We start from the raw sequence: 141,393 nt of genomic DNA on the forward strand, positions 1-141,393 counted from the left end.
CAATCTTTTCCCCTTTAGTTTGGAAGCTTGGCTCCCCCGCTTGCAAAGAAGGTGGTTTAGTTTATGCAGAGTAATCTGCTTTCATCATGAGCAACTTGTGTCAATGAGCTCCTGACCTTTTGGGGCACTCTTCAAGTAGAGCTGTTCGGTTAGTTCTTCCCTCTTGCCTAAAGAAAACAAAAGTTGTGGCACATCAGAAATATCTATAGACCCCTCAATGGCTAGATATAGTACTACCATGTATGTTGGGGGTGGGGGAGTCAGATAGCTTTTGAAAAGGTGAATCTAACAGTAGTAGTAGCTGGTGGACGTAGAGATGTTCTGGATAAGGTTTTGAGTTTTGGCTTTTTTGATGCCAAGTACTGGATTAATGACACCAGAGGGTTATTATGATTATTTATTAATTCATATTACAGAAAAGTTCTCAGCTCAGGGCCCCTGCAGAATAATTATTTTACAAACACAGAGTAAGAGACCCTGTTGCCTTGGCTTCCAGCTTCTATAGAGAGGCTCTGTTTCCTGCACAACCTCTAGGTTGCCTGGACTGAAACTCTGTGCCCTCTCCCCTTTGCAGAGCAGTGTTCCCACGTCATCTGTAGAACTGAGGCAGTGGCATGAGCTTCCCCTGCATATTCCCCACTGCTCATTCAAGTCCGTGCAGACCTCCAGAGACGATGTTCAGTGGTGGCTAGGGTTAGGGTTAGACAGACTGTGAGCTCTTGGTTGTCTGCTGTGACAAAATAAGGGTAGTACCAGCTTTTGCTAGCAGACCCCTTTGGCCTCTCTATTGAGACTGCCAACGCAAAGGATGTGGGATATGGACGCATGTTCATGAGACTGTCTCACTTTGCAGACACCAGGGACAGCCATCTGATAGCAACAGCCTTTGTTGAGGATTTAACTTCAGGCTGGTGGCTCTAATGGGGCTTTGTAGCTTGTAGCATTCATCGCTAGGCAGTCCTTGAGCTGCTCCTGGCTTCATGCAGTCCCTCCATGAGGGTCTGTTTGTGCTTTGCTCCAGAGAGCAGTAAGATGTGTTCCTTTATGAACAGTTGCCTCGCCCAGTGAGTTGGCTTCATACAACTCCGTGCTCAGAAGGTGAAATGAAAAGCCAGATGGTGCCCCTTTCTGCACCTTTTGGTGTCTAGCAATTTCAGCCAATCACCTTATTTTTGGATCAGCAATATCCCGCTCCTCTTTCCTGGAGCAACTCCATTCCAGGATTCGGTATCATCCTGTCCCAATAGGAGGGCTGGCAGAGCTGGAACTTGTATTTCTCTGTGATGTCATGATCACAGGCCCCGCCTCCCCAAGTCTTGCCAAAGCTATCCACTCAGGACCTGCTATTTCGAATGTAAGAAAGCAAACCCGAGCAACCGGGTGTTTCCCTGGGATGTACAAAGAGCCCCATCAACAAAACAAATAAAACTCCAAACAAGTTTTGAAGTTCATATTGTTTTTCGCAAGTCAAAAACCTTCTAATGTGAGGCTTGTTTCCACTCAGAGAAACGTTCTTACCAAGGCTCCTGGGCACTGATGGGAGATGCAAAAATCTCTGCAAGCTGCATCTTTTGTTGTACCTTGGCTCAAACACTCAATTGGCTTCCGTGTTAATAGATCACCCTTCCCAAGAAAGAGATGGGATTGGATTTCTTAGTTCTGGAGGACCTTGGTCAAATTTGACTCATCAAAGCTGGGTAAATTGACACCAACAATATTTGGCTTTAGTGTAGCAACACCAGGATCAGTCCCAAATGCCTGCATTGAAGTCAGTGGTGGTACTTCAAGGGTAGAACTTGGCCCCCAGCCTTTCAAAATCTTTAGTATTCTGATTTGGAAGTTGCCATCTCTTGTCCTCTGTAAGTGGTTGTGTTGTCCGCTGCCCTGTGTCTGTTTTAACAGTTAGGAGCCTTAGGAGTGGAGAGCAGAGAGGAGGAAGCCAGCATTACTGGGTGTGAGTTTTAATTTGAGCCCCACATTAGATTCCCTCTGAAAACTTTTCATCTCATTGGGCAGGAGTTGATCGGGTTTAGTTGAAAACTTGCAGTTCTCTGTCCTGTGACTGGCAGAGAGCAGGAGGAAGGAGCAATACTTTTTGATCTCCTGACACATCCCCTTCAATGTACCATCATTAATTTTTCACACCAAAATGATTTTCCTTTTGAGACTCTTGCCTTTTTATGTTGTCTTGGGAAACAAGCAGGCTGCTTTTGCTGAGGTGCTGCTTTTCCTATTGGTTTGTTTCTTGCTTTTTCCTTCAATTTATGAAAACCAAGATGCCATGTAAAACAAAGCAAAATTACAGCTCATAACCTTCCACTTTAACTTTTACATCTCTTTGGAATTAGGCTTGCGAGGGACTTATTTTCCCTTGTTAGTCTGTTTTGTTTCTGAGCGACAAGTGATTATTTTCAAGAGGTTTGCTAAATGCAATGGAAAGCAATTCTTTTTCCCCACACGTTGAGGCGAGCAGCACAATTAGAGACACTTTAGATGCTTGACCTATGCTCAAGTCTCCAAACAAAAGTTGCAAAGATAGGTTTGATGTTTTTCAGGCACAATTAGCATAATGTTGTAATTATGGTTTATAGCAGTTGTATTCCCCCAGCTATTACACTGACTAAATACGTTCATCTGGGGTGTTCTGGCATGCCAACTAAACACACACACGTCCCCCCAGTCTACTGGATGAATACACAGACACACACACGCGATGTTCTTGTTTCCAATCTATCACCATATGCCTGTCTTTTACAGTTCTTTGGTGCATGATGTTCATAGAGTGGATAATTAGCTAAATGAATTAATTGACATTCATACTTGTAATTAGCAAATGGTTACAAGCAGTTATTCTCCTTGGGACAACTAAAATTTCTCAGAGACTAATGTTAAAATACTGTAAAATCGTTAAGAGTAAACAATGAGGGCTGATGGTAATGCATGATTATGGACGGTGTTTTCTTTCCCCCGGTCATAACGAAGGCCATGTTGTAAACAAGGCCGGTGCAAAGGAAAAACATGCTATAAAATGTTCTGGAAACAGCACCTCTCAGGAGGTGTGGTGGGACTGAAGGATGTACTCCAGTGGAAACCTGAGCCAGATGGATGGCATGTGATCAAGAGCATGTTGATAGTTACTGTGAGCACTTGTCTGTCTGCTGTAACAAAATAAGGGTAGTGCCAGCTTTTGCTAGCAGACCTCTTTCCCAATATTTACCATAGAGCTCTGGCAAATAAATACACTAAACAAAAGTACAGTGAAACCTGCCCTACTCATCTCTGGTTCACCCATGCTGACTGGTATTAGGGCATTGGCTGTGGTTCCAAAGAGCCCTAGAGGCTCAGAGGTAGCGCTCCCTGTATTGCGCCAGCTCTGTTCCCTGCCTAAAGTTTAATGATTGCTTCAGTAACACATTAACTGTCTGCTGCTACCTGAAGCCCCATGAGAAAAATGACTCGTGCAAAATATTGCACTGGACTACTGCTATTCTGAGAGATGCTCTTGGTACACTGGGCTTGCTTCATCTTCGTGGCTCTGTCAGTTCAGGAACTCTGCACCTTTGGGAGCAGACATCTCTGGGACGATTTATGCCTGCATTGAAGGGCTTAGCTGAGGCAGCACTCCTTTGACAGGTGACCTGGTCTCCATTTGTGGCACTTGCAGAGGCTTCCCAGCATGTTTGCTCTTGATGAGCTGAATCATTGCTGCTTCAGGGTCCTTGTGATGCTGTCCTGACTGACCTTTATTGCTCTTGTGGCAGCTCCGAGGTGAGCAGAGGTTGCAGGTGTCTTGTGCAGGGAAACTTCTTCCAGGTGCTTTCTGTGGCTGGGAACCTGGGGCTGATGTAACCTGGCGCTGTATCAGGTACGAAGGATCTTGTCTGACGAGTTCTTGGCCTTCATCTCGGAGAACCACGTGCAGCTGGCTCCTGAATAGGCCACGCTGCTATCGTGTTTCAGTACAAGAGCAATATACCCTTGCAAGGCCTGGTGCTCTACTGCTGGTCGCTAGTGCTTACACTAATCTGGAATGGGTGTGAAATGCCCTGACTTGCTAATGTTTGGCCCAGGCAATGAAGCTAGTTGCAAAGCAATGCAGAATCAGGCCCACTGTATAGAAAAGACAAACACAATCTGTGACCCTCTACCTTTTTAGGAACAGCCAGATCCGTGCTGCAAAACAGTAAATGGAAGCAAGCACACTGATCCTGGTTATTTGAAAGCAGAGTTGGCCCAGCTCAAGTCAGCACGCTGACGGCGGGGGCCCTGCCAGTGGTGGATGGAGGTTTGTTTGGAATTGGAATGCAGGGCCTAAGGCAAAAGCCTTGTTTGCCTTGCCCTAGGGCCAGGGCTGGATGGAAGCTTTCTGGGTTTTGTTTTAAACACATCAGGGCTTGTTATGCAGATTTCTTGCTGGAGCCTGAAGCAGCAGTGCAAATGTAGCCATGAAGGCAAAAGAGCACTCACCTGCCTCTTCCCGGTCCAACATACTTAGCTCAGTGCTCTCAAAAACAAAAAAGCCGTCCAGTAGCACTCTAAAGACTCACAAAATAATTTGAGGTGATGAGCTTTTGTGGGACAGACTTACTACTTCAGATCATGGCCTCACCAGAACAGACTCACTATATAGAGCACAGAGGTCCAGAAATTGTTATCAAGGTTGACAAATCAGAAAAATTGGTATCAAGGTTGCCCCTCTGCTCTTCTGATTTGTCAACCTTGATAACAATTTCTGGACCTCTGTGCTCTGTATAGTGAGTCTGTTCTGGTGAGGCCGTGATCTGAAGTAGTAAGTCTGTCCCACGAAAACTTACCACCTCATAAATTATTTTGTTAGTCTTTTAAAGTGCTACTGGCCTGTTTTTTTGTTTTGATAGACTACAGACTAACACAGCTCCCCCTCTGTCGCTTACCTCAGTGCTGTTTGCTACCTAGCACTGCCTTTGCAAGCTGGGGAGGAAGAATAGAAAGCAAAGGAAGTGAGCCTGTGTGAGACGAGAGGCCTATGAAGAGAACACTGAGGTGAACCCTAATCCACACACCTCCTGGGTCTTGTGCCCTGTCCTATCCAGTGGCACTGAGACCACTTACAGAGAGAATGTCGTCTGCTCTACACCCTTAGCTAATACCCGGCTGGCTTTTGGCTCATGTGGTAGAGGCTCATGGTCTAAGCTCGAAAGGCCCCAGGTTTGATGCTGCCAGTTGGTGTTAAATAAACTGGTCAGGCAAGGAATTACAGAATAGAATCAGATGGTTTAGGAGTACAATGGTTGAGTCCACTGACATGAACAAAATTAATCCAGACACTGGAAGAATTCCTCTTCCAGAATTAGACAAAGGAAAACAGTGCTGTTTTCTAAAGCTAGTCTCTGCTGCCTGCACTGCCCATCAGGCCCACTCCCGCTTGGCTTCCTGAGCCAAGGATATAGACATGGCACCCATTCCTGGACCACGATAGTCTAGAAAACACGGTGGCAAAAACTCTGGTGGGGCAGTTGGTGTATTTCAGCGCTCCCACTGGTGTTAGCACTGAGGGAGCTACTGCAGTGGGAGACTGCTTTAAAATCATCGCTATAAATGCACCTGAAAACTCTGCCTGTACTGCGGTTAGGTATCTTGGGCCTCACACCATTGCCACATTGTGCCCTAGCAATGTTTATGAGATGTCATTGCTTTGCCGAGCTAGACCAGACGGTCTTAAACATAGTTATAGCTGCATTGAAACTGGGGTTCCCTCAGATGGCTATAATTGTAACATATATGAGTGACTGGATCAGACCTTTAATCACTTGATCATCCAGTCAGTAGGAGTCTTTCCATTGACTTTGTGTTCTTGGTGTAGACCGTTATGAAAAAGACTAGTCAAAGGGCTGTTTAATGGACAAAGTAAACAGGAAATCCGATCCTGTTTCCTATTGTCTTGATAACTGTAAGACTTAATTGTAAGTTAGAACTCTACTTTAGTCTTTTATTATTATTATTATTATTTTTTTTTTAAGTTGCCAATGTCCCTTTTACACACAGGATAAAGTAATACTGAAAACAAAGAATAATTCTTGTGGAGATTTTTAACACCATTCCCCTGCAGAATTTTGTCCCTGGGTGTAAAATGTTCTGATTGCTCTTTCTTTAGCTTTGGCAAAACATGTGAGGTCAGGCAACACTCAGCAAAAAGCCCCTCGGGTTTGAGAGTCAACAACACTGAAGTAGTAAAACAACCCAACAAACATCTAAGCAGGTGAAGGAAAACAAACGGAATGCCCGGTAGCCGACTTTCAGCCTCCCTCAATCGTGTCAGGGGAGATTGGCACTGCTCAGCTTCTTGAACTGCCAAACAGCAATTCCTTTAAACTAGGAAGGTGTGGATGCCTAAACTAGCCTTTCTGGGAAGCCAGACGGGACCATTGACGCTAAGCTTGGTGTCCAGCACAGCACAAGGCACACAAGTGAGTCCTATCTCAGCTACGCCTACACTACAGCGATCTGTTTGCAGAAGAGACTGTCAGAAGAGATCTTCTGGCAAAACATCATCTGCCAACAGATCACAGCCACGCACACAGGCCATCCCTTCTGTTGACAGAAAGCAGCCAGACTGCCCAGCTGCTCTCTTGACAGAATGGCCCACTGGAAGCTCAGCAAACAGACCTGCCCGGTGAACTGGACGCCCTGTCTGTCAGCAGAGGGCCCCTCGAATCATCTACATAGCTTATTTTGTCCACAGAAACCACTGACAAAGGCCTTATTCACGGAGAGGCAGAACGCTGTCGGCAGATGCGCCGAGTTTTGTTGACAGACTGACAAAACACATTTTGTGTGTAGATGTAGCCCTACAGTCCAGTAATTTAGGCTATGTTTAGACTGCGTGGAACTACTGGCAAAAGATACACAAATCCATGCACCGCAATTTGCGTAATCTTTTGCCAAAGGTTCAGTCAGGAGAAGCTTTTCCGACGTCTGGCTCATCCACAAGGGGCTAAATGTCAGAACCCACCCCTCCCCCATGGAGACGTCCCTTCTTCCTTGTGAACTGAGGTGTCTGGGGATGCCGACAGAATGCTCCCGACCAGTTGATGTCTTCAAACCGATCTGCAGCCTGGACATGCCCTCTGACAAAACTTCTGTCTGCAGAAGCCTACAGTCTAGATATAGCCCTATAGTTAAACTGAACCATTGTTTGCAGATATGGGAACTAAAAGCAGTTTAACTCCTCTGAGTAGCTCCCATGAACTATTTACTGTAGTGTGCATGCGTGCGTGCATCATCAGGGCCTTAAAATCATTAATTCAGTCTTGATTTCAGGGTGCCTAGTGACAGTGACTCCCCCCACAACTTGTGGGAAGCTGTTCCCCTGGGTAATTACCCCCATTGTGTGTTACAAAAGTGTTCATTTGTTTCCAGTTGGAATTGAATGTGTGCATTAGAAGGCAAAGGGTATAAATGTAAGCAGCTTGTGTGTATAAAAGCATCTATTATCTTTTTTTAATTTCCTTGCTTCTAAGGTTCCTTATGAAGGGGTGTAATATAATGAGCTGTTTGTATAAAGCTGATTTGACTCCGAGAGCGGCTGAGCAGGGTGCGCTGTAGAAGAGGTGACTGGCCCTTCTTGTGAGCTGAAGGGATTCCTTCTACCTCTCTTACGATCAAGCTTGGGAAAATAGCATTGCCTTTACCACTTGCACTTTTGTGTTCATAATAACCAGTTAGGCAGCTGTGCTCTCTGCTCACTACACTCGCCAACCCCCTCTCTTCCCATGGGGGGTTGTGGAACCATGTGAGCCCCCCACCCCACCTCCCTGCCACCACCACCCTGGGACTCACCGGGGAGGAGCTGGCAGTATCCACCGCTGCCAGGCCATGGCGGAGAGGGAAGGTGCCTCTCAGTCAAGCTCTGGCTGCTGCCACTGATGGGAACCACCTCCTGCTGCCTGACCGGGGGTGGGGTGAGGTCAGCAGGGGCAGCTGGAGCTGAGCTCTGGGAGGCACTTTCCCTCTCTTGCATGGGCTGGCAGCAGTGGCTGCTCCCAGCTCTTTCCTTCACCCACAGCTGGAGGCGACCCAGCGGTGCCGCATCTCTTACTGCCCCACCCAAGCTGCCCACAGCAACCTCCAGGAAGCCTTTCCAGGCAGCAGACATGCACGTTTGCGTGGTGATGTCATTGTGTCATCTATCAGTCAAATGCTCTTATATGGAGAGGGAGATAATATATATATTTGGTTTACTAATAGCAGGGCCAGATTCTCAGCTATTGTAAATTTGGCATAACTTCCCTGAAACCAGTGAAGCTGCTGAGATTTGTTTCTGAGGATCAGCTGCCTGAGGTCAATTGAAATGATAAATATATTGAGATACATTTAACTGCAGAAGACACCGGTTCAGAACTGCTGAAGCCTGCACCCCATCAAGTCAGACACATGGACTGCGTTTTTGTTTTGGTTGTCATCAGAAAAACTTGACATTGCTAGGCAACAATAGACCACCCTCAAAAGAGCTGATCAAGCCCTTTCTCAAAACTGGCATTGACATATTAACACTTTCTTTGGGGTCACATACACACAGGTATAAATAATCCTGGGCTAACCTCGATTAGCTCCCTGACTTTTAGAATTCAGGATGCAAGATGGAATTAAAACTCCACTGCATATGCACAGTGTATTATGAGCTTGTCATACCTATGTATAAGTAGTACCAGAGAGAAAGCCGTGCTAGTCTATGTACTATCAAAACAAAAAAGCAGTCCAGTAGCACTTTAAAGACTAACAGAATAATTTATCAGGTCTTAAACCCAAAGCTGAGGAACAGGTGGGCAAAAACATTAAAATTCACAGACTAGCAGCTTCCTGGGAAAGAGTGAAAGAAAATGAATTCCCAAACGTCTGCTCAACCTTCTCGCTTAATATTTCTGTCAAACGACACATGTCGGTGTTAGATCTCAGGGTGTCTCTGTGTCATACAAATGGAAGCCTTGTCTGACAACCGTTTCCTTTTATAATTGTATGTGGCGATTTTAATTTCGAAACTGGTAGTTTTGTTCCTAATCGTGTTTGTAGCAACAAGATGTCCTGTGGCAGCTTGTAGACTGATATTTTTGGAGCATCAGCTTTTGTGGGCAAAGACCTGGCTTGTCGGATCTGGCGAAACGCGTCTTTGCCCACAAAAGCTGATGCTCCAAAAATACTGGTGAGTCTATAAAGTGCCACAGGACTCCTTGTCTTAGCAGATGCAGACTAACATGGCTACCCCTCTGGTATTTGTAGCAGTTTCTCATGAATATCGTGTGTTTATTGAAGGTCCAATAAAAATATATACTCTTTTTTTTTTTTTAAAAGAAGAAAAAGATTTGGGAAACGAACATCTAAGCTGGTAATTAGAGGCACAATCAAAGAGCTGGCCGGGCAGTGGGAACACAAAGTAGTTACCTGGAAGGCAAGAACTTATTGGTGCCACCTTAAGAAAACTTTAGTTGACTGTTCTTCAGGAACTAAAGGGAGGGCCACTTCCTGTGATCCAAAGGACAGTTTTGGCAGTAACGCTGCCTGAAGGGCCTGGAGAGGGGGGAGAGAGAGCATGGGGGTGGAAAGTACAAGCAGGGGGTCTGGTATTTCTCCTTCACAGCCGCTCCCTGCCTGATCCTGTCATTCCAATGCTGGTCTGCTGCAGAGGAACATTACTCTGGTCTGTTAGCAAATGTGAAGCTCCTTCTGACCGAGGTGAGACTGGGAGACTAAACTTGTTAGGCAGCTTTGCTGGGAGCGAGAAGGCTTTTAAAGGGGGCAGCTGCCCATCTCGGGGAGCACCTGGTGTTGGTGAGGCAGATGAGAGAGCACCGCCTGTGGGATATCCAGAGGTTTACTGCAAAATCCTATTTGCACAGACCCAGTGGCAGCCCGACAGAACTTTACACAGCTTTCTTTTTGGCTTCAGCTGGTGCTTGACCTGGGAAGGAAAGTGACACAAACCTTTGAAACCTCTCCTGGATGAGGAAGCAACTTAAGGTGGCTTTTAGCTCTAGTGAAACACAATAACTTTCTAGACTTGCGTTGTGCATTGCAGAAAGCTCTGGCTCAGGGTGTGGGGTATGACACTGCAATGCCTTGGAGGAGGATGTAATGCAAAATCTTGCCTGTCTGTATACATGGTGCATGTTCCATACAGCAGCCTTATGATCAGCAGTGGTTAATTGCATAAAGATGGTGCAAATCTCCTGGGAAAGCCACTTGAGTGGATTCAGAAAGGGGATTTACAATTCAGTAGCATTAGTTTGCCAGAGACTGACTGGGCACCCAAAGGAGATACCTGATCCTAACGTTTGCAGCCAGCTATTCCTGCAGTGTGTGTTACTCCTAATGGTGCCGTTGGCATTGCAGAAATGAGAGAGATTATAGTGTAAGTGGGTGAAATTCTGGGTGACTCTTAAACTTTTCATTCAGTTCGGGCTGTGGTTTGTGTCTTGTTTTTTTTCCCAGAGGAACTCAGCCTGTGTTGACACATGTGAATGTCTGGTCCTTGGCATCTCTGTGGGAGCTGAGCTGTTCACAAAGCCCAGCACCAACTGTAGGTGCTGAGTGCTTGATAACTTGGCCTGGATCGTCTCTTTTTTTAAAAATGGCTCCTTTCGTTTCTGCTGCCCAAGCCACTGGAGACCATTGGTTGTCAAATGCTACTAGTATGCAAAATATCTTGCAGCACCGAATGACCATCTCAGGCCTGGATCCTGCTGACTTGGAAATCCATTGAAAATCTTGCATTGAGCACAGTGGTACAGGACCAGGCTTCAATTAAACCACTCACCACACAGGTGAGGGATGGGGAATAGGATGCAACAGGCAATGACTAAATGGAGCTGTCTAGAACAGTGTTTCTAAAACGTTGAAACCACAGAACACCAAACAATATTTATGCAGAGCACCTATGAAAATGGTCTTCAAAAAAATTGTCATCAGACCATAAAAAAAACCAAGCAGCAACATATACAGCAAAAATGAAAGGAAGGAATTTGGTTGGGTACCGTAGCAATGAAGGAGTAACAATTGTGTCTGGTTTTAATAACAGAAAATAGTCTTATTGTAAAACTTAGAATTATTTTTTCCAAATGCTCATGGCACACCTGCAAGTTGTTCATGGAACACCAGTGTTCTCCGGTACCTAGTTTAACAAACACTGGTCTAGAAAACACCTTGTGATGCCTTCTAGACCTTCTCAGGGGCTTTTAAAACATGCCCCTTTTTGGAAAGGGCTAGAACTTACAGGCACTTTAGAAGAAGCAGGCTTTTTACCTAGGCCCATGTAGATGGCGGCAGCATGACAGACTCTGGGTTTTGTGGGCAAATTAGAACTGTGAGCTGCACAAATGTCAGGTATTAGCTTGGTACTGTTGAGCATTTTGTGCATTGTTTCTGTGTGTGATTGAAACACACAGTGCCCCACCAGTTCCCACAATGCTTTGGAATCCTAAATGGAAGCTGTTGCTACACAGTGGTGATAGTATTTTGACCTTTGCATTCAGGACATGCTGTGTTTAAGGCCATTTTGCACAAAGTAATCAGTGGGGACTTCGGAGACCTCAGTAGGAAGGCTGTATAATGAAACCTGTGCCATTCATTCCATCCCTGCACAAACCACAGCGTGAAAATGTTCCTTTTTTTTTGTTGTTTGTAGTATTTTCCTGACACATCACAAATTATTTTAAAGTGACCTGACAAACTGACTTTCATTTCAGCCTGGAGGGGGGCGGGAGCATCCTTTTGTGTTGTGATCTTAAGTAATTTAATGAGCACAGGTGCACTAACAATAGTCTGCTGGAAACAAACACAAGTGTTCTTGGAACGGCGGTGGTAGGAGAAAGTTAGGTCTTGAACATGTATGCAACAGGCTTGCAATAAAGAAGGTGATCTCCTGTCTTGCTAATGACCCTATTCTTTATTGCTGTTTGGTGGGTTATTTTAAGTGAGTCTTCCAAGATGGAGAAATGTTGTGTCTCAGATCCAGGGTTCCCTCTAACTTTTTTTGGTCCGTGGGTAGAATAACCACCAGCAGAAACACATGCAGCCAGCTATGGTTGCTCTGCTAATCAGCTGGGTGGCACCTGAATCTCTCCTGGGTGGATGCCCAAGAATTCAGCTTACAGGGAACATTGGTTGGATCCTGTTTATCAGTGGTAAAGGTTCCTTATGTGGCTTGGGCTGTCCAGTTTCAAATGAGGCACTCAGCTAACAAACTGGAGCTGTTCCAGAGTTGTAGTTGGCCCTACCTTTCTCCTGCTTCCCTAGAACACAGCATGGCTCAAATGCTGAACCAAACCACTGTTGAAGCACTCTGCGTGCTGCTGGAGAGAACTCAAAATCCAGCTTGTCCAGAGCCAAATTGGACTTTGTTCTAGTCCATTAGTTTTTCTGGTTTATGGTCGTATGTGACTCAGCTTTTCTCTCTTTGCTCTGCCGACGCAAATTGCGTGGGGTCAGTGTGTGGTGCCTGAGCAGGCAGCTGCCTCTGAACAATGCCATTCATCATTTCATGAGCTGAGTGTGAAATGAGTGCTGGAGCAAGGGGAAAGAAATGCGTTCAGGCAGCAGCAGGCAGCAGTGTGTGCAGGAAGGGTTGGGAAGGCACTGGATTCCCATTCTGGTTTCTTTCTTCCAAGCTGGCAAGACCCTGTCTGAAAACAGTAAGCAAGCTCTGCTGCCTAATGGGCTTTCTGGAGACCAGCTCCCTGGAGCCAGCGGGTAGGTTAGGCCCCAGCAGATGCTGAAAAGAATCGCATGATTTTTTTCTGAGCTAATGTGCTCAGCATGGAGAGGGAAGAGAGGAAATTACACCCTACCAAAGGAAAGGGACAGGCTGAACCTCTCTCTCATCTGGTAACACCCAGAATTCAGCACGATTTTACATTGTTGGACAACTATTTATCATGAGTGTGGCCAAGTTGCCTGCAGTCCCATGGAACTTGTTTCCAGCCACCAGTCCTGGCTGTCTGTGTTCTGTGCTGTTGTTAGCTGTAATTTACCCCTAGATGTCGTCTAAGAGCCCAGTAAGCAGTGGACATGTTGGTAATGCTGCTAGACAATACTGACCTCCCGTGGTTTGGAAAATTCATTCAGCCCTGGTCAGGTCCCGAAGGTGCCAGACTGAAATTGTTCAACCTGTAGTGTTCCCTCTAACTCCTTTTTTTTCTGTTCATGGGCAGAATAAATTTTATGTGCCGCAGTGTGTGCTGATGTGCACCACCAGTAGAAACACACGCTGCTGGCTGTGGATGCTCTGCTCACCAGCTTGGCAGCACCTGAATCTCTCCTGGGCAGCTGTTCAGCTTGCAGGGAACGCCAGATAGAAGTGCCTTGCAATGATTGCTTCCTTGACCCCTGCTGAGGGGTGCTGTCTTTGGGATGGATTCTCCAGAGGCTGATGAATCTTTGCCTCTTGAATATATCCTGATACCCTGATTTTTGCCTTTATGGGGGGCAGCCCAGCCACTGACTACCATGCTCAATACCTTCAGGGAGATGCCCCTCTTCTAAGACCTGAGGCTTAGACTTTAAACTTTGCTCCCCTAATCTAGTCTGGGATCTGTCTTCTAGTCTCATTCCTCTTCCTCATGTGTACTAGTGGGGTCTTGTGACAGGACCACAAAAGTCAGGACACTGTGGTATTAGCTTTTAACTTGAGGAGCAAATTCAGTCCCTCTCCCTTTCCCAGTTTGGATGGGAAAACCAACCCAAGCCAGCGTAAACAGGCTACCCAGCATCTTCAAAGACTAGCATAGTGTCTGATGCCCAAGACAGGCTTCTGAAGATCTACTTGTGTGCAAATTAGAGGCTCTTGAACTTGCTCTGCTCTCAGTAGTGTGACCAGTAGTTTCGCTGCTGGTAAGTGTTTTTTGAAAACCTTTTATTTACTAGTACTTTCCTGCATTAACTTTTTACAAGGTGTGAGTCAGTTAGGAGCGCTGATCTCTAATGCCTGTTTCTTGACCAGGCAGCTCCACTAGTTCAAAAACGCCTTAAAAGAGGTGTGCAAAGATGCAGGGTATGTCCACACAGCAGCCTTATTTGGACATAAACTATTCCAGAATAGCTTGTGTAGAAATAACATTTCCACACACAAAATGCATTTCAAAATAGCACTTAGCTATTTTGAAATAAGCTCCCTGCATGTGGACGCGCTATTTCAAAATAGAGCCATTGGATGCACTATGGCTTATTTTGAAATAGGTGCTATTCCTTGTCGAATGAAGCTTACCAATTTCGAAATAAGGCAACTATTTCAAAATTCTTTTGGAATAGAAGTTGTGTTGTGTAGATACTAGACTGATGATTTTGAAATAACCGCTGTTATTTCAAAATAACATTGCTGTGTAGTCCTATCCTCAGATAAGAAAACGGCCCCTCTGGGCAGGGGCTACTTCTAGAGGCTATTCAGTGTATTTTGTTAAATAATGATAAAATACTAGTTGCTGATTAAAAATACCAATACTGGAGTCTGAGACCATGAAGTCCGCTATGGATTTCACTGCTGCTTGACCTTTTTTTAAAAACAAGGAAGGAGCTTAGAAGCTATGGTAAATGGTAGCAATATAAACCCTTCAAGAGCAGCCAAAGACAATGGCTGGCCCTCGAGGGAGGGAGGGGAAGTAGAAAAAACATTTTGAGAACTGTCAAGTGTCTAACCACATCTCCCTGACCTCACTTTGTTGTGTCTGTGGGGCAGGCTGCTTTTTTCCTCTTTCTCATGGTGACCCTTTTTAAACTTTTTGCAACATCTTTAAACTGTGCCTGCCCCAAAGCGAGGCTTGCCGACTAGTGTTGGCTGTACCGTTTCGTTCTGGCAGCAAAACTGTTAGTTCTCTTTTCTGTCCACTCAGAGACCTTGTGATGAGACGTGCAAAATGTCCGTAGTCATTAGCTGGCTTGAATCCCTAAACTACCATCTTTAACCCCTTCTCTCTGCCTCTTCTCAGCACCAAAGGAGACTTTATTTAAACCTTCTGCTCCTCAGAACAGGGACCTTTTGTTGGCACTGGTGAATTTCTGGTGAAACACGATGCACTGTCGAGACGCTAGAATTTCTCAAAGTAGGTCAAGTTAATTTTTTAACACATGCAGACTTGCTTGTTACTATGGATATCGCTTAATTATATACCAATAATCCCCCAGGAGAGCTACATTGTCACTTCTCATTTTTTCTGTTTTTTTTTTTTTTTTTTTTTTTAAAATGTTCCCAGCAACCAGTAGGGATTCTTCAAAGGGGCAGGATGAAGTTGAACGAAGAAAAATGCAGGTTAAATATCAGGACAAAGTCAGGAAGAAGTGTGGGGCTAGTATTGCCTAAAATGGCATTCCACAGAGCGCTTACTCCTCTGACCTCTTCCTGCCAACACATGGCTGAGGCACAAGATGATCACAAAGGTATCTTCTACTTCCAGTTTCCAAACAGCTGGAATTTAGAAGAGTTTACACAGGTTCCGAATGGCAGTTCAGTCATGTACACCCCTCCCCGCCCCTTCATTTTATTTGCCTTGCATGACTGTTTCCTTTGTGATCAATGCATTTGTGTATGAATGGGAGCCTTCGCTGTTTGTTGCCCCTTTGTTGTTGAATAACTAATACCTAGCTCTCCTAGCATTCTTTCTTCTGTAGAGTTCAAAGTGTTTTGCAAAGGAAGTCAGTGTATCATCTCCATTTTACAGAGGGGAAAACTGAGACATGTTGTAAAGGGATTTATTTTGCCCAAGGTCATCCAGCAAGCTAGCGTCAGAGTTTCTGAATTCCTGTCTAGTGTCCTATTCACTAGGCTGTACTGCCTTCCGTGTACTGGCTCCCTTACATCAGCTGCAGCTATCTAAATGAGGAGCAGAAAGGATCCTAAGATCTTACTTTGACCTAGCAGGGCAGAGGAGGAAGGTGCTTGGGTAGTTCCCGCCACCAGGTAAAATGTGGAATGGATCAGCCAGCAGGTCAGCCCCAGGGCGTGGGGCAGAAAAAATGATGGAAAACCAAATCCTTTTATGGACGCATTCTTATGTATTATAAAGATCGTCGCTCAGGGAAGGGGGCTTGTGCGAAGGGCTGGAATTGGCCCCTGCACTGACTGGTGGGAAGCCGAGAGATGCGGCTGGGAGCTGGGGAAGCAGAGTGGGCTGGGTTGCTCCACTTCCTGCCACCACTGGTGATTTGTGCAGGAGGGGAACGCCACTCCAGCCCCCCCATGCATCCCCTGGGCCGTGTCTCGGAGGGGGCAGGAGGAGCTTAGGGGAAGAGGTGGGGAGGGGTGGAGCAAGTGGTCCCTGTAAGTTGGGTGCTTGTGCAGTCAGGAGAAATTCAAGTGCTGCCCAACTGCACAGCACCCCCAGCAAGGCTCTTTTGTGTCCCTGGGTGGGGCTCATGCCCCAATGCACATACACATTTATTCCGCACATTGGTGGAGAAAAATGGCCCTTGTGTAGAAAAAATTAGAGGGAACATGGGGCTGGGTGGGGGGTGGGATTTGGCGGTATGGGTGAAGTGGGGGTGGGGTGGAAAGAGGTAGGGCTTGGGGCAGAGCGGGGTGGGTGCTGTCCTGGGACTCTTGCCCTCCTAGGGATGGCCCTCCTCTTAGGCTAGGGGTGATGCAGGGAGGAGTTCTGTGGGGCACGGTCACCCCCTTGTCCCTCCCCAGCAGTTGCCTGTGGTGCTGAGGCTAGTGAAGCAGGCGAAGTTGCTGCTGGCTGGCAGGGGCTGCTCTCTTCCATCTCCAGCTTCAAGTTGAGGGGAGCCCGAGGTAGGAAAGTGCCCCTCTCTGCCTCGGCCCCCCGAACTGGAGACTTCCTGGAGCTGTCCCCTCCCCCTCCCACCCAGCCAGCTCATCCCTCAGCCCAGGGGAGGGACTCCTCTGCTCAGCTCAGTGCTTTACCGACACTGAAATGGTTTTACAGGCAGGTCTAATTCTAGGCTGTTTTTTTCCAGCCTGGTGGAGAATTTACTGGCAGTTGAGAACCCTGCTGTGCCCAAATCTCACCTCAGGGTGCAGCTCAACGCTCACGCCAGCCCTCTCTGCTTCCTGAGGGCTGTTACCTGGAACTAGGCTGCACAGAAAGAAACCAGGGAGGGACAATCTTGTCTTGACAAGAGACCAGCCTGGCAACACACAGTTCAGATGCCCGGACTCTCTTCTACTGGGCTGTTAGCAGGCTGAGCAGAGCTAACGTCCTCTGTAGGCCCTGGGATGTGGGTGTGACCTCACTTTGGAGTGGGTGTGAGTCCCTGCAACCATGTGGTCCTCGGTGTAAACCTTTTTAAGTTAAGCAGGACTGGACCTGCTCACTACCCGGATGGGGGACTTCAAAGAAAATTTCAGGGTGTTCTAGGAAAGCGTTTGACCTTGTAGGTGGCAGTTTTCATCCCAGCCTGTTTCAGCAAGACCAGTCCAGCCAGCTGGAGGGAGTTCAACGGAGTGGTAGGGGAAAGCTCTACTGAGGCACCTGAAAGGGGCAGGGACGCTGGAGACGTAGGGGGGGTTCACTTTCTACTCGCACAAAAGTGAACACCCCTGCTCTGCCCCACCCCCCACTAGCTCCGTGCTCCTTTCCTCTTTTTGCCTGCTGTCCCCCACCCTCCCTCAGTTGTGCAGGCTGGGGGTGGGGTTTAGGATGCAGGAACAGGCTCAAAGCTGGGGCAGGGATTGTGTGTGTGTGTGTGTGTGTGCGCGCGTGCGCACACGCGTGTGCAGGCTCTGTAGGAGGGAGCTTACCAGGATCTTGCAGCCCCTAAGTGCAAGGAGGCAGAGGGTGCTGCCCCCCTTCAGCTCCCAGCCGTCATTCTTCCCAGCCAATGGGAGCTGTCGAGCCAGCACAAGGGGCTGCAGGGGCCTGGCAGCAGCAAGCAGAGCCAGGCAGGTAGGGAGCTTGCTCTCGCCTCAGGCCCCTGCTGCACAGTCAACACGACTTTCAGTGGTCCAGTCAGTGCTGCCAACGTGCCTTTTCGACTGGGCATTCCGGTCGAAACGGGACTCTGGGCAGCCCTTGAAAATGTGGCGTGAGTTTGGTGGCCTGGTGTTTGGGCTGAGGCAGGGCTGGGCAAGATACGTCCCACAGGCCGGATCCAGCCTCGCCAGGCCACCAGTTCCACCTGTGGACCGCCTCAGGCACATGGTAGCCAGCTGCTGCTTTAAGCAGGTCTCTGCTCCAGATGCTGGGGAGGAGAGGGAACTTCATGCACTGCTCCTGCCCCCTTGGAAAATCTCTCCACTCCCACTGGCCGGTTTCCCTCCTGCACCCTAATTCCTTATCTCCAGCTCCTTTCTGCACCTGACCTCCATTCCAGACCCCACACCTTGGCCGCTTTCCAAATTCTTGGAGCGCCCCCTCATCAAAAATTATTGGGGGGGCCCCCCTGGGCTCAAGTGAAGAGCTGGAGCCTTTTTCAGAAGAAGGCTGGGAAATGAGGCCAGCCTGCCCATGGACGTATCCTGTCAAAGAAGGGGAGCCTCCTCCTGTCAGCTGCTTTTGCCCCTCCTTGGGCCCTTCCAGTGACCCCTGCTGAGGCACGTACAAGATGACGGTGGGCTCAGTGCCCAGAGTCATGTGCAGCTTTTCTCCCACTGTCCCAGCAGCACTTCAGGCTGCTCACAGTGCTGAGTGGGGGGAGCCATGAAAGGCAGGACATGAGTGGGGAAAGGGCATTTGGACTGAAGGGGGGACAGACTTCCAAGCTGGGCAGGGTAGCTGTTTAAACTTGGTGGCTCATGCAGTTATTGCAAAGAGGGGTGATTGGCTTGTGATGAGAGAGGGATCAGAGACCTACCAAACTCATCTCATGTAATTGCCACCAAACTGCCGTTAGAGAAAAGCAAAACGAGTTGCACTAGGGGAAGGTGTGGCAGGGATTAGAGCTGAGAGACTAAAAGATGGAGCGGGGCTCGTGACAATGTGGGGGCAGGAGAGGAGCTGGCACTGGGAGAAAGCCATAAGGGTGCACAAGAGCTGCTTAGTCTTTCCAGTGAGCTCACCCATGCCTTTAGAGTCCAGCTGCCAGGGCCACTTGTTGGAGACAAGCAAGAAAATTCATAGCCAGAACCCGGATGCTCTTTGTTGCTCTTTGATGCTCTGCTCAGTTTCCAGGTAACTCCGAGTGAAACACTTGTAACCAACCCTCTTTGTGATGACCTTGGCACATTCTGTCAGCTGCAACTATGCCTTGGAGCAACAAGCAGTAGCATCTCATGAGCCTTTTGGAAGGCCAGTCACAGGAGTGGGACAAAGACCTATGTTCTGTTAGGCCAGGTCTACCTTAGACATTAAAGCCGATCGGAGATGCACAATACTAGCTACAGTAATTGTGTAGCTAGAATCAACTTATCTGCACTCAACTTACCTGGCTGTCCTCCAAGAGGGATGTTGATGGGAGAAACTCTTCCGTCACCCTCCCTTACTCCTCGCGCTATTGGGGAGTGCAGAGTTGACTGTTGACCCCAGATAGTTCAATTTCATGCATCCCTACTAGGCTCACAAAATCAAACCCCCTGACTCCGTCGATCTTTCACATGGTGAAGACATACCCCTAGTGTGGATTATATGTCCCTTTGTGGTCTGGAATATTCTTGGTGGTACAGTTGCCACTGAGGTGCTGTCTGCACAGTCCTAAAGGCTCTGTACACGGCTAGGGTTAAACTGTCTTGTCCCCTGCACCACCAAAGGGTCCAGGAGGAGCTCAGTGAAGGAGTGAGAGTCTGTGTATGTGTCTGCAAACAGGAACTCGCACTCCATTTCCTGCTCAGTCAGTAGGTTTTCAAAGCAAACAGCACTCTCATCTTTGTTGGGGTTACTGCTGGTCATGTAGCCTCCCTTCTACTTCCTGACTGGGCAACCCATTTTCCCAACAGGAAACTGACCGACTAACTTACGTTGTGAATTTTCAGGCAAATTATGACTATCCGTAAGATGGCTGATTGGAAGACAGCTTCCCGAGTAGCCTGCTCTCAGCTGAATCACAGAGAACTCATCTCCACTTCAAAGTCATACCAAATGGAAATCTAGTGTGATCCTTATTTAAGGGATATTCTGGAATCTTCTGTTTTTCCAACCAGCTCTCTTGATTTTGATGTTGCTGCCACATTAGTGGCTCATAGGCTTTCATTATGCCTTCAACAAAGAAAATGAACATGGCAGAAACCAAGGGAAAAATATTCCACTTGAAGGGTTTTCTTTTTTTTTTTTAATGTAAACTTTTTTTTTTTTTTTTAAAGAATTGGGTCACTTGAGGGGTGACAGCATAAGAGCATCATTGCCTAGGTAATGTATCTTGTTGCCATGGTGACTGCTAAAGGCTGCATCAGTCAACAGCTTTAAAAATTTGACAGTTGAGTGAGAGTGAAGATTTTAATGAGGACAGACACTTCTTTGCTTAGTTTCAATAGCCGAATATTCTAAAAATACTCTTCCATCTTGTGAATATTTCCGGGTCTCCAGGGTGTGAATTAACATACATAGCCTAGGCACTTCCCTTTCAGGTCCTGGTGCTCTGGACTATTCTGTCAAAGCTGAGTTCAGCACGGCTGATAATGCAGGTTTCCTGTTTGGCTGCTGTGATTTCCACTGACCCAAAAACTCTCTAAACCATCACTGACTTATTTTGTCCTGTAATGTGGAACCCTGGGCCTGCTCAGTTTCCCATTCCTCAACTTAATACTAGAATGACTGGGCGATAAGTACTTCCAAAATAGCTCCATCTGCTCTGTCTTCTGGCATGTTCATACAACTAAGATTTTCAAGTGGTGGGGAGCTAATTTGCATGACACCCTGTGAGGACTTCATTTGTGGGCCCTTTTATCTCCTCCAATGCCCGTGACATGAATCATTTGAATTATAAGATGGCACCTGGAGGCGGGGCTGCATTGATCCCGCACTGGTCCCGTAATGTGAGTAAAAGCCACGCAGACCACTCATTGCCGGCAGGCTAGCCGTGCAGTGGATATGCTGGGACCGACTGTTCATGTTACTGATGCTCACTAGGGTGGAATGGAGGTGGAGTCAAATTTGACTGGTGATGTGACCCCATTCATCACTCCTGATAATTTGTGCTCCCTTAGACCTGTTTTTGTCTGCGTCGGTATGCAAGTTACACCGACATGTTAAGTCTCCGAGGGTTAGCAGTGATGGTCCGTTATTCCACAAATAACAAGCAGTCCTGGATCATCTCAGAGACTAAAACATTTGAGGTCATGAGCTTTCACGGGTAGACTTTGATGAAGGAGGCTTTTGCTCGCGAAAGCTCATGAGCTAACGCGAAGAGCCACAGGTCTGCTTGTGGTGCCCAACTTGTGTTTAAAATGTTGGGTGAGGGGGAAGCTACATAAGCAATGGCAGAAGAGCATGAGAAGACGTTTTCCTGCTACATACCTCTCCTGGGGGTGGGGCTGACTGACCTGGTGGGCTCCTGGTCAAAGTGTGTGTGGTGGGGCTGGCCACACACACACACACACGCGCGTGTGCGCGTCGGCAGGCCTGCTCTCTTCTGGTTCTAAGGATGAAAGCTGCTCACAATAGTGGAAAACAGAACATCCCATCTAAAGAGATTAAATCCCAAACACTGGTCTCTTTTGTGTGTGCATGTGAGCTCCAAGCAAGCTCCCAAGACGGCATTGCAAACCCCTGTCAGGAGAGGTTCTTAAACAGCAATGCGCAGAGCTGCTGGAAAAAGCCTGCGGCTTTAACGAGGCATCTTCAGTAGGAAACCCTTGAGCTCAATGGTTGCAGCTTGCATTTGTCTGCGTGCTGCTCTCCGAGAAGCCTGGCTTAGTGCTGTACACAAAGGGGGCTGCACAGCCTTCCACGCAAACAGCAGGCCAGGGAATGATGGATGCTCTGTGAGCTGCAACTGCTGTTTCCATTTAGTGGCTTGGCAGTGGGTGCCAAAACCTGGCAGCCCTGAGGAGGAAGTGGAGCAATAGCCTATGGAAGCTACTCCCAGCTGAGGCACTGCCCTCTCTATGGGTTTAGCACTGCCTGGTTTTGCAGCTCTCGTTGAACCCTTTGTGGCTGACTGCCAGTAGGGCAGTTGATTTGCGGTGAGGACTCAGTGGGGTCTCTGTGAAAGCTGGAGCCATCTGCGTGCTGAATACGGCGAGCAGTTCTGGTTGCCCCATCTCAAAAAGCCTATTGGGATTGGAAAAGGTACAGAGAAGGGCAACGCACATGATTCAGGGTATGGAACAGCTTCCACATGAGAGATTAGAAGGACTGGGCCTGCTTGGCTTAGGAAGGAGGGAGGGAGAATGTGATTTGATTAAATCGTGACTGGCATGGAGACAGTGAGCAACGAAGTGGTGTTTACTCCTTCATGTAACACAAGAACCACGGGCCACCCAATGAAATTAGCAAGCAGCAGGTTTAAAGAAATAAAAGGAAGTACTTTCTTCACACGACTGCCAACCTGTGGAACTCCCTGCCAGGGGATGTAGTGATGGCCAAACATGAGGGTTTTTTTTTTGTTTTTTTTAATAATAATAAAAAAAAAAAAAAAAAAAAAAAAAATTTAGGAAGAATAGGCCCATCAGTGTCTGTTAGCCAGGGTGGTTTAGGATGCAACTTCATGCTCTGCGTGTCCCTAAACCTCCTGAGTTCCAGAAGCTGGGGCTGGATGGACCGCTTGATAATTGTCCTGTTCCTCTGACACCAGCCCCTGTGGGAAGAAAGAGCACTAAGCTAGATGGGCCATGGTCTGACCCAGTATGGCCATTCATAAGCCCACAGAAGGTGAAGCTGAGTGAAGTCTCGTTACCATTTAGCCTTACGCAGTGGCCAGTTGGAGTATCTTTCCTCGGGTGTGTCTTGGCTGAGCAGTCTGGAAGTGGGGCTGCTGGGTGATACAGCCAAGTGCCTGAAAAGGAGTGAAGGGGCCACATGTTACCTGAGCGAGGAGCTGAAACAGGGCCCTAAGTCCCACTGGGCCTGGGGCTCCAGTGTGACTTAAGTGCCTGTGACATGTTACCCACATTCTTCAGCCCTGTGGAGAGTCTGCTCAGGAATGAACAGAGCCTTAGGTTGTGTTAACTCTTGACTAGAGGTCCCCTTCGTTGTGGAATCCCCTGTAAATGGAAGCTCGGCACACCTGCCCCCAAGAGAGCTGTGGGGCCTGGGTACCAAACTCATTGTCTTTTGGGGGAAGCTGAAGGAAAGGCCCCTCCCCTTTCATTGGGGCACCCACCACCCACTGTTTATACCCTGCTTTTGTGCCAGGGCTCACGTTTGTGCCCTGGGAGTTGATGCTCCCACTTGGGAGGGTCTGGTCTTGGCACTGGTACCCTTGGTGTACAGTTAATGTCGGTGCTTTCCTCTCCTCCCCTTTCCCAGGGCTGAGCCCACTGCTTTGGCTGACCCAGAGTCCAGCGCACGGCAAGTTACCCAAGGCACGTTGTAAAATAATCATCATCCCTGCAAGCACGCAGCTGTGCAGGGACTCCTCGCCCAGTGTGTATGGTGAATATTAAATCCCCCAGCACGTGCTTGGGACTAGAACTCTGCCAGTACGTGGATGTCGGCAGCTCACTTTCATGGCTACAGGTGCCAATGTACCAGTTGTATTGGGAACCTGGCAAACTTGCAGATATTGGCAAATCATTTTTGTGGCTGTGGATACCAATTTTGTACCTGCTCAGGGCTCTACTTGGGGCTGCTGATTTGAACCAGTGCATGCTAGAAATTAAGGATGTTGGTGGTTGGGTGACAACGAAGCACCATCCGTTTATCTGGTTCTTCCCTCTGCTACGCACATGGGACTTTGCAGAGTGTGTCCCTACAGGGGCTTTAAACGTCTCTTGTGCTACTTCAGACTCTTAAAAATGATGCCTACTGAATGATCTCTTATCTGAGTGCACACTTTATTGAAAGTGTCTGCCTTTTCTGATCACCCCATCCATCACTCTCCCACTAGGTAGTCTAGGTCCCATCCAATGTTTCTTCTAATTTTGTCCATCCAGCTGCAGAATACGTTATGTGCATTGAGATCTGTACAGATGTGCACCCCCAGTAGAAACACCTGCTGCTGGCTATGGGCTCCCTGATAATCAGCTGGGCAGCATTTGAATCTCTCCTGGGTGACCACCCAAATCCACAGCTTACAGGGAACAGTGATCCATCCTCCAGCTGGATCTGTTAATTTTGGGACCAGCACTGATAGCAGCAGAGTGTCTTTTTAAATTGAAGCTGTGTTGTGTGTGTCTGTAAAAGACTAAAGCTTTTTAACCAATTCCTTGTAGGTGACTGGAGCAGTAAGAGGCTGTCCCTTAATTCCCTTCTGTCTGGCTAAATAAGTGTGAACCAGGACAATTTTATGTGACCTCTGAGGTGATGTCAAGTTTGTCTTCATTATGTTAAAATATATACTTTTTTTTTTAAAGCCCAGTCTCAAGTACTTAGACATTTTACTGCAATTCCTGATTCCTCCTTTCCTGGGGTGGGGAGGTAAGGGGGAAGTCAGCACCACGGCACCGGCATGGTCTTAATTATAGAGCCTGTCTAGTTAACTGCTTGTCATTTTTCTTGCTCTTATTGTTCAGATTGAATAGTCGTTTATTAGTGTCATTATCTTTCCCTTCCCGAAGGGCAAGTAAACAAAAGCCTATCTTCTGAAAACTGATCAAAACCTTGGTTAGAATTAATTTTCAGGCAGGGAAAGGTTCATTTTCTGCACATCTGCCTTCTGACTCCAGTTCGCGTGTGTGTGTGTTCTTTTTCTAAGCAGCATCTAAGAGTAGGTACATTGGAAGTGGCTTTACCACTCCTCATACTGCCTGGTTCATTTTGGTTTCTCCTTGCTCTTTTTAGAATTCCCCAGCAGGCTTGCATAGCAGGCCAGCCAAGGCTTTCAGATACTAGAAGTTTGGAAGTACCCCTTTAGAAGGGTATGGAGTATTTCGTTGTTGTTGTTCGTTTTTCCTCCATGGAAGGTTCTCTGAAAATCAGCCACTGGGTCTCAAGTTGGGCACCCAAAATTGTTAGTCTGCTTCTGAAAATGTTGACCTCAGCTTCCAAAACAAAAGTAGCTATTGTGGGACAGGCAGTTCAGACCCTTCCAATGAAGAAGATGCATAAAAGAAAATTTAAACCCAGGGTAGAAAGAAGCAATAAAACCTCTTCCCCCCCCCCCCCCCCTTGACCCCCCAAAAATCTGGAGTGGTGAACTTGTCACAGATGCATTTTAACCAGAGATATCACTTGGGACTCTTTGCAAGAGTGAAATGGCTTGAATTTGGAGTCACATATGTTATCAGATTTGCCCATCGCTTTGGTGTATGCTCATTTATTAGGGTTACTTTCCTGGCTGCGGGGCAGGAGGAGGGGAAATGAAGGCTGATAATTCTGTCAATGCAGTGCTTGTGTTACTTCTTGTATGGAGCGCTGCTTCTCCCTTCTGCCAGTTCCTTCCCAATGGAGCGATCCTGCAGGATCTAGGTTCCCAAGGGCTAAGTTCTTCCCACCCTAAAATCAGATGAACACTCACATACACTAAGGCCACATCTAGAGTAGCGAGATCTTTTGAACTAACTGGGGATCTTCTGAAACAGCCCATGGAGCATCAACACACAAAATGTCCTTTTGAAAGGAATTCGAAAAGTGCACTTCTTTCAGGGCCCTCCTCCTCTCCCGAATGAGGAACAGCGCCTTTTTCTGAAAGGTTCTGTCAGAAGCAAGTGTGTGTAGACTTTCTGTGGACCCTTCTCTCAAAAGAGCGGTCCTCATGGTGCTAACTTTTTCGATCCCTGGCCCGTTCTTTTGAAGGAGCGGGGGCTGTGTGCACGCACTCTTTCAAAAGAGCAGATCCTTCTTTTTGAGTTGCATTTCTGTGGGTGGGGACGCTCTTTAGAAAGAAGGTCTGTTTTTGGAAGACATCTTCCAGAAGAGCTTCTTTCAAAGGATCGCTGTAATCGGGATCAGTTAATCAGCATTCTCAAGCTGACCCCTTATCTATCCCTGGACTCGGGCTGGGTTGCACAGCAATGCCAAGTTGTGACCCTCATCTGTCCTTGGACTCAGTTGGCTGGGTTTAAACAGTACCTTTGGCAGCCACCCTCATGCTCTCGGGTTCAACATGTCCCCATTTTCGCGCCACCATCGTTCTGCTAGTAACCCACTGGATGAGCAAACCCCACAGGATATTTAGGCACTGGGGAGACCTTCAACTTAGGCACAAGGAGCATTGCTTCAGAGTGAATGGGGGAAGCAAAAAACAAGATTTTCAAAAGAGGGTGGGGAAGAGAATGAGGAGAGAGGTAATGGGCTTAACCATCACCAATACAAAAGTTTGAAAACTACTCCTCTAATCTGTCTGTGTCTACACTACAAAAATAACTTCGAAGTTGCGTATCTACACACAGCCTACTTTGAAGTTAAACTTCAAAGTGGGGCACTCCTCCATTCCCGGGACTGGAGTAAGGACTTTGAAGTTAACTGCGAAGTAAGGGAAAATGTGTGTAGACTCTCTGCTGGCTACTTCAAAGTTAACTTAGTTCCTAGTGTAGATGCATCCTCTGTGTCTAAATGTTGGGACCAAACCACCCTCTTGGGCCATTAGCAGGAAGTATTCCAGGGCTGGATCACACAACCCTCTGGAAATGTAATAGTCCTGACTTAGGAAATACTTTGTGGGTAAGCATGACATGGTGGGTACAATGCGGGAAGTACGAGGCAAATGTTATTTACATACAGGCAAAATGTGGCAGTCCAATAACGAGATGTCTCCTTGCAAACCATGTCACTTGATTGGTGCATTCTGCCTTCATTAGGGGAGGAAGTAGAGGGAAGAGCTCAGCTTTACCCCATTTGGGTGGTGGTCTCACGCTGCCATCCTGCTCCCTGGCTTTCCCTTTTACACTGTGTGCTGCTTCCTCACGTACCTTCTGCTGCACTTATGGAGAGAGGGTGCTGGAGTCAGGAAAGTCACATGAATTCCTTCAAGCCCTAGTCTGGCTAGTTCTGTGAAGGAAGAGACTTCTCATGTCCCACCCCTGCCCCCAGGCAGAAACACAGTGTCTGCTGTTGATCTCTCCTGCTGCCATTTTGCTGCAATTCACTTGCACCCAGGGTAGCATGTTCTAAATTTGAATCCCGTTGTTCTCGTGTCTGTCTGTCTCTTTTTTTGTGGCTTGCTTCTTGCAGGCTTACGGGTTAGCAACTTCATTCCCTAAATCAGGGTTTCCCGAACTTTATATAGTTGGAACTCAGGTTTTTTTCGATACCTATTTTTGCAGCCCAAATACATAAACACACATTTAAAAAAAAAAAAAAAAAAAAAAAAAGAGAGAAAAATTACTAAATTTTCACTGTTTATTATTTTTTCACAATAATAATAGTACACAATAATATAAACCTTGATATAAAATACTTAAGTGCCTAACTTATTGTTAGTACCTTAATTACACAGGAAAATATGAAATGTACCAAATGAATAGGATTGTGTGCAATAATTAGTATATTTTTTTTTTTAAGGACCAGTATCTTTTTTCCCCCAAGGACCGGTACTGGGACACAGACCACACTTTGGGAAAATGCTACCCTAAATGGAAAACGCCATCTGTGCAATATTGCACATCTTCTGTGCATACTCTATGGTGCAGCTCTTCTGGCATTCAGGGAAAGACTGGCTCAAGGTTTGCAGTAACTGTGAGGTGTACAAATCTAACAACCAGAGGATAAGTTTCAAATGGAGCTAACTTGATTTGTTAGGGCCCTGAAAGCAAAACGATCATTTGGACGATGTGGAAGAGAAGGGGATCTTGTGTATAGATCCCAGGCTTTTAGGAGAAGGGGTTGAAGGACAGATGTTAGATATATAGTTTTAGAATGGGGCACTCCTTTTGAAAATCTGTATGTTGCAAATGCTAATACTGGTTGAACCTCTAGTCTGGCACCCTCAGGGCCTGACCGGTGCTGAATGAGAGAATTTGCTGGACCACAGGAGGTCAATATTGTCTAGTAGCATTACCAACACTTCTGCTTACTGGGCTCTTAGAAGACATACGGGTTAAATGAGAGCTAAATAACAGCACAGAACACTGACAGCCAGGACTGGTGACTGAAAACAAATTTTATGGGACCAGGGAAACTTGGCCACACCTATGATAAGTGAACATCTGGCCAACTAAATTCATGTAGGACCTCAGATGTTGCTATATGAGACAGTGCTGGATCAGAGAGGTTCAATCTGTACAGGCAAGACAAACATTCCTGGGTATAACTTGCCCAAAGAATAACTTTCTCCATACAAGGCTAAGACTGTCTGTTCAAACCAAAACAAGAGAATTCTAAATAGCAAACTTTAAATCCATATAAATGTTCAAGTCTCCAAAGCACAGCGTGGATGACCAGGCTCCAGAATGAACCTCTTAGGCAGCAGTTCGTGGAAGCCCCCAGAAGTTTGTGGCTAGCATCCTTGGAGCTGGGTGCCTAACATTCGTATTCAACTTCGCCGTCAGAGCACTCAAACTCCAGAGCACTGAGTGTGGCACTGCAATAAGTGGCCCGACTGTCGTCTTCCAAAGGCTCTGAGCCCCCGACCCACGTTACACTGATGTCAACGTATGCGGCGCATACTCAGCATCTCTGAAAATTGGACCGCTTATTGCTCTACCTAATTTTAGGCATCTGAGTTTGAAAATCCTGACCTACATTCTGTTCAAAAGGCTCTAAAGTGTGGAACTCTCATGTGACCCGATGCTTCCTGCTTCGGAAGGGCCAGCAATAAAGCAAGACTAGCCTGGCTCATGGTGGTAGTTTTTGGAGGAACTTTTTGCTTCTGGTGCTGGCTGCATGCCAGGAGCACACAATGTCAAATGGGAATCGAGGACAGCAGTGAGGGATATGAACTGAGGGAGGGTGGAGGAACAGCAGCCTTGGAATCTGGCTTGAGCTTCCTTTCTGTCTCCAAAAGGCATAAAAATGCTTAATAAATATTAGGAACACCTGGGGCGCTCTTGTGTTTTCTGTTGCAATGCCATCCAACTTCCCCGTTCGCCATTCGAATAACCCTGCCACCCGCCAGGGCAGCTCGTAAGCCTTATCCTCTGCAGCACACCTCGGGCTGTAATTTAATCACCAGTATTCTTCACTCCTGGCATGGCCGTTAATGCCATGTGATAGTGGTGTACTTGGATGTCGGGAACAGAGGTGTTTGTCAAACAGGAGCAGTCCATTGGTCCTAGCTTTGTGTCATACTTCTGGATGTAGCCAGTAACAAATGCGTGCGTTCTCCTTAATATCTGGCCAGTCCAGTGCTAGATCAGTGTGAGGGTTAGTGTGGGAGGAGGAGATTCATTCTCATTGCCAATGGGGTGATGAGTTGATTTCCTATAGGTATAACAAAGAAACCAACAACAACCCAGTAATAAAAAGGCGACGGCACCGCAGAGGCACATAGTACTTACTTTCCATCAGAGGCTGTGAACAGTGATTGGCTGGCTTGTAATTTTAAGAAAGGCTGACTTCTAAAAATAGCCTTCTCCTGGCATGTTGCTAGCATGGGGATGCTGGGAAGTCAGAAAATGGACTATCAGGTTGGATTTTTCTTCTTTTTAAAAAAAAAAAAAAAATTGGCAAGAGTTAACAAAAGCTGAATTCCTCCTGGCATCCGGCACCTGTGAATTGCATAGGCTGCAGCCGTCCTGCAGTGCTCTGTGGCTAGTGCAGGAGCTGGAATCTCACTCGCTGGGTGTGGGTGCGATATTCTAATATAAATGTACTTGACACACATTGTAATCTCTAACCTGAGAATTGAACCGTTTCTGGAACGTCTTGTAACAGTAGCTATGGAAACAGAACTCTGTTAGAAATGCAGTAGAGGAAGATAAAGCTACTTAGTGGGAGTGTGCTGAAAGGAGAGGGGTGTTTCAGCAGAGGTTTAATCTTTGAAAACAAAACCATTTACATGTTGTCTCCAACCATCCGCAAAGGAAGGACTTTGTAACAAAAGAAATGCTGCCAGCTTGGGAAAAGAGGAAAGTTCAGAACAAAATCTAGGCACCTTGTCTGGTCAGTTACTCATCAGGGATCAAGTTCATCTTCATCTCTGATGTAACTTCACTGATATAAAAGGACTGTCTAGTCAGTTTCCAAGAGTTTTCCAAACCTGCCCCTCCTTTCTTAAAGCATTACCATTAGGGCTCCTAATGATTTTTAATTTGTTTGGTTTTTTGTTCCTCCCCGCGCGTGTCAGAGAAATTGGCTGGGTACTAATTGTTCAGCCACAAAACACGCAAATACATAGGCTTTTTCTCCTTCTCTCTCTCAAGTTATTTGGTTCGTGCCCCTTTATTTGGTCATGACTCAGGAACAAATTTGGCTTCAAGAGTCAGAAACCTTCACTTTGCATAAAGCCAAAGCAGCCAGACAAATGCAGAAGTAAAAGGTCCAGACCTATGGATGCTCTAGCTAGTAAAACACAGTTTTGAGAAGTAGATGAGTGTGTTGGTATTTTCTGCTTTCCTTATTAAAGATGGGACTTTATCATGTTACAAAGAGCCTGGGGCCCAAAGTGTAAGAGGAGTAAACTACTGCACGAGTTGATCTGACTGTAGACAGACATGGCATTCCAGGGTAGCTGAGGCCTGGAATGACCAGCCTTGCCAGGAGCTGGTGATCTGAAAACCATGCCCTCCTCTTCCTGATTTAAAAGCAGGGTGGTGGGAAATTTTCCATGTACACTTGTTTTTTAACAGAGAATTAGGCCTTTGACTAAAGGATGATGTTTTCGAGAGGGATCAGCTTTCTGTGGAGAATGTGTGTGTGTTTTGTTGCTCACCTGAAATATTCTTCTTACAAATGACACTGTGATGCCTTAGGGGAGCTGGAGTACTGGAGCTTTGTTCCTGTTCTCTTTCATAGGCTAATCTCTCGGGCTGGACCGAGAGCTTTTTGTCTTGGTGAGGGGAGGAAATGTGGCAGGAGCCCTGGCCCTGGTCTCCCCTGGGACGACAGCCACAAGGTGCCCCGTTGAATCAAAATATTTTGCTTTCCAGTGATGGGATCTTTCTGTGGGCGAGAAGGCAGCGTCTTCTTACCCACACTGCTTCCAGTTCCTGCCTGGTAACTAGGGGTGGGCCAGGACCGACCCCTGCACCCATCCCTGTTGCATCCCAAACACCGGGGCACTAGGGGGCCTGACTAGTTCACAGCCTGGCTTAGTCCCATCTCCAGCCGTGAGGATTCGTCATGTGGAGCTTGGCTGACCATCCTGCCTGCCCAGACTGCGAGCCCTTTGGGGCTGAGCACCAAGTGGCCCGTTTGTGCTCTACTGATGACAAAGGATGGTGCCCAAGGCAGACCTGAGCGCTGCCCACTCTGCTGTACTAGCTGGACAAGAGAAATGGGTTTTTTGACTAGTCGGGGAGGGGAGGCTGGTGTGCGAAGGTGCTGCTCCCGCACAGGAGGGCGTCCCATTACAGCCATGCTCAGTTCAGTGTCCCTGGGGGCTTGCCCCGTTGGTGCTGGTTCGATGCTCCCCACCTTTTCGTTCTAGCTCAAAGGGCAGCTCGCTTCATCCCAGAGGCTAATGGGAAAAGGAATCTTGTTGCGCTTTTTTTTTAAATTCGTACCGTCGTGTGCATTCCTACTGCAGCTCCCCCAGCTGCCTTGGATTAGGGGGTATTTCTTAGCCCCAGCCCATAGCCCTGAGCCTTAAGGGAACAAACACACACTCCTTCTTTTTTCTGTGGGATGTGGGAGAGAGTCCCTGTCCCCAAAGCACCTCGTCTAAGATGGTTTAATTTTTTCCCACCCCTGTGTGGAATAAATTTTATGTGCACCGAGGCAGGTGCAGATGGACACCATTGATCCAAACACATGGTGCCAGTTGTAGGTGAGTTATTTGCTAATCAGCTGGGCAGCTGCCCAAGCGCTCAGCTTACAGGGAACTCTCTCTGACCCCTTCCTGCCCCTCCACACACCTGCGCAGGGCTGTGGCCCTCTTCCTCCTCATTGGGCCCTTCCTCACTGCTGCAGGACTGAGTTCCGTGTGTGTTCTCCCTCCAGGACTCAGCATTGTCAGCGCCCAGCGGGGCCCCTGCCGATCCGGCACTGGCCATGGAGACTGGGCAGCGGTACCGCAATCCCACCGAGGTGCAGATGAGTCAGCTGGTGCTGCCAAGCCACACCAACCACCGTGGCGAGCTCAGCATCGGGCAGCTGCTGAAGTGGATTGACACCGCAGCCTGCCTCTCTGGTAAGCCTGTGCTGCGGAGCTGGGCTGCTGACTGGTCGCACAGGAGCAAACGGGGATGCCAACTTTCCAATTTCTGAAAACTGGGCACTACAGCAAGAGAGCCTGAATCCCCCTGTGGCCCCTCCCGCTCCCAGTCACACCCTTTCCTCCTTGCTCAGTCCCTCCCCTGCACCAGCTGGGCTCCCTCTGCTCCAAGGCGAGAAGGTGAGCCTGCCCACCCATGAGGTCCAGGTAGAGGGTGGCCACAGTGGAGCAGGTGCTGGTGTGAGTTAATGACCCAGCCCCTCCTCCCTTGGCCCCCCTACTCATGGGTAAGTGGACTTTTGGTGTCCAGTCAGTACGTATGAGCCCACACTGTTGAGGTTCTCCAATTGAAGACCTGCTTGAACTTCCTAATTGAAAACCAGGCACATGGCAAGTAGTTCAGGGATGCTGGTAAGGTGGCCCAGCCTGGCTCTAATCCAGACCACCTTTTGTGCACTGCCTGCCCGCCCTGGTTCTTTCACTCCCCTCCCTTCTCCATAGAACTCATCAGCCTTCCTGTTGGCCATGAAGTGGGCTGAAGTCCCCTCTCCTTTCTCTACCAAGCGGAGAGAACAAGCATGACCACAAATCAAGGGTTTAACCTTTATAATCACTCATCACCCATTTCTGTTCCCAGCTACCTCAGTACTGATCTGTTCAGTGCTTGAGCTGAACATCTGTGGGATGTCACCGAGGTGTCATCTCTCTGGCTTGTCTCCTGTTATTTCCCCTCCTCTAAACTCCCTCTCCTGGGTTCCTCTAGGATGCCACCGTAAAAGCTCAATCCACAGAGGTTGAGGCTGTCGTGGACAAGGTACCCTGAGGTGGGACAGCCTAAAATATAACAGAGCTAAAAGTGCAGCCTCTGCTACAGTTGCTTTGTCTGGCCGGTTATTAACCGGGACAACACAACCTGCAAAGAGAGTATGCAGGAACAGCATCGGTAAAAACTGGCTGGCTGATTTGCTCCTGGTATTAGAAGGGCCCAGTCCATTTTCCAGCTAATACAGGAGTGTACTGATCAAGCCGTTTGTAATAGCTCAAGCAGGAGTGCCAACCTCAGGGCAGGCTGCTGCTTTACCCATTAGGCATGGCTGCCCACATCCCAGTCGTATGGCAAAACAGCCAGGCATGTGCTTAAGCTCTACAGGAACCAGGAGACTTGCTCTCGAAGCTTAGCCCTCTCCTCTGCTGAAGTGTTTTGCCGAACTGGGGCCAAAGGGAGGGTGCTAAGCAAGATGGACTGATAATCTGGTCAGGTCCAGCTGTCCTGTCCCAGTAGAATAGGGTCATGGATAAGAGAGTGTTCAGACTGAGACGTACTGCTGAAGACTTCTCTATCTTAACATGACAAAGAAGCGGGGGACAGGCAGACTTCAAATGTAAAAGATGACAGAGCTAGTCCTTAAAAAAGGGGCATTCAAATTATTGGGGGATCAAATATGAAGGAGAGCTGGGGTACAATTCAGAACACAGCCTCCCTGAGGAAACCCTGGCAAACCACTCTGGGGAGACCTCCTGAGCACCAGAAGTGAGATCCCAGGGGGTGGGCATAGAAGAGGATCCTTCTTTTTAAGAAGAGGAGGGGTCGATTGGGAGAGTTCTCCAATATACTGTATCCATGGTCTTAACCCATAGTCCGAGCCCTCCTTCGTGGCCTGGGAGGCGGGTCTATGGAAGGCTCTCGTGAAGGGAGAAAAGATTGAAGAGCTCCCTTAGAAAATGTGCTACTGGCAGGGCCGAAATGATGGCCTGGCCTCCTTGCACGTATGGAGAGAATCAGTGTTGTTGCAATTGTCCTGTGGGCTGGCTGGTGGCAGTGTGCGGCGCCAGGTGGGGTCACAAGCAGTGCTTATGCAGGCTACGTCAGCACTCCTGTGGCAGTGCCATGTTTTCCAGCGTTACCTGTCCGCTCTGGGGTATTGCTGCAACTTTGCCTGCTGGCTTGCTTCCCTCTCCAGTGCAGTTGTAAAAACCAAATGGCCATTGGGGATTTTAAATACGATATCAGCAAGTGCTTGAGATGTGATGGTGTCCAGTCTGGGGGTTGCGCTTCCCAGAAATCTGTAAAGGGAGGCTGGGCTGGTGGCCAAGTGAGGCCTTGGGTGTTCCAGGCTCTGCCACAGGTTTTCCATGTGACTCTAGGCAAGTCACTTGATCTCTGTACTTCAGTTTCCCCTCTCTGAAAATGGGGACAACAGCAGTACCTGGCCTTTCAGGGGTGTTGGTTACCTGCAGTAAAGCCCATGAAGCTCTTTTACATGTTGCTTTTCATCGGCAGACCCCAAGAGGTGGTTATTAGTGTGTATAGAACCCAGGCCCTTGGAGAGCTCCTAGCCACTGGCGATAACGAGACTGTTTCCAGTGTATAGCTAGGAGGCCTTTAAAATATAAACTACCCACCAGTTGCTCATAAGCTAAATACGCATCCTAGCAACAGACAAGAATGTGGAGGGAGACGCAAGGACACGCTGATAAACTGGCTCACAGGTTTTAAAGTTCTATCTCTGTTTAGTACAATGTGCAGTGGGCTGAACTCTTACAATATATGTTTGACAAACTTAGTGGTGGGGGCGCGGGTAAGCTAAGAAAACTGCTCCATTGACACTGCTCCAGTCAGCATTCTGGGAGCGGTATTTCTGTGTGACTGGAAACATGAGACAGATCATCTGTATGCTGGCCGATAGTAAACTCATACAGCCTTTGATTAAGGGAAGTACCAATGAGCATCTTCTCCATTTTACCTGTGGTGACCCTGAACATAGAGGGACTCTTGTGTCCTACACACAGTGGACGATACGGCTCTGCAGAGACAAGGGTTAGCTTATATCTTTTCCAAGTCGGCAACTAGAGTTGCAACAACAGAAAAAGCCCAGTTATTGGGTGCACTGATTGTATGAAGGTAACTGATGCAGTTTGTTCTCCTTTTTAGCTGAGAGACATGCTGGCTGCCCCTGCGTCACGGCTTCTGTGGATGATATCTATTTTGAGCACACGATTAGGTAAATGCCTTGCTTTCCTCTCTTGAAAAGCATCTCTTCTTCTGCAAGCAGAAAATGTTGGAAGACTTGGAATCTCTGTACAATGTTAATTATCCTTTCTAGTCTGGAGAAATAAATCTACCTCCCTCCCACAACCCAATCCAGAGGAAGTGTAAGACGGAGTGGCTCCGAACAGAGTGTCTGTCTGAGCTGGACCCTGCAACACGGCTGCATGCTAAGGGCTAGAATCCCTCCTTTCCCCTGCCTCATGTTCCTTATCTAATAATAGTGATGTTTAGCTCATTTAGGAAGCTTGTTCTTGGTCGTCGTCCTTGTTTCTTCCCCATCATCGAGCTCCTCTTTTATTACTTCACGGCACTCCCTTTTGACTCTGGGTATATCCCCGCTGTTAGAAACCCCATCTGTAACCCTGGCAGTGAGTGTTGGAGCGCGCTCAACTGACTCGGGCTTGTGTTACAGAGCTAAAAATAGTGCTATAGCTGTTCTGGCCCTGGCTATGGGACTCCTCCCCTCACAGGGTTGACACTGATATTTATATCCTCTTAGCGTGATCCCAAATCACTTGACCCTGGCTTTGAGCCTTGCTGCCCCAGGGAAGGCTTTTTTGTTTGTGTTTTGTGGTATAAACATAGTGTTTACAGCCCAGAGGAAAAGGCCGTCTGTCTGTAAATACCTGCGTAGCATCTTTTCGTTCAAGGAGCTTCATTCCTTTTACTACCACTAATTAAACCCAACAACATCCCAGGAAGATTAGGTAAGGGGAGATAGGAATTGTTGCTTCATCTGTACCTGAAATCTAGCCAGCTCTGGGGTGAAACACAGAAGCTGTCTAATGGCATGTGGTAATGTAATGTTCTAATGTGCAGCCCGCAGTGAAGAAATACTTTTTTAATTCTAAAATCCTTGCTGCCTCCCTATGCTTTGTTGAACAAAATACTGTACTGCACCACATGTGGCCTTTGAGTCATAATCTGAACATCCTCACGTCGTCATATCTGAGATCTCTCACCACTCCTCCCTCCAGTTTAAAATTTGTAGTGAAATCACAGAGGGAATCCAAGATAATAGTCCATATACGTAAAAATCAAATTAATAAAGGGATATGTTAATTTGCGAGATGCTTTGAAAAAGAATGATGGGTTTTCTCGGAATCTCCCACTAATCTTTTGCTAATTGTATTTGTAGACTTTGATTTATTTGAGAGAGAGTGAAAAATGGCCAAGTGATGAAGTTTAAAATAAATTTCATTTTGAAGACCAATTTCTCTCCATTCTGTCTATGCTCCAAAGACTCAGAAGCCATAATTTAAAGTGCTACCTAACTTGGTTAGGAATTTATGGCCCTTGTTATGTTGACAGCTGATAAATAGAATGCCATGGGAATGTACAGTCTCACCGGTATGTCTTCAAGATTGCTCTGACTCTTCTTAAAAAAGTGAAAATAACTAAATCAAGTCTCTGGATTCAACTACTTACTCTTAAATGAACTTAAAAAAAAAAACCAAAATATTTCACTCTTGCAAAAGCCCACAGATATTTGTGACTCTTTCTTCTATATTTCCCATCTATGAAAAGGGAAATAAGGACAACCTGGAGAATTAAAGCCATGAGCTTGTCTTCTGTGCCAAGAAAGATAATGGAGCAAATAGTTAAGGAATCAGTTTGCAAACATATAGAAGATAGTCAGCATGGCTTGTCCAGAACAAATCGTATTAAACCAACCCTATAGTTTTCTTTGACAGGTAACAAGCCTTGTGGATATGAAGAAGCAGTAAATGTGATATAGCTAGACTTCAGTAAGGCTTTTGATACTGGTGCATGACCTTTTCGTTAATAAATTAGGGAAATACAACATAGATGGAGCTACTACAAGGAGGGTTTCTAGCGGGTTGGGTAGCCATACCCAGAGAACAGTTATCTATGGTTCACACTCCTGCAGTTAGGGCATAATGAGTGAGGTTCTGCAGGAATTGGTTTTGGGACTGCATCCGTTCAATATCTTCAACAATTTATTGACATAATGGTATAGAGAGCACACTTCTCAAGTTTGTGGGCAATACCAAGCTTGGAGGGGTTGCAACTGCTTTGGACGCTAGGCTTATAGTTCAAAGAGATCTGGACAAACTGGAGAAATGGTCTGAGGCAAATATTATGAAATTCAATAAAGACAAATGCAAAGTACTCCACTTAGAAAAGAACAATCCATTTCATACGTACAAACTGGGAAATGACTACCTAGGAAGAAATACTGCAAAAAGATATCTAGGGGTCACAGTAGACCACAAACTAAATTATGAATCAATAATGTGACACTGTTGGGGGCAGACAAAGCAAATGTCTTTTGATGATGTATTTACAGAAGTGTTGTAAGCAAGACGCAATGGCTGGGGCTACACTGCAATCTGCTTTTGGAAGTGAAATGCAAACGAGCAAGATCAAAAATGCAAATGAAATATGGATTTATACATCTTGCATCTTATTTGCATATTATCGCACAATTGCGCTTCCGAAAGAGGCTTTTCCAGAAGCAAAACAAACTGTGTAGATGGGGTTCCTTCAAAAGCAAACCCTGTTTTCGAAGAAACCCTGCTTCCTATTTTGTTTCTGGACAAGGTCCAGGGAAGAGCAACAAAATGATTAAAGGTCTGGAAAACATGAAATATGAGGGGAGATTGAAAGATTTGGAATCTGGAAAAGAGGACTAAGACATAACAGCTTTCAAGAACCTAAACAGGTGGTTGTTAGGAGGAGGGGAAAAATTATTCTCCTTAACCTCTGAGGATAGGACAAGAAGCAATAGACTTGAATTGCATCAAGGGAAGTTTAGGATGGACATTAGGAAAAACTTGCCAACGGCCAGGGTGGGTAAGCATTGGAATAAATTGTGGATGTTGTGGAATGTCCATCACTGGAGATTTCTAAGAGCAGGTTAGACACCTGTCAGATTGTCTAGCTCAGGGATGGGCATCAAGAGTGGTGGCTGCGCCACATGAGTGGCCCTCCTCCACCTCACTGGGCTGGGCCTCTTTCTCAACGGACCCTCACCCTTTACCTTCTCTCAGCGCTCAGTGCGTGCAAATCACTTGATTCACGTGCCATTCCTGCTCCCAGAGCTGGAATGCCATGAACAGCTGATTTGCAGCATTCCATCTCCGGGAGGAGTGGGGATGGGGTGCAAATCAGGTGATTTGGCAATGCTCCAGAAGTGCTTGGAGGGAGGAAAAGGAGCAAGGAAGTGCAGGACCAACCTATGCAAGAGGCACGTGGGGCACAGCCAGGGCTCCACAGGCCGTAGGAGGAGCTCAGGTAGGCTGCAGGTTGCCCACCACTGGTCCAGATGGCAGTTGGTCCTGCTGCGAGTACAGGAGATGGGACTTGATAACTTGTAGAAGTTCCTTCCAGTTCAGTGATTCTGTGGGTTCAGTCACTGCTGCTGCAGGAGTGTGAGGGTCACTGAGCCCACAGAGCACCTGAGTCGGTCAGAAAGTTCATTGAGTCAGTACTTTGGAAAGCTGTGCGCAGTCCCAGGTCCAGAGGTTTCATTGGGCCCTGTGTGGGCAATGGGCTCACCTGCAGGGATCTGCTAAGGGTCTCTGAGGTAGAACATGAAACTGAACCCAGCTGTCTGGCACCCTGGTCCAGGGTGTTGTGCACAAGGCTGTCCTTTCTCTGCATTGACCTCATTCAGGGATCTCAGCCAAAGTCTACAGAAGCCAATGGGAGGGGATCTTTTTATTAATTCCATTGGGCTTTGGATCAAATCAGTAGCTGGTTTCTGTGTTTCTTGTGTGTGGTGTGGTTTTCTTCTTGTTCTGCACACCCAGCAACAGGGAGGACAAGCACCTATAAAAATAAGGAAATCTGATGTGTAAATCCACAGGTACTGACATTGGGTACTTGCAGTCCCTGAAGCAACTCACTCAGGTTTTGAAAAGACCCCTTGGGGATTTCAAATTGGCAATGTCCCTTTAAGTGAGTGCTGGTAGGTGTGTTTACCAAGAGAGGGTTCCTCTGTGGGTTTATCTCAAAGAGCCAGGTGAGTTAGTTCCAGCCCTCACCCATAGCTTTTATTGCACTGGGCTGTATCGGGTGGTAAGGAGCAAGAAGTGAAGAAAGAGAGCTGCTTGGGTCTAAGGGGGCTGTTAGGTGAGTTCTAATGCCAGTGGCTTGTCCCTTAAGGCTTTGGCTTCCTGAATCCAGTTCTGTCCCTTTCAACGCAGTCTGCAGCAAAAATCAACATGAGTGAAATGAAATAAAAGCGAGTCCTAAAAACGCACAGTATTGGATAAACAGCGAGCACGCGGCTGGCCAGGCGCCACCCTGGGCACACTTTCTACTGTGCAAAGTGGGACTGTTCTGCTGTCGTGCGGCCTCCCACATCCCCTCCCTTTGTCTGCTCTAGTCTATTTCCTCCATGCATCTGACTGTGAATTTAAAGCCGGAGCTCTTTGCTCTCTGGTTACCCTCTCTATCTAACTCGTACCACACTGGGATCTTGCTCCCCCAAGCTTCCACTCAAGGGCTATATTTAGACTGTGGTTGCTATTTTGGGATACAGATGTATCCCAAAATAGCAACTCTGCAGCTACTCACTGTGCTTGAAATAATAGCGCTGTTTCAAGCATGGTATTCCGATTCCTCTACTCCTCGTTGAGAGCAGTGGAAGAAGCCTTGAAATAGGTGCTTATTTTGAACTTCGGTGCTGTTTGGATGGTGCCAAGTTTGAAATAAGGTATCTTGCAATAATTTATGTAATTTGCATTGCACAAATTACGCACGTTATTTCAAGTTAGGGATGCAGTCTAAACACAGCCAAGGTGACAGCAACAGAAATCATCCATGAATCCAACAAAATCAAAGGTTATTCCTAATCAGTGGCAACTGATGAGCAGGGATCCCGGAGGACACCAACCACATGCCTGCCCCAAGCCTGGACCCTTTCATTCTCTGCCCTGTCTGCTCCCTCTCCATCCTTGCTCCATTCCTGCCCGCAGCTTCCCGTGAGTGTGGGAGAGCATGAACATATGTGGGTGAGGCATGTGACCCCTTGTGCACGCCCATGCATTGTCCCTCTTCCTAATATGTGGTGAAATGAGATCTGTATAGGATGCACAATACCCAGAGATAGGTCAATGTCCTCTTTACCCAAACCCTACTTTTCTTTTGTATCAGACAGATTCAAATAATGCCTCCCTGGCAGCAGCATGGGAAGAACGATGTCTGGTATGAATGTTTCGCAATATGGAAAGTTAAAGCAGTAGATTAGCTGTAGCAGTTGGCCTAACCTAGTGGTAGTGTGATCTAGTAGCATTAACCTGATTGACAGCAGTGTTGCATACTTACTGGCTTCAATGAGCACTGAGGCCATTCTCTTAGCCGCTGCATATTTCTGTAATCAGAGAGATCTCTTATGCCAGCTCCAGATCCATCTGTACCGGACTCAAGCAGTGCTGGCGTTCTCAAGGAGGTGTGATTGATTGTGAAAGGTAACGTTAGCCGGCCACCCTCTGCTCTGGCTTCTGGAAAACATAACTAACGACGTGCAGCTTCTTCTTTTGGGCCAAGAGCTCATGTCTGTGAGCAGCTGGTTGCCGACAGGGTCTCAGCACAGCTCCAAGACCTCGGGTGTTCTGCACCTTGTAGGATTGGGCCCTTGGTGTGCACTATGTCAGATGTACAGTTTGAACCTCTCTAGTCCGGCAACCTCTCGTCTGGGAACGTCCCCTAGTCTGGCATGATTTTAGTCAGCCAGACAATCACTTTTCATTGATCTGGCCAAGTTTCCCATGGTCCCATAAATTTTGTTTACAGCCACCAGTCCTGGCTCTCAGTGTTCAGTGCTGTTATTTAGCTGTAATTTACCCCAAATCTCTTCTAAGAGCCCAGTAAGCACAGGAGGTGTTGGTAATGCTGCTAGATAACATTGACTTCCTGTGATCTGGCCAACTTTCTCGTCAGGTCCTGAGAGTGCCAGAAGAGAGAGGTTCAACCTGTAGATGACTTTTTTTCTCATGAAGGCAGCATATAGTATGGCATAAATCATGCCCAGCTGGAATGGAATTTCAGTGAAACTTCACATTAAATCCACTTTCATGTTCTCAAGTTTATTGCACTGATCACAAGGAGGAATCATTGTGACATCTGTCAGTTTTTTGCAGATTGTTTTCCTTTATATGAGCCAACTCACATAGCAACACTGAATTACAGAGGAGTGCCCTGACTGTTTTCCAGTCGTGTCTACAATGGGCTGCTTCTCGCATGTTACATCTAAGTTGATTAAAACAGAATGGATTAGAAGGGAGGAAAATATTTATCTACTTTTGCATCTTGTTTGGTCAGTTCCCTTGTTTTCCCTATAGACTCAGTCCATCAGTTTTTGGGTCTGTCACTTAGAAGGCAGAAATATTTTGAAAAACCAGAAGATGGGATTGTAAATTCCCCCAAATTAGTCAAGATTCTTTGGGGCTGGCTCAGGATTGCAAATTTCTTTGAATCCAGCTTTTAAAAATGGACTGGTTTTCAAATTGACAGTGCCTTTTAATAGGCTGGTTGCTCAAGAAGCATGTATAGAAATAGGTTGTTCCAAGTGTTAACTATAGTTAACTGTTTAATTGTGGGTGTTTGCACAGGTAAGCCTCTGTAAAATACTTAACTGTCTTGCATTTAGGCGAGAGAGATGCTAAATTTGTGTGTTCAGACTTAATTTTTACATTTCCTGACTTTTCAGGGCTTACCTGTGCTGGCTTGCAGTAGCATTAATATAGTTTTCTCATTTAATTTTTAGTTTTTAGGAAATGGAAGGAGTTTTTTCAGTTTTATAACCCATTTAGTTTGCTAGACCAGCTAGCTGGACTTGCTGTATCACAAATCAATAAGTGCAATTTTCTGAGCAGGTGTCCGTGTGATGTCTTCAGGTTGGAAAGGTGTGTGCATGTCTTTATGCTAGTTGAAGGCCGATCTGATGACGGCTTTAAGCAGTGTTTGCTGCCCCTTCTAATTGCCCTGTGAAAGGTGCTTATCTGCAATAGCTCTGTGTTGGTTTCCAGCCTGTGTTTTATGTCCCCAAGCAAGGATTACTGCCATCTTCCACTGACATTACATTGTGTTTTTGTTTTTTGTTTTCCAGTGTTGGGCAAGTTGTTAACATCAAAGCCAAAGTAAACCGGGCCTTTAACTCTAGCATGGAGGTTGGTATGTTTTTAATCTAGCTTGTGGGACTTCTTATTCTTCAGCCTCACAGTGATCTTGCCTGTTTAATGCCACTATATACCTAGTTATAAGAGTTTCTTCCTTTTCCTTAACTCTCTGCAGCTATGTTTACACTGTGCCCTTCCCTCAAAATAAGAGACAATTTGCTTATGAAAATTGCGTATCCTATTTCGAGTCAGTTTCTCAATGGACCATTTTGAGATATGGGGCAGCCTACATAGTGCCAAATTTCAAAATACTGGGCTATTTTGAGGCCTCTTTCCCTCTCCCTGCAATGAGGCGTAGAGGGATGCCAAAATAGAATGCCCGGTATTTTGAAAAAATATTTCAAAATACCCAGCACATTTCCTAGACGTGGAGTTACTATTCAGGATTCTTCTGTATCCTGAAGTAGCTCTGCAGTGCAAACATAGCCTGATTGTTTTAATTCACTGATGACCCCTCGAGAGTGATTCTGTTCTGCTGTCCAAACACCTGACCCCTAGTCTTTGGTGTGTGTTGGGCCTCCTATGTTCAGGAGAACAGTCTGATCTGGGCCATTCTGTTCTCATAATGTTGACCAGGGAACTAGCCTGGTGATCTGTTCTCTAAAAAACAGTGTAACTTGCTATGCCATTGTTACACTGTTCTTATTAAAGGGACTCAAAACGATCAGTTGCTGACCCAAGCCCCAGCACTGGGATAGTGTGTGGAGCTTGCATACAAATACAACCTCCTCTTCTCCCAGATAACCTTTCATTGGGTGCCTGTCCTCAAGACTTTCTTATGTGGTGCTAGTCAGGTTGTGCAGACCTCCCCCAACAGAAATAGGAGCGACTTGGAATTGTAGAAAACCAGAACTGAAGGGGACCTCGGGAGGTCATTGGGTCCAGTCCTCTGCCCTCACACCCTGTCCGGACTCTCCCTGATCTGAAATATTTCCAGTGATGGAGATTCTACAGCCTCCCGAGGCAATTTGTTCTGCATGAGTCCTTTATTGCGTTCCATTCAATGCCTTTGTTGTAATCTCTCCTCCAGGTTGGCATACAGGTCAGCCACGAAGATCTGAGCACTGGGAAGCAGTGGAATGTTTGTAAGGCCTACGCTACTTTTGTTGCACAAGGCAAAGCAACTAGCAAGGTAGGAACAGGTCCTACAAAAAGCCAGCTGGTGTAACTTCTACCTCTCGGTTCTTGATATTGACAAAAACCTGCTTCTGGGCTCTGATCCAGTATGTGTTGGAAGCTGTTTGGTGCATCAAAGGGCACTGGATTAGGCCCATAAAATCAGTTAATAAAAAACCAAGTGAAGATTATTTTTGATGTGCCCCCAGTGATGTCTGCTGGAACTCTGACGTCTGACACAATGCAATCTTTGGCTGCATCTTTATAGCATTTGTCACACTACTTGGGCATGTGTGAAGACAGTGAGCCATTTTATATTGATTGTGTTTTTATACAAATGGGGCCCCTGATCTAACTGGCCTCAAAATGCTGCCATGGTGTCAGTGCAAAACGACAACTTCATCTGCATTGCAGGGTTTGTTGAACATCTCTACAAACGGTTGTTTTTGTTTAGCTCGGTCCCTTCATAGAAGGGACAAGGTTTCTCAAAGGGTTTGTGGGTAGGTTTATAGAGGTTCATTCATAGTCACTTACTGAATTTTTTTTTTTTTTTTTAAAGCTGAGCATCTTTTGTGGTGATCAATTGTGGTGTCACTCCTGTATGAGACCTAAAACTTAATTCCTGAGAGTTTGTGGCGATGAAAATCTCACAGTGTGCTGAAGCTAGTCCAGAGTCCTAGCCAAGTTCCAGTTTGGGTCATTGCTTTTTACCTAAAACCTCTTCTGTAGCTTCGTTTGAGTACACTAGCCCTCACCTCACATCTTACACCACTGTGTAATATTGAAGTATGATGCTAAGTTGTTGTGTGGGTTTTTTTTTTTTTACATAAATGCTGGCTGGATTGATTTAAATCACCAACAGTAATCCATGATTTTAAACGTCAAGCAGAAACCATTAACTTTATCTATTAATTCTTGAAATAATGTTTTGCAGTTGTACTTTGTAGTCCTTTCCCTATAGATAGGCTGATTCTTCATGGCAGGTAGCAACTGAAACATGGTGGAATAAAGGGACATCAAAGTAGTGCAGGCACTTCGAAGTGCCCGCGGCTACATGCATGCCAGCACTTTGAAGTTGGACACTTTGAAGTTGCTGCGGGAGAAAATTAGCCTGATGAAGGGCTGCGTATTCACCACAGCCCTTCATTAGTAATCTCCTATCACCCTGATTACCATCCCGCCTTTTGAAGGTGCGGGCAAGTGTAGACCCAGCCTATGAGTTTCAACTAGATATAGGCTTGACTGTAAGTTTGGTGCTTCTTTTTACTAACCAGGAGGATCCGTATACATTTACTTAAACAATGAGATTGAATGTATTTATATGTTAAGCTGATTTTTTTTTTAAGTGTTTATGTAAAAGAAAAAAGATGGGTGTTTATCTTTTTATTTACATAGATTCATATTACTTGCAATTATACGTGAAGTGTTGGATGGAAACGCAATTTCAGTTAGTAGATTCATAGGGTTGGAAAAGATCTCAGGAGGTGAAGTCCAATTTCCTGCTGAAAGCAGGATCAGTCCCAACCAAATCATCCCAGCTATGGTTTGTCAGGCTGAGACTTAAACACCTCTGGGGAAGAAGATTCTACCACCTCCTGAGGTAATCTCTTTCAGAGCTTCACTGCTCTCCTAAGCCGTGTCTACACGTGCACGCTACTTCGAAATAGCGCCCGTCACGGCTACACGTGTCGGGCGTTATTTCGAAGTTAACTTCGACGTTAGGCGGCGAGACGTCGAAGTCGCTATCCTCATCAGGAGATGGGGATAACGCCCTACTTCGACGTTGAACGTCGAAGTAGGGACCGTGTAGTCATTGCGCGTCCCGCAACTTCGAAATAGCAGGGTCCACCATGGCAGCCATCAGCTGAGGGGTTGAGAGACGCTCTCTCTCCAGCCCCTGCGGGGCTCTATGGTCACCGTGGGCAGCAGCCCTTAGCCCAGGGCTTCTGGCTGCTGCTGCGGCAGCTGGGGATCCATGCTGCAGGCACAGGGTCTGCAACCAGTTGTCGGCTCTGTGTGTCTTGTGGTGTTTAGTGCCACTGTGTCTGGGAGGGGCCCTTTAAGGGAGCGGCTTGCTGTTGAGTCCACCCTGTGACCCTGTCTGCAGCTGTGCCTGGCACCCTTATTTCGATGTGTGCAACTTTGGCGTGTAGACGTTCCCTCGCAGCGCCTATTTCGATGTGGTGCTGCGCAACGTCGAAGTTGAACATCAACATTGCCAGCCCTGGAGGACGTGTAGATGTTACTCATTGAAATAGCCTATTTCGATGTTGCTACATCGATGTAGGCTTCACGTGTAGACGTAGCCCTAGTGAAATAGTTTTTCCTAGTATCCATCCTAGACTTCATTGCTCCTTGTTCTCTCATCTGACAGTATTGAGAACAGCCTCTCTCCATCCTCTTTGGAACCTTCCTTCAGGTAGTTGAAGGCTGCTATCAATCCCACCTCACCGTTCGCTTCTGTAGACTGACTGAGCCCAAATCCCTCATCTGACCCTCCTATGTTATGTGTTCCAACCCCATCATTTTTGTCACCCTTCACTGAACTCCCTCCAGTACGTCCACATCCTTTCTAAAATGGGGGCCCAGAATTGGACACACTACTCCAGATGTGACCTCACCTGTGCCAAATAAAGAGGAATAATCACTTCTATGTATCTGCTGGCACTATTCCTACTGATATGCCCCAATATACCATTAGCCTCCTTGGCTACAAGGGCACACTGTTGGCTCATATCCAGATTCTCATCCATTGTAATCCCCAGGTCCTTTTCTGCAGAACTGCTGCTTAGCCAGTCGGTTCCTAGCCTGTAACAGTGCTTGGGATTCCTCCATCCTAAATGCAGAACTCCGCACTTGTTCTTACTGAATCTCATCAGATTTCTTTTGACCCAATTCTCCAATTTGTCTAGGTCTCGCTGGCATGCATGTAGCCGCGGGCACTTCGAAGTGCCTGCACTACTTCGATGTCCCTTTATTCCACCATGTTTCAGTTGCTACCTGCCATGAAGAGGTTAGGTGAAGCCTAACCTCGAGCGTATCAACTTTTTCCCTTAGTTTAGTGCCGTCCACATATGTGTAGAGGTACAATCCACCCCCTCATCCAGGTCATTAATAAAGATGTTGGACAAAACCAGCTCCAGAACCAACTCTTGGGGTGCCCTGATTGATACCACCCAGCAACTAGACATTGAGCCATTGATCACTTCCTGTTGAGCGCGATGATCCAACCAGCTTTCTATCCACTTTACGGTCCGTGTTTCCAGTCCATGCTGCTTTAATCCAATCCATACCTCTTTACAATGGTTGTTTTGTGTATTTTTAATTGTTAATGTATTTAATGCATAAAGCTGCTGTAAGCGTGCTGGGTACGGAAAAGAAAGCTCATCAGCTTTTAATTGAGAATCAACGTATTAAATAGTTTAGATCAGTGGTTCCCAACCTGGTGTCCGCAAACCACTAGGGGTCTGGGGGGTGTTGCTGGTGGTCCATGAAAAAGTAAAAGTAAACACAAAAGTTTATTTGTTGCTATGTGGGCCCAATCATTGTGGTAATTTGTTGCGATGAGATGTGCAGTCGAATTATTGTGACGCTGGAAATAAGCGTACATCATTTTAAATGTTAATTATGTTTCCTTTTTCATTTAATGAAGTGTACCTACCGGCTAGAGTTGGCTTTGATGGGGTGGGGTCCATGAACAGTTTGGGGTGATGACTGGGGTCTGCAGCCATTGGTCTAGATGAAGAGGGTCATCCTTAGCAAACTGAGGAGATTGCTTCCAGATATTGTGTTCTTTTAACATTTTAAATCTTGCCCACCTCATCCTTTCACACCTAGTTTTTGTCCACATATTGTTTCAAAACAATCAAACTCTTCTGCCCTTTCAACTCCCCCTTTAGTTTGCTTAGTTTTGAACAAACCAGGCACTGAACGGGTACAACAAAAATGCTCTCTGTGCTCCTGCAGGGGAGGTTGCAGCTGTGTAAAGTGAGTTGAGCACTTCAACAAACTCCGGCTCCAGGTGCCTAGCAGCTGACACTTATCAGTTTGCTGGGCTGAGTTGCTGTAAAACTTGGTAGCAACCATAATGTATTTCATGCTTTTTAATCTATTAAAATATTTTAAATTATGGCAAATGTAGGTCTTAGCCTAGGTGGTTCATTCGAATAGGCCTGTTTTTCTTTTCATAAACAAGCCAGTATTTAAATTTAAAAAAAAATCAACTTGATTTAATTGTTCTCCATCCTGCACAGAGGGGTCCAGATTAATCTACAGCAATGCTTGTGAAAGAAGCATACGGTAGTTGGTAGAGCAAACTGCGGAGGGCTGGAGCAGTGTTCCTGGTAAACTGCGGATGTGTGCGGCTGCTCAGGAGAGATTCGGATGCCACCCAGCTAATTAGCAGAGTGCAAACATCTGGGTTTTGTGTCTGTAGGTGGTGCACATTTTGCACATGCCTTGGTGCACATAAGCATTTATTCTGCGCATGGATGGAGACGATTAGAGGGAATGTTGGTCAGGAGATCAGTATTGTAGTTGTGGATCTCACCCAAGTTTCCTTCTGACTGGGCAAGTCACTTGGCTTCCTTTCACCTTTTTGCCTGGTTCCTCCTCGGCTTCTTCCCATAAAGGGACTTTGGCCACCAGACCAGGCGTGAGAACATGCAAGTGCCATGCCGAGCTCTGCCTCCGACCTGCCATGTCAGGGATCATCCCTTTCATTTCTGTGTTGCTGTTTCCCAACTCATCCTTGTCTTATTTGTGAGGTGTGTTTTTTAATTATGTAGTCTTCGCCCCCAAAGAGCAGGGCGTGGCATTGGGAGCTCCTGACCTCAGCTGTGGTCTGCAGGTGTGACTGTAAAGCCACGGGTAATTCATGTTGGTAAAGTGCATTGTGGCTTCCTGAGGGAAGGTGCTTTGGATGCAAAGGACTCTTGTGTTTGGCAATAAAAAGGCTTTAGGCTCCTTTGTGAGGAGAGGCACAAGGAGGATCTATGTCTTGCAGAGAAGCAGCACCTTTAGAGCTACCAGCAGAATTCGGTCCCCTAAGGTGGGGTGAGTGAACTTTTTATGTCAGGTCCTACTTTTTGTCCCTCAGTTAGAAGGCCCCTCCCGCAATCTGCCTAATCTAATCCAAACCGACGGGGATTTTGGTTATGTTCATATGAAAAGAAACAAAACTTTTCCAGTACATGTAAGAGCATCTGTAGAGTGTAAAAGCTTTAGTAATTGGTACGTACATGTCAATACACAGACATAACAGTAACTCATTTCAACCTTTTTAATGAGCTGGCTGAGCCTGAGACCCAGCAGCTGATGGTGCTGTGCCCCCACTTATGAAATTTCACATCCCCCCGCAAGGGGTCTGTCCCCCACGTTGTGTACCCCTGTGCTAAGGAATCCATTTTCCCCATTCAGATGGAAGGTGGGCGTTTATCACTGGAACTGTCCAGATACAAAAGTCCTGTAGATAAACAGGAACGTCTTCGCTCCTTGATGTCCCCTTTAATCATTGAGCCACATCCCCCTGGGACCTGCTTGGAGACGGGGAAAGAGCCAGACACTGAGAATCGAGCTGAGGTTTGACTTTGTTCTTGCTCTGCTTGTAGATGAAGTTAAAGCCGCTGGCTCCTCAGACTGAGGAGGAGAAGATGGAATATGGCATTGCTGCTGAGCGCCGGCGAATGCGCGTGGCCCACACCGAAACCCTCAAGAATCTCCTCACTAATAGCACCATACAGACTGGTGAGCCCTGCCCCTGAACAAAAGTACATGTGGACGTGGGGCCGGGCACTTGGCTAACTATCTGAGCTGGCGTCAGAAAACAGTCACTTATGCCCATGTTCAGAAAAAATAGTTCCCCGGTTTGGTGCAGGGATACAGAGTAGCAATCCTCAGAGTGCTGCACAAGCATTAGTGATCCCTGGTTGTACCCTTGCCAGGGAGGCATGTAAGTACTCCTTCCATTTTACAGATGGGAGAAATAGAGGCAGAGCAAAAAAGAGACTTTGCCAGGGCCACACAGTGAGTCACTGGCAGAGCAGGGATTCAAAGACAGTATTTCCTAGCTCCTAGTTCCATGCTGTTCTCTAGAGTCCGCTGTCTGTAATCTCTGCCCTGTAAACCTGGAGCCCACACTGAGGTTCTGGCCCCGCAAAATACACTCCTCATGGACGGTTGCTTCTTGCCTTGGCGTATGGCTTTTGTACAAAGGCCCCCTGTGACGTGCTGTCTCACCGCTGTGTTCCCAGCACAGACTGCGGGGGCAGGCAATCGCAGCCCTCTTCTAGCCTCTGCCCCAGGTTGGCTGACGGGCAGTGGCGACCCTCTCTGCCTGTGTGAAATGGAGCCATCTGCTTCACAGCGGTTGAGGCAACGTCTGCAGCTCGCCGAGAGTTCTTCTCACGGAAGTTCCTATCTGAGCACGTCTGTCAGCTCCCTTGTGCAGGGTCCCTGGGCAAGGCTGGGGGATGGAGGGGGAGGCCCAGCTGTGGGCTTCCAGGAGGGGTGGGGCTTTGAATGGAAGAGGCTGAGCTGGGACAGCCTCAGCGCCACTGGGAGCCCGCTACAGCTCCCTGCTCCACACAGCCAGCCCTCCGAGCCACTTGGAGTGCTCTAGTGGTGGCACTTTCGGTGATTTAAAGTGCACAGGGCTTCCAGCTGCCACCACTAGAACTGCAGGACCTGGGGAGCTGCCCTCTTTGCTCCCCTTTTCCCCCCTCGTGGGGCCTGTCTGTGCAGAACATTTGGTGGGAATGTTCTGCAAAGCCACAGAGAGTAGCTGGGCCTGATCTCCGGCTCTGTAGGCTTTCGGGGATGGAGCTTGTTGCGGAGAAGGCTCCCAGCCACCTCGTGGGCCCTTGGCAAATGCAGTCCTCCATTGAGCAGGAGCAATGTGATGCTCTCAAGGCCTCCTCTGCTGGTCTCGCTTGGTTGGCTGGTGTCTGTGGCATAGGCATAATGGAGGGTTCCTTCTGCAGTGACCAAAGCAGGGGACAGTCCCCTGGGCTGGCGGGGGGCAGGGTGTGGTGGTGGATGAGAGAAAGGCGGGCGGGGGTGGTTTGTTTTGTTGCAATTATTTGCGTGATTACTTGTGCGACTAACATCAGCCCTCTGGGGTGAGGCCTCCTCACGCACCACTCTGCTAAACGTGTGTCTCTCCTCGTGCCAGAGCGTGAGAATGGAGAGTGCAGCACTGTGGTGCCTGCCGAGAAAACCAGGGTGGAGAGTGTGGAACTGGTGCTGCCCCCTCATGCCAACCATCAGGGAAATACCTTCGGGGGCCAGATCATGGCCTGGATGGAAAACGTCGCCACAATAGCAGCAAGGTGCGTTTCTGAGCTTCACCGCCACGAGTCTGGAGGTGCCTTTGTCGTGGGAGACTTTCTGATAGCAGGTGCTATTGGCAACTTCTGCTCCGTCATTACCTCTTCCTGTAGCGAGGCCCCACCAGACAACGTAGCATTCAGGGAGGAAAACTACCATGCAGCTGGAATGCCAGGGAGAAGGCGCCAGGCAATTATCTGCCCAGGACTCAAAGAGTTTGTTCCTCTGCTCTTGCCAAGAAAAAAAATCCCTCTGAACTTTAATTATCAGCCTAGTCCAGACCTTATGTCTGCTTTCCAGTCAGGCCTTTGGGCCTACAGCAGCCCCCCCAGTCCAACGCCCTGCTAGGGGCTGGGTTTGGAATTCACTTGGTGGGAAGAATGCCACCAAGGAGGTGCCAGAGTACTTACTCTAGGGACAGAACTGCGCGGGTTTCTTCTCCGCCAGCTGGCTGAGCCCAGCCCTTGCAGCCTCAGATGGGTGGACTCAAACTGCCCTTTCTATGCTGCTGAGGCTCCACCCTAGTGCTACTTGTGGGCAGCCAGCTTTCCACAGGCTGCCCGGCTGAGGCGTGCCATCTTTGGAGTTTGCCTTGTGCGACAAATTCCTGCCACCACTGCACTTCTCCACCAGTTGGAACATGTGTCCAGCCCAGAAGATGACATTGGGAGTGGGGGAAGATCTCTGTGCTCGATAAGTCTTGCTTCACGTGAGTGGGGGTCACGCCAGCAAGAAAGATCCCCCAGAATCCACTTCACCCCTTAAATGTGTGGCTGTGTGGTCTCCTGCATGTCGTCCTGCTGGTGAGGCAGTTCCATGCGGGGCGTGTAACGCCCAGGGCCTGACTGCAGCAGTGCGCTTCACCTGGGAGGACTCTTTCCCTGTGTGTTTTGGGAGCTGCTTTTGTGCAAAGCTGGATGGCGGTTCTGCTTGTGTACAAATACATGATCGGGTGCTCTGTCGTGACCAGGGACAGATTTCAAACGTGTACAGTGTGATCTTGGAAACACTACTTCATGACCTTGGGAAAGTCCCTTCATCATTCTGTGCCTCTGGTTTCCCATCTGTAGAAAGGGGATAACGATGATTACTACCTTTGTAAAGCACTTTGAGAATGATTGATGAAAAGAGTCGTCTGAGAACTGGGCAGTAGTTCCTGTAAACCTGGAAGGATCTCTTGAACTGCTTTACTTTGTCAGAGATAAATCAGCAGTTGTCCATTAGATGGTGCTCTGTATGCATTAATTGTGGGTATACTGAGCCCTCTGTGTGTCGTGCCCTGGGAAGGGACATAGCGAGGGAGTTAAATGCGATCCTGTTTTCACCCTCTACCTTCTTGTGTGTTAAGTGTTTTGATCTTCGGAGACTAACTCTGAGTGCTCAGGCTGACTCACACTGCACAAGGAGTCATCCCTATTCTGGGTTTAAAGTGGAAGAGGAGCTAGAGCCCCAGAACAGCCGCTTGAAGGGCGCTGGAGGAGATTCAGAGCAGATCTCTCCCTCCTGTGCCCCAACCCCCATGATTTAATCATCAAATCTCTGCAGAGCTCCTGGGAGACGTGGGTTGGCTGCCACTCTCACTGCACTGTCCCGATGACTGTTGCATTCCTGCTTCTCTGCCAAAATAAATGTGGGCCCACATCCTGCACCATCATTTGGGTGTCTCCCAGATGCTAGCACCGCAGTGCAGTAGCAGGAGGAAGATGCCCTGGGAGGGATGCTGCTCTTTGTATCAGAGAGGCAGATGTATTAGTCTGTATCTTTGAGAACAACAAGAAGTCCTGTGGCACCTTATCGACCAACAGATATTTTGGAGCATAGGCTTTCGTGCCCACGCAAACTTATGCTCCAAAATATCTGTTGGTCGATAAGGTGCCACAGGACTTCTTGTTCTTTGTATGACGTTGTTTAAACCTGGTTTCTCTCAAGCTCTAGTGAGGAAGGGGAAGGTAAGGATCCTGTGCCCCTTCTTTGAGAGGAAGGGGAGGGAGTACAGCCATTTACCTTGCTACGCTTGCAATGTGCTGACCTGTTGGCGGAGCCACACCCTGCTGCATGGGAGATGCAGTGTGTCATTCCCTCCCGCAGCTGGCTAGGAAAAGGGCGGTTCTCTGCGCACAAGTGATCCTCTGAGGCTGGAGAATGATGAGTCACAACACTGGGAACTGGGGCCAAGGTGAAAGGTGTGTTCTCAGGAGAATCCAGACCTCAGTGACTACCTTTCTGAGGGCAGCAAATAGCCCCAGATATGTGAAGGTTAGCTGAGGGCTACTGGGGACTGCTTCATGGTGATAGCTGGGCTTGGGATGGCTGCATATACCCACGTCTCTTGGCAAGAACTGGCTTCTTGTCCTGTTTTTCAAGGCGCTCCCCTTTCTTGAACACGTGGGCAGGTCTGCTATTCTGTCTGGCAGCAGAGCCTTTCCCCACTGCTGATATGTTGGCTTGGTGACATAGTTTCCTCACTTTGTGCATTTGGCAAACCAAATCTCTCTCCCATCCCACAGCCGGCTGTGTCATGCTCATCCCACTCTGAAGACCATTGAAATGTTCCATTTCAGGGGACCATCTCAAGTTGGGGACCGCCTCCTGCTAAAAGCCATTGTTAACAATGCATTCAAAAACAGGTATGTCTCGGGTTAGAATGGCTTTTGATACAAAAGTTCGATGGAAGCTTGTTCTTTTTGTCTCTGAAAACTAAACAGTGCAAATTATTGGCTTCTAGATCCACCCAAACGATAAAAAATTGAACGGGAAGGAAGTGTCAGTGTTCAATATCTTGTGTACAATGAGTTCAATATGTGGTGCTACATGAAGGGATCAATTGGGTTAATGGATAGGCAGAGCAGTGTTTTTCCCCTTGTATTCCTGAATACGTTACTGACTGTAAAACAGGTCAAATCAGAATTTCGGGGTATAGATTGTTTTAAGAATAAACTTGAATTGGCTCAAGTAGCTTTAAATGGATTCAAATAAACTCACAACTGATAAAGGAGTTGAAAGAAAAGATAAAAAAGACCTGTTAAATCATCTATATATCTTTGTTTACTTCCTTTTATCCTACTTCCCACATAGGTCAAGTTTAAATGTCAAGTAGGAAAAAATAGATTTCAGTTATTTTATTTATTTATTTTGAAATAAACCTTCTTAATTCTCACATGAGAGGCAGTAAATTTTCAAAATAGACTTTTAGGCATAGATCTGCTCTTGGGCAAAGTACAAGTGGAACCTCTCTAGTCTGGCACTGTCTGGTCTGCCAACATCCATCATCTGGTATGATTTTAGTTACTCAGGTGTCCACTTAACATGGGTGTGGCCAAGTTTCCTGTGTTCCCATAAAGTTTTTTTTTTTACAGCCACTGGTCCTGGCTTTCAGTGTTATGTGCTGTTAGCTCTAATTTACCCGTAAGTGTCTTGTAAGAACCCAATAAGCAGTGAAAGTGTTGGTAATACTGTTAGGTAATATTGACCTTGTGTGGTTTGGCAAATTCTCTCATTGAACACCAGCCAGGTTGTGAGGATGCTGGACTAGAGAGGTTCAACCTGTACCTGCAACATCCATTAAAATCCATGGCAGTTGGATGGGTACCTGTAGGTAAAATTTGCCTAACCTAATAGTGTTGCAGCCACTCTAGATGACTAGATTTAGTCAAAAAACTGGAGGGGAAAATTTCAGATTTCATTGCAAAGGCTTCTCCTTTCTTTGGTTGAATCATGAATTTTTTTTTTTTTTGAACTGTTCCCTCAAGATGTGAAAAGTTGAGTCAGGCTTTTCCATATTGTACTGATGGAGCAGGTCTCCTCTTGTAGGTCCCCTGTAAGGCTTGTGTGCCCTACTTATTGGGAAATAAGTAAAGAGCCTACAACATGCTGGATTCCGTTAGCTAGCCGGTAGCATTGCTTTATGCCCTGGTCACCAAGAGGTGATATATTTCCATTCTTTCCAGCATGGAGGTTGGTGTTTGTGTTGAAGCCTATCAACAGGAAATGGAAGTCAATAGACGACATATCAACAGTGCCTTTATGACATTTGTTGTCTTGGATCAAGAGGGACAGCCTATTACTCTTCCAGTGGTGAAACCAGAAGCTGGGGTAAGAAGGGAAACCGTAATCAGGGTCTAGAAAGTGACCTTGCCTGCAGGGGTGGTCTTGTGCAATAAGAATCTGGGGAGGTAGGATGGAGCTGAATTCTTGTTTTGCCCCAAGCTTGGCAGCCTTTAATTTTATTGTGTTTCTCTGATTCACTGCAGTCAAGGGCAGCTTGCTATGGTGGGAATCAAAGTGCTTAACAGGGTGAATTTAAAGAGATTGTTCCATATTAACAATAATAATACCATAGAGACTGAAATGTAGTAGCTAGGCAAGTCCTAAGAGTATTTCTCTCTATTTTGAACTCCTCTTTCTTGCAGTTGATTGGGAAGGATGCAACTCTTAAACAGTTTTGCTTCTAAAGTGTATTTTATTTGCATAGCAGTGTGGAGGGAGGGCATATCGCAAAGAGGGCTAGTGTGAACGTCTCTGTACCATAGCGTAAATCTTGTTAGGAGACGCGGCAAAGAAGTTCTCTCCTCATTAATCTGTGGGTGCCTGGGCTTCAATCCACATTTATTCTGCACATGTGGGCTGCATAGCATCCATCCCCTCCTCTTGGATTAAAGAAAAACTGTGATGATCTGTGCTGGCATGAGGGTTTATAGCCTTGAACAGGTCTGTCACTGCACCAGTTGCGCATACAGGATTGCCTCTCTCTTCAATCAGCAAAACCTGCCTTAATCAAGTGTTTGGAAAGGCGGTTTTGTAACTAACCCTAAAACCATCCCAAATTGCCCAGTTTGACATTGTCACTCTGGAGAGGAGGCAGTGTGTTTCTTTTCTGGAATTTTGAGCCTGGGGATTGCGAAGGGCCGAAATTTGGGTGGTGTGCCGTCATTTAAAAATGACGAAAGAGATAGTTTTGGAAGATACTGAAGTATTTGCTCCTAAAAATGCAGGATAATTTACCTTTTAAAGATGGGCTTTCGATGTTTAAATCTGGACCTTTTTTTACAGCCCGCATCTCTTGTTGTGCTATGTAGCCTCTTGAAAGTGAGTGAAGGCGGAGAGGTTAGACATCTTCAGCCCCCATCCTCAACACCTGCACCTCTAGAGATGGATTTTTAAGTGTTTGATTTCCTGTAAGTTAGGTACACAGGTGCTATAAAAATTCCATTAGGTGCTTAACAACACCTCTTGGAGCCTACGCCTGGGTACCTTTTTAAAAACATGGCTAGAACCCTGTGTGTATACAACATTTGAGCCACGTCTACACTAGGGGGAAAACTTTGAAATGGCCATGCTAATGGCCAAATCAGAGAATACTAATGAGGTGCTGAAATGAATATTCAGTGCCTCATTAGCATGCTGCCAGCCGTGGGACTTCGAAAGTGCCACGTTTTGCTCACGTGCAGCTCGTCTACACGAGGGTCCTTTTCACAAAGACCCTGCCAACATCGAACGCCAGCTGATAGGAATAAGGGGATTTTGATGTTTGCAGGGTCCATTGGAAAAGGATCTCCATGCAGATGAGCCAGCATGAGTGAAATGTTGCACTTTCGAAGTGCTGGGGCTGGCAGCATGCTGATGAGGTGCTGAATATTAGTATTCTCCAATTTGGCCATTTACATGGCCATTTCAAAATTTTGGCCAAGTGTAGACGCAACCTTGTATCTTCGTCTGCTCTGCAATCTGAAAACATGGTCCGCAGATGCAAATAGCCACAGGTTTGCTGGGTTCCAAATATGGCCCCGTTGCCTGATTTTGTGCTCATGGAAATCAATGGGAGCTTCGTGCCCTGGCTTTGAACACATTACTTCACCACACAAGTTGCTTACCAAGCAGTAGGTTTAACTATTAGCAAAGCACTGGAAGTTAATACCAGCCCTCTCACTCTCACAGGATCCTAGAGCAGGGGTGGGCAATAATTTTCACAGGGCGGCCACTTCACGGATTTTTGGTTGCAGCTTACGCTCCGAAATATCTGTTGAAAGCTTACGCTCTAGCCCACCCGGAAGGTGTTGGGCCTGAGGCAGAAGGGGTGAAGTGGGGAGGGCTACAGGGAGAGTCAGTGTGTGAATGTGAAAGAGAAACACTGTGTGTGAGACAAACTTTTTGACACAGACTGTGTGCTGCAGTGTGTGTGTGTGTGTGTGTGTGTGTGACAGTGATTGATTGTGTGTGGGGGGGTACAGACTGGGTATGTGTGAAAGTGACTGACTGTGTGTGTTGGCTGCTGCTGGGTAAGCTTCTGAGAGAAGCCGCTCTCTGTCTCTTTAAGGGAAATCTTTCTCTGTTGTCTCCCCCGCAACACACATACCATGCTCTGCACTCCTGAGTGAGTCAGTCACCATCCGTGCTTCAAGACCCCTGGAGCCGCTCCGCTGTGTGTCTCCCTCTCCCTGATCCCTGCTCTACAGAGCTGGGGTATGGGGCAGAGGAGCACCCTGATTTCAGCAATACCCTCCTCCCCATCTGCCCCCGCCCCCGCACAGCTAGCAGGAGAATCCCAGGAATTGCAGTTAAAGAGGGCATTCGAATTTATAGGGGACTCTGGAGAACAAACGAACTGGCAGCACTGCTTGCAACTAATTACATGCAGGGACAGAGATTGGGAGAGTTCAGACGGGTGTACTGAAATACCCCGGTGGCTGTCAGGACATGCAGCAGCAGATCTCAAATACCGAATCGACTGTAATTAACACACAGTGGATTTATACAACGCATGGGATTTGGAGGAGGCCGACTCGCGTGTTTAAAAGGTTCTTGTGACTTGTCGGGTGACTTGGATTTTGCAGCAAATGGCAGTGGAACTGAAATATTCATTGTAAATCAATTGGTGCTGCACCTGTGTCTTTGGCAAACCACAGGATGTTCACACCCAGTTCAGTAACCAGCAGGTAACTGCATTGCCTAGCAGAGTGCAGCAAGGGAACGTGGAAGTAACGCAATGCAAGCGTTTGACCAGCGTCCAGCAGTCTGCGCTGAGTTTAAATAGCTGTGCAGTCAGGGGGACTGACAGAACTGCTGGGCCCCTGAGGTGGCGGGGCTCCTGTGTTTCTGGAAGGGGTGCGGCTTCGGCAGAAGGGTCAGCCAGTCCTGTGCTGCTTGGAGCCTGATGCACTGCCCAGAGGCCCCACCTCTGCCCTGCAGTCAGCCCTCAGACCCGCCTGGAGTGTGATGCATGGTGCTCTAGCAGTGGTGTTTTTAAAAGGGCTCTGGCTACTGCCACTTCTTTTGAATCACCAGACCCCACAGCAGCTGCTCCATTTTTGCCCCCTGTTTGCCCCCCATTGGTGGGCCTGTGTGCAATGCTCATTTGTGGTCCAGTTGGCTTTACACGTACAACCATGTTTTTGTAACCACTTTTTCTGTGGCGGGGGACGTGTGTCCTGGTGACAACAAACATGACTCCATTGTCTGCACAATAGGTTCCCCCTCCCCTACAGCTCAAATGTATCCATTCTGGTTGGCGTTCACTTCCACCCCATTTTGTAGCTGTGTTGCACCTGTGCATTCTGGGAAGAAGCTCATAAAGTGGCCCATTCTGACTCCTCCCGGGGGTGGAATTCCCAGAGGCTATCACGCACACGTACAGCAGAGCACCAGTGGCTTGCCGGACCGTGCGTGCTGGGACGGCCTGCTGTGCAGAGAGCTGGGTGGCAGAATTAGCCAACCTGGTTACACAGATGCCGTTTGGGGAGGTTCCAGCTATACTGCAAAAACAACACACCAAGCCCCGTGCCTTGCTGCTGGGATATGAGTCCTAGCCTAGGCTGCTGGTGAGGGCAACTGCCATGCTTGCAGATGCAGAAGAGCACACAAACAGGCCTAGTTAGAGCTACCCAAGAACTAACTGAACAGCCAGAGTGTAGGCAGGGCCAGTGTCGTGTGTCCTTCCACAATTGTCACACTTCCTTAATGCAAAACAGTCTGTACATCTGTTCTTTTCCAAAACTTTAACCTAACAACCCTGTTTGTGTTCCACAGGATGGAGAAAGACGGTACAGAGAAGCCAGTGCTAGGAAAAAAATTAGATTGGACAGGTGAGTGGAAAGAATCCACCTCAAACAAAGGAGAAATAACTGGGGGGGATGGAGCATTTTAAATAGAACAGTGTGGTTTTTATTCCTGCTCAGGTTCTGCTCTGAATGGTCACAGGCAGGTAACTCCATAAAGACTGGGGTAATTGGCTGTAACTCCATGGCTTTCTGTACCATGGAAAGGATGTGTGGGGGATGCATGCGGGTTGGTGGGGGAGCTGTGTGCTGCCCCCTTGATTAACATTTGGCACTTATGTAGCACCTTTCATGTGAGGATTTCAAAATGCTTGTCAAGGACTGGAGGAGCTTAACTTTCCAGCACTCCAGGAGCTCAGTTTGGAAAACCAAGGCAGAGTGCAAGTGGCTTTCTCCGAGCACCACAGTGCGTCAATGTTGGAAACAGGGTTAGCATTCAGGCCTGATCCCCAGGGCTCTCCTAGCCCAACCTATTTGGCGATGAGCTCGTGTTGAAGGAGAGACACTCAAAGGCATTTAGGAGAGGTGGTGGCTGCTCAAAGAGACAGTACAGGTTGAGCCCCTCTAATCTGGAACTCTCTTGTCCGTCATTCTCCGTAGTCTGGCATGATTTTAGTTTGCTGAATGGGCATTTATCATGGGCATGGTCAAGTTTCTCATGGGCCCATAAAGTTTGTTTACAGCCACCAGTCCTGGCTCTGTGTTCTGTGCTGTTATTTAGCTGTAATTTACCTCTAAATGTCTTCTAAGAGACCAGTAAGCAGTGGAAGTGTTGGTGATGTGCTAAAATATTGACCTCCTGTCATCCGGCAAATTCTCTCATCCAGCACTGGTGAGGTCCTGAAGGTGCTGGATGAGAGAGGTTCAACTTATAGTAAGTTGCACCAGCAAACTATCCCAGTGTGAAGGAAAGAGAGAAAAAGAGGCCAGTATGGCTCCGTCAGGAACACTTTAAGGATCTGAAAATCAAAAAGGAATCTGTCAAAGTGCAGCTGTAGCCAGGTTACCAAGGATGAGTACGCCTGAGCTGCACGAGCATGGAGGGACAAAATCAGCAAGTCTGAAGCACAAAAAGAGTTACTGCCAGCAAGGGACATAGAAGGCGCTAAGAAGTGGGCTTATAAATTCATTAGGAACAAAAGAAAGACGAAGAAAAGAGGTAGGGAAGAAAATCTAGTAATGGACACCAGGAAGGCTGAGATGTGTTAACACCTATTTTGTCTTCATTAAAAGGAAGATTGTAACCAGATGCTTTAATATTGGCTACAAAGAGACAGGAACACAAGCAAAAACGGAGCACAAACACGTTAAAGAATATCTAGATAGATTAGATATGTTCAAGTCAGCAGGGCCTGGTCAAACATACAGCAGAGCCCCGAGTTACGTGAGGGTTGTGTTCTACACGCCCTTGCATAACCCAGATTTCATGTAAGTGGGAGTCCGGCTTTTTCCCTGGCGGAACGCACGTTCTGCAGCCAGGGAAGCAGCAGAAAGGTAAGTCCTGGGGTGAGGGGGTAGTTAGGGAGGGTTAAGCCTGGCATTCGGTTGGGGCCATGGGAGGTGGGAGGGGCGGGGCTAAGCCTGGGGTGGGTGAGGGCTGCATGGGGTTGAGTGGTGGAGTTGAGCTGAAGCCCTGCTCAGGTGGTGAGCCAGGCTGCGGGGGGTTTGAATTGGAGCAGGAGTGCTGAACTAGAGCCTCGCATTTGGGGGCAGGGCTTGAACCAGGGCAGTGGGGGGTTTGAGCTGGAGCCGCTCATGGGCATGGTGAGCCAGAGCTGGAGCCAGAGCCAAACGTGGGGGTGGGGGGCAAGCTGGAGCCACACACGGGTGGTAACCCGGCAGGGGGTTTGAACTGGGGCCGGGGAGATTGAGCCAGAGTCGCACCTGAGGGGTGGTTAGCTAGAGCCAGAGGCAGGGTAGGGGGTGAGCAGGAGCTATGTGCAGGTGGTGAGCGGAGTTGGAGGGCGTGGCTGAGCCAGGGCCATGTAGAGCCAGGAGGGTTGAGCCACGGCTTGGGGGGGAGCGAGTTAAGCGCAACTGGAAATTGTGCATTTCCAGGGTTTATTGTAGGAATCTGGGTCAGCTGCATACGAGTGGAGTCTCATGCTCTGGGTTCGCGTACTCTGAGACCTTACTGTACCACAGGACACTTAAAGAATAAGTTGATACAGTCTCCAACCCATTAATAATGGTTTTCACAAAGTCATGGAGGATGTGAGGACTGGAGAAGAATAAACGTAGAACTTCTCTTTAAAAGGGGAACAAAGAGAACCCAGGGAATTATAGAGCAGTCAGCCTCGCTTTGATATCTGGAAAGATCTGGAACAACTCATTAAACAATCGTTTTGTAAGAGCCCAGAGAATGGTAGACTTATAAGAAATAGACACGGTGGATTTGTCAAGCACAAGTAACACATCATGCTAATCATCTTGATTTCCCCCCTTGACATCAGTTTTGGCCTGTTGGATGGGCAGAAGCAGGCATCATGTATCTTGAATGATTGATTTACTTATTTATTAAGTAAGGCAAATCTTAGACCTATATGACATTTTTATAAGCAAACTAGGGAAGTACATTCTAGATGCAATGGCTATGACAGCAGTGTACAACTGCCTGAAATGAGTGTACTAAGAGTAATTACCAGTGGGTTACTGTCAAACTTGACGTAGTTGTGAGGGGTCCACTAGTATTTTGTCCTGTTTCTGGTACTAGTTAATATTTCCATTAATGAGTTGAACACTGGAGGGAAAATTGTGGTTATAAAAACGTGTGGGTTGAACCAAGCTGGGAAGGGTTGCAAGCATTTAGAGAACAGGGTTAGAATACAAAACAACCCTCACAAACTAGACAAGTGGTCTGAAATCAACAAGATGAAATACAACAAAGAGAAGTGCAAAGTACTTCACTTAGGAAGGAGAAATCAGATCCACTACAGAAGGGGCATAGCTGACAAAATGGTAGTACTGCTGAAGAGTATCTGGAGGTTACAGCATATCACAAACTTAAGACACATCAACAATTTGATGCCATTGCTAAAGAGGCTAATATCAGGGCTGATCTATACTTACATAGAGATTGAGCTGTGGTTGATCATTCGGAGTTTTTTTTACCATGCATGTTAAGACGTGGCAAAACCAAAATCTCTGGGCTCAGCCGCTGACCCCTGTGCTCTGCGGTATCGTGTGGAGAGAGGGATGTCAGCGTGAGCTAAAGAACCCTGGACTAGACTAGGGTGGAATGTCAATTCTGATATGTGGATTCTTGCTATGGTAAAGGTGTAGCCACAATTGCTTATCTGAGCTCAATTTTGTTCCCTAGTATAGATAGACCCTCAGTCTCAGGCATGTTAACAGAGGTAGTATATATAGGACAGGAGGAAATTGTCCCACTGTCCTCTGCACTGGTGAGGCCTCTGCTGGAGAACTGTGTCCAGCTCTGTGTGACACTGCGAAAGATAAGAGAGAATATAGAGAGAAACAAAAACAATAAAAGGCTTAGAAGGCCTGACCTACTGTGAGGATGGGTTAAGTGGGGGAGGAGGGTGTTTAGTCTCAAGAAGAGAAGTCTGAGTGGGGACCAGAATACGTATTAAGGGCTGTGTATAAAGAAGAGACAGAACAGTGGTTCTCCATCCCACTCACAGAGAACAAGCAGTTACACAAATAATCTACAGCAAGGGCCGCCTAGGTGAGCTGTTACAGAAAGTTTAATTATTAGGCTAGTTCAGGACTGGAATAGACTTGCAAGGGAGGTCGTGAAATCCCTGTCACTCTCTGGAGGTTTTTAAGAACAGGTTGGACAAATGCCAATCAGGGATGTTCTAGCTGTACTTGGCCCTGCACAGGGGGCTGGACTGGGTGACCTCTGAGTCCCCTCCAGCCCAACAGTTCTGTGATTCTGTAGCAAGTTACTTAAGGGCTAACTTCAGAGGTTTAGCACCACACTGTAGAACAATGGTGTCCAATAGGCATTCAAAGCTGGCCTCACTTCTTGTTGTCCTCCTTTCTGTATTCGCCATGTTACATTCCACAGAACTTTATTTAATTGTCTAAGAATATTGGTAGGTATTTCATACTAAATAATACAAACAGCAAAATTTCAAATGATCCATTTGTTAATCTTATGAGAAATCAGTGTGACACTTTTTGCAATCTTTGTACTAAGGCTCCAAAATCGGAGAAAACCCTCCCCCAGAGCCAGGCTCCTCCAGCCCCCGGTTCTAATTAAGTGCTGGTGACTCACCAGGGCTGCTGCTGGGGCTGCGTCTCCCACCAAGCCGTGGGGCGCACGCGGAGCTGGTGGATCACACTCCTCATGTGCAGCTTTCGGGAGGAGCCCCATTTAAAGGCTCCAAGAGCTGCATGTGGCTCGAGAGCCACAGGTTGGCCACCCCTGTATTCGCCACAACGCAGCGTCCTATTCACCACATGTGGCTAGTGGTGAATGTATTGAACACTGCAGCCGTAGAACAGTAGGCAGAGACAGATGTAAGGAAGGCATATGTAGGGGAGAGGACGAGTGGGGCAATGGTAAGGACAGCACAGGAAAAATGGTCTGAATTCAGAAGTGGAGTCTGCACACACAACACGGAATGAAAGGGCTGCGCTTGTTTTATACCGTTAGCTTAATATCTGTGTGATGGTGGTCAGTGCCCTGTATAGAGAATACAAATTGCATAGCTAGAAGAGGTCAATCTGTAATAATCATAATAATTAGCACTCTTCTAGTGCTTTATAGTCATTCACTTTTACTTCTCTCCTGTGAGGTGTGAGGGGAAGAAGTTTTTAAACTCCCTGTATTCTTGGGGAAACTGAGGCAGAGCCAAATGATTTGCTCAAGAATATCGAGAGTTTGTCCAGAGTCAGGATAAGAGCTCTGGAATGCTTGGCTCTCTCAGTGTGTGAGAGAAGCAGTAGGGTTGAGCGGGGAGCACAGGGAATGAATAAACAGCTTGAGCCTGTGTGTAGATGAGTCAGTCACATGCTCCATTTGTGTATTGTTCTTTGTATTCTTGCTGCCCTCAGTCCTTATTCCTGGCTCTGCTGTGAGAGTTGGACAAATCATTGACCTGTGCCTCAGTTTCCCCATCAGTAAAACAGGGGCAATGACATTCGCCTGCCTCTGTAAAGCTCTTTGAGAACTGTGAGTGAAAAAGGGATGATGATTATTCTTATAACTACTACCAGAGAGCACACATCTTATGCTGACCCCTCAAACAGGGAAGTAGTAACTTCTTGGGTAACCATTCTTTCCCTTGAAAGTAGCCATTTTCAGCTTAATGGATTATCTGCAGAAGCTCGATATAAAACCCTACTCTCATCCAAGACCAGTAATTAACTGGGTTTTGGATAATCATAGGACTGGAGGGGACCTCAAGAGGCTGTGTAGTCCAGTCCCCTGCATTCTTGCCAAAACTAGGCAATCTGTAGACCAGTGTTTCCAAATATTATTTAGCCGTGAAACTGTTTTAAACTCAAAAAGAAATTTGCAGAACCCCTAATAAGTCTTATATCTGGAGTTGGAAAAGTAAACCACTAATAAGTAAGGATAATAAGAAACAAATGCTAAACAAGGTCATGAGATCAACATTTAGTTTAATTGCACGTATTTAAAAACAAAAGTCGCATGTAATGTGTACAAAAAATAGAGCTCACAAACTAGTATGCATTATATTGGCAGTTTTCAATCCAAAGAGTGGTTTTTGTTTTCTTGGCAAATTCTTTCTACATTTGCTTTAATACTGGAAAGTTGGATTCGCATGTCTAGTGCAGCATTCAGTTGATTTCTGTATTTTGGTTTTGTTGCTGGGAAAATCGAGAACCCAGTTTTGCACGATGATGTGCTGGTGAAGGGTAACAGCTGACGAATTGCACATCTTTATAAAGCTGAATATTCTTGACATAAGCTGCCCCAGAACAATCCATGCTCTGAGAGCAAGGATGGGGATTTACGGTGGTATATAACAGGCGGCTGCACCACTGAGTGACTGCACGCAGCACTGAATAGTGACATCATTGTCCTTACTCTCTGTCTAAGCTGGCATTACACAGGGACACTTATCATGGCAAACCCACGTGAAAATTGCTTTTAATAAAGTTCACGAATGTGTAAGTATTTTTTTTAAAAAACCCTAAAATGTTATTGGAATGGAATTTTCTTGCAGAACCCTTATTTCCACTTTGTGGGACCCCGGGCGGAACACCATTGGGAAACATTGCCGTAGAACATCTCTGACAGGTGTTTTGTCTAACCCGCTTTTAGAAAGCTCCCATGATGGAGATTCTACAACCTCCCTAGGCAATTTATTCCAGTTCTCGACCATCCTGGCAGTTAGAAAATTTACTGCAGGTTAAGTCAATTGCTTCTTGTCCTATCCTCAGAAGTCAGAGACATTTTTCTCCTTCCTCTTTTGTAACACCTTTCACGTACTTTAAAAATTGTTACCATAACACCCTCAGTCTTCTCCAGACTAAACAAACCCATTTTTTTTCAGCCTTCCTCATAGGTCTTTTTCTATTTATTTATTTTAATTTTGGTAACTTTTGTTGATCTTCTCTGAACTTGCCTTGTTACTGCCCTAGTAAGTGTCCTGCTGCTGCCCCTGTTCTGCAGAAAAGTAGGAAGCTGATCCCTGGTCAGTTTTACATCTCTTAGGAAAGCTAACTTTTTTGCTTACTCTCATCACTTTTTATCTGCATATGTAATTGGAGTCCTGTCTTATCTGTGTCCATTATGAATCACTGTTCCTCTTACCCTCTCTTATGTGGTTGCAATGAAGACTTGCAAAAGAGAAGGCTAATTTATTTGGTTACTTTTCAACTCTTCACCTTGGTCCTATCGCACCTCTGACTACAGATGTGGTGTTATCAGACAAATTATATAGCACTATCTCAGTCCTTGAGAATGAGCTTGAAATGAAGTGTGGCAATTAAGCTGTGAAATGGTTTTATTCCTGGAATGTCTTATGGCATCTGCACTCCTGCTCCCAGCAGTTGGGTAGATTTCCCTTGAGCCCAAGGCCACCAGGAGAACAAACACTTGGTGCCTATGAAGAGCTGTTCTGGTGAGTCGTGTCTGCTGGTCACTCGCTACTCCAATCTCCAGATAAACTGGGATGCTTTCTGCACCGAAACGGCTTCCATCAAATGACCCTAAATAAGAACCATCCTGCTAATCTGATTTGTGTCTTGTGCACTGTTCAAATCTCACATCTGTGCTGGAGATAAACCCCAAACTCACGGAACATAAAGGCTTGGGCTGCTGGGCATTGCCAAGCAGAGACTTGGCTCTTATGAATAGGATGGCAAACTTCAGTAACACTTCCGCTGTGACTCTCAAAGCACGTTACAAAGGTGGACGGTGCAGGAGACATTGGGGGGCCACTGGCCAAGTAATGCTCCACGCTGAGAAGGGCCAGGACAATGCTCCTCCAGCCCAGGTCCCACCCTCTCCTCTCCCCTTTACCTGCCCCCCCAACACATGCACGCACGCGATGCAGCATGGAGGATTAGTGGAGCTGGGGGTCTGGAGTCGGGGAGGCACCGCAAGGCGATTCCAGCTCACTTTGCTCCTCTGGCTGCATTGCTCTGCTTCCTGCTGGTGGGCGCGGAGGTGGCCTTGCCCCTTCCCTGAGAGAGACGCCAGCAGAGCCAAGCCGAGCCGAGCTGAGCCAGCCAGGGCTATGCTGCTCTGCTTGGCCCTCCACTGCCAGTGAGTGGGTGTGGGGGGGGCAGACCCTGCTGCTGGTGTCATGTACCCGCCTCCCACTAGCTCCCAGGCCACTGGGTCTGCCAGCTGCTAGCTGTCCCCTTGCCCCTCCCACCCATGGCATGGGGTAGGTATGTGAGTCCCTCGTAATCCCCCTCCACGTGTTGTCTGTGCAGGTGGTTAGGGTCCTCTCCGTGTAACAGACTGGGAAACTGAAATGGAGACACTAGATGGTTGGGCCTAGGCAGACATGATTCCTGTTGATTTTGGTTCGGTGGTGGTCAGCACATCTGAAAACCAGGTCCTGGACCGTGGGCTCACACCACCATTCCCAGGATAGGCTACCGGTGAGGTTACTCAGCAAGTTAGAGGGTGAGTTGGGAACAGAACCCAGCTCTCCTGGCTCCCAGGCCAGCATCCCGGCGACTTGTGTAACAGGGGAGCCACCCCGTTTAATGAACGTAGGCTCAGCTGTCCCGTTCCAGTCCAGTGTGCCCTTCCTTGGTATAATGGGAGAAAGGTCTGCCTGCAGAGTGGTTCATGGTCCTGGGAGGGAGCTTAGGTCCAGAGCAAAGCAAGGTCCGAGGCAGAGCTGGGCTGAGCACTGTCAGGTGGGGATGTTACTGCAGGTGCGGGCTCCCTGCTTGAGCAGTGGCACCAGAGCAGGTCTGTGAAAGAGGAAGCTGGTCAGAGGGTCACCTACAAATGTCCCCAGGATGGAGAGCACTGAAGGTGGGAAGCAGCCCAGGGGGATGTCTGCTGGCTCGCTCAGCCAGAGAGGGAAAGGCTGGATATGATGGAGGCATGAGCGCATACTGATGATGTGTCTGCGAGGACCTAGAACCACAGCCAGGAAGGAAACGGGGCCTTGGAACCCCCCAGCTAGAGGAGCGGGAAGTGCTGGAGCCGTACCCAGGGGCAGCTGGACTGTTGAGATGAGTGTACTGTGTTTGCACTGTGCTGGGGGGAGGCTGGCTCATGAAGTCGGACTGTGGGTAATAAATTAACTCTGAAGGCTGTACTGAATTCCTGTCAAGAATGCAGGGCAAATGAGGCACAGGCCCCCTTGCAGGGCTGGCCTGAGGCCAAGAGGATGTTCCTGGGTGGCAGCCAAGCATTTTCAGCTTGCCGGTGCCTCTCCCTGGCCACCCACAGAGAGAGGCCTGACTTGAAATCCCAGAGGGGATCACTTCCTATTTCCAACCCAACCCAGCACTTTGTGGCTTCAGTTTCCCCAACTGCAAACCTAAACCACAAACCTGCCCCATCTGGACCACAGCCTGGTCTTTGTTGTCAGTAATCCTTGAAGGTTCTTCTCACCCTGGGCCAAAATCTGATCCTCCCTTGCCCCCTCACGTGCAGGATTTCTGTGCCTTTCATCACTCTGCCCTCCCTCAAGTTGAGCCAGCCAGAATGGCTGTATTGATCTGTTCCTGGGATCCTGGTGCTAAGATGATGATATAATTGTGTTTGCACACTTATTTTGTAGATTCTTGCTAGAAAAGATGTTGAAGTACAAAACTTGGCTGCTAACTTTTTCTCTCCATTTCCCCAGCATGTGGTTGAGATGTCCTTTCCCTGCCCCATACTGAAGATCAGTACTGCTGTAACTAAACCAATTCTCTTTGCTTTCCCTAGAAAATACATCATTTCCTGTGAGCAGACTAAAGTCCCATTGTCTGTGCCTTGGGACCAAAGTAACAAGGTAAAAGAACAGTCTCTGTAGGTACTGAGTGTCTCTTCCCTGAGCACCATGGGAACATCAAAGCTTCATGTTTCATGAAGATCCAGCAGCAAGTACTAAGTAGCAGCCAGAAGTTGATATATGAATAAATATGGTTTATGGCAGGGGTCAGCAACCCACAGCACAGGTGCCAAGAGTGGCATGTTTGCTGGGAGCCTGCTCAAAGCCAGGCCGCCTGTGGATTAACAAAAGACTAGCTAATGCTACCAACTACCACCTACATGGTAAATCTCTGCATCTGTATGGATGTATTTATTAATGATGCTGTTGTAAGTAGGACTATTGGTGACTTCAAAAAGTATCACTGGCCCTCAGACCATACATAGAGGTCAAAAGGTCAAATTTTGGCACTCCGTCTTGGAAAGGTTGCTGAGCCCTGCTTTGGTCTCTGGAAACAAAATGGATGAAATGTTACTCAGAACAGCGTGCATGGGAAGGATTTTAACTGGAGCAGTAAATGCCTTTTTGCTCTGATTAATTCTGTGTCAGAGCCACTGCAGGCTTTGCTGAAGTATCCCTTAAGTTTAGATATAGCAAAACATAACTGAAGGTTGGAATGATTTCTACTGTATTTTTCTTTTCGTTTTGATTTAGGTTTATTTGAGCTACAACAACGTTTTTGCTCTGAAGACTCTTGTAGCAAAAACAAATTGGGTGCTGGCCACAGAAACTGACAAGGTACTTACCCCTGCCTCACCCCCAAGTAAACACTTCCACCATAGTCTCCTGGACTAGCTGCAGGTAGTGGAAACCAATCACGTTAAAGATCAGACAACTTGTCATTTCCCACCCCCCAGCTACTGGAATCTTGCCGTATCCAAACGTGTTCGGTGTCCCCAGAACGTTTTGCCTAAATGAGATTGTACAACATGGGTTCAATGAATGTGTGTCTATATGGTAAACATTCCATGCTTGTCCAAATGGACACTGTATACACACACTATGTACACGTACAATATATGGCTCCCAGGGATGCCCTAGTACCTGCTGTAGTAGCACCTACAACATAGTAAAATCACACAGAAGCCACCAGCCTCAGCTGGCCTCAATTTCACCCATTTCCAATTAACACCTAGTCTAGTTAGCCTCTAAACTTTTCTTGGACCACTCTTTGTGCTCCGCTGCTGGGGCTTCCTGGTGTTGTCAGAACCAGCTCATCATAAGACAGAGGCCACGTATACCATCAGGCGAATGAGATTCTCCATGCTAATGTAATGAAAAGTAAATACAGCAGAACCCTGATTATCCAGCCTTCGATTACCCACCGTGTTGAAAATAAGAATTTTTAAGAATGATTGAGTGTATTGTGTTTTCATTGGAACTTGTAGTAAATTGAGTTTATACCAGTTTTTTCATTAGTATTGCATACTATCTGGTATTTCTGTCATCTGAATATCGGACGCATTTCGGTCACATAATCTGGGGTGTGTGTGTGTGTGTGTGTGTGTGTGTGTGTGTGGTGAGAGAGATTAAGATCAAAGCTGCTTGGTTATATTATAGCAAGGAAAAAAGTAAATGAATCTTACTGGGAAAACCAAATGTGGCACTTATTTATGAAGCTAGCAGGCTGTGTGTCTGACCTGTTCTGTCTGTCTGTCAAAGGTCAGGATGTACATGCTGGAAGAAGACAAGTACCTCTCCTTCCGAATCGAGATGACCCTCTGCATTGACGCACTGCAGGCCTTCTCCCTCTTGTCAGACTTGAGACAGAGGCACGAATGGGATCATTATTATGCGTGAGTACTTGGAGAAGAGCGAAAATGTTAGAGTTGATGGTCCCTGTTTTATGGACAAAGGCCTCTGGAGTAGACCCCCAATATCCTTTTATTTGGCTTTCCTGCCTCAAAGCCACGTCTCATTCCAAAAGTGCTCTTCACCCAAGCCATGCAAAGGGCGGTTTTCCCCTCTGTCATCCATCCAGCTCCAAAACCAGGAGCCCACAGTGTATGTCTGTGGATGTTCTGGCATCAGAGTTGACTCCCATGCTACTCTTGTGTCATATAGTGGAATAGAATCCAAGACTTTTATTCAGAGGTGGGAAAAAGTACCCCAAAAGTTACTGGAGGAAAAGTGAAGCTGTGGTGGGGAGGGGAATGTGCTTAAGCACAAGTTATTGGTGTCCCTCTGGAAAACTGCTTGTGTAAAAGTACATTCATCACACCTAGATTGTACTCAAGTATCCAGAAGTGAAAGCAGCTGCACTTTTACTCAGTAACTTTTTGGGTGCTTTTTCCACCTCTGCTTTTATCTCCTGAAACACCAGTTTCTGCCACTTGAGCGAAAGAAGGCTGTCTCCATTAGCTGTTAGTGATACCAGTAAGGCTTTTGTCATCTGCAGATCAGCCATGTGTCCAATCCCCACCGTCAAGTTTCTGCCTGCATGCTGAGGACACCTCTAGTCTTGCTAGCTTAGGACTGCAGTTGAGAATCCCAGCTTTCAGAGGCATATAACCACCAGGGAGGGCTGGCCCACAGCTTTACCGTTCCCTTTTGCTGTCCCATTGGAAGGGGTCTGACTTCCTATAAATCTGGGCCCCTTTTCCCAACTCCATGGAGTGTGATTATACACTGCACTGTGATTATACAATATGGCTGGCATAGCCTCTTTGCTCTCCCATGGCCTGGGATGGAAATTAAACTGTTTCACTGAATCTTTGTTATGCCAGAATCCTCTGCTCAAGCAACTTGCCTTTACTTTAAAGCTGCCCTGTGGACAAACACCAGATGGAAGCTGAAGGAACTTGACTTAAAATCTCCTTTGCAGGACTGTATCTGATCCCTTTGTGGTGTCCTTTGGATTTCAGGTCTCCATGACTTTTCCTGGGGCAAGATCCCACAATCCATTCCCTCCAGACTGGAGATTGTAGGCTGTAATTCACTGCGATCACCCCCCAGCAGAAACAACTTGAGGTCAAGGCCTGTCCTCTCTGGGGCAAAGGCAGGGTTAACCAGTGACCAGTTGGCCTCCGTAAATCAAGGACTAGCTATTTAGAAGAGAAGCGTTAGAGAAAATGTTTTTAAAAACAATAAATGGCTCATGTGAGCATCTCAGCTTAGCAAGACCGTGGCAGGCTTCAGCGTCCTTAGGTCCGTGGCAGAGTCTGTGTGTCTGGGTCACTGTCTCATGTCCTGCGGGTCTTGGGAAAAGTGTGTGTGGCCCCTCTCCTGATGGCAGAGCGGTCACTTTGTATAGTTTTCGGTTCTTTGTTTGCCAGCCCTTGTGAACCACATCAAACCAGTCTGTGCAATTTCCCCCAGGGATGAGATTTCTCCAGACTTACCTGCCTCAGGCTTTGCATTAATTATCCCCCCAGTGGTTTTAGTTCCTGCAGGAAACCCTGTAACTCCACCATGGAGTCTGAATATGATCCCGTGCCCATTCAGAGACATGAAATGCTTCGATACTATGGATGCTCTGTGTATCCAGGTATCTCTAGCAGGGCCCCTCATCCTCTCAGTACTGTGGCCTGTCTTGTCCTTCATTTGCATTGAATCCAGGATTTCCAGCTAACAGGAGTAACCAGGGAAGTAAAAGAACTGTATGGGATGGTCAGCTCTGAGAGCGAGCTGCAGTGGGGTCACTGGACCCTCCTTACCCAGAGTTGACAGACTCAAAGGAGGCAAAGTGGCTTTCCCAGGTCACACAGCGAGTCCATGATCTTTGTGGCTCTGATCCCAGCCACAAACTAACTGTCCTCAGCCAAAACCGATACGCTCCAGTGAAACACTTGGACATGACCGTTAACTTCAGGCCAATCCCAGCCATCAGAGATGAACAAAACCCGAGTGAGAAGGCACAGGAGGTGCCACATCATTATACGTGAAAAGGATTTGCAAACTCTTTGACCATACCATGGACATGTTTGGGGTCGGAAAGTGAAGAACTCGGGCCCTGATCCACAATCCGTTGACACCAGTAGGGTTTGGCTCAGATCTTTGCCTAGGAAGAGCCAAGTATGAACTCCCATAGAAGGTAATGGGGCTTTAGCCTGAGCAAGGAGTTTGGGATGTTGACCAAAAGAGAATTGTTTGGAACAATTAATTTTGCTCAAAAAATGTTGTACTACAGGATAGTCAAATAGAGGCAGGCTTCCAAAGCCGCAGGTAGATGCCCAATGGGGTTTCCATAACCTGCATCTTTAGATGCCTCAGTGTGTTTAAAAATTTGGCCTGTAGTCTCTGGGAAATCTGATGTAGCTGGGAAGGTGGCTCCACTTCAGTGGAAGAAGCTTTTTTCCCCGTAAAGTTTGACTAGTTGGCCTTTGTTTCTGTGGTTTTGTACTGCTTCCATCTGGAGTCCCAGGGTTGCTGCTGAACCAGACTACATGGTTACCCGGCCTACCAGATTCAACCACATTCAACCCAGTTCTCAGCCAGGAGGTTTTAAAAATATCTGGTTTCACATTTCCAAATGTTAACATCTAAAGTATTGCAGTGCTGTAAGCATGAGGTCCTGACCCAAAAGGCTGTCCAGGTTGGAGGGTCACGTGGATATTATAGGGACATTGTGGGATTGCCACCTTACTTCTGCCATGCTGCTGGCAGGGGCACTGCCTTCAGAGCTAGGCAGCTAGAGAGGAAGGCTGCTGGCTGGGTGCCCAGCTCTAAAGCCAACCCCCCCTGCCAGCAGCAGCACAGAAGTGATTGGTCACAGGGCATGTGCGGTGGGTTACCAGAGGTCTGGCTTTCCTGGCAGTTTCCTACCTGAATGGGGGCTGACAGCTGGAGCCACAGCTGTTCATGTTGAGAGGTGACCGCAGCTGGAGCCACTGGCTTGCTTCATGAGGGTAATGATGAGTGAAGCCTCCTGCAAACTGGAGGGGGTCCCCGGTTTTGGGTCTGACCTGCTGCCTTTGTATGATAAGAGAATATCTGGTCCTTCTCTGTCCCTGGCTGATACTAGCAGCTAGGGCTATGAGTAGCAGAGGAGCCCCTGACTGGGTGCCAGATTTCCCAGGGTCAGATTTCATGGTGTGATGCATTTTTCATGGTGGCGAATTTGGTAGGGCCCCTCTACTGAGAGAGAAGAAATCTTTTCAGGGAAATTGTCGCGTGTCCTGATGCGAAGATGACCTCATCTTTTGGACGTCTGCCTGACCCCTCTATGGCATGTCCTCCTGCCTCTTTCCAGGAGTGCAGAGCTTGTCCAGCAAGTTGATGAAGATGACATGATCTACCATGTGGTCAGTCAGGCGGTGAGCCAGGAAAAGAAGCCCCAGGACTTTGTCATCCTGGCGTCACGCCGTAAGCCTTGCAGTGAAGGGTATGTAATGGAATGAGGCTCCGATGGCATGTTAGGTCTAGTGGGTGTCCCCTGTGCAGAGCTCAGCTGTTCTATGCACTGGAATGCTGGGCGCAGAACAGGGACAGTGATGCTAGATCCAGCCCACAGGGCCCAAGTGTCTAGTGCCAGGGCTGGGTGCCCTCATCCAGCTGGGTACTCTCAAGTGTCACTGCACCATGCCTCTCTTCTGAGGCCCAGACTTACCACTTGACCCCAGGAGAGGGGCTGAAGCCTGAGCTCACTCGAGTCCTGCCACGTCAGGACTCCCAGATACCTTGATGTAAATGAGGGTTGTTGAGGTCAATACAAGAACAAACGTGGGCATGGCAGGTGAACTATGACCGTGGGGAGCTATTTCCATGCGTGAATATCTAAGCAGAGGTCATTCACTCTCTGCCACTGAGCATATGTTGGGTCAGCAGTTGGGGGTGGGTTCTGCACCCCTGCATTTCCCAGCATTGAGCTGAGCAGGGTTAACTTCAGAGCTGGCAGGAAGTTCTGCTCCTTTCCCACCTTTTCAGTACGCTTGAGAACTGCTCCTAAGCAGGTTTCCTTCTTCTCCAGTGACCCGTACGTCATCGCATTCAGGTCAGTCACGCTACCCACCTGCCCTCCAAACCCAGACTACACCCGAGGGGAGACCATGTGTTCCGGCTTTTGTATTTGGCAGGAGACCACCGAGCTCACCAAGGTGAGGCTTTCATCTCCATGTAGGGTCATGGCATCAATCACCATGGCCTTCACCTGACTTCCAAATCCACACGCTTGTGCGGGCTGGCCTGTGGTGGCCATTGGCTCTCAAAGGTATCAACATCTCCATTAGCCAGGGGGGTGCTTGACATCCCCTCCAATCCAGACTCCGCCCTCACTCCAGCCACCACATTTGTGTGCCTCACCAAAACTTTTCCAAGCCTCTCCCTTGCTGGCTTTGCTTTCAGCATTTTAGGTTGGAATTCACCCTTGCGTGCACAAAGCCAGAAGAATTTGTGTAGGAGACTGAGAGGAACTGGGTGTTCATTGCCCCAGGCTTCAGAGAAACCTTTCCACAGCTGCTATTCCAAAGGAGGCTTTGTGGGACTTTGTGTGTGTGGGGTGGGTTTGGGGGGGGTGGGGGCAGGACAGATCACAGCCACTGGATCAGAGAACCTGGTAATTCTCTGGCCTCTCCATCCCAAAATCTCTGAGCTATTCAGAGCCACTGGGGAGAACCCTGATGAGCACCGGGCAGAGGAAGCCAGTAACTATGCTGCTCTTTCACGTATTAGAAAATGACTTGTGGAGGTGTAAACCTGTGGGTGTCCTCAGAGCTTCCTTACTGAATGTCTTGTGCATTGCAGGTGTCCTATTACAACCAGGCTGCTCCAGGGTACCTAACTTATGTCACAACTAACATTGCGGGACTGTCCTCGGACTTTTATGTTACCTTCAAAGCCTGTGAGAGATTCCTGCAGAAGAACAAAGAGGATATCGCAGTTGGGCTACAGAATCTGTAACTGCTGGCCCTGTTTGCACCCTGCTGGGTGAATGTCTTCTGCATATTGAAATGAGTGGTGTGTGCACATGAGAGCCCATGGAGAGTAATTACTTAGATAATGTTAGTGGCGTTGCACAATGACTTGAAATCCATCTAGTGCAGTGTGACTGAAATCCACTCTTCTCTCCCTTGTGCTTGGTGGGAATGACGATCGGACATGGAATCTCTTGGAGCCAGTCTAATGAATCAGGGAGTGGGACTAGTAGGGCTCGAATCTGTGGCTACTGTAGGGCTTTGATTAGAATTTATCCGAGTGAAAAATTTGGCTGGAGGTGGGATGGGGGAGGTAGGGTCTAGTGGTCCGTATGAGGCCAGTGTTTCATTGTCAAGTCAGTCAACTCACTCTGAGGTGAGGCACTGTGGGGGGGTGGAATCTGTTTAAAAGGCACTGGCCTGGTTTTATTTTTTGTCAGTCTTGTAACCTCATGGTCAGGAATTGGCTTTCTAACAGCGTCACCTGCACTCGAGCATTTGTACAAAATAACTGTTACTAAAGGGATTATTTTTTCACTGGTTCTAGTAATTGTGGCAGAATTGTCCACTTTTAATCCAATGAAGTAAATGAGGGCAGAATAATTTGGGTGGAGGGAGGGGAGAAGGCTAGTCTTGTCTCCTGTAATATGGTACTGTTGTATTCTGACACACAAGGCATTATGATACCAGATACCTCACTGATGCGCTGCAGTTTCTCGTTCTGTCTCACATCATATAACGAATGGGTGTGGTAGTAAAGAAGCCCATTCATTGTATGACCTCAGCAAGTCTCTTTGCCTAGTTTTCTTTAGTTACATTCCTTGATTGGCCCAAGAGTGAGGGATATGAAATTGTTTTATGTGGAAGAAATTGATTCCCGTAAGAATTTTTTTTTAAACCTTCGCTGCTGCTGTCAGAAGAATTTTCCCCACTTGTTGGTAGCTAAAGCACAAGGGGATGAGTGGCTGGTCTTCCTGCTTTGTGGGCCTGTTTTAACTGTGCAACTTGAATTTCTTATTAAAATATTAGTCTTCACAACCCAGACGTCTCCTGGATTGGTGGCCGAATGTTTAGATCTCTTCAGGCTGTCTCAAGGCTTCTTGCTGCTGATCAGCGCTATAGGTGTGTATGGAGAAGTGACCATTAAAACACATCTGAAAATACCTTGTGGGCATACTCTTGATACAGACCCATACGCAGAGGGGGTATGAAGAGTGCAAATGCACCCCATCCCCATGTCCAGTTTCTCTCCCTTCCTCCCTGCTGCACTGTGCAGGGGGAGCCTGCAGGGCATGATGGGGGAACCCAAGGCTCCCTAGGGGCTGTAGATCTTTGACTAGCTCCCTGCCTGGAGGGCTGGCCCTGGAGCAGGGAAGGGACTGCTTTTCCTGGCATGCCCCTGCTGGGTAGCAATGAGAAAGGGAGGGGAAGAGTGTTGTTTTTCATGTATGCTATTACATCAAGTTCCCACAAGGTAATTTCTATAAAACCTTTTTACTATATACATTTTTAGTATGTTCTAACAAAATCGTTTTTACCAATCACTGTTTCTGCTCAGATTTTTCATTAACCTCTCTTACACACGCTCATTGCATGCCTGGCTTGAACTCCTTTATATATAAATAACACTGCGGTCCACATTTACCAAAAAAAAAAAACAAAACATCCCCCTCACAGAAATGCCTGTGTACAGGTCTATGATACATACACTTTTCTGTAAGGTACTCTCAGAGCCTATCTCGGAAGAAGAAGAATTCCCCTCTCCACCGCACTATTACTTTCTAGAGGTGGTTGGTCACTACCTATACAGTGCCTGTGAAGCTGGTACAGCAGAGAACTGGATGGTGAGTAAGTGGAATCCAGGCTTATCTCCCAAGGGTATTGTGATACAAACCACTGCAAAGAAACGGAGAGTAAGCCGTGCTAGTCTATACACTATCAAAACAAAAAGCAGTCAAGTAGCACTTTAAAGACTAGCTAAATAGTTTATTAGGTGAGCTTTCGTGGGACAGACCCACTTCTTCAGACCATAGCCAGACCAGAACAGACTCAATATTTAAGGCACGGAAAACCAAAAACAGTAAGCAAGGAGGACAAATCAGAAAAAGATAATCAAGGTGAGCAAATCAGAGAGTGGAGGGGTGGGGGGGGGAAGATCAAGAATTAGATTGAGCCAGGGATGCAGACGAGCCCCTATGGTGACCCAGAAAGTTCCCAGCACGATTTAAACCATGTGTTAATGTGCCGAATTTGAATATAAAAGTCAAGCTTAGAGAGAAGTGGACGAGTTGACTTATATTCAAATTCAGCATATTAACACATGGTTTAAATCGTGCTGGGAACTTTCTGGGTCACCATAGGGGCTCGTCTGCATCCCTGGCTCAATCTAATTCTTGATCTTCCCCCCCCCACCCCTCCACTCTCTGATTTGCTCACCTTGATTATCTTTTTCTGATTTGTCCTCCTTGCTTACTGTTTTTGGTTTTCCGTGCCTTAAATATTGAGTCTGTTCTGGTCTGGCTATGGTCTGAAGAAGTGGGTCTGTCCCACGAAAGCTCACCTAATAAACTATTTAGCTAGTCTTTAAAGTGCTACTTGACTGCTTTTTGTTTTGTCACTGCAAAGAAACTGTCGCTCCAAGGAGAACTAGGAAGAAGTTGGGCTGTTTGGAGAGTTCCACCTTAGCAACAATTTTAACCCCCCAATCAAACTGTATTGGGTAAAATGGACCCACAGCTCAAGCAAATAACATGACATTTATTTTAAACAGTCATTTGTATGACGGTAGTTCCTAGAGGCTATACCTACCTACCTACAATAAGAAGTCCTTGCCCTGCAGAAAGATCACAATCTGCTACAATGCACACAATTAGGAGAGAGGAAGTACTAACTCTGTTTTGGGGAAACTGAGGCATAGACTACAGCCTGATTTCCCCCCCCCCCCCCCACCTCCCTGCCACTGAAGAGCTCAGCGTACAGGGTGCTGCAATCTCAAATCTAGTTGAAAGCTTCTATTGTGATGCTTTTGGAGTTCAGAGCTTCTTTTGATAATCTAGCCCTAGGGTAGGATTTTCACAAAGTGGAAGTGTGTGGCAAAGCTAGGATTTAAACCCAAATCTGAGAGCAAGTCCACTGCCTTAACTCTAAGACCACTTTTGTTTAAAGGGAGACCACAACCCCCTCCATGCGCACACACCTGTATTTGAGCTATGGAGCAGGCCAACACTACAATGCCATTGGAAAGGGTGTAGGGAATCTCTGAGAGACCTGTTCCAAGCAAAAGGTACAACAGATAAATTATATTCTACACACAGAATAATTCTAATGCAGAGTCCCCCATCAGCAGGAGTTAGTGACAGACCTACCACAACTGTGATTGCCAGGGGGAATAGTTGCCAATGATGATCACTCAGGAGAGAGGTTTGGCCAACAATGGGTCCTGGAACAACTTGAGTCACTGACCAGACTGTCAGGGAAGTTCTAAGAACTTAAGACATCCGCCACCAAAGAAGTTCTGCAATGTCTTGGAATCTTGTAATAGACCCTTTTCTGTGTATGAGCTCGGAGATACTGGAGTCCTGGCAAGCCATCGCAGTAGCTACCCTTGGAGTAACTCTGTTGCACAGTGAGGGTGTAGCTGGGTGAAATCTCCAGCAGCTTTGCGGTGGCGATCCACGAGTGACTCAATGGCACAGCTTCCAGCTGAAAGGACACTTGTTGCCAGAGATCCTTACAGAGCATGAGCATGTCATCTATCAATGGGTCTGTGTAACCAGCACTTAGCGCTTCCCTGGGCCAGGCAGGGGCTATGGTAACGTATGGGAAAATGTTGTTGATGGCGGTTAGGAATTCTTCACCCGCTATGTGCCCTGGTGTCTCAAAGCGTCCAAAGGAGACAGCCATGCTTATCCAGATGGGATTCCATAAGAGATTCTGGGCATATAATGTCCTGAGGAGCTCTAGAGTAGGGTGAAGTGCTCCTGGTTCTGTTATGTTCAGGTACATGCCCCAAGGACTGAGCTGTCTATATGCTGTGACTAGACACTCTTCCAGGGGGAGCCCTGCTGAGGGATGGAGCGCAATGGGAATGAGATTTCCCCTGGTGCTGTTCTGCAATGCAACGTCCAGGGCTATCATGCCACTCCTATCTGGAAGAGGAAGCAAAGGGAGAGGCTACATAACAGCCCGAACCTCTGTGACCCCCCCCTTAACCTATCGAGATTTGTTATTAGGCATTAGCACTAAGATTTGAAGGGAGGAACAGCACTACGGTGTCACCATTAAATTTGTTTGGGTAGAAACAATTCAACAGCTAATTTCCATTAGACTCCATGATATTTATCATTTAACTAAGTAGTAATTAGATACTGATCAGCTCTGTCATTGTTTCAAAGTAGAATCTTAACTGCCGCTAACAAGTGCTGTCACTCATCGACATGTCATTTCCCAGTTCCCAGTGTAGCCTCTTCAGCTAGTTATTTGTGTGTGTAGGGGCGGGAGGGGGGATTTATAACTGATTCATAGCTGGGAGCATTGTGAGACCCACAGTTGGGTCAGCAGTAACTTCCCACCCTCTGACCTTTAGACCAGGCGCACTAGGTCATCTTAATCCTGCTTCTACCTAACCTAGACTTGGTTCTAATATAGACCCTCCATTGCCTGAAACAATGACCTATGCCATAGGTTTCCTACTGCTTTCATAGCTCTTAGTGTTTCAACTTTTTTCCTGGTAGCCAGCTTAACATTGCTCTTGCTCAGTTAAGTCCCATTTCTGTCCCCTTGTTTCACTGCCTCCTTCTCATTGGCATGGTAGTTCTTGCAATACGTTCTGCAAGCTTTGTCCAGGGAGATGTATAGACCACATCACTAATTCACACCTAAGCTGTCAATTACCGTACCTGCTTCGCTGCTCTGCCTGTAAACTGGATTGCACTAGAGAGTTTGTGGGGACTTCCTGACTGCAGTTTGAGAATCACAGTGTGAGCTGTAACCGACAGCTTATGGAAAACCCTTTAGTTCCACAAGATCGGTACATGGGCAAAGACATATCGCTCACCTTTAAGATCTGACAATGTTTCCTGCCTGTTCTCAGCCTGATCAGTCCCATACCACTCTATCCACAGTCCATCGACGTCCGCTGGGTGAAAGTAATCTAACAAATTGCCCCCAGGATAGTAGAATCGCTTCCTTGTTGAATTCACTGTTGGGTTGAGAGAAGGGGTGGGAATGTTGGGTACAGTCATTTCTTTTCAAGGTAATGAGTAGCAGAAGGGGAGCCATGTTAGCCTCTGCAAAAACAATGAGAAGTCCTGTGGCACCTTATAGACTAACATTTACAGGAGCATAAGTTTTCGTGGGCAAAGATTTGCTTGGTCGTCAGATATGCAGCTGCTGAAGTGAGTCTGTGCCCACAAAAGCTTATGCTTTAAATAATCCGTAAATCTGTAAGGTGCCACAGGACTTCTTGTTGCCTTTTCAAGGTAGAGTGTGCACTTCTGTCTTAAGGGCTATGGCTACAGTAGGATGCAATGTAGCAGCCATAAGTTGCTGTCATTACAGCTACCAGTTACGGTAACAGTTGAGACTGTAGTGTAGACATTGTTTACTACTGGTGACATCGGACCTGCTCGAAGTACATCACAAGCTAGAATTTCACATATAGTTAAATGCAAGTTAGCCCCTTGACATCGCTTGAATGTGTCCTAAATAAGCAGCAATTTAGCTAACTGTCTTAAGTACAATATGGTTGTTAAGCTGCATTGTGTCTCTAGAATAGAGCTAATAAAGCCCCATCTTGCCTAAGTGGAGTACGGCTGTTTCTCCTTCTACCAGAGGGGAAGCCACTACACTTCTGCTCTCAAATGGAAAGGGTCAGCCACAGTTTTCACCAATCCCATAACAGGAGAGAAGAACTTGGGACCAATACTTCCTGACCGTACCAGATGACTAACCTGCAAAGTCAGGAGAGAAAATGGACTATTGTCCTTGTTCGTATAAATGAAACCGCAAATCACTTTTTAATTCTTCTACTTAATTTTATGCCTTTTAGAAGCATAGGCCTTCTCAATCGTGGAAGAACCTAGAGAACTAATGAAACCATGACCTCACAAGAGCCTAGCTTAGGTATGATTGGAAGAGGAAGAACATTTTTAGCCCAAGCTGCTTAAAACTCTGGGGTCCTGTCTACACTAGCCAAAAACTTCGAAATGGCCATGCAAATGACCATTTTGAAGTTTACTAATGAAGCGCTGAAATACATATTCAGCGCCTCGTTAGCATGCGGGCAGCCACGACGCTTCACAATTGACGTGGCTCACTGCTGCGCAGCTCATCCAGACTGGGCTCCTTTTCGAAAGGACCCCGGGTACTTCGAGGTCCCCTTATTCCTATGAGCAGATGGGAATGAGGGGATTTTGAAGTAGCCGGGGTCCTTTTGAAAAGGAGCCCAGTCTGGAGAAGCCGTGTGGCGGCGAGCCGCGTCAATTTCGAAGTGCCGCGGCCGCCCGCATGCTAATGAGGTGCTGAATATGTATTGCAGCACTTCATTAGTAAACTTCAAAATGGCCATTTGCATGGCCATTTTGAAGTTTTTGGCTCGTGTAGATGTAGCCTGGGAGTTTGTTTTGGTTAATACCTCCTTCACTGGATGCTTGGGAGAAAGGATGTCTTTGTTCTAGATTTAACTCTGTCCCTTGGTTTCTTCTCACCCTTTGTCTATTCAGGTTAGCTTTTTTTAAACAGAGACTGTCTGCTCCTATGTGCAAGCGCAGTGGGGGGGTCCCCATCTCATTTGGTGCTTTTTGGCATTGCAGTAATACAAACTTACGCACTGCTTCCTTGAACTGAGACAGAACAGGCTCATAAAGGTCATAATAGATTTGTTCGGCACGGCTATTGTCCCGAATGAACAGGAGATCTTCCACTGTGACTGGATCAGTCTTCCCCTGCCACAGAGTCAGGCTGTACCTGCAGAGAAGAGAGGGCAGGGTGCTGGCATGGACGTCTCGTAAGCCCTCTGGCTGGTTGCTCAACAGTTGGCGGTGCAGTGGGCTAATTAGTCATCGCTAGTTTGGTCCCTTTCACCCAGCAGAGTTCCCTCTTAAAAAGAAGTGGTGTTCTATAGATGTAGGGCACTGGGCAGATGATACTGTCCTGCTCCTGAGTAGTTCTCTTTTAACAAGAGATACTGTATAAAGGTTAGTCATTTGTAAATGTCTGGCTATTGGAGGGTTTCTGCAACAGGGCAATAATTTGCACTTAGAGGCCCGACTACTAGGACCTGCATTGTATGCAGGGAGTGGGGGCCAGTACTGTTCTTCAGGTCAGTGCTTCTCAACCAGGGTTAAATGGACCCTTGGGGAATAACCAGAGGTCTCCCAGGGGTGGGGTGTGCGTGTGTCTCAACTCACCTGGATGAGTGTTCCTCGACCCAGAGCTTGCACTCCCAAGAGTGGTCATGGGTGTGTGTGTGTGTGTGTGTGTGAGAGAGAGAGAGAGAGCAAGCGAGAGAGAGAGAGATAAATGCTGGGCTGACATTAGGAGGTGGCAAACAGGGCAGTTGTCTGGGGAACCACACTCCATAGGGTTCCCCCCAAAACTAAGTTACGTGCTCCAGGCCTGGATGCAGGGCTTGGGCTTCAGACAAGACTCAAGTGAAAAATGGGCTCCTGTATTTCACGGCAAGGCATGGAAAACGCTCACCTCCTCACAGGCTTGTTTGGTGAAAAGGAGAACGTCAGCAATTGTTCAGAACTAGTGGGCTGTGACGCATTTGTCTTCTGAGCTCTGATTTTCTTTACAAACAGTTTTTCAGTGAGGTGATACCAGGGCTACTCAAGGCAAACCCAATGCCTGAAAGGGCTACAGTTGTCAGGGCAAGTTGAGAAGCCCTGTTTTTAAGTGGTTTAGTTACTCCTGCGTGAAGCACTAAAGATGAGCGTGTGCTGTTCACCCCTTACCTCTCAGACTGAGCCAGCAGCCAGCTGAAATGAGGCCAAGCCAATTTCACCATGACGGCCCTGACAGGGAAGGTGACTCTTTGGGGCAGTGTCCCCACAATACTGTGCATCTCTTGAATCATGTTCTGAGTGTACATTTTGTTGGGGAACAGAGACGAATAGAGGGTCGTCCAGCCTGGAGAGAGAGTGCAATTTGGGTACTTCCCTTGGACGAGTGAGAGGAATCTAATGGGGTAGAGAGAGAACACATGGAGAGCACCAGTTATTGTTAAGAGCTGCAAACAACAGGACAGTGGCTATGTGTAATCTACAAACTTCTGAGCAACACCTCCAGATGCCAATAGATGGCATTCATGTACAGATCCAGCCCAGTGGGGCTCAAGGAAACATGTTAACAGTAGGGCTTGGCCACTGGGTGGTGGATGCCCACACCAAGTCAATTGAAGCTCAGGGTCCTGAAGACACGGGGCCCAAAGCAACCAGCTTGCTCACCTTGCCCTAAGATTGGGACTTTGTGTAATATACACACATGCTTTCTCCTTGTCATAGACAACTAACCTAACAATTCCAACAACAAAACTGAGCAGCTGGGCAGAACATGGTAGAAAATCCTCATAGTGATGCATACAGATGGGGATCTGTGCTGAAGATGGGTTAGATATTGCTGTAGCTCAAAGCCAACCCTTTGGATCCTTGGATTGCTCCTCAGAGCTAGCAGAACTAGTCTCCCTATAGATTCACATAAGGCTGCAAAATAGTGTTAGGCGAAAATACCTGTCTGGTGACAGAATTCTGAACAAAAGATGGCCCTTTAAAATGTTCTAGCTATGTATAATTTTCAACAGGTGGGGGACTCTAGTCCATGTTTAGATTCCCATGTACTTTATGTAGTGCAAGTGACTCAGTAGTCTGGAAAAACTGTACAAAAATGTACAGCCTAGTTGTTGGTGAACCTTAAAGTTTGGCCTTTGGACAGGCTACCCATTCCAACTAATTAAAAAAAAAAAGATTGGGGCATTTTGAAATCCTGGGTTAAAATGTCATCAGAGGTTGATTTATAATTGTATAGAAAACAGTTTTCTCAAACTTTTTTGTAAGTTTTTAGAGTAAGTTCTGTAGGACTCCACTGATTTGATTCCTATTAAACTATACAGGACTGTTTTTTTTCTCCCCTGACAGAGGAAAAAGTTCAGAGCCAAATTTAAAAGTCCATTCCATTTGTCTCACTTTAACTCATCTTCTGGTGGTGTTTTTTTCCCACTAGAGTCTGAGCTAAATTTAGGATGGAAACCCAGATTTTCAGTGTTAACTATCAGAAGAAGTCCAGTAGCACCTTATGCTTCAAAATATGTTAGTCTATAAGCTTTCATGGGCAAAGACCCGCTTTGTCAGCTGCATGAGTGTTAACTATGTGACTTTGGGCTTTTTTATGGGCTTAAAGGTATTTTTAATTTTAATTTTTAAAAATACAATATAAGAGCTTCCCTCAGTAACAAGGTATGCCTTGCGAAATTGGGACACAGCATTTTAAACCCACAGAGTCTGAAAATCAGCTTCTCCTTTACTTACCTGCTAAGCTCTGCTCATTATAAAAGGCTTCACAGGTGAATCAGTTTGCTGAAGGAGCCCAGCCCACAGAGGAGGGAAGAAAGCTCTCCAAACTACACATCCCATAGGGCACGGTGCTGGTGGTCCCAACTCCCAGTGTGTTGGTTTTCAAGTGTGACTCCTGGGAGTGATGGGGGGAGAGGTTGGAGGAAAAGTCCAAATTCTCCATGGAAAGCTGAGACTTTCCCCAGGCAAAAATGTTAGGTTTAAAAGCACAATCTTCTGCCAAAACAGTTTCAGTGGAAAATTTCAGAGTAGCCCTGCCTAGAATGTTAGCAGGTGTGATGGGGCAGTCAAGGATTATTAAACTCCAAGTTCCAGCAGGCAGTTGGAAGAGGGAGTGATTTCTGGAATCTAAATATATTCTCTGGGGGGCTCGATCCCCGCTCACAAAAATAGCCACTGGAACAGGGACCTAGGATCTTAAACAGTTGGTTTCCTTGTTCATTTTTTCTATATAAACTTTTTTGCCCACCTTTGTCAGCTCTTTAGCTGAACTCCATTCGGGGCCCTCTTCAGGCTCACAGATTTCTTACTGCAGTGGAGAGTTGTGCTGAGGGACCAGCTGACATGGCTAGTGTAGAACAGTCTTTTGTTCCAAAGCTATGCAACTGATCTGGACAGCCTGGACATACTTAACTGAAAAGTGCAAAATAAGCCATGAAAGTGATTTAAGAAAAAAAACTATTTTACTTACAAGCTTGCATTAACGGCAGTGTTTATGGGAACATTAGGCCCCATTAGAATATCTGCATTTAACCACACAGGTCTGTTGATCTTCACTTCTGAGGATTTTTTTAGTAAAATATCCAGAGATGGGCCGACTGCCTTGATGCTTTTGAAATCTAGCTTGATACCTGTCCAAGAAGGAAGGAGTGGGGAAATCCCATTAGTATTTGATGTTAAAAGGCTGGGATTCTCTGCACAAGGGTAAATAGGAGTCCTGTTTTTGCAGCACTCAACTCAACAGGGTCCTGGTCCAAGGTTCTCCTCGGCATTATGGTAATACAAATAATTGATGATAATATCCCTAACATTTCCTCTTGCTGGTCCCCAGCACTGCCTCATCATTCCCTGCCAAGCAGGATGCAATGAGCATGCTTTTGAACTTCATATGTTCACAGGCCCCTTCAGCAGGGCAAAGGGCCACCTCAACGCGGTTAGAGGTATACTACTTAGATTACCTTTGCTGGAAGAGTTAAGGACGACATCCAGCCATTCCTGGAAAGAGTTGTCACTGTAAATATCAGGGGGATGGGCCATGATGGGCTTGTCTGTCTCATTAGGTGTGTTATGTCCTTCTATGTTGACATCTGCTTCCAGGACCATCGTGTCACCTGCAGGCACAATGAATTCACAGCATGGCTCCTGGACTGGAGTCTGTGAATGTAAATCACACCCTCCATGCTCTTGTGGAAGTCTTCACTATATATGCAGGCAGCTCCTTAGGGGCTCAATTCTGCTTCGTGCTGAGCACTCCCCAGCAAAGCAGTCAAGCATGTGCATCATTGTGCTGAAGTTGTTGGATTATTCAGGCGCTTAAAGTTTAGCCTGTGGTTAAATACTTTGCTGGATACAGTCCCCCGTGCTCAGCTCTGGGAAGCTTAGGTCCTGTGTCTCTCACAGACATGTATGCAATGTTTGCTGCATCTATATGTACTAGATCAAGGAGCCCTAGTGTCTGTCTTTAAGTGTGACTGGCACCTACGAGGCAGAAATAGCTTTGCCAACAGTTCCGGGCTAATGGATCCTGCTCAGTGGCTGGGGAAGAATGAGCTTCATGGTCCATTAATGATTAGTCAACAGAGTCCTTCCATTAATTTAACTGGCTTCAGATCAGGCCCAAAATCCCCCCGCCCCCAAAGGTGGGTTCTTCCAAGCCTGGTGCTACCCCAATTGCTGCATCAGGCTATTACTGAGATTCCTCTTTTACAGCAGTAACTAGGCCCTGGCCATCCCAGGTGAGTGATACCAGACTGGTTTTCTTTGTGGAGTAGTTCCAGCTGCTCCCTGTGTTGGACCTGAGTTAGGGGATAACTGTGAGGGGCTCTCATAAGGTCAGAAAACGCTGGGTGGTTATTTTTTGGGAGGGAGGGGACTGTCTTGTATGACCATGGAACTCTCCTCCTGTACATTATCACTACAAGATAAAACGGCTTCAGGTGAATGTGTCACAAAACACACGAGCAGTTTTATCTCATGGAGCTATGAGCAAGTCCTGCTTCTTATCACTTCAGACAAGCCTTCCTTGCAACCTGAGAGAGTCTTCTGCTTGAGTCAGTGTGCCGAGTGATATAGTCATCTGAACATTGCGCTCTGAGGACTCTGTCCTTCCTTCATGGTTACTCTTTTTCACTATTACAAAGCCCAATTTCAACCTACTTAGTTTAATCTTAAATGGGGGACAACCTACTCAGAACTGCCTTCGGCGTAGGAAATGTCTTTTTCGTCCCAATCTGATCAATTGAGAAATGAATCATTTCAGTAACTTTACACATACTCAGTTGCCGTTATCTGATTCCAGAAATCTAGTGCGTGCTGTGCAGAGGTGCTGACAGGGACAAGGTGTGTGTGTGGGGGGCGGGCAGCTCCATGGCCTGGCAGGGGTGGGGTCAAGACCAGAAGAGTTGGGGCCAACATTAGTCAGCCCGCAGCACCAACTGGACTGCAGCCCTGGGCGCCATCCCTCCCCCGCCCTCCCCCAGCTGCATGCAGCTGGAATCTCATTGCCATGATGGTTCAAAGGGGCCCAGAGCTCCAGGCCCCTTTGAAGGGCTGGGCTCTGGGGCAACTGCCCCCTTTGCCTCTGCTCCACCCCTGCCACTCGGTGGGCCTGGCTCTGTATTTGTCTGAGCTTCCTACAGGGTGCTCCAGGAGCTAACTCTCCCCTGAGTGAAACCTAGGCCCCACTGACGTCAACCTGGAGGTTTGCCATTGTCATCAATGGAACCAGGATTGGAACCTGCGGCTTTCCGGTATCCTATTATTAGAAGCATAAAGGACGGGGCATAGGATTTGCCAGACTGAGTGTGACCACTGATACCTATCCCCCAGCTTCCTGCTTTTGTCCATGCTTCAAAGAAGGAAAACTCCCAGTACATATGTAGGCAACTGTTCCATGGTGGGCCTGGTGTGGAAGGGCTAGGAACAGGGGCTGGGGGTGGGAAGAAGGTTACTTTCTGCATCTTGTGGGTGATCTGAAGTATGAGAACCAACCCCCCGTGTGCAGCTAAGATAACAGCTGATTGGCAAGGGGAAAACAAAAGATCTTTTACTCTTCAAGGCATCTTCCAGCTCACTCTTCTTGTTGGCAGCATGGGACCAGGTGACCAGCAGTCCATCCTTCCTGGCAATACTCCCCAGAGTGAGCAGGTAGTCCAATAGGTCGCTGTCAGTACCAAAGGCTGGTTTGGGTGCAGAGCCTGCAACACCAGGGAAAAGTTATAATGTGTAATTTTGGAAAGCAAATGTAAAACTAACCCCCGAGTCGGTGAGTGGTTGAAGAATGAACTACAGATGTGAAGGGAAGTCAGCCCAGAACTGCTTGACTGCTCCTAAACCTTGATGTCCAGAAGGAAGAACCCTGTCTTGCTGCAGAATATGCCCTATCATTTGGCTGATTTCAATGGAATACTGTGGTGCAGCTGGGGCAGGGGAAGGGTTAATACCTGGTGCCTAGGCAGGCATCTTTTCGCTGTGACACAATGAAGTTTGTGCCAAGAATGACTGTGAGGAACTATCCTGTGAATCATTTTGCGAGCACCAGTCGTAAGAGCTACGAAGGGGTCGCACCAGAATGTAACGTGACGCTGCAGAGGCTGAACAATACATATTTTTGATCCTTACAGGTATCACAATGTAGCTTCTGAGCCATACCAGGGCAGTGGTTAAAATCAAACAATTAAGACTACTTGCTCTGTACATTCCTCCAGTTCTTAATGTGATGTCAGTAACAGACAGTTACAACTCAGGGAAACAACCAAAATGTAGATTTTCCCTCCAGGCTGCCAATGTGTATGTTAAACTGAACTGACCGCAGTCTCGAAGGACAGCTGTTCCACCTTGAAAGTCAGTGTCCATATAAGCGTGGGCTGGCATTTATAACAACACTGAAATGTCACTTCTGGAGAAGCTCCCCTTACAAATCCTTGCTGCAGACAGCTGCCACGTACACCATTTATTATAACAAAGGAAACTCATTCCTCCAGAGTGAATGGGGTGAGAGCTGCTTCCTCACCCACCAAGGTGCACACGTACGCAGACCCATCACACAGTCACCAGCACATCTATCACACCACCACGTCTATACTTCTTTCTCTCTCACACTTACACGCACACGCCCAGCTACACGCAGACTCCCCTGCTGACGTCCATCCTGCTTGCGTCGGCTTCTGTTCCCCATGCAAACAATTTAGAACTAGCCATTTGCCCACCAGATGCAAACCCTGGAGCCAACCAACCGCCTTCCAAGGCCACGAAGCAGTTACTGGTCTGGCTCTGTACCTTGCGGGGGATTCCTGTTAACGGTCAGGCACACCGCCAGCGCGATGCAGGTAGAAATCACGGCCACAGTGCAGACGCCAATCACTGCAGCTCCTGTCGTGCTAATGGAAGGACATCTCCTTGCACTGGAAACCATGCTCGTCCTCCTGGGGCGCACACGCTCAAGCAGTTGGCTTATGAAATTCCAGCTTTCTTCAAAAGAAAACTGAGCACATGAGAGCTGGGGGAAGGCTAATGTTTAAACTCTTGCTGACAGTGCCTAAACCTCAGCCTGTTCCTGGGATGGCTTCTTTCTAACAGTCCTGCCTGAGAGGGCCCCCATCTACCAGCCCAGCCCTGCCTTCGGGGTTGTAGCACAGGGAGGTCTTTACAGAACTGCCCAGGAGCTGCGCCTATGTACGCTCAGCCCCTCCTTTCTTCAGCTGTCATGTGGGCATGGCTAGATCTTTAAGGGCCAAGTTCCATTCCCTTGCTCTCCAAGGCAACTGTGTGTCTCCCTCCCCCTGCTCCTCTGGGCGCTGCTCTCTTCATGTCACGCCTTCAGTCTCCTGAACCAGCGCCAGACAAGTGCTCAGCTAAGGTTACACTGGGAGAATGCGAGCGTGTGACCAGGCAGGCTGAGAACAGGTCTTTCTGTGCCTGTGGGTTTGAAAAGAACAAGTTCAAAGCCACACGGCTGGGATCCCTGGGTGCTGGCATTGTGACTAGCACAGCCAGACAATACAGTCACCTGAATAGACTAGCAGAGGGTTTTAATCTGACATGCACACAAGTCAGGAACGGCAAAGGGACAGGCGTTCACAGGAGCCTTGTCTCATCACAGGGCACGTTGCTGTGTGAAAACCTCCCTGAAGTCATTCAGGTTTGGGTTTCCCTCTCGGGGTGGAACTGGGCCCAGAGGGCGCTGATGGGAACCCTTGTAACTTCACTGAGGTCATTTGCAGTGGTGTCAGTTTTCACTGCCTGGGAGACTGGCCAGCAGGGTGACAGGCAGGGCCTCCCTGTGGCTTGCTGGAGCAGGACTAATGGCCCACTCTCTGTAATGGTTGTTTAAAGCTCTGAGCCCCTGGCTCAGCTGTAGTCAGATCTCAGGGCCCAGAGCCTAGCTGTGGTGTGGGCTTGCTGCAAGGCAGGTGGGGAACTGGCGCAACTGTGCCTGTTGCTGGGAAGCTGAGCGAAAGGAATGGACTGGATGGTCGCCTCCTGAGGCTTTTCTGCAGGCAGTGATTACAGTCAGGCCAGGTGCTGGGCCTGGATGTGCTGGTGAGGGAGAAGGGGGACGAGGTTAAGTGGGAGTGGGAGGTGGAGGGAGAGGGGTTGTAGCTCCCTCCTCTTCCCTGCTGCTCCTGAGAAAGTCAAGGGTGTCGGACCATGCTGTGGCCCTCCTAGAGCCCCGAAAGGTGAGTTTCATCTCTTGGCACACAGTTCCCTTTATGAGAGGGCGGGGGGAGGCGATGGCTTTTCCCACCCGGAATCTTGATGCCTGCAGCAAAGTCCAAAGTGTCCACTCCTGCAAGGTCTGCAAGTCACTTTCACAAACAGCGCTATCTGGGTACCCATCCTTCCTGCCTAACGGCCACACCATAACCTTTATCTGACACGTCAGAGCCAGTCTGAACCTTCACAGAGAACACATCAGGCCAGGAAGAGCAGGCGAAGCTCAGGCAGGGTGGCACACATGCTTTCGCAGCCTCTGAATAGCCTCCTCCCGCAACAGTTGTAATTTTTATGACTTTCAGGTTAAAGTTGGGTGATTGTGTGATGTGAAGAACCATTACAGCTTCTGTAGCCTCACTCTCTGGTGCGCTGTGTGCTTCTGTTGGGCCCTCCCGCCAGACCTGAGGTCCAAAATCAGGGGCTCTGATTGCTCTGAAGTATGGGTTGGGTAAATGGAAGGTGGCTAGAAAGCTGGCTAGCTCGTTAGGCTCAGCAGGTGGTGGTCAATGTTCTGGCAGTTGGTATAAAGTGGAGAATCCCAAGGGACAGTTCTGGGGCCATTTTTTCCCACATCTTTACTAATGACCTGGACGAAGGGCTGGATTGCACCCCAAGCAAATTTGCAGATGACATTAAGCTAAGGGGAGAGATGGATATGTTGGAGGGTAGGGATAGGGTCCAGACAAATGGGATAGGTCCAGGGATAGTGACCTAGACACACTGAAGGATTGGGCCAAAAGAAATCTGCTGAGGTTCAACAAGGGCAAATGCAGAGTCCTCCACTTGGGATGGAAGATTAGGGACTGACTGGCTAAGCAGCAGTGCAGCAGAAAAGGACCTGTGGGTTACAGTGGATGAGAAGCTAGATATGAGTCAACAAGGTGCCCGTGTAGCGAAGAAGCTTCATGGCATATTGGGGTTGTTTAGTCTGCAGAAGAGAAGAGTGAGGGAGAATTTGATAGCAGCCTTTAAGTAGCTGAAGGGCGGTTCCAGAGAGGCTGATCTTGGTGCTGATAGATGACAGAATGAAGAGCAATGGTCTCAAATTGCAGTGCAGGAGGGCTAGGCTGGATATTAGGAAAAACTATCTCACTAAGAGTGTGATGAAGCACTGGAAGGGATTGCCTAGGGCGGTGGTAGAATCTTCTTCCCTAGACGTTTTTATGGTTTGCCTTGACAAAGCCTTGGGTGGGGTTGGGTTTCGTCCTGCTTTCAGCAGAGGACTGGACTCCATGACCTCCTGAGGTCACTGCCAACCCTCTGATTCTTTCTCTTCCACAGAAATAGGGTGCCTATCGTTTACAGGGGAGCCGAAATGCACCGGCAATGGGTAAACGCAGTGTGTGCATCATCATCTGAGGCGGATTTGTACTCTTAAGCTACGTCTTCACAACAGCCTGAACTCAAAATAAGTGGTGCAAATGGTGTCGCTTATTTGGAGTGTAGTTTGAAATCAGCTATTTTGGCATTTGGGGCTGTCGAAACAGTGCCAAAAGTCAAAATAAAGTCCTATTTTGCACCATCTCTGACTCCTCCTGCAGCGAGGACTACAGCAATGCCGAACTAGCACACCAGTTATTACAGAAAAGATTTCAAAATAACGGGCGCTTTTCACAGAGTAGCTATTTCAGGATACTGGGCTGACAGCGATGCGGTGGGGGTGGGGCCTGGCTCTGCCCTAGAAGGGGAGGGTTCAAGGGCGGGGGGGGGGCTGAGCTTAGGGCAGTCAGCCCTAAGCACTGCTCAGATCACACCACTGGTTGTGTCGCCCCCCACCCCAAAGAGTGTTGGAACAATGCTGTCACAGTGACAGTGGCCCTGCAGGTGAGGAACTCAGTGCAATGAATTCAAGCAGTCCATTTGCATACACACGACTCATGGGGCAGCCGGGTTAGTCTGTACGGAAAGATTACACAGGGAGACGTCTGAATTGGAATTCGCTTGCAAATCTGACACCTTTTAACCTTGGCCAGAACAGAGATCTTAACTATCTTCTGCATTACAAGGGTAACTGCCCCACCTTTGATATTCACAGGAATGAGACGCATCCTACTTAATTTGCTTCATTAAGTGGGCCCACTAGCAACTGGTAACCCTCTTTTTTTCTCTCCCCCTACTTTACCAAGCCTGGATTCTGTTAATACATTTGTTAGTCTCTGCGGGTTATTTATACGTTAGTTACGTGTGGTTGCAGGAGCCCAGCCCATTCAGTACTGGAATTGCCTCAAAGTCCAGCAATTCTGCTGGTGCTGTTTGTAATGCAGTAATCTGTCTAATAGCAGCTGAATGGAGGCCACTAATTTATTACGTACAGATCACTGAACACTTGTGACATGGTAGCAAATCTCCCTCATGAGAGACCCAAGCTGTGGCTGAGCCAGCAGTCTGCTTTCCTGAGCATGTGAACAGGACCTAGGAAAAGCTCAGTGGCAGGCCGGGAAGACCTGCATATTCAACTGGGTGCATGTAAAAAGGTATGTTGGGTGTGTCCCTCTGTGGCTTCTTACACGAGTGAGGCTTGCACACCTACTAAAAGCGATGCGTGGGAGCTCTCAGGCTTTGCACACTTAAATGATGCTCATATTGGCACTTGCCCAGTTTAAGAGATGGGCCTTAAAAAGTATTCTGAATCACTTTTGGCCAAAGTTTAGTAAATTAGAAGCTGCCAACCGTGTTCCCAGGGGCCACTTCCATATACATGGGGAGTTTCTACTGCTGTCTGTAGCACTGGTTTGACTACTGAACCCCTGTAAGCAGAGGACAAGAAACATCCTCAACAATTTCAAGTGCTCCAAGGGCGCGCAAGAGTTTTATTCATTCTGCTGTGTGCTCACGCCCCTCATTCCGTAACCTGACAGCTGTGCAGAGGTGGATGAAAGGCTTCTGGGGGGGTTCAAACGAATCAAACCCTCTCCCCAAGGCTGACTGAAGACTGTCCTTTTGAAGGGTTTCAGCACTTGTAGACAAGATTGGCATTAAACATGCGGGGCTCTCACTCAACATGTTGCTGAAGGCACTGCAGAGGCTTGTCATGCCCTCAGACTTGGTTTGATGGAACAGGCCCATTTTAATGGCGTGTTAACCCACAGTGCCAGTCAGGGGGCTTTTATGTATTTCAAAAAGGCTTCTCAGCACAAAAAGCTTTCCCTCCGCTAAGATGCTGCCCCACCTAAAATAGAAACACCAACGGGTCAACTCTTTTCTGCTGTAGCTCCTTGCCATGGTGAAACCCACACGCCTACTGGGTGTGATTCACTGTCCCCTGTAGTGGCACCTTGAACATTAACAGAGGGAGAGAAGGAGCATCCACTACAGCCTAAGCTGAGTGCTGGCTGGCTTGTAGCTCAACTGGTAGAGGCTTACTTACTAAGCTCCCGATGTCCCAGGTTTGAATCCCCCAGAGGTGGTTATAATAGTGTTCTGCAAGCAAGACAGAAAGGGACAAACCACTTCTAACAACACAGTGAAATGTGCAATAATAAAACTTACACTCTAAGAAAAATGGCAAAGTGCATATCACCAAAGGCACTTGGAGGAGGAAATAGTCTAACTGGAGTAGGTCTGTGTAGCCCTCCGGGGGTTTAGAAAATGCTGACAACTTCCCTGGTGACACAAAGACAACAAGCAGTCCTGTGGCACCTTATAGACTAACGCATTTTCTGGAGCATAAGCTGTTGACAAAGTGGGTCTTCACCCATAAAAGCTTATGCTCCAAAAAAACTGTTAGTCTATAAGGTGCCACAGGACTTCTTGTTGTTTTTGCAGATACAAACTAACACAGCCCCCCCCGGCCCCTGATACCTGGTAACACAGGAGCTGTGCAAATTGGACCAGAGGGAGTCATGGCTATGAGCCAGTCGCCTGTCCCTGACAATGGCCAATACCAGCTGTTCCAAAGGAAAGAGTAAGAACACTGCAGTAGGCAGCTGTGGGACAATTGATCCTTGACATGCCTCTCAGCCTGATCTCCAAGCGCCACTGGTTTCAGCACTGGGGTTATGGGGCTTCCAAATGCTTATTGCACTTTTGGCTACCTCTAGTGATTCTTGCTGCACATCGCTGCAGCCAAGCCCCTTTTCACTCTCAAATGTTTGGTAAAATGACAGCAACAGCAAACACCCAGCGACAGCCTGACCCTGGGCGGGGCTGGAGTCTTTGACCCCGTGTACATTTTGCGCAAACATTGGCTTTCTGGGAAGGAGCGGTGTGAGTGAGAAGCCACGGGGATGATTTATGTGATGGGGATGCAGCTGGGTTCAAGCCGATTTCCCTCCCAGCTCCAGCACACAACCTTCTAATGTTTTCAAGGCTTTGATAATATTTTTGTTTTCAGACAGAACGAGACAATGCGACTAGGGCGCATCTTTCTCAAGGCTGTCTGTGCTGAGACCACTCCTGTAATTTATGCCCTGAGCGTGTGGAAATGCAGTCAGGAACGAGGGTGTCTCATGCAGTCAGATCCCTTCAGGTGAATGAAAATAAAGCAGGAGACAGGATTGATGGGCTGTAGCAGTGGCCATGTGGCTCTGCAGAAGGTTCATTTTAATTAATTTCCAAGCCTGCTTATAATACCAGGCAGCACTTTCTTCAAAGCTTCCCTTCTACTCCCACCTGCTGGCTGAGGTTCCTCACTGCTCCTTGGACGAGCTGTGTTCTTTGCCTCGTTAAAAGCTCCCTTGGGAGTCTCAAAATTCTTGCTGCAGGCTGAATGTTGATTTTGGCTGCCTGAAGACAAGGTGGGTCTTGAGATGGTCCCCAGGGACTGAGTTTGGATGCAGTCCTGGAGAAGAATATCTGCCCAACTTTTGGGAGCATGCAGAGGTAAAGTTTTAGAGAAGCATGTTGAAGAACCAGCGGAGAATTTAGCTTTGAATCTGAGCATATGCCAGGACTGGGGGCAATTGGGTCTTGTCCCTCTCTGCGTAACACAGTAGGACGCATGTGAGTGGCACCTGCAGATCCAATACGCTGGCTGTGAATGATGCTGCTTGTGGAAGTGAGTTTGGCACCATGCGCATACCAACACCACACGCTTGAGCTCACACACTAAGGGGAAGGTACAACTAAACCCCAATAGTACTTCAGCAATAGCTCAGCCCCAAAAGAGTTGAGCAAAAGGGGAATGCATCATTCTAGCACGGGAACCAGGCGTCTTTCAGCCTAAGCTGGTTTGGGGGAGTAAAAAGAAGACTGGTTCATCATTTAGCTTGGCTGTGGCAGAAAGATTGCTATGGAAGACCAAGGCTGTGCACAAATAAAAGGCCAGCTTTTGCCTAACCATCAGACAGCTCCGGTTCTTTCGGTTCACTGGGGAGCTGCCATGCTGCCGGGGGCGCTCATTCCGCCAGATTGTGAGTGACTACCGCACTGAAGCAGTGCACTGTGCTATGCCGCTCGCCCACAGCGCAGCCTCCCTGGAAAATGCTTCCTGCTCCCATGGCGTACCAATAGCGTTGCACTGGCCTGGGAGCCCAGGTGGGCTCCAGATTCTGGAGACTATTCTCACCCCACCCCCCTCCTGTGAGCCCCGGTTCAACTGCTCATCCAGCTGCAGGCTAAGGAGCAACCAGAGGCCATCAAATTGTAGAGCAGGCACTAGACTGCTTTTGTGTGAGGTGACTGTACATACTGTTTGCCCCAGGGCAGCTCTATTTTTTTTCAGTCCAGTCCCAGCCAGCTGGATGTTTTTTGGCAAAAGTGGGCAGCTGTACCAGTTGCCCCTGCCAACTTTTGTCAAAAAGCATTGGGGTGCGGGGGGTGGGCGGTGTGCGCACACACACAGAGGCAGGGAACAGCAGAAGGTAACACTGAACGGTGTTCTGGCAAGTAGTGACAGCAGCCACGTGGGACGGTTGGGCTGCGCTTAGGTAAGCAAGGATACCAGCCTGCTGTAGGACACAGGACTGCAGCCATGTTGCAGTAAAAGCTGGGTGGCATGCACAAAGCTCGAGGCACTAACTGGAAGTAGCTAAACCAGTGCTGTCTGTCTGGTGACTACTCCTGACCAAACCTAAGCACGGCAGCGGCTACCCCCTCCTGTCAAGTGGCCTGTCTGCTGAGCAAGAGTTGGCTTGTTACACTGCACCCCATTTTATTGAGTGCCTGGACAGATTTGGGCTCAGTGCATTAAAAGCACAAGTTCACCTGCTAGTTTGAGCGTGACTGGGAGCCAAGACTTTTGCCTTCCCTGCCAGGCTTCAGTGCTGATTTGAGGGGTGACCCACTGTATGGCGCATCCCACAGATTAGTGCTGTGCCGTTTTCTTCCCAGTGCCTGGAGAGCCTTGGCTGAAACACCCGGGGCAGAATCGCACAAGTGCATACACAGGTGACGACTGGGGACAGCTGGCTCTTTGCTTTGGGCACTAGTCTGGGCTGTAGAGCCCGAGGCACCCGTCCCATCTGTGCCACCAACAGCCTGTGGGAACTTGGGTGAGTCACTTAGTTTGTAATGTGCAGCTGATGGTGTCTTCCTACTTCCCTGGCATGAATGAATGTCTGTAAAGGGTTAAACCCAGGCAGCGATGGGTCTCTGTTGGCAAACAGCCAGATGAGCCAATGGGAAGAGGAGAGTTTTTTGAATTGACGCAGTTACCTGACTGGAGATAGGGGTGGGCTTTCTGTGTGTGGCTGGAGGACACAGAAATGGTTTAAGCCCCAGCAGGCTTGGAGAATGCAGTAAATAGCCAGGCCTCAAAGACATCTAGGCATACTGACAACGAAATGTTTAATCGCCACCATCAGGTTATTTTCTGTTTTAAGTTTGGTGCAGGACTTCGCAGGTTGGCAGCCGCTGCCCTCCAATGCCTGGTACACTATACCAGTAAACTGAATCTTAGGGATGTAATTCTCTGGGCTTTACTCTACCCTTTTTTTTTTAGTTGTGCTGTCACACCTAGCAACCAAGTAGCTTTAACATGTATGTCTTTTGTTTTGTTAAAAACCCACCTTTTAGTGAAGACCAGGATTTAGTTCCTGTGGCCTAGAGAAGGGTCTGTGTACACAAATGCCTGCGACTGAAACAAACAAGACGTCCTGTAGCACCTTATAGACTGACAGATATTTTGGAGCATAAGCTTTCGTGGGCAAAGACCTGCTTTGCCCACGAAAGCCTATGTATGCTCCAATACATCTGTTAGCCTATAAGGTGCTACAAGACTTTTTGTTGGTTTTTCATGATTCAGACTAATGCGGCTCCCACGCTGATACTGAGACTGAAAGGGCAGGTATCAGATTGCAGCCTAATGGCTTCCTTTTTGGTTTCAAGCACTCTTCTAAGGGAGGGTTGAGGGTTAACCCCACAGGGGGACACCCCAAGTGTGTGTCTCGGGGGGGGGGGGGGGTGTCTAAAGAGAGATTTTCTCACTTGGGTGATGGCAGCTGCCTCCCAGGGCCAGGGAGTCTGTGACCTGGGGAAGTTTTAAAGCAGCAGCCTAGTGAGGCCAGGTAGTTCTAAGGTCTCTGGCGGGCCCCTGCCGTCTGCACGCAGTGTGTCAAAGTTGGGCACAGCCTTGACAAGCCCCAAGGTGTAGCAAGGGCAACTGCAGTAAAAGGTGTTAGGTACTAGGGGGCCATGTTAATATTGGTGACAGGCAGCCTATTCTGCCAGTGTGAAACAGGGTGGGCAAGACAGCCTGTGGGTTTGTGTGGGGGGCAAAGGAAATGAGGCACATGTGGCCCACCCCCCCAATTACTTGCATCGCCACCCAGTTCTTATGTGGAACTGTAACCCACACAGCAGGGGTGGGGTGTAGATCACTAGCTCAGATACTGACCCCTAAATCACTTAAGCTGTGTCTACACGTGCGCGCTACTTCGAAGTAGCGGCACTAACTTCGAAATAGCGCCTATCACGGCTACATGTGTTGAGCGCTATTTCGATGTTAACATCGATGTTAGGCAGCGAGACGTCGAAGCCGCTAACCCCATGACGGGATGGGAATAGCGCCCTACTTCGAAGTTGAACGTCGAAGTAGGGCACGTGTAGCCGATCCACATCCTGCAACATCGAAATAGCGGGGTCTGCCATGGTGGCCATCAGCTGAGGGGTTGAGAGACGCTCTCTCTCCAGCCCCTGCGGGGCTCTATGGTCACCGTGTGCAGCAGCCCTAAGCCCAGGGCTTCTGGCTGCTGCTGCTGCAGCTGGGGATCCATGCTGCATGCACAGGGTCTGCAACAAGTTGTCGGCTCTGTGGCTCTTGTGCTGTTTAGTGCAACTGTGTCTGGGAGGGGCCCTTTAAGGGAGCGGCTTGCTGTTGAGTCCGCCCTGTGACCCTGTCTGCAGCTGTGCCTGGCACCCTTATTTCGACGTGTGCTACTTTGGCGTGTAGATGTTCCCTCGCTGCGCCTATTTCGATGTGGTGCTGCGCAATGTCAATGTTGAACGTTGACGTTGCCAGCCCTGGAGGATGTGTAGACGTTAAATAGCCTATTTCGATGTCGCTACATCGAAATAAGCTACTTCGATGTAGGCTTCACGTGTAGACGTAGCCATGGAGCGCACATGAGGTGCTGCTACAGCCTTAGCTGACAGCCAGCCAGCTTTTAGCGCCAACGGCAGCACAGGGGCAGCACCCAAGGTGGGAGCTCAGCCCTGCCCCCCCCACCCAGCTGGGATCTTGCTGAAAGCCAGGCAGCCTGGGGCATAACCAAGCCCAGCTCATGTTACCAGCCACCACCTAACTGGCAAAGCGCTGCAACGCCATTTATTGATGATGCTGTTGTAAGTAGGACAATTAGTGGCTTTAAAAAGGTCGCACTGGCACTTGGCCCATACTTAGCAGTCAAAAGGTCACTTTTTTGGCACGGACCACCCACCCCAAGGAAATATTGCTACCCCCCCCCCAGTTGTAGTGGCTCCTGCATGAAGCAGGCAGTGCCTGGGGCGGGCTGGTCAGCAGCAGCTGCTGTGGCTTTACAGGGCACACCTTGGTGGCAGGGGCTGCCAGGTGGGGGGGGCATTTCTGCGGGACTGGTGTGGTGGAGAATGCAGCTTGTGGCTGTGGGTTGGAAATGTGGGTTGTGCGGCCCCAGTTGGGCTTAGCAGCCCCACGAGTGCGTCTCCTGTGCGTTGGTGGGGGGCATCTCCTCCTGCGGGGCTGGCAGAGTGTTTGCCCTTCCTGGCTGGCTGGGAGGCACAGAACCCCCTTGCTGAGACTCAGACTTGTCCTGGCCCTGGCAGCCAGGTCCCCCCGCCACATCCATTTCAAAGAACGCCTCCCTCCAACCCCAGCAGAGTGAGATGGACCAGGGCGATTTATAGGCTGTTGGCTTGCCGCTGGCTTGGCCCCTGCGGGAGCAGTCGTCCTCAGCACATGGCAATGTTGTACTGCTGCCTTCTATTCCCACAAGGCTCCGTGTCTGCAGAGGACTGAATGGGACCTTCCCCCACCCGCCCTTGACTCCTAATGTTTGCCTAGGCAAAGCAGAACTTCTCCATTGGATTGGTTTAAAACTCAGTCCCTTCCTTGGGTCCACGCTGGGTCCTGAGCCCAGCCGCTCGCCATTCACTGTTCCCTGTGCTACACCATCGACCCTAGAGCCAAGTAAGGACCACAGGTAGTTTTCCCCGCTCCTCTGTAAGGTCTGGGACTATTTCCCATGGTTACAAGGAGAACCAGTCCAGAAGGCCTGCTTCGGGCAGGTCTAGGCAAGGTGACCAGAAACAACACTCAGCTTTAGCCTACAGTCTATTTGCCTTTGCTTATTTTTTAATCAGATGCAGCTTTTGCCAAGAAAAAAAATATTTCACTCTAGTAATCCTTCGAGCAGTAATAATTATCTGTGCAACACTCCGCGGTGTTTGCTGTCTTTTATTGTGTTTATTTTGTAACCCATCTTTCTGGCCTGCACTCGAATCAGGGCTTGGTGTAGTGGAGGTACTCTGCCAAATCACTGCCCCAAAACCAGAGTAGCTCAGTGACTCTGAAATGATCCCTCTTGTGTAAGCTGTTGTCATTAGACGTCAGAGTTAATACACCATTGAGACAAATGTGGACAGCGCACACCTTGTTTAGGTCTTGTCAGACAGCCTGGCACTTCTCTACTAGTTCAAACCTGGATGAGCTTCGCAGCCACAGGGCTCGGGATCTTCATTTTTAAATGATGGGTGAAGGAGTGCGCACGGGCCACTCGCGATGTGGTGGCATAGCAGTCCTTCAAGTGCATGTAGCACTGGCCAGGATGTGCGCCCTCTGCTGAACGTCACACATGTTATTTCTCTAGCTTGCCCAGCCCCTACCCGTTAGTAACCTCTCTCAGACCTAATGGCTGACTGCCGTGTTGAGCTGTTGCCAGCCCAGTGAGCTGTCCTAATGAACTTTGTGTCTCAAACTCATTAGATCCAAGATTAACAAGGTGGCAAATAAAAGTGAGTTTCTGAACACGCTCAACTGCTCCAGCCTGTGTGTGTCTTGGGCCCAGCGTTAACTGAGCTGTTTTACTTAATTCCTTCAAGAATCCCAGCAGGGATTTAATAGCCTCCATCTGCTTGTGAGGCGTAAAATCAAAACCACCACCAACCAGAAACCTTCACTCAGCTTGTAGAGAAAATTGTTAGTCCTTCTACAGCAATTCCACATTGTAGCTGGGATGAGATTTGCCTCATTTAATAAAAAGATTATATGAAACAAAATCACATTCCTGGGGTTTTGTGTCCACTTTGCGAGCAGGGAGAGGACAGCAAAAGCAGCTTGATAATAAACCAGGTGGCACCGGTGGGCAGACCCAGGAATGAGATCTTTGGCTGGCTGACCGTGAATCTCTTTGCCGTTTTAAGTACCACATCAACCGCTGCTGAGCCCCCAGCCTTAGTGAACGTGCTGGCCTTGAAGGTCCCTTTCAGCTTTTTCAGAGGTGCGGACCTGTGGCTTCGTAAACTCTTCCTCAGGACCAGGAGGTTGCCAGATATTTAAATATTCTGGATAATGAAGAGGATCCCTTTGCCATCTGGGGTTTACCACTTGGATGGTTGCAACCAGGATTTAACACTCATAGCGCGGTGGTGTAAAGGGCTGAGGGGGAGACCTCTTTCACTGAAGTCAACAGCGCAACTTTCCTTGAGAGCAGTGGTGGTAAAGCTTAAGTCGACACCTGAGTGCTTTCGAGAATCCTTGCTTACGGCACTACATCTCTGAAACTAGTGAGCTGAGGGAACACACCACCAGAAAGCTGGGAATGTGTGCTTGCTTGTGTACAAAGCCTTCATGCCTGTTCCTAGCATGTCAACATCTCCATCTCTAATCCTAAATCACCACTGTTCTGATCAATGGTGTTGCTTTGGAGATGGTCTTTTATCAGCCACTAACCACGCTGGAAACTGGAATATTAGAGTGGCAAGACTGGCAAAAACTCATTTTTTATCTTTAATAACAAAAGTTTAGATTTCAAAGAAGACAGTAATCGTGTCATTGGGCTTTCTGTGGAAACATGTAGCAGGCTCTGAAGCTTTTCAGCTGCCTCACACCAGTTTGAATTCAGTCTGAATTGGTAACAGCTAAAAGTCATGACCCCTTTACAGGTGTCTGGGTGCCTCTGGGACATGTCTTAGTGGGCTCAGTCCGATACAGAACGTACAACTGTTGCTGTTAGGTACAACTACTGGTCAGGCACTGGAGGGGAGGAGAGACTGGATGACCTGATTTATAAGGCTAGTCTTGCCTTAGCAACACGGAGATGCCAGCTGATACTGCACCTCTTCTCTGGGTAAATAGAAATATTTCATTCTCTAGGACTCTCAGATGAATACCTTTGAGTCACATTAGAACAACTGCTTTCCTCTCTCCTTTTCCTGGCCAGTTCTGTGACAGGCAACAAACCTTCCTTGACATACCTTCATCTTCTTTCGAACTAGTCTCTTTCCAGATCAGCTTCGCTTGTGCATTTTTTAATCTGACTGCATTTGCTACACATTATTCCAGTGAACTCCTTAATGAGGATGGGACCTGAGCTTCCTGTTTAGGATTATTAAATGAGGTTTACTTACCTTCAACACTCACCTCAGTGGCAGGCTGTTGCTAAGTTCTCTTACGCTGTGGTTAGTTCATTATGGCTAGCAAATGAACTAACTTCGTCATCTGACGAAGTGGGTCTTTGCCCACGAAAGCCTATGCTCCAAAATATCTGTTAGTCTATAAGGTGCCACAGGACTTTGTGTAGAGTCCAAAGAGGTTCTTTACTTCCTTTGGGCCAGTAATCTGTAGTGTTATTGTTACTGTTCTTTACAGGTAGGAAACCTAGCCTCCAGCTGTCCACAATACATCTAGCTAGTCTGCTCAAAATAGTGCTATAATAATGGCCCCTCACCCTGCTGCTGTGACGTGGATCATTACTTTGGGGTTAATGAAGGTGGCTGCCCATGGAATATTTGAAGGGTGCTCACTACAGCCCCCAGCCATCTCTCTAAACCAAACTATAGATGTCTCTTTTCAGGCTGTTCCTCATCATTTGATTCCTTCTGCATTGTTGCTGCTCTCTGCAGGAGTGCACAGGTGGCTTTTGTTTCTCTCACATGGAATTAGTCAAAGCAGAGCTTCTCACAGTGTCACTGAAAGGGGCTGAAAATGGTTTGTTACCCAATGGCCATGGGAGCAGAGCCTGGGAATGCTAAACAGGCAGCAGGCCAAAGACTTTTTTAAAGGGAAGAATCAAGGAAGTTTCCATCAGTCCTGTGAGCTTGTGTTTTGCTGACAGGCCACTCTTCTGGAAGAGGATGTGCCTGGCTTATCTAGGCAGAGCACTTCATCATTGTTACAGGAATCTTTGGGAGTGGAACAATTATATACTCAAGCTCTCCACTGAGCATCTCGCTGGCATGTGCACTGCAGTACAGAAAAGCTCAAAGGGTTTTTTTCTGAATGACCAAAACAGGTTCGCTTGACCAAATAATTAACTTTGGATTAAACTGTAACTTTACACTGTCTAAATAAATGGGCATGAATACAAAATAGCCCTTCATACTTGATAGGAAGTAAAATTCAACTCAGTTGACTTATGAACTAGTCACCTCACCATATGTGCCCTACCATGGAACAGGCCTGCTGCGTGTTTATTGAAAATGCTTTGATTGGATAAACAATATTGAAATACTAACAGCTGTAGGCTTGAGCAAATGTTATTCCACTAAACGGTGCTGATAGCTGACCAGACTAACTCCAAAGCCCTTTAATGGCTGGAGCTATTGAAAGATGGCATGATTGTGCAGGTAAAATGGGGAGTCACTGATCTGTGTACTCACTGACCTCCTAGGTCTTAGCTATTTATGTACTATTTATGCACAGTGAGATGCTACATAGCTGTAAAGTAGTGTTATGGTACTGTTGCTTGGAGCTGCTAGATTAAATCCAGCTTTTTTGTGAGAAAATAAAATATCCTGACAGGTCTCTTGAGGTGGGTTAGATTCTTTGTGGTAAAAGTTATATTTGCTTCTAATAGAAGCTGAGTTGTTTTTACCGACTGATGAACTAGGTTGACTGCAAATGCAGCGCATGTTTTCAATCGCTATTGATCACTGTAGCTCTGGACATGAGGAGACCAAAGATCTCTAGATTAGAACAAAATTCTTATTTTTTTTTTTAAATATAGAAGCATAGAATGTAAATTCACTTGGCGCCAGCTACAGGTGACTAGTAGTGAGTGAAATACGGGAGGGGGGGTTCCTCACTTAAACTATTGTGTGTTGTTTCCTGTTCATGAACACAATAAGGAAAATGATCTTGTATAACTCACTAGGCACACACAAACCTGCCTACTTAGAATAAACCTATTTGCAACCTGCACCAGACAGTACAAAAGGGTAGTGAAAGGTCAATAAAATGTACAGCTCTTAAAGAGCTTTGCATCCCTCCATTCAATAGTGCACTGCATTAGTAAGTGAACTGCTGCTGTATTGATTTGACTGCATTAATCCACAGGCCAGGAGCAGAGACTCATCCAGAGCTATTACAAGAAACCCCAGTTCCACTGACTTCAAAATCAGCTGACTACAGCCCTTCCAGTGCAGCGGATGGTCAGTGGCAGAATTACTCACTCCTCCACAATGCAAGGAGGCTGAAAATTGATGTCACTTCCTCTGTGATTGAGATGTGATACATATACATAGCTGCCATTCATACACTGTGCAGACAGACTACTATACACATAGATGGGGAAAAAACAATCAAGCTTCAAATCCCTATCCACTCAGCCCTCAGCAACTTTGTCCCAGGAGAGTTCGGCATGTGCAAGAATTGTAAGACAAAGGTCCGATGATAACTGTTTAATTTGACTGAAGTAGAAAAAACATTAAAATACACAGCAGATGACTGATTGTTCTTAACTATGGATAAGAACAAGACAGGCCACAGGGAGGGTTTCTCTCATCCCTTTTTGTACTCGCGTGTCTTTGCTTGCTCATTTTAGTCGATTCACCTTCTTGCCCAAAAAGTAATTCTTGGAGAAAGGAGACCGCGTTACTAAAATCAGAAAGGTAGGCGTCCCAGCCTTCACAAAGTACCTGCAAAGAACACACACGCAAAAAGGTCTTTAATCATCCTTATTCCTCCCGCAATATTACACAGACTGAGCCTTAGACCCACTTCAACAAGTTAAAGAAATGGCTTTGTGGGGGCTGATGACAAGATTTTGGTTGCTGAATTAGCAGCACCTGTTCGACTGAGATCTGTGCACATGTGGGGAGAGTATTTTATGAATCAACTCCTCTCTCTACAGCTTTTCCGATGACAAAACAGCGCTGTCATCCTGAACATCACATCCATCTTGCTAAGTTAAAGCAGCAACAGGCCAGGTTACTGCTATGGGTTACGCATGTTGCTGAGTTTTATGGAATGCTAGTAAAGATGCAGCCCTGAACAGCAGGAGTCCAGGGCTGAGCTTCTATTGGTGACTTTGCTGCAAGATCTCTCGCTGTGGAATGAGAGCTCAGTTACATGAGCAGTCCAGTATTCCTCCTTCCTGCATAGAGAGGGGAGCTTCTTTTTTCAATCTAAAAGCACATGTGATTTTACACTGCAGGCTAGGTCAGCCTGTTGGCTTCTTAGCAGTTGAAATCAGTGTTTTTCTCAGCATGGGGTTTTCTGGCTCTCACATGCACACTGAGTTGTCAGCACCAGACACTTGATCCCTTCAGTACACTCGGTCCCCTGAGGTCTAGACTCTTGTTTTTTTTGTTAACAAAATGTTTGGAAACAGCATTAATATCCAGGTGTGTGTGAGTGGAAACAGCAGAACAAAGGCAGTGCACTTCTGTAACTCACTGAGGTGTTAAGTAAAGTAGCACAGAGGTAGTTTTATGCTGTTTCTGCTTTTTTCAAAATCACATATTATGGATACAGACCAGAAAATGAGCATCATCTCCGTCTCTTATGGGTTGTGCCTCCCTTGCTTGTGGATACCAAAAGTCTGGCTGGGAAGTGCAATGTGCTTTTAAAGAAAGCCTTTTAACCCTACCCAGGTAGCACTTAAATTTTATCTGAAGAGTCTGACGCTACTTCTCACAGTACAGCTGTCCAAACAAAAGCTGCTCCAGGCCACCCTCTCACCTTTGGTGCTGCAGCACTTGCAGAAGTGTGTTTTCAGCGTCCACTTGGTATATTTCTTCTCTTGCTTCGTGTTCGAAATAAACCTGGATAAAATTTGGCATAAGGTGAATACTTAAGGTACACCTGGGGGCAACCAAAGGAACCACAAACACTAGCTAAAAGCCTGCTGAAAGATTCAAAAGGTTCAAACATGGGCTACTGCCACACTGTAGCCATAACTTAAAATAACTTATGCAATTTGCCCGCGAGTACAGACTGAAATTCTCTGATCCGGCACTCTGTGGTCCAGCAACATCTGTAGCCCACCAGGACCAGAGAGCGCCTGGACCAGTGAGCCTCTGCTGCTCAGATCTGGCAAACTAGGAGCGGAGCCCTGCTGGTGGCAGGAATCCCACCAGCAGTCTCACTGCAGAAGCCCCAGTCAGGGCTAGCATGTGCTGCTGGCAGTTCCATTGTGGGGAACCTGGCTGGGGAGCCCTGTTAGCAACCCCACGATGGCAGGGAGCTGGGCTGGGGCTGTAAAACCCTGCCAGCAGCAGACCCCCCCAGGAAGTCTGGGGGCAGGGAGTGGATGCCAGCATGGAGGGGAGCCCAGCCAGCAGGCTGCAGCCTCCCAAGTCCCACAAATTCCCTCATCTGAGACCACTCAGGGCTTGAGGCTGCTGGACCAGGGAGGTACAACTTGTAATGCAAATTAGAATATACTGAAAATGTGTGCGCAGGAACAACCTAATTAAAAATTCTTTATTTACATGGTTACGCTCATCAAATGTCCATACATAACAGCGTCCAACTCATATCTAGACTACTTAATTCTAACAATTGCCCCGTGCTTTTCTACCATGTACTGGTGTACAGATTAGTTTGACTTTTCACTAAAGTCTAGTTTAAAAAGTTATCAGGTTGGTAATTCTTGCTCATTGCACACACAGGAATCCAGGCAATAAAATATGTCACAACAAAAATATAAATACAGAGAGGGAGAAAGAGAATTTTCACATTCTTCAATAGCTTTGTACTGTTTTCAACTTCTACAGCTTCTAACAACCACAATACATTTAGAAAGCTTCCCAGCCTGGAAATGTATAAATGAATATGAAGCCTTCATCCTTATTTCACATGAAGCCATGCTAAACAAAATGTTACAAATGTATTTTATACACTTTGTAAGCTGTGAGAAACCAATTAAAAATATACATCTAAAATACAAAATAGAAGAAATGGCAACTTTCCTACCTCTAGGTTGCTGGGATGATATTTTCTTTCCAAATCCCAAGGCGGTAACTCAGCAAACATCACCAGTATATGATCAATAAACCTAAAAGCCAAAGCAGATCTTGTTTGATCCTAATCACAGCATTATGCAGCATTCAGTAGATACTATAATTCATGCTAAGAAACATAGTAGTTCAATTCACTAATTCATACATTTTAAATATGAATGATGGTAAAGATCACAGGAGTAAGCAGGTTCAACACAAATTAGCTGATTATGTTCAGGCCACAGTAAGTTTCACAAACATACTCTTCCCATGTTGAAGTTTATACTTTGCTGTAAATACATACTTTCATTAACAGCTTCCACACTGCAGTAGAAAGTGCCCATTTGATCTGATTTTAGCATTTGGAGGGATACTGCCAAGATACACGCATTACCCACTGTGCTTAGGATTAGAACAAAACACTTTCAAAATCTAATTTACATGCCATTGCTTATGCTGCCTGTTTACTCTCCGCACTCCACTCATCTGACAGTGCAACTGCTCTGGTTTTTTACTTTCCCTTCTGTGGGGCGTGACCACAGTATAATGACCTAGCTTTCTGACACTGAAGGACAATGTTAGCATCTCTTATCTATCCATGTACATTGCAATTTAGAACAAAAATATCTATCAATATTAGGTTTCGTTAATACACATGCCACCATAAACTGTTATGAATGTCAAGTCCAACTTGCAACCCTGCAGCAACGCTAGAAACTAGAGCTCATGCCAAGAGAAGGGGACTTTTCCCTCTTCCGATGTGATGGAGCACCCACCTCTAGCCTTGAGTTAACAGAACAATCGATATCAGGTCTCTAAGACCACTTTTTAGTCATTTTTGGAACAGGTTTATATTTTCAGCTTTAACATCTCTCTTCATTTGAGACTTGTGCAACTGGACTTCTGGCACCCAAGGCACCTGGTGGCTTCAAAATACTGTTTTGACTAATTTCTGACTCATTTTCTTGTAATGTACGTGGTATAAAGCTTCCACTGAAATAACCTGTCACTTTTATATTGCTGTCATTAGATAGGCCAAACTTTTACCTCATAAAATCTACATGTTGGGCCTGAACTGCTTTGAACACATTTGAAAGTCTGGTGAAATCACCTGGCGTCCTCATGAAAAGCAGAGATGAAATCGGTTTGTCCATATTCAGGATACAGGAAGAGCACAGGCCAATTTAATTTGCCATTATCATCTAAGTAGACCTTTGCGCCCATGGCATTGTCAGAACTCAGTCCATTTAATGACATCTCACCCAGCCCATCTGATATTTCATCTTCATTCTTAGGGGCCTCTAGGAACAGCTTGATGTTCCTTTCCTACATTGAAAGAATCAATCTGAGATCATGACCTACAAATTAAAGTTTAGTGCAGGAGTGAGGAACCTTTTTTGGGTCAGGGGCCACTGACCTGCAGACAAATAATTGGGGGCCACACGAGAGACAAGCAAACAAACAAAAATAGCCCAACTGTAGGGGGAGTAGGGCTATGGCGTCTGGATGACAGGGATCATGCAGGATCAAGCTGGGGACAGACAATCAGTTGAACAGTGGGGTGCAGGAGTGGGCTGAAAGTGGGTGATCTGGGTGGGAGGCAGTGTAGGAGAGGGATGGGGTATCGGTGAGAGGAACGACACAGGAAGGTTTGGGGTGCAGAGTCTGGAAGTGAGGGGTCAGTTTGGGCAGGAGGGGTCTGGGAGGGAGGGGGCAGGAGAAGGATACGGGGTCTGGGCAATGGGGTGCAGCTTGCTTCTGGGTGCACACAGATCGTTGCCCCCTCCCTCTGCTGCTCTGATTGGCTGGAATTCTGGCCAATCAGAACAGTGGGATGAGTCCTCCAGGCAGGACTGCCAACGTCACTGCTGCTAACCCCCCATTCCCCTGACTGGTGGGACCGCAGTGAGTGGCAGGGGCACCCAGCAAAGCCCATGGTCTGGATCTGACCCCAGCTTGCCTGATCACGCCTGTGAGACTCAGGGCTCCACAGCCGGAGGACCTGGGCTGGATGCTATGGAGGGGAGCCCTGAGCGGTGGGGTTCAGATCCAGACAAGCCACAGTCCGGATCCGGACCGTGGGCTGCAAGCTCCCCACCTCTGGTTTAGTGACTTGCCTACCTACATATGAAGAGCGACTTTTCAAAATGACGACTTTTAAGAGAACCTTACATACATTTTAGGCGCATACCTTTATGGCAGTGAGTAAGACCTGCTGTTGAGTCTGCTCCTTTCTCTCCTTCAGTTTTGCTTTCCTTACATCTCGCTCTTCAGCTCGCTGCACACAAGACAAGTTTGCATCACAATCACGTGAAGTAAGTTGACATCCCTCCTCACTCTGTTTTACTGAAAAGCTGCAATACCAGTTTGGGCCACCAATCACAGTTCCTCTCACGGCATCTCTTTACAATGACATGGCTAGAGATGACATTCAACACCACTTCAAGGAAAAGCTAAGTGATTGTCCGCTATGTTTTTACTCACTTTGCCCTTATATAACAACTCTTTTCCACTCTGAAAAGCTCTCTACCACCATTAATTAAACCTTCGGCATCCCCTGTGAGAGGGGCAAATCTTGCTATCACCATTTAACAGAAGATTAAAGGCGGTTAATTAAGCTAATTCCAGGCCTAAGACACAATGGTGAGTGAGAGACAGAAATGAGGATGGAATCTTGGGACCTAAGTCCCTTGCTCTAACCAACAGACTATACATTTCAGGTATTGGAGGAAGCCTTCTCATTCAGTGCAAATAGTAGGGAATACCTGCTTTTTTTCTGACCATTATCACTTGAGAGTTATTGCAAAGCCATAATAAGCAGTTTGGTTTTTAATATGGAACCACATCCCTTTTTAGGTGCAGTGAAACCAGCTGTAAAATTGGATGCGCTGATTGTGGACAAGACCAATATTCAAAACATAAAGATTAGAAGAGGCCCATTAGGCCACTCAATCAATCTTCTACAATCTTTAGATCCTGCTGGACAGAAACTGTAGCGCCCTTTGGGAAAAAGTGACAATTAGCTTTTATAAAGTACCTTCCACCCAAGGACCCCAAGGTACTTCCCGAACAGGAGATGAGGATATTGAACTGATGGTCTGATCTGGCCTGGTAAATCCTATATTGCCACGGTCAGGTTTTGGTTTAGTTTTTACCTTTAATCTGTCAGCTTTGGCTCTTGTTTCCACAAGTTTCTTCTCCTTTGAATCTATCCTCAGACCCTCCTCACACCATGTCATTGCTTCAGAGAAATTTTTTAACTCCAAATGACACAAGGCTCCTGAAAGAATTAAATTTTAAAAATTGTGACACAGGCTCAGTGTATAAATCTACTTATACAAAGATTTAGTCAACCAGTTCCAGTGGAGGAGGTGGCGGCTTGTTCCTCTGGGCTGCGCCAGCAGTACCTGGGAAGGGAAGGTGTGATGGGTCAGGGGTTTCAGGACTATGCTGGGAGCAGATCGGGCTGGGCCGGAAGGTGCAAGGGGAGCTGCAGGTTGGGGAAGTGTTGGGAGTTATCGACTCCTTTCCAAGTGACAAACAACTGTACATCCTGGTGACTTCAGTGCTAGAGTTTGATGTGACCATCAGTCCTGGCCCGTCGGCCTCAGTCATAACAGTACTGGGAAAATGAACCAAAATGGTCAAAGACTTCTTGAATTCAGCTCTCAGAATCAGCTCTGCATCACTAATACTTTCTTTAACTTGAAAGAGTATCACAAGATTTCATGGCGCCACTGCAGATCCAGTCACTAGCATCAACTTGACCTTGTACTGCTATACAGGAAACATCTCAATGCCATCAAAACTGCATGCACATACCACAGCATAGATTGCGACACTGATCACTCCTTGATAATCAGCAGAGTGAAAATTGTCCCAAAGAAACTCCGTATAACGAAGGAATGCAATAAACCAAAAATCAATACCCTCAATACTAAAGATGCGCTGAAATGCTCTGTCTTTGCGGATGATCTCACTCGCAAAATGGAACACAAAGCAGACCAACAAACTGTTGATGAAACATGGTCCATGCTGAGAGATGCAATATATGAAAGTGCCAAATGTGCCTTTGGAACATACAAATTCTCTAACAAAAGACTGGATCAATGAAAATACCAACATTCTTAGGCCTCTTCTTGAAGAAAAACAGAAGGTACAGCTGAATAACACAAAGAACCCATTTCAAAGCACAAGAGATCAACTTCAACATGCAAGATCTGTTCTTCAAAGAGAATACAGGTGGTGTGCGAACAAGTATTGGGCTGACCTATGTTCTAATATTAGAAAGGCATCTGATTTGGGCAACCTGAAAACTATGTATGATGGACTGAAGAAAGCACTCAGACCAAACATTACCAAAGTTGCCCCACTGAAGCATTTAAATAGACAGATGATCACAGACAAAAAGCTGCAGACGTCCAGATGAGTGGAACACTACTGAAGCCTTTATTCCCACAAGTGTACAATACAACCTGAATTTGACAACTTAATCCAACTCTTCCAGAAATGTCTGAGCTAGATGAAGAGCCTACGGTGGAAGAACTTTCTCAAGCCCTTGATGCTCTCTCCAATAGAAAAGCACCAGGAAGTGATAGAATTCCAGCTGAAGTCCTGAAGGCAAACAAAGCTGTGCTCTTCCCCCTCCTCTATGATTTACTCCTAAAATGTTGGAGAGCAGGAGATGTCCCACATGACATGAAGGATGCAAACATCATCACTCTCTATAAAGACAAGGGTGACTGCAACAACTACAGAGGCATCTTGTTACTGAGCATCACAGGCAAAGCATTTGCCTGTCTCATTCTCAAACCCCTACAAAAACTTGCAGATTGAGTCTATCCAGAAACACAATGTGGCTTCCAGGCTGGCAGGTCAACAATGGACATGATTTTCTCACTTCAACAACTACAGAAAAAACACAGAGAACAAGGAAAGCCATTATTCATAGCATTGGTGGACTTAACAAAGGCATTTGAGACAATCAGTACATCAGAACTATACCGACTATTAACCATGGTTGGCTGCCCACTGACCCTACTCAAGCTCATAACATCCTTTCACAAAAGCCTGTAAGCAACAGTGCAATACGATGGATCTACACTGGAACCGTTTGCAACGAAGAGTGGAATCAAACAAGGGTGTGTCCTTGCCCCTACTCTCTTCAGCATATTCTTCTCAGTTCTACTAAACTGTGCATTTCAAAACTCACGCAGCGATGTATTTCTCCACACAAGATTGGACGGCTCTCTCTACAACCTGGCAAGACTCAAGGCCAACAATAAGGCCAAGAAAGTCTTCATCAGGGAACTCCTCTTCGCAGATGATGCAGCTCTCATTGCTCATAATGAGAACACGCTACAGTCACTGATGGATTCCCTATCCACAGCCTGTAAATTGTCTTCCCTTGACATAAGCATGAAGAAAATTGTTATATTCACTCAAGCTGCATCTAAACTAGCCCCTTCCTTTCAGGGGGGCATGATAATCAGTGAGGTTGGAAGATGCTAATGAGGTGCTGCCTGGAATATGCATTAGCATAATGGCAGCCGCGGTGATTCAAAATTGCGTACTGCCCATGTAGACAGGGGCCTTTCAAAAGTACCCCCTAGTTTTCAAAAGCCCCTTCTTCCTATCTGGTGTTAGGAAAGCGACAATTTCAAATTGCCATGGATGCCATTATGCTAATGAGGCACTGCATATTCATTGCAGCGACTCGTTAGCATCTACCAACCTCGGAAGGGGCTAGTGTAGACACAGCTTCAAGACATACCTCAGCAACCCAATGTCATTCTGGATAACAGCCCATTAGATGTGGTTCAACAGTTCTGTTACCTTGAATCTACTGTCACTGCAAACCTACCCACGGACGAAGAACTGAACATCAGAATAGGGAAGGCAGCTACAATTTTTGGCAGACTTATGAAACAAGCATGGAACAATCCTACACTGACAGTGAAAACAAAGATACTAATCTATCATGCATGTATATTGAGTATCCTGCTATATGCTTCTAAGGCAAGAACCACCTACTCAAACCAGGAGAAAAAAACTGAACGATTTCCGTCTTTGCTGCTGCCACGGAATTATGAATATCAATTGGCAAGATGAAGTTTCAAATGCAGATGTCCTGTCAAGATCTGGCATACCCAGCCTCATAGCGATCCTTAATAGAAGACTATGATGGCTTGGTCATGTGAGAACAATGCGTGACAAACGTCTTCCCAAAGAAATCCTCTTCAGTGAACTGTCATGAGGGTCGAGAACAAGAGGAAGACCAAACCTAAGATTCAAGCGTACATGCAAAAATGCCATGAAAAAATTCATCATCAGTCCAAAAACCTTGCCCCTTGAATCTACCTCATCAGATTGAAATGCCTGGCGACGATTGCTACAACAGGGCACATCATCCTTTGACAGCATATGTGCAAGCCATGCAAAAGAACTTCGTCTTAGAAGGAAACTCTCAGACTCAAGAATTCGGAAATAGACTGACATGCGGTTATTGCAATCAACCATGCAAATCCAATATTGGACGCATAAGCCATGAGAAAAGCTGCAGACTCAAACACTGCCCACAGATCCTCACCACCACTGCTAACCACAGTCTCTCAAGACAAAAAGGGGCCACAGTGTAGTGTAGTATAAATAAGCACAACTATGAGGTTTAATGACTTTACTGGTGCTATTTCATGCAGCAAACACCATGTTTGCTAGTTTGTTTTCACAGGATCAGACTCCAGGATAGGATTTCTGCAGCGTAGCAAGGTGATAACTGAAACAGAAGTCTCTGAACATTGGCAAACTCTCTGGTGTTTTAACTGCATTGAAATCAACAAAGTTATAGGCCTTTGTAACAATTTCAAATTAAAGCACAGCAATAACTTTTTGGACCTTTACTCTGTTAAAGATTTAGAACCTCTCTCTTTTAAGAAGAGATTTTGAAGACTGAAGTAACAGAAATGGGATGACATTCACAGTGCAAGGCCATTCACTTGGGATCCAATAAGAATTCATACTGAAGACTCATCAGTTGGAAGCAATATAGGAGGAGAGAGACCAGGACGTATTGACTGATCAAACATGACAAGGTGTCATCAATGTGATGCAACTGCAAAAAATGCAACCCCAGGGTGTATCAGGGAGGTACTTCCAGTACAGAGAAATATTACATGTTATTGTATAAGACACTCTTAAAGCCCTATGCAATACAGAATATGATGTACAATTCTGGTCATCTGTGTTCAAAGAAAGGTTAATTTGAACTGGAACAGGTGCAGAGAACAGCCCTAGGGACCTGCTGGGCTGCTGGTTGGGAGCCACATATGTAAGTGCCTCCTGGACAGAGCCTTCCTCTGGGACCCCACTCCTCATCTCAACCCTCTTGTCCTCCCACCCTCCCTCCAGCACCTCTTCTTCACAACCCTAACCCTCTGCACCCCTGCTCCTGCATTCCTACTCTCTCTCCAACCCTGCACGCCAATCTCCTGCCTCAGGTCACAACCACTTCCTTCACCCAAACCTCCTCCCAGATCCCACACACCCTCCTGCACCCCAGTCCCCTATCCCAAGTTCCCTTCTGAGCTCCACCTCAGACCTGGCATTTCTCTATTAATATAATGGAAAAGTATGGCCCTGGAATACTTACCAAATTATTTGAGTGTAACCCCCCATTAAAAATTATTGCTCACCCCTGCATTGGGGATGAAGAACTATTTAAGCTACAGAATAATGTTGACACATGAACAAATGGGTATAAACTGTCCATGAACTACTGCAGGCTGGAAATTACCAGATTGTGAAGCACTATCAGGGGAATGAGGCTCTGGAGAAGTCTCTATAGGAGCCATTGGGGCAAACAAATTAGAACTAATAGGGAGACAGTAGGGCAAATGTATGAGTGGGACAGTCTGACAGGGTTGCTTGTGGTGGTTGGGATGGGGAGCAGCCCTAGGGATCCTTTCTGGTTTATATCTTATGATCCTGCAAACTCATGCTTCAGGGGTCAGGAAGGGATTTCTTCCCACTCTCAGTGTACTCTATACAAGATAAAATGCCTCAGTAACTGATCTCTTTTCAGACAGAGAATACAGTGATAAGCAGAAATTCATTACAGACTATCACCCATTCAAGATAAATAAACAAAGCTGTATTATAAAATGGAAACAAACTAACTTAAAAATACGTTCAATCAAACATAATAAAAATCGACAGTCTACTCATAACAACAGCATTGCAACAAATTGCTCAGCATTTTGAAGTCTTGGCTTTTGATTAGTTAAATATCAATAATCATTGTATTATTACACACAGAGTAAAATACTCCTTAAACACAATATATGTAGCAAAATAAAGTGGTCTGTGTTTAGCATTTCTAATTTACCTTTGAACTTCAAAATACTGGCATACTATCCATTTGTTTTTAAAATCTTACCTCTTATTATTGCTTTGAGATGGTTGGGTTTCAGCTTTCTTGCTGTGATCACATCACAGAGAGCAGAACGGTAGTTGCCTATATAAAGCAAAACGTGGGTCAGAACATTTCACACAAACAAACTTCTAAAGTCCAATCAGACTTGAGGACAAGAGAAATCATTAGGCTCAGCCATAGTACAATGCACCTTCTAGAGCCATAAGATGGGTACAGATGGAGATGAAACACATTAATGACAACAGAAATACATGACTGGAGCACCCAGAAATTGAATCTAGTGTCCAGAAAAGTAAAGGATGGATAATACAAGCTAGGACAGACAATGCACAAGTTGCTAATTTTAATGCACAACAGATTGTTCTCAATATCCATAACTTCCTTATTTTGTTGCACGGATCTTAATGGGACCTGTTAGAATACATAGGTTTCCCAAATCCTGAGGCACATGTATAGTTTTCTGTCTTATCGCTTCACTGTAGAACCAGAGTTTTATCAAAGTTCTCCTCTCACACCTACTCCTGACCCAGGTTCACAGTGTTACTGCCCAATCAGGACCATTATTATAACATCTTTGGGAATTAGTCCAAAGAAGACCAACATCAGCCAGTTAGCTCCACACTGTCTCTTCCCCAAAGCACTTTGCTTTGGCAACTATTCCTGCAATCCCTTAAATTTAGCAACGTGGGAAATAGAAGCTCCAAGGTTTAACCCCCCTCTGCAAAAAGAGTTAAAGCCACAGGCCACTTTACACTGAACGGTCCCTTTTATTAAACTAACTGTTGATCTTGTATTTAGGTGTGCCACTCCGTGTAGCTAGAAAGCTTCTCTATCTCACCGAGAGAAGCTGGCTCATTACTTTAAACACCTGTCTCTCTCAGAACTGGGGGGACAGATTGTAATTATCCAAATTCTTTTTCAAAGTTTGTAACAGTTAAAGCACATGATAGAAATAGAAAAAGCAACTTAGTCATTTTTGGTTACACAGAATCTAGGCCAGACATAAAATACAACATAGGACATTACCCAGATAAAAATGTGCTGCTGCTCTATTAGTATAAAGCACAGCATTCAAATCTTGGTTGCTGCATTTCTTTTTTAACCCTTCAGCATATGAGATTACAGCTTTCTTGTAGTTCTTTTCCTTGAAGTACTCATTTCCCTCATTCTTATAAGTGTTCGCTTGCTCTGCAAAGACAAAACAAAACACCTTTCCTTGTACAATGCAATCAACAGATCACCCCACCTTAGCATACTTACACTCTTTAAATACTCGCTGGCCATTCGCAGAAAAGCAGATACTTAGAACCCACCCCACCCACCTTCAGACTAAATCCTGATATCCCAGGAATAACCCCAAAGAGCAGTAGCACAAGACCTGACTGGTGTGCAAAAGTAGAGATTTAAACTTCCATGAAATGAAGTACCTTCAGGAGGCTGATCCTCATCAAAAATAATTGACTGAAGGCAAGCCAATTCAGGGTTCTGCTCAGGATCAATCTCAGACGGGGACTCCTTCATAAACAAGGGGATCTTGTCAAATTCCTGTCAATAATGGCCAAAGTGTCAGAAAACACTCTTACAACTGGAATTAAGTCCCTGTTATGTGCTTATTAATATGGTCTGGCAAAACAGTCTCTTCCAGCACACGAAGCCAGTGAGGGCCCAGGTAGCCAGCACACACTGAAGGACTAAAAGGCAGCACTCAGAGCTCACCCACACCTTTTGGAGCAAGAGCCCCTCACTAGTGATCCACTGGGAGGAAACAGAAGAGTTTCTCTGGCAGCATTTCCGCGGGGCATTTCCTACCCCGCAAAGGGCATCTTTACTGTCACCTTCTTGTGTGTGGGCTGTGGCAGCATCTGGCCTGCACTGGCCCATGCTCTCACCAGGGGAGAGCCTCACTCTGTGTCACTGCCCAGGGCTGCGACAGCCCCACTCAAAGAGGGGAACACCTCCCCTCCCACCTCTGTCAGACCGCCATAGCCGCTCTGCGAAGCTGGGAGACCTCCTCCCCCCGCCCCATTGCTGTCGTAGCACTCCCAGCTCCCAATACCCACCCCACTGCTAGGATGTCCCTGCCTTGCCCCACCCCCATCCCTAGGGGCAGCACCACCCCCCAGCATCAACCCATCACTAAGGAGCACCCCGCCATGTCCTTCCTCTCTGGTTCCCAATCCCTAGGGGCAGCCCCACGTGCCCCCGCTTCACCCCCCCGATCCCTAGGGGGACCCCAACACCAACCCATCCCTATGGGCAGCCCCCCAACCCTCCGCTCCGCCCCCCACCCCTAGGGGCAGCCCCACGTGCCCCCGCTTCACCCCCCGATCCCTAGGGGGACCCCAACACCAACCCATCCCTATGGGCAGCCCCCCAACCCTCCGCTCTGCCCCCCCCACCCCTAGGGGCAGCCCCACCTGCCCCCGCTTCACCCCCCGATCCCTAGGGGGACCCCGGCCCCAACACCAACCCACCCCTATAGGCAGCCCCCCAACCCCCCGCTCCGCCTCCCACCCCTAGGGGCAGCCCCACGTTGCCCCGCCGCGGCCCCGGCCCCGGCCCCTGCCCCGCACCTGCTCCCAGCTCTCCGGGCTGAAGGCCCCCGCATAGCGCTGGCTGCGGAACCGGTCCAGGAAGCAGGAATCCGGCCCAGCCTCCTCCGCCGGCCCCGCTGCCGCCTCCATCGGCCCGTCCCGGCGGTTCCTTCCGGCAGTGCAGCCGCCTCCGCCTCCCCGCCGCCCGGCCGGGCCGGCGCCCTGTGTTCCGCCCGCCGCCTCGCCCGAGCTCCTCCGCCTGCGGCCCGCTGCCAGCCCCCCGGACCGGAACTCCCCCTCTGCCCCCACGGGCCCCGGGACAGGCCCAGTCTGAGGTCAGGGATCGCTCTCCTGCCCCCACCCCCGTCCCTTCCCCTCCCGCCTGCAGGCCAGGGAACGCTCCCCCCCAGGGCCCGGCCAAGCTGGGAGCCCCCTCCTACAGCCCGGGGACCAGGGGCAGCTCCCCAGGTCGCTGGGGCAGGTTTGGGGCCCGCTTCCCCTCTCTGCCCCCACCCAAGCCTAGGGGACGGGGACAGCTCCTCTCTGCCGCCTGGGGCAGAGCTGAGACCCAGCCCCTCTTCTCCCCTCTGCAGCCCCAGGGCAGGAGCCAAGGGGGAATGTGCCCTGCTCCCCAAACACAGCAACTAGTGAGGAAAACAAGGGAAGAGAACCACGTTCAGCTACTGCCCTGGAAGAGTGAAGCCTCTTCCCAACCAGGAACAACGAGAAGTCCTGTGGCACCTTATAGGGTACCAGATATTTTGGAGCATAAGCTTTCATGGGCAAAGCAGCAGATGTTTGCCCACGAAAGCTTATGTTCCAAAATATCTGGTAGTCTATAAGCAATATCACAGAAGGACAGAGTGACCAACACCGCCGTCCTTGAGCAAGCTGGAATCCCACCATGCACACCCTCCTCAGGCAGCGTCGACTCCGCTGGCTTGGCCACGTCCACAGGATGAATGATGGAAGGATTCCAAAAGACATCCTGTATGGTGAACTAGCCTCTGGCAAAAGACCTCCCGGACGCCCCCAGTTGCGCTACAAAGATGTCTGCAAGAGAGACCTCAGAGAGGTAGACATCGAGCTGGACAACTGGGAAGAACTAGCAGATGACCGAAGCAGATGGAGGCAGGGGTTACACAAGGGCCTTCAGAAGGGCGAGATGAGGATCAGACAGCTAGCAGAGGAGAAGCGAGCGCACAGAAAGCACACTAAGGACTTGCCAGACACCCACTACATCTGCAAGAGATGCAGCAAGGACTGTCACTCTCGTGTGGGTCTTCATAGTCACAGTAGACGCTGTAAATAAAGTCCTCAATTGAAACTATAAAGGGCACGATCCATAGTCTGTGCAGACTGAAGGATGCCTACTGGTAGTCTATAAGGTGCCACAGGACTTCTTCTTCATTTTGAAGATACAAACTGGGCCACCTCTCTGATACTTCTCCCCACCAGGAACATCTGTGGGGTGGGGGTGGGTTTAAAGAGAGGGAAGGAGAAACCATCCCCACCATATGCCAGCCCCCTGGGTCAGGAAAGCTCTCAACTTTCAGCTGGGCAGTTGATAGCGCTGAGAGTAGAGAACCCACAGTCATGCTCTGTGAGGCAGGCCCCTGCCACTAACATCCCGTGTTACACATGGCCAATATGCACCACCACTCATTTGGCTTAAAAAAAAAAGTCCAAATTGCCTGGCAGGCTTTGTTTGTAGTAAACGCACAGTGCTTTTTATTGCAGATGGTTAGTTGACTTTCCTTGACATGTTAATGACCCTTCCAAAGTCCCTTTGATTTTCCTTCTGGTTAGAAACAAAGCAGGCAGCCCAAGTTCAGAAAAATAATAATCAGTGGCTCTCCTTGTAGGGGGCTCAGCGGGACAAAATCCCTGCCTGGCTCTTTGAGCCAGTTAGGTTGTTATTGCTTGGTAGTTAATTTCCAGAGGTTCAGAGCATTAAAGAGCCTGGATGAGGTGCTTTGGGTAGCAGGCGGATTTGCAAGGCTTTTGTGTTTCTCAGCAGACTCACTGTTCTCTTTGTGTTGTTCAACCAGGCTGTACTTTAATTTCCAGTAAACTGCCAGGACACGTTCATGTGCCTGAGCAGCAAATATACATACGGATGCCTCAGGGTCATGTTTCAAGCCCTCCAGAGCTGCAACAAAAGAGAAAATCTTCAGAAACACAGAACTGTCATTAAAAACCATTCTTACCCAGAAATGCACAGCACAATGGCGGTCTTTGCATTCAGCTGTCTGAAATACCATTTCTAGAGCCCTCTTCTCCAGTTTCCCATCATCTACAGAACCTGTAACATCCATCACTGGATCCTCAGCATCCCCCGCACTCCGCTGAAGCAACCATTGGACATTGCCATAAAGTATCAGCCCGACAAGACTTTGTTATACTTGATGCCTAAATGTGTCCCGGGTGCATCAGAGAAACTAGTCAAGACACTGTGGAGGTCCTGAAGACATGATGACATAAGAACTCAGTACTGCAAGTTGTTCCACAGGGACAGATGCCTAAACCTGCAAGGTGTCACTGAAGTCAATGGAATTCCGCACAAGCACCATGGTCATCAATTTGCAGGACTGAGGAATATGTTCAGGCACGACACAGCAAGGGAGCAGAGTCACAGAAGGGAAGTAAGTGGGGAGAAGGCTAGAGCTAGGACAAAGGCTGCATTCATAAGATCACAAATTAACTCTACGAGGTATGGGCAGGTGTATGAATGCTTAGATGCCACTCTGGTGCACGTGATAAAAATATCCAGACCAGTGTTTCCCAATTTTATTTGGGCATGGAACCCTTTTAAACTTCAAAGAATTTTGCAGAACCTGATCCCCAGGGCCTACCCACCTCAGACCCCAAACCCACCCCCCATTTCCAGGTTTTATCCACTTCTGCCCCCAAATCTGCCCCCTATCTGCAAGCAAATTTACCCTCCATCCCGCAAATTGCGCCCCCATCCCCAGGCTTAACCCCTCACAAACCCCAAACCATCCCCTAGGACTAACCCATCCATGGTGCTGGCAGGGGGAGCCGACGCTGACTAGCCATGTGCATCCAACAGAAAGAAGGCTGGCATGGAAGTGTTCTGTGGGCAGGGGTGAGCCAAGTCATGCCTACCAGAGGGGTGTGGCCACTCAGGTAGTGGGGCAAGTGAGGGGCTCTCTGCAGCTCCCTGCCGTGCTGCTATTGAAATAATAGAACTCAATTCAATTGGTTTAATGGTCGGATCCTTCCCACCACCCTGCCAGCCATTAAATCAATTAAACTGAGTTCTGTTGTTTCAGCAGCGGCAGGGCAGGGAGCTGCAGAGGAGTCAGTGATTGAAATGGAAGTTTTTCGTGGAACCCTTATTTTCACTTTGCGGAATTCCCAGGTTCACAGAACGCCATTTGGAAACAGTGACCTAGACAGTCACACAAGGAGTTTGTTAAATCAGGCAACATGGAAGAAGTAAATATATAGAAGGCAATTGGAAGATTGTTGTCATGTGGCAAACTGGGTAAAGAGAGTTGTTTCATGCATAAGAGCAGCGTGAGAGGACACACAAAGGTAGAAATGGGAGAATTAAAAGAAGAGGCATCCAAGCTGATGACAGTGACATAGCAGAGGACATGGGCCATGAAAGGAGGTCAAATCACATACAGTTTGGGGCTGACCAAAGCAATGCTTTGAAAGAAGCTTGAACTTGATATGGAAGATGAAGGGAAGCTAGTGGAGGAATTCTAAGAAGAGGGATGATACAATAAGTAGTAACAAAGAGATGGTTCTGGCCCAGGATTTTGGATGGACTTGAGGGGGAATAAACAGTATGTTAGGGACCAGACAGAAGGGGTGTGTCTACACTAGGAACTAATTTCAAAGTTAGGAGCTACTTCGAAGTAACTTGCAGAGAGTCTACACACATTTTTTTTCCTACTTCAAAGTTAACTTCAAAGTAGGGAGCCCAACTTCAAAGTCCTTACTCCATTCCATGGAATGGAGTAGTGCCCTACTTCGAAGTTAAACTTCGAAGTAGGATGTGTGTAGATGCTCAACTTCGAAGTCTGTTACTTCAAAGTAAGCAACTTCAAGTTTATAGTGTAGACATGGCCAAGGAGTTAGGTATAATCAGGTTGGGAGCTGATTAGGAAGTGGGCAAGGAATTTTGCTATCGAAGCAGAAAAGAAGTTTTGAAGTATGATGGAAGAAGCGAAAACCTGACTTGGTTATAGCATGGATGTTGGAGAGGAGACAAAGATAAACTCAAGCTTATAGATCTGGTTGACAAGGAGGATGTGTTATCTACAGCATTGTGAAAAGGGAGTTCTAGAGAAGCTTTGAGAGAGAAGAGCTTTGTTCTGATCATATTAAGTTTGAATAAATAATGAGACATCCAGTATAAGATGTTGGAGATTATGTGCAAGAAAAGATATTGAACTCTGGGAGACAGGTCCAGCGTGGATTTGAGAGTCATCTGCGTAGACAGAAGTGGTAATCAAGCATGTGCACTACTGGGGGTGCCACCAAGAGTAAAGCATAAAGGGATAAGAGATATAGATTCAAATTATTGCAATGCTATTTATACAGGGCTTTGCACAAGAATACCAATATGTGTATGGAAATCCTTAGACACAAACACACAAATACTCATTCCTGGTCTTATAAATTTAAACATGTGGTCTTTACTTACCATGACTTATGATGTCCAGATCTGTCATTCTCATCATCTTGTCCATGTGCATAACCAGGAACCCTGACAATGCCATTAAAAGCAGGGAATTCCCATTACTCTCCAACCCTCCAATAGGGACTTGCATAGTTTTAGTCTTTCACACAAGGATGCCCTCAGGTATTTGGACAAGTTCCTAAATCCTGAGTTGGAGAAGCTAAGGAGATAGGCCTCAATCAAAAAGCCCTCAGAGGTTAATAGGGGTCTTATCATTGGCTCCAATGAGCTTTGGATTGTAGCCATACTGAGGCTGGCTTTCAAGAAGATGACATATATATTCTGGTAGAGCAATTCCTATAGGAGTAGCTAGGAGGGTTTTGGAGATTCCAATAGGATTAGTTGCTGATGAGTGGGGCCATTAGGGGTATTCTTTCTGACAAGAGCATAAAATCCTGGAATGACCCCTATTTTTATATTACACCCAATACTAAATCATCGAACGTGGGTAGTCAATAGCAGACGATGGACTAAATCAGGACCACCCAATATTTCTGAATGGACCCTAATATCTATTTATTTACTTATGATTATTGTTGTGGTTTTATTCTTAACATTTATTATTTTCTCTAGAGTCTGGATCTTAACTCTATGTTGACCAAGAAATTTGGATCTTGACAAAAAATAATTGACTACCCCCGTCCTAGGTCAAGAAATTAGGGTATCAGCACAAAAGACTGAAAAGGTGCTTCTATGGAATTTGCTAAAGAAATGCAAATTTTTCTGCATTTACCTATGAATATGGCTGCAGCCCTTCGTAAAGAAGGCTGTGTGCTGCTGAGGTAGCGCTGGCTTTGGAGCAAGAACATTTGGACATTTTCGTGATGTTTTTTCACCTAAGATATCAATAATGCACAAAACACAAGCTTACTGAAAGGGAAGGCCCTACATAATCCCCCGTGACCCTGCTACTCACACAGGGATCTTACTATGTGTAAACCCTCCCGCTCCAAATCAGTACAGAGTTCTAGCAATGAAGACAGAAATCACTTACAAGGTACTGGCAGATTTCATCCACACCTTCCTTGTGGTTGTGCCAGGCCTCCCTGTTGCCCACCTGTTTAGGTAGTCTCCATTCCAGGAGTCGAGAGCATTCATCCACGGCATTCTTACATTTCTACAAGGCAGGATGGAGTTCCCTCAGTTAAAAGACTGGGAAGTGGCAACATTTTCCAACTATTAAACTTAGAATGAGAGTTAGTCTCCTGGAATTTCTTCTTGACAAAAGCTGGGCGGAATGCTCCAAGAGTTTTCCCCAGAAGGGAACACACTTGATAGATTAGGAAAAGATCCTACATGAGAAGGTGGAGCTGGAGAATGAGATGTCTGGACACACTGATGATTCAGGCCAGGAGGTAAATGCCTGTAGGAACTTGCCTCAGCCACATCAGGGTTGCCTTCTTGCAGGTGCAGAAGTAATGGGATCAAGCTGTCCAAGATTTCCTCCTTTTTCATAAGCCCCTGACTCTTTTTCACCTTCTTGACCATTTTTCCAAACAAGGAAATGGCGGCAGAACGTACGTTCAGTCTCTCCTGAGAGAGAGACAAACAGAGAACGTCAGAAAGAAAGGCACCTTGTTCATGCGCTTGAACCCCTCTTGGCTTCTAATGGAAATTACTTCTATGTGTATGCTGCTCCATGGTCCACATCAGGGCTTTTGATGAAACAATTGTTTTTTGTTTGCAAGAAGAGCCTGCTTCCGTGGAAAATTTATTTTTAGGATTTCAGTGGAAAAATGGAAGTTGCAGTGATTCACAGGAGTTGTAATGTGTGCCTCATATTCCCACTCTCTTCCACCAGGCAAGATCCTCAGCTGGACTACATTCCCCATAATGCATTGCACAGTATCTCCTTTTGCTAAGGGAAAGCTGTGCAACCTGGTACATTATACTACTTTATATTGAGATACGGTCCCTGATTCTTCAATGTACTGAGTCCATTCATCTACTGAATTCATGAATTGAGGGCACTCAGCTCTTCATAGGTCAGAGTATGTGATAAGAGCTGGAATTGTCCTTCATTCAACCCTGTGACTATTCAGTTGCAAAAAATGTGTAGTGTAACTGTGCCAGGTACAACATGCATAGCTGAGGTACATGTGTATCATACCATAAGCAGTCCCTTCCATGTGCTACAGTAGGGGCCTAGCCTGCTAACCACAGCTATAGCATGGGCTGTATCTTCTAGTCATAGAGAACACGATCCACTGTGCAGGTACCAGGTAACTGGTGGGGCAGGAGCAAGAATGAAGGGAATAAAAACCAGAAGAGTGGCATTGTTTTGCTGCCCTTAGTTGAGACATCTGACTGCAGGTTTAGAGCAGAGATGATACTCAGTGTCTCTTCCATCATCCCTATCACACACTCTCTTGTCTTACATCATCAAAGAGGACCCTAAGGGGACTGGTGATGCAGTCAACGTAACTTGCTCCATCCGGGCCTCTGAGAATCTTTTTGACGTCAGCGAGAGCTTCCACGACCAGCCTCCCATCCACTCCACACAAGCTGTTTATCATGGCTGGCACCAGGACTTTTACCTCCTGCACAGAAGAAGTTGATGCAGTAACTACCCCACACTGTCTCACCCAGAGTCTTTCCAAGTGGGGAGGGGCAGGGCCTGAGGCAAACCCTCAAGTGCCCCAGGCATAAGGTTGCCCTGGGCAACCTCTCCCCAGTGCTGCAGGCCCGGCCCCTCCTGCACTGTCTCCCTATCCCACTCCCTTACGCCCTGACCAGGGATGGCCTGGGGCAGAGCTTGGGGGTGGCAGGTGGCAGCAGCAGCAGGGGGTTGCCACTCCTTGGTCTCCTCCCCAGCTGCACTCACCATGTGGCGCTGTCACAGCCTCCGGGCCCGCTGAGCCCTGCTTCTCTGCGTGTGGCTGGGGGTGGAGGCTGCTTCCTGCTGTGGAGAAGGAGTGGGGCTCACTGGACCGGGAGGCTGGGGCATGACGGAGCAGAGCAAGCTGCTGCTCATATCATCTATGTGGTGAATTCAGGGGAGAGGGGGGAGGTGAGGGGAGGCGACCCCCTGCTGCCACAACTGTCTGCACCCTGCCCCAGATAATCCAGATAATCCTCCCCTCTCCCATCTATAAGATGGGCTGGGGCGGCTGCTATGGGTCCCCCAAAAGCATGGGACCTGGGGTGGCCACCCTGCCTCGTCCTAGGATGGGACGGCTCTGGTCTCACCATGGAGCCTGGTTTTTAATTTAAATGCGACAAATTCATTTTCAAAGGAATTTTCCAAACACTGAAAAAAGCCCCAAAGAAAAGGGCAAGGTTATCTTAAATGGACTTTCAGTAGGATTCATGCCTCATTCCCTGTAAATTACAGCCTATGTCACATACTTTCTCCTCCCCAGTTCGCTCCTTGGTCATAGCTATTGTAAGACGCTTTTTTTGCTGGCCCTGTGTGAACAGAGGAGGTAAATAGTAACAAATCTGTCACAAAGTTGTTTTCTTTTCCCTTTTGGGTTTATTTCTTTGCTAAAGAAATGAATCATTGCTGCTCACATTTCTGCTATCACAATTCAAATAAACTGATTTAGGACAAGACCAGGCACTAAAGTAGCCATACACAGATATTAGAAAGCTGTACAAGATGGAAGATTATGTATATCCCAAGTTCTCTTTACTATAATCTAGAGGTTTTCATTTGTGGGTACCTACAAATTTTGAATAAAGGTACAGACCCCTTTGGATAAAGGTACAGATATAGACCACAGCTTGAAAATCACTATTCTAAGTTCACAATAATCTTTCATAGACCTTGTAGAGATAGTCCATCGATCCCCAGGGGTCCATGGATCACAGGTTGAAAACCACTGCTATAATCTATAAACAGCTCTGAGACTGCATTTTATATGATAATGTAAAAATTTATTTCCTAACATGTCTCTAGTGTGGAATGTGAGATACCCAATGAAGGTATGAATCCTCTGCAGAGTTTCACAGACACCCACAGGAGCACTTCCAAGTACTCCACTAAGCCTTCACCCAGCTGAGAGGTGTTTTATATGCTTTGGAAGGCTGAAAGATCTGGCTGAAATATTACACTGATCCCACATCCAGCCAAATGGTTCTGGATCTGCTCTGATAGGTTGGGATCTGGAGCAAATCTAGATGGTGTTCCCCTGACCTTGACTCAGGCCAGCAGTTCTAGTTCTGCACCAGTAGAAGTGGAATCTCTTTCGCTTCCAGCAGCAATCGCTTCTTAGTGTCGAGAGTTATTCTAGATTTCTGTGAGCATTGATACTTCTGGAGCAATTACACTGATATTGATTGCAGAATGAAATGGACTCTGACTCACCTTCCCTGGCCAGTCTGCTATGGTAATCAGTCCTTTGACACACAGTGCTCGGATAACTGGATCTGGGTCAGTCAAACCGTTCAGCAGACGGACCACAGAATACTTCTTTGGAAGCCGCTTTGCCTGTGGCATATGGAGCAGCTAAAAAGACAAAGAATAAGTCAATAACAGCCTGTAGAACACACAGCTGTCTGTTTTCAGGATGAACATGATCGTGAAATTGCTGTAAATGCTCCAGCACAAATGAAACCTACTTGCCATGCCTGGAGGAGGCATGAGACCTGTTCCCCATGCTCAGGACAGGTAAGAATCCCATTCAATATGTTCATAGACTATTGCTTAGTGGGCACAAAGTCTATATTCCATGCACTATGTGCTAAGAGTGTCCCATGTGTCTGCAGAGGGTATGAGGCCCATTTCTGGAGCTGGCTTAATGAGATTTTTGGGATTGTGCAGGTGAACCTTGTGCTACCTAAGTAACGGTCTCAGCCCACCCGCCAGTGTGTGGGGCTCAGCATACTGGCCGCGCCTCACAGACATGTCTCCTTTGTGCAGTGCAACGGCTTTGTTGTTCCCATTCCAGCACCAGGAGTGAAAGTTTGGCCCTAGTAAAGTCCAGAGACTTCAATAGGCATGGGCTCTACTGAACGCTAAGTGTAGGTTAGTACCAGCTCCTTCCATTCCAGTCCCCCAACAGTTACAGGTAAACTGGTGGTTGGATCTCAAGGAGAATGTTTAATGTCTTCACCCTGGCATCAAATATGCCTGCTCCGTTTCTGCTGAGTGCTCACTGACAATATTTATTTAGAAGCATTTCTACTGTGCTAATCACAGTACCCGAGGGAGCTCAAGGGCTGTCTCTCTAATCCCCTCATCTAAATAAAACAGTGGTTTGTTAGTAGAGAGCAATCCCCTTAGATTCTCTTAGAACACCAAACCTCAGTCACGAGGTAAAGGAAATGTACATTCTTCTCCTTAGTTCTGGCAATGAAAAATCTATGGCCTGGCTACGAGCAGTAAGAGCAGGCGGTGATCAGAGGCAGAACTACGTGAACTTCTGACAAAAGAAAGACACTTTGTTTACACATTGGACAAACATTTGAAAATAATTTGGCATTGGAAAGGTGTTTGACTGTCCCCTAAAGGCCAAAATGCTCATAACACGAGGGTTTAAACCTGGGCACCTCACTTCATATTTAGGCACTTAATTAAGTAGCCTGATTTTCAGAGGTGCAGAGCACCTGCAACTACCACCTGCAGTGGGAACTCTGGTGCTCCACACTTATGCAAATTGGGCTCAGGTGCCTAAAGACAGCACTGGTATCCAAAGCTAGGCACCCACATTGGAGAATGTTGGCCTGTCTATAAAAGATACCTGCATACTCTAAATCCACATTTAGGAAAAGAGAGGGAGCACAGACTAGAGCACTGAACTAAATGGTTTATATTCTGGCCTCTACCAGACTTCTTATGAAATGTGGGGAGTTTACATCTTGTTGTCTCAGCTGCCCTGGCTATAAAAAGCGGGTTATAGTTCTCATCTACCCCAATGTGCTGCCATGAGAAGAAATTATAGAAGATTAGAGTTGAAAGAGACCTCAGGAGGTCATCTAGTCCAACACCCTGCTCAAAGCAGGACCAACCCCAACTAAATAATTCCACGCCAGGACTTTGTCAAGCCTGGCTTTAAAAACCTCTAAGGATGGAGATTCCACCACATTCTTAGGTAACCCATTTCTGTACTTCATCACCTTCCTAGTGAAATAGCTTTTCTTAATACCGAACCTCAGCATCACCCACTGCAAACTGAGACTATTGCTCCTTGTTCTGCCATCTGCCACCCCTGAGAATAGCCTGCCTCCATCCACTTTGGAAGCTCCTTCAGGTATCTGACGGATGCTGTCAAACACCCCTTTTATGCTTTTCTTCTGAAGACTAAAAACACCCAGTTCCCTCAGCCTCTCCCCATAAGTCATGGGCCCAATCTCCTAATAATTGTCAATGCCCTCTGCTGGACTTTCTCCAAGTTGTCCACATTCTTTCTGTAGTGGGGGCCCAAAACTGTGTGCAATAATCCAGATGTGGCCTCGTCAGTGCTGAATAGATGGAAATAATCACTTCCCGCAATCTGCCGGTAATGCTCCCTCTAATACAGCCCAATATGCCACAAGCCTTCTTGGCAACTAGGGCACACCGAGCTTCATATCTAGCTTCTTGTCCACTGTAACCCACACTTCCTTTTCTGCAGAACTGACATTTAGCCAGTTGGTCCTTTGCTGGTAGCATTGCATTGGATTCTTCTGACCTCAGTACAGGACTCAGCACTTGTCCTTGTTGAACTTCATCTTTGGAAGCTTGTTGAACCTTTCTTTTGGGCCAGTCCTCCAACTTGTCTAGGTTTCACTGGACCCTATCCTTACCCTCCAGCACATCCACCTCTCTCCACAGTTTAGTGTAATCTGAGGGTACAATCCATCCCCTCATCCAGACCATTAATGAAAATGTTGAACAAAACTGGCCCCAAGACCAACCCCGGGACACTCTGCTTAATATCAGCCACCAAATAGACATTGAGCCATTGATTGCTACCCATTGAGCCCAACAATCTAGCCAGCTTTCTCTCCACCTTAGATTCCACTAATCTAAGCCATACTATTTTAATTTGCTGGCAAGAATACTGTGGGAGACTGTATCAAAAGCTTTGCTAAAGTCAAGTTATACCCCATCCACCACTTTCCCCATTCTGTAGAGCCAGTTATATCATCCTAGAAGACAATTAGGTTGGTCAGGCATGACTTGCCCTTGGTGAATCCATGTCGACTGTTTCTGGTCATGTTCCTCTTCTCCAAGTGTTTAGATTTCTTGAGGACCTGCTCCATGATTTTTCCAGGAACTGAGGTGAGGCTGACTGGTCCGTAGTTCCCCAGATTCCCCTCCTTCTTTTTTAAAGATGGGCACTACATTTGCCTTTTCCCAGGCATCAGGGTCCTCCCCCAACTGCTGCTAATTTTCAAAGATAATGGCCAAAGGCTCTGCAATCACATCAGCCAACTCTCTTGGTACCCTCAGATGCATAAGATCTGGCTCCGTGGATTTGTGCATGTCCAGCTTTTCTAAATAGCCCTTACCCTGTTATTTCACATTCTGAAGGCAGCTCACCTCCTCCCCATACTGTGCTGCCTAGTGCAGTAGTCGGGAGCTAACTTTCCCCATGAAGACCAAGACAAATAAAGAAGTTATACTTCAGCATTTTCCACATCCGCTGTCACTAGGCTGCCTTCCCCATTCAGTAAGGGTCCCACAATTTTCCTGACCTCCTTCTTGTTGCTAATATACCTGTAGTAACCCTTCTCATCGTCCTTCACATCCTTTGCTAGCTGCAACTCCAACCGAGCTTTGGAACGTCATGATTATATGTCTGCATGCGTGAACAATGTTTTTATATTCTTCCCTAGTCATCTGTTAAAGTTTCAATTTCTTGTAAGTTTCATTTGTGTGATTAAGCTCACTGAAGAGTTCTCTGTTAAGCCAAGCTGGTTGCCTGCCATATTTGCTATACTGTCTGCACAATGGGAGGTGTGTTCCTGTGCCCTCAAGCTTATTTAAAATACAGGCAGCTCTCTGGGACTCCTTTTCCCCTGGTATTAGCCTCCCAGGGGATCCTGTCCATTAGTTCTATGAGGCAGTCGAAGTCTGCTTTTCTGAAATCCAGGGTCCTTATTCTGCTGCTCTCATTTCCTCCTTCTGTCAGGATTCTTAACTCAGCCACCTCCTGGTCACTGCTGTCCAGGTTACCACCTATTTCTACTTCCCCTATGAATTCTTACCTGTTTGTAAGCAGCAAGTCAAGAGGGACCTGACCCCCAGTTGGTTTCTCTGGCACTCGCACCAGCAAGTTGTCCTCAACATTCTCCAAAAACTTCCTGGATTGCCTGTGCACGTATTGCTCTCCCAGCCAATGTCAGAGTGACTGAAGTCCCCCAAGGAGAACCACGGCCTGTGATCTAGAAACTTCTGTGAGTTGTCTGAAGAAAACCTTGGGTACCTCATCTTCCTGGCCTGGTGGCTGGTCTATATCAGACAGCCATGACATCACCACTTTTGTTGCTCTCACCCCTAACTTTAACCCAAAGGATCTCAAAGGCTTTTCTTCAGTTTCACACCGTCACACTGCTCTCTTACATACAGGGTAATTCCTCCATTTTTTTCTCCCCTGCCTGTCCTTCCTGAACAGTTTATGCCCATCCAAGACAGTGCTCCAGTCATGTGTATTACCCCACCAAGTCTCTGTTAATTGCATCAAGTGTTCTAGTACCATGAGAACCTCAGAAGGAAGACACTGTAGAAGGTCCAAGTCTTATCACTATTTCTGACCCAGGTGGAGTATCTCAAACACTCACAAATGCTTTCCCTGAGCGCTCACTGAATCAGATATATGAACCACTCACCAGCCCAGAAAGGGAAGGGGCAGTTCATACTCGTCTGCCTCAAAGGAGAAGTGACCCAATGGCTCTTACCTCAACAAAGAAGGCCATCGCTGTGAGCCTGTGCTGTTCATCACCTCGTTCGAGGAACGGGACCAGAAGGTACAAAATCCGCCACAGCTCACAGCAAGAGTAGTGGACCATGGCTCTGTGGGAGCAAACAGATGCCCTCGTTGCAGAGGATTTAATCAGCTGGTGGCAGGGGTGAGAAAGTTGACAGAAGAAAGGGATGGGGAGATCTCTCACCTTGCAAGCAGGCCTACCCCCCGATGGTGCTCCTCAGAGCTAGTGAGCAGTTCCCAGCCTCCCTCCTTTTCGACAGAGGTGAACTCATAGTGGCATCCCATCTTTAGGAGAAGGGTCTTCACCGTCTTCACAACACAGCTGCATTCAGAGCAACATCCATATCTGAGCAACACCAGCCCTGCTCATAGCAGCCCTTTAGCCTGTCCCTCCAGGTACCTGCCTTGTAACAAGACTGGACCTACAGTGCCGTGCAATGTAATAGGGCTGGCAACCCTACCCCTGCACTGCACGTCCAATGCAGCACGGGCAGCCTAGTACCACTCACTGGGACCTCTGAGGCCAAGCCCACGTTGCCTCCATGCTGCACCTACTCTGCTTTAACTGAGCTATTGAACCCAACACCATACCGCATGTATGAGTACTGCATATACAAGAAAATGTACCAGTGACAGCCCACCCTGCACAGCGCACGTCCGTGGAGTGGTAGCATCCTGGTTTGTAAGCGAGAGGCACACTGAGGAGCGACATCCCATGGGAAGCATGGAACTCCAATGGAGTGCTATAGACTGTTATTGTTCGTAAGTATTGCAGTGGCACCAAGCAGCCCTAGTTGTGGAGCAGGGCCGCATTGTGCTAGGTGCTGAACAAAGCCAGAAGAGAAAGACGGTCTCTGCCCCAAAGACGTTACATCTAAGCATGAGGTGAGATGACAGACGGGTGGGGGAGCATGAGGAAACAATGAGCCAATGTGAACCACCATGGCTGGCAGGGGCTCAGCGCCCCCGCAGTCTGACTGTCGTCAGGCTTTTGTAGGCATCATGGCCAAAGAGCGTTTCAGCGTAGCTTCGCGGAGTGCCACTCAAAAGCGAAAGTGCTTGTTTGACAGAGGCCAGCGTGGGGGGCTGAGTGGAGGCAGGAGGTGCCGTCTCAACACTGAATGAAAGCTGATGGGGGAGGTAGAACAGATTATAAGAGGCCTGGCCTGTGACAACAAGCAGCTCTCCGGTCAGCAGAGCCCAGGGAGGAGTCTGACTGATGTCGTTCTCGTCATCTGGTACTTTCAGTAGTTACCGTGCAGGGATGAGCTCCTCCTGGGGGTCCCTGCTGTTGGGCAGGTTGAGCCCAATGCTATAGTGCACCTGAACAAGCAGGGCCATCAGGAGGCGGGGATAGATGCGTTTCACTGCGTGAGTGCACATGGATGCAGATAACACCTCAAACAGGGCACTGGCTGCCTGCAGGAGGGAAACAAATGTAGGTAAGACCCTCTGCCTCTCCCTAGCACTTGCATTTCATAGGCAGTCCTTGGCTGTATGGACCCCAACAAGGCCACTTAGTCCAGGCCTTTGCCATTAAGAAGAGGTGGTGGCGTTTTGTCATGGTACCCCCTCTCCTTGGCTGAAGGCTGTGCACTGCCTGCAGGAGACAACGGGTTTCAGTGCCAAGGAAGAGGCAGCATGGCCTAATGGACAGAACATTGACTTGGGAGTCAAGAGACTTGGCTTCTGTTGCTGGCCAGCTAGGGGTCCTTGGGTGAGTCACTTCCCCCCCCATGCCTCAGTTTTACCATCTGTAAAATGGGGATAATAATACTGCCTTGCCTGGAGTCCTACTGATGAACAGCACTCTATAGAGGAGCTATATGTTACTAGTATATTATTCTGGTTCTGGACCTTTACTCCCAGGACAAGCTGTAGCTGGGGCTGATGTACACATGGGGTGCTCAAACTTTGAGGAGCAGAGGCAGTGCCCCCACCCTCACCCTCTGACAAGGGAGGCAGGAGCTAGCTGGCTTGGACCCTGAGAAGGAGAAAATGGGAGTGGGAGGGGAGTGGAGTGCTGCAGAGACACTGGGAGGAGGCTGACTGCTCAGTCTCTGATGGGGGAGGAGAGGGAAAGGCAGCAACGACGTCCTCTCCAGGCCGTTAAGGAGCAGTGTTGATTGGCCCTACAGGGAGCTTCGGCCAGCCCTGGGCGATCAGAGGCGCTGGTGTCAGGGGCATGGCAGTATCTGAGTAAGGCAAAGAATTTGAACATGGGAGCATTCTTAGGGCTCTGCCGCAGACACAGGGAGCTTTCCTGGTCCCTTCTCTGGGGGGAAAGTTCACGGCAATACATCCTTCGGACAGGAGCCCCTCTGCTCTTTGATGAGAAAGGAGAGTCATGTCTGAATGGTTTCTCACAACTAGAGGTATGATGGAGGCTGTGTCTCCAGAGGTGCTTGGCCTTTCCTGCAGCTCCTTCAGCAGCACAGCCAGCAGCCTGTGGGTGCGAGAGGTCACCTCTGTTCTGGCCAGTGCTCTCCACATCTCCGTGGCATCTCTGCAAGTTGAGAGAGATGGTAGCATGCTGGATCGGACACACTGAGCTCTGCCACACCACAGTGTGACTGCACCAATGGTCGCAGAGAAGGTGATTACAACAGGGACTCATCCCAGATACCAATGAACCAAAACTACGTGCCTAAAGCAGTAGGTGACTCACATGACAGGTTCCATCAGATGGTGTGCTGAGAACTCAGCTCTGCAGGTTCATATAAGATAATCATTCATATGCTTTTACCCATAAGATACAGGTCACGTGTGGGGCTGGCAGAAATGATTGCTGGTTCTACACATATACCTGGTTGCGCTGTGGTGTTTACAGTGGCTTGGGGATGTACAATCACAAGTACACCCTTGTCATGAACAGCCCATTCATTACCTCCTGCAAGGTGAGGGGGGCTCTAGCTCACCAGTAGGGCGCTTCCCCCTCCTGAGAAGGATCAGCAAGGAGGTGGAGGCAATATCTGCAGTCTTTAGATTCCCTTCTCCTAGGTGCAGAGCTGGGTATGGGACCGCAGCTGCCCGAGTGGCACTGACTGGCTCCTGGCTACAGATGAAGACAACGTATCCACCTGGATTTGATCCGCTCCACCAGCTACCTTCCAGCTGGGGGATACAGCCGTGATCCTTGGGAGTATATGGAACCCATCTGAAGTGGCGCTGTGCCTATTTACAGAGGTTGGCTGAGGAGGATTATGGGGAATAGTTTTTCCACTCCCTGACAGCCCTGTGGAATGCTACAGTGTTCTGCTCTCACCTCCTGTTCCTCACATGCACCAAGCGCTAGGTGGGTGAGACAGGCACCATGGGCAATGGCGCTCACTTTGGGTGGGGGGTACGCGTGTGTGTATCATCATCACAGCTGATCCCACTGGTGAAGGGGACCAGAGGACCCATGTCTACAGGGCACTGGAGTTGGGATGAGGCTGAGCTGGCTCAGGTTCATCCCAAGCAGGGCAGAGATTGTTAGAAGGTTGTAGGACACGACCACAAAAACTGACTCGAATCACATCACCTCCATTGTGCTCCATGGGGGCAGGCCACTATTTCTGCATCAGCTGTACGGCTCAGAGGTCATGCTCGTCTCAAGGCTATTACTGAAGCTCAGGTCACAGCTGTGCCAAGGGCACTGTCCCTGCTTGCTTGGTAAGCCAAACATGGCTTTGGATTTTGGACATGGGGAGTCTGCTGAGTATGTCTGTCACCTGGGGGTTAGATGCCTGTGAGGCACTTCCGCTTGGGCCTACACGTTGATACAATTCAGGAGCGTAAGATCATCCACAGGGCAGCAGGTTTTCCTGAATGGCGCTTCATGTTGGAAGCTCTTCACCATGGGGCTCTATGAGGGGGATTCCCCTCCTTACTGTGTCGTACATGAGCCCATGAGTCTTACTGTTTTGCACGAATACTGTGTGTGCCTCAGTTCCCTTGTGTATTACACCAGTGCCTTGGTGTGGGAATATGGATGCGTGACTGTCTGAGACTCAGGGGAGCACGTAAGGCAGCTCTAGCTGCCTGCAGGTAAGCCAGGGGTGGGGAACCTGCAGTTACTGGCTGGATATGGCCACTTACTCATTTTCATCCGGCCCCCAGGCCACACAGATTCAGCTCACCTGCCTGCAGGTAGGGGTGCAAGGCTTGGGGCTTCCCTCTGCGGTGGGGTGAGCTGGCACTCCGGCTCCTTCTCCCTAGGCAGGAAGCCCTGAGTCTTGTCCCCACCCAGCAAGGATGGAGTAGTGACTGCCGGCTTGCCCAGCCAGAAAGGAAGACCCAGGCCTGCATGTCTCCTGGGCGGGTGAGTTGAACATGTGTGGCCTGCCATGGATGGTTCTGGTGGATCAGTGGCCCCAATACAATGGGTAGTGCCCTTCACAGTCTAGGATTGAGGTGGGGGTGACACTTTGCCTGGGAAGCCAGACAAATACTGGTGGGGAGGGGCAATGGGCATATCAGAGGTTGGGTCCCAGGAAGCCGCACAGTCTGCTGTTGGGGGCCTCAGAGGAGAGGGGGAGTCTGGTGCTTCCAGCCTGGGCTTCCCCCAAGATGGACTCTGCAGAAGCTCACTGAGGTCTGTGCTCACAAGCTCTGTTCCCCACTGTATTCCTATAGACTAATAAACCATCCGTGCTACTTGGTGGCTGAGAGTCACTGTTGACAGTGAAGGTGGAGTGCAGAGCTCCTCTGTCTTCCCCCAGTATCCCGGCCAGGTGGACCTGCTGCAGTTAGCCCAGGGGTGCTGGATGCTCTGAGGTCAGGTCAGGGAAGCCATAGTCATGAAGGCTTTTTGGCCTGGACAGCAAGCCCTCATGGGAGTCACACCCCCAGAGTCCTGGCTGCTTTCAGACAGAGCACTCCCAGAGCACGGCATCTGTGGTTACTGTGACAGATACCAACCCCCAAATCCCCATACTTCTGGGTTACCTGGGAGTCCCACTCTCCCCATAACACACTGCCACAGCTGGAGCTTCTGAAAGCCTTCAGGTGGCAGCTCCCTTCATACAGAACAGTGGGAGCTCTGGCATGCATGTTCCCCGTTGGCAGTATTGGAAGCAGCAGCACTGGACTTTAGCTAACTACTGTGATTTTTTCCCCAATTACTGTGAATTTTCCAATGTGGTTGAGAGGCGCCCAGAGTCTAGAGCAGAGGTTCCCAAACTCCTTCCCCCGCAGCCCACTCCCTTCAATGCAAACCTTTCTGTGGCGCACTAGCCAACCACCCATGACAAAATGCATTTGCTTACCTCTAAATGGCTTAGCTACCAAATTATTCCTAGAAGTCTACTGGAGCACAAAAGCATAGATACACAGCTCTAATATGGGGCAGGGCATGCAGGGATGGAGATTCAAGGTGGGCTCCATGCTATGGCGGCAGAGACAAGTCCTGAGCCTGTGGCCCACCTGCAAGATGGTTGCAGACCTCTAGTGGTTCATGGAGCACCCTTGGAGAACCATTGGTCCAGGCAGAGTGTGTCCTGCATCTGGAGGCAAATAGGACCATTCCCTGCAAGCGCTCCATGCACATTTGTGGTTTTCAAGCACAGGCAGCAGTATGTATGCTCATGCACCAATTCTGCAGACTGGGAATTTAACCCCATGTGGTCTCATCACTGGGATTCCCCTCACCCCTTCTGCTCATTCCAAGCTAGTGAGTGTCACATCAAATGGCACCGTTACTAAATATCAGTGAGGGCATCTGGGCAAACCTGTGGTCCCTGCTGCTGTGAGATGGATGGGGAAAGAGCCTCCTGGGTTGAAGCAGGACGTGTGGTGGGGTATTCTCTCCCACTGGCAAGACTGACATTGTCTGCACAGCCAGGAGGCTGCTGTGGGCTTGAGATCTCTCAGGAGGAGAGGAAGGAATAAGGAACCCGAAGAGTGAGCTCTCAGTATCCTGGTTGTTAGGAAGTTTCATACCTGTCCAGCGGGAGAGGACATTTTAGTAATGCTGTGGACACTTCCTCCATGAAAGCACAAGCCAAGAGGCATACGGCCATGATCACTACCTGTCTGGCATGGGAATGATGGAGGGCTCTGAGCTGGGAGTGGATCTTGCCCACAATCTTTGGCACCTAGAGGAAAACAGTACCACTTAGGGAGTCTGAGTGGTTGCATGTAGGGGGCTGCCTTCTATGGGAAGAATTGGCACATAACAGGACAGACACTAGTAATGTCTCTACTCCTTCCAGAGAGGACATCAGGCATTGTCACAGAAAACCTTCTAGGTTGCGTGGGCCTTCTCCTTGCCAAGGCAGGAGTGTTCCCTGTAATTGAGTCTCTAGCATTTTGTAGAAGAGATTTAACCAGAACAAGAGGGAACTGCAGCAGCTAGAAGGGAACCACCCATGCTTCCAGAAGTAGTCTCCCAGTCCCAAGTGAAGGAAACAGTGGATCATTCCCAGATCTAGACAGTCTATGTGCAACATTTACAATATCAGCATCATAAGGAAGAAAGCATGCCACTGACGGTACCCGAGGACCAGAGATTCTAAATGGTCCCCAACTCCCAAGACCCTGCTACCTGCACCTGTATCTTCCACTTGTACTTCTCCAGGAGTACATTCAGAATGGTCTTTGATGCTTCCATGGTGCCCTCACTGGCCTCTTTCAGGCTTTCTACAGCTGTCAGTAGAAGATCCGTCACCTGCTCTGGGCTGAGAAATTGTCCGAATCTCTGGAAAAACACAACCAAAGCACCTGGTGTAGGTGACCCAACTAGACACGCAATCTGCAGCTGGTGTAATTGCTAAATGGAAATTTAGACGAAGCCCCGTTTGGCTTTTTACATCTTATTTATGAATGAGCTGCCTCCACCAACATCAAGACCATTCAGCAGTACCAGCGCTTCATGAGAGCTCAGCTGCTCAGGTGTGTGATGCATTCAGCCTTTGACCTTCTCCTGAGCCCTGTGTGTGGCATTCTGTAATCAAATACTCTTGGGACTATTAGTCACCAAATACCCTTGTTAGTGCTGTTTAACCAATCAAACCATTCACAATTAATGAGGACAACCAAGTTTAGTGAGTATTTTCTTTTCTGCTAATTGAGCCTTAGATAAAATTCCCCTTTAAGATAAAGACAGATAGGCTCTGAGTAATAGTTGGTCAGAAATTTTCTGTTCCAGTTCTCCAGAAGATAATTTTTGCCACAGGAAAAAAAAATTCTGATGTTTCCATTTGACATTAGTTTGCATCCACCTGTGCTGCTGAAGTATCTCCTGGGAGTTCAGGTGTCCTCATTTTCCTTTAAGGACAGGGCTTCTTGGCTAGACTACATCTCCCATGATACACCCTGGATTCCCATGTGACTGACTGCCACAGTGCATTATGGGAGATGTAGTCCAGTTGGGAATCCTAGCTGATGAGGGGAAACAGGGGCAAGAAGCCCTCAAACAACAATGCCCATGAGGCACTATGGCAGTTCAGCCAGATGTCAAACTTAGGCAAAATGAAGTGTTTTCCATGTCTAAATTGAAATATTTTGGAACTTTCCATTCTGGGAAAAGTGTTACTATTTCAATTTGTCATCCTGATTTGGGATGAAAAATGTTGAAATGCCACAATTATCCACAGGACAAAAAGTCCTATCTCATCCTGTTCCACTCTGCCCTGTATCCTGAGAGGTACGACTGTGGGAACACACAGGCAGCCAGAAATACTTTCCATTACCCCGCATGCTAAGGAGTCACCTGAACAATTTCAGAGATGTGGTGGCCAGTCCTGGTAGGCTCGTAGCTACCCCACTTCTCTTTGGAGATTTGATGTAGCACTGCTATCGCAGGCCCCCTCTTCCTCCGAGGTTCTGAGAGAAGATGACAAGTTTGGAAAAGATGGAGAGAGGTCAGAGGAGAACAACTAAAAAGATAAAAGATTTAGACAAGAAGACATATCAGGAAAGGTTATAAAAACTCAGCATGCTTGCCAAAAGAAGTGTGAGTGGCACCTGGTAGCAATCCTCAAATATGTTAAGAGCTGTTATAAAGGGGGCTCTGATGAATTATTCTTCATGTCCACTGTAGACAGGACGAGAAATGGTCTTAATCTGCAGCAAGGGACATTTAGGGTAATATTAAGGAAAACTTTCTAACTCTGAGGGTAGCTAAGCTCAGGAATAAGCTTCCAAGGGAGGCTGTGGAATTCCCATCATTAGAGGTTCTTAAGAACAGGTTGGCCAAACACCTGTCAGAGAGGGTCTAGGTTTTGCTTCAGTGCAGACAAATGGATTTCATGATTCCTGAGGCCCCTTCTAGCTCTTCATGGCTGTGATTCTAGGTTTGAAAGTCTTCCCATTCTGCCTTTAGATAACTGGCTTCCTTCCATCCTCATTCATGTATGCTGAACCATAAATACGAAGCCATAGTGTTTGAAGGAGCGGCAGGTCTGCTGCCTAACAACACCCTACCATGGAAAATATGTATGTGTAGGGAGGCAGACATGACATCACAAGCCTCCTAACAGCCTTGACCATAAAGAATATTCTTCAGTGCTTTTTTCCCTCAAAACACTGCATACTCACACCCTTCAGATAGTTTCTATCTTGCAGTATGGTTTGCCCTTACCCTCCCCCTGCAAAACACATCCCTTTTAAATGTAACCTTCATTAATAGTGTCTCTGATTTCCATCTATTACTCACTACCCTCACAGGATATTAAAATGCTACCCACCATCAGGGCCTCTGACCAATCAACAGCAAAATCTCCAGTGGCCTTTCACATAAGGCCCTACTGAAGTTTCTGAATTCACCTAGCCTAGAGAAGGGAAGATGGTTGTCTGCTTACAAGCTGTGTTCTACCCCAGTTCTCCAATAAGACACCTGTTCCTATTGGGACTTCTCATCAGGTTAGAATTAGCGCCCAGCTGCACACAAGCAGGAGTTTCCAGTCCTCTGAATTCCAAAAGACCCCTCTTACCCTTTTGGCTCTGCATGAGGGCATGAAGGAAATACAAGCCTTCCGTAGCCTGGCAGCCAATCTCCTTCTCCGGGTCACCAACTCTCAGGGCCAGCCGTCCAATCAGGAGCCCCAGCCTGGGGAACTCAGGTGACAGCTGAATGAAAATCAAAGAGGGAAGGAGTCAGTGTGTCCTCTTTGGTGGACAAAGTCCATAAATGCCCCTCAGGGGGAAAAGAGCATGGCCTTGGGCCAGCTGTCTGACTTCAGACTATCAGGGGTCAGAGGTCACTCACACAGAACTTAGGATGCTTGGCGGCCGCTTGCAATAGGCAGAGACTGGTGCTCACAGCCCTCAGTCGCTCATGAGCTTTCTCTGATGTCATCCAGGGGGCCAAGTGCTGCAGAAATAAGGAAGGGAGGCCTGTGTAAAAACTGCACAAGGGCATGTTTTGAAATGAATCCCTAAAGCTGCTCTTTCTTTAATCTGACCACTGCAGTATTAACCAGACAGGCTGCCTAAG

General features: G+C 47.4%; 4 protein-coding genes across 11 annotated transcripts in view; 1 reads left to right on the forward strand and 3 right to left on the reverse strand.

Moving 5' to 3' along the window:
* Positions 1 to 9,789: 9,789 nt before the first annotated feature.
* ACOT11 (acyl-CoA thioesterase 11) lies at positions 9,790 to 76,798 on the forward strand. 5 transcript variants are annotated; one of them, XM_075003013.1, is made up of 17 exons: positions 9,790 to 9,993; positions 31,989 to 32,178; positions 35,135 to 35,204; positions 40,376 to 40,426; positions 42,330 to 42,390; positions 43,430 to 43,531; positions 49,125 to 49,260; positions 50,687 to 50,843; positions 53,349 to 53,468; positions 54,789 to 54,933; positions 58,864 to 58,919; positions 68,239 to 68,305; positions 68,939 to 69,022; positions 69,947 to 70,080; positions 73,476 to 73,607; positions 74,193 to 74,319; positions 74,966 to 76,798. In XM_075003013.1, the coding sequence occupies exons 1-17, from the start codon at positions 9,976 to 9,978 to the stop codon at positions 75,119 to 75,121; spliced, it is 1,806 nt and encodes a 601-aa protein (XP_074859114.1). In that variant the 5' UTR covers positions 9,790 to 9,975; the 3' UTR covers positions 75,122 to 76,798. The 5 variants fall into 5 exon arrangements, with proteins under 5 accessions (XP_074859114.1, XP_074859117.1, XP_074859116.1 ...); XM_075003012.1 differs by lacking the exon at positions 9,790 to 9,993 and adding an exon at positions 29,342 to 29,515; XM_075003015.1 differs by lacking the exons at positions 9,790 to 9,993; positions 73,476 to 73,607 and adding an exon at positions 29,337 to 29,515.
* Positions 76,799 to 77,715: 917 nt separating this feature from the next.
* On the reverse strand, positions 77,716 to 90,497 carry FAM151A (family with sequence similarity 151 member A). The gene is made up of 8 exons (XM_075003250.1): positions 89,205 to 90,497; positions 87,977 to 88,123; positions 85,886 to 86,038; positions 85,399 to 85,558; positions 83,094 to 83,318; positions 81,962 to 82,101; positions 80,192 to 80,335; positions 77,716 to 79,283 (listed from the first exon to the last, which is right to left on the reverse strand). Exons 1-8 carry the CDS (start codon positions 89,338 to 89,340, stop codon positions 78,616 to 78,618), a joined length of 1,773 nt encoding a protein of 590 aa, XP_074859351.1. The 5' UTR covers positions 89,341 to 90,497; the 3' UTR covers positions 77,716 to 78,615.
* A 14,382-nt stretch (positions 90,498 to 104,879) lies between these two features.
* Positions 104,880 to 118,647, reverse strand: TTC4 (tetratricopeptide repeat domain 4). The gene is made up of 10 exons (XM_075003494.1): positions 118,443 to 118,647; positions 117,297 to 117,414; positions 116,896 to 117,057; positions 115,873 to 115,950; positions 110,594 to 110,718; positions 109,630 to 109,716; positions 108,550 to 108,764; positions 107,413 to 107,494; positions 106,177 to 106,259; positions 104,880 to 105,131 (listed from the first exon to the last, which is right to left on the reverse strand). The coding sequence occupies exons 1-10, from the start codon at positions 118,551 to 118,553 to the stop codon at positions 105,029 to 105,031; spliced, it is 1,164 nt and encodes a 387-aa protein (XP_074859595.1). The 5' UTR covers positions 118,554 to 118,647; the 3' UTR covers positions 104,880 to 105,028.
* A 1,771-nt stretch (positions 118,648 to 120,418) lies between these two features.
* Positions 120,419 to 141,393, reverse strand: part of MROH7 (maestro heat like repeat family member 7) — a 26,709-nt gene continuing 5,734 nt past the window's right edge. For 2 of the 4 annotated variants that reach the window (XM_075003489.1, XM_075003492.1), the window contains 12 exons: positions 141,166 to 141,270; positions 140,891 to 141,026; positions 139,669 to 139,781; positions 138,508 to 138,654; positions 133,231 to 133,394; positions 132,160 to 132,297; positions 131,947 to 132,061; positions 127,430 to 127,570; positions 125,499 to 125,660; positions 124,115 to 124,653; positions 123,085 to 123,147; positions 120,480 to 120,555 (listed from right to left, as the gene is read on the reverse strand). In XM_075003489.1, the coding sequence (XP_074859590.1) occupies positions 124,318 to 124,653; positions 125,499 to 125,660; positions 127,430 to 127,570; positions 131,947 to 132,061; positions 132,160 to 132,297; positions 133,231 to 133,394; positions 138,508 to 138,654; positions 139,669 to 139,781; positions 140,891 to 141,026; positions 141,166 to 141,270 (1,557 nt within the window). In that variant the 3' untranslated portion in view covers positions 120,480 to 120,555; positions 123,085 to 123,147; positions 124,115 to 124,317. Of the gene's footprint in view, positions 120,556 to 123,084; positions 123,148 to 124,114; positions 124,654 to 125,498; positions 125,661 to 127,429; positions 127,571 to 131,946; positions 132,062 to 132,159; positions 132,298 to 133,230; positions 133,395 to 137,897; positions 138,053 to 138,507; positions 138,655 to 139,668; positions 139,782 to 140,890; positions 141,027 to 141,165; positions 141,271 to 141,393 lie in introns of all 4 variants that reach the window. The other 2 variants (XM_075003491.1, XM_075003490.1) reach the window with 2 other exon arrangements.

The sequence above is a fragment of the Carettochelys insculpta genome, chromosome 9 (genome assembly GCF_033958435.1).
Source record: "Carettochelys insculpta isolate YL-2023 chromosome 9, ASM3395843v1, whole genome shotgun sequence".
In the NCBI taxonomy this organism is placed as follows: domain Eukaryota; kingdom Metazoa; phylum Chordata; order Testudines; family Carettochelyidae; genus Carettochelys; species Carettochelys insculpta.

Excerpts from the sequence above, each read along its gene's own strand:
- ACOT11 (XM_075003012.1), top strand. The coding sequence starts at position 29,480 with ATGGGGATGCTGGGAAGTCAGAAAATGGACTATCAG. Across the intron at positions 49,261-50,686 it reads TAATAGCACCATACAGACTG|AGCGTGAGAATGGAGAGTGC; the intron begins GTGAGCCCTGCC and ends TCCTCGTGCCAG. Across the intron at positions 54,934-58,863 it reads TGGTGAAACCAGAAGCTGGG|GATGGAGAAAGACGGTACAG; the intron begins GTAAGAAGGGAA and ends TGTGTTCCACAG.
- FAM151A (XM_075003250.1), bottom strand. The coding sequence starts at position 89,340 with ATGGTTTCCAGTGCAAGGAGATGTCCTTCCATTAGCACGACAGGAGCT. Across the intron at positions 83,319-85,398 it reads ACTGCCGTTAATGCAAGCTT|ATTCCTCTCACTCGTCCAAG; the intron begins GTAAGTAAAATA and ends CTACCCCATTAG. Across the intron at positions 82,102-83,093 it reads CTGCTGGCTCAGTCTGAGAG|GTACAGCCTGACTCTGTGGC; the intron begins GTAAGGGGTGAA and ends TCTTCTCTGCAG.
- TTC4 (XM_075003494.1), bottom strand. The coding sequence starts at position 118,553 with ATGGAGGCGGCAGCGGGGCCGGCGGAGGAGGCTGGGCCGGATTCCTGC. Across the intron at positions 109,717-110,593 it reads CCAAAGCTGACAGATTAAAG|CGAGCTGAAGAGCGAGATGT; the intron begins GTAAAAACTAAA and ends TCTTGTGTGCAG. Across the intron at positions 108,765-109,629 it reads TCTTACTCACTGCCATAAAG|GAAAGGAACATCAAGCTGTT; the intron begins GTATGCGCCTAA and ends CTTTCAATGTAG.